The sequence below is a fragment of the Drosophila miranda genome, assembly GCF_003369915.1.
Source record: "Drosophila miranda strain MSH22 chromosome Y unlocalized genomic scaffold, D.miranda_PacBio2.1 Contig_Y1_pilon, whole genome shotgun sequence".
NCBI classification, from domain to species: Eukaryota; Metazoa; Arthropoda; class Insecta; order Diptera; family Drosophilidae; genus Drosophila; species Drosophila miranda.
This window is the reverse complement of record NW_022881603.1, coordinates 19,270,249-19,412,721: the sequence shown is the minus strand read 5'-3', so window position 1 is coordinate 19,412,721 and position 142,473 is coordinate 19,270,249. Positions and strand designations below refer to the sequence as shown.

The 142,473-nt window shown below is 43.3% G+C and overlaps 1 protein-coding gene, 21 long non-coding RNA genes and 3 other non-coding genes across 48 annotated transcripts; all 25 read left to right on the top strand.

Moving 5' to 3' along the window:
• Window positions 1–3,511: 3,511 nt before the first annotated feature.
• On the top strand, window positions 3,512–3,819 carry LOC117190314. The gene is made up of 2 exons (XR_004473678.1): window positions 3,512–3,577; window positions 3,767–3,819. It is a non-coding gene; the product is annotated as an uncharacterized LOC117190314 (long non-coding RNA).
• A 4,322-nt stretch (window positions 3,820–8,141) lies between these two features.
• Window positions 8,142–8,529, top strand: LOC117190312. The gene is made up of 2 exons (XR_004473676.1): window positions 8,142–8,287; window positions 8,477–8,529. It is a non-coding gene; the product is annotated as an uncharacterized LOC117190312 (long non-coding RNA).
• A 2,633-nt stretch (window positions 8,530–11,162) lies between these two features.
• Window positions 11,163–13,821, top strand: LOC117190309. Of its 3 annotated transcripts, XR_004473671.1 has the most exons (4): window positions 11,163–11,273; window positions 11,441–11,491; window positions 12,951–12,986; window positions 13,401–13,821. It is a non-coding gene; the product is annotated as an uncharacterized LOC117190309 (long non-coding RNA). The 3 variants fall into 3 exon arrangements; XR_004473670.1 differs by lacking the exon at window positions 13,401–13,821 and having other exon boundaries at window positions 11,171–11,273; window positions 12,951–13,003; XR_004473672.1 differs by lacking the exons at window positions 11,163–11,273; window positions 11,441–11,491; window positions 13,401–13,821 and adding an exon at window positions 12,616–12,761 and having other exon boundaries at window positions 12,951–13,003.
• Window positions 13,822–15,203: 1,382 nt separating this feature from the next.
• LOC117190311 lies at window positions 15,204–16,740 on the top strand. 2 transcript variants are annotated; one of them, XR_004473675.1, is made up of 3 exons: window positions 15,204–15,349; window positions 15,539–15,574; window positions 15,991–16,740. It is a non-coding gene; the product is annotated as an uncharacterized LOC117190311 (long non-coding RNA). The 2 variants fall into 2 exon arrangements; XR_004473674.1 differs by lacking the exon at window positions 15,991–16,740 and having other exon boundaries at window positions 15,539–15,591.
• A 17,391-nt stretch (window positions 16,741–34,131) lies between these two features.
• On the top strand, window positions 34,132–34,519 carry LOC117192083. The gene is made up of 2 exons (XR_004474194.1): window positions 34,132–34,277; window positions 34,467–34,519. It is a non-coding gene; the product is annotated as an uncharacterized LOC117192083 (long non-coding RNA).
• A 5,975-nt stretch (window positions 34,520–40,494) lies between these two features.
• Window positions 40,495–40,882, top strand: LOC117189770. Its single transcript, XR_004473555.1, has 2 exons — window positions 40,495–40,640; window positions 40,830–40,882. It is a non-coding gene; the product is annotated as an uncharacterized LOC117189770 (long non-coding RNA).
• Window positions 40,883–46,249: 5,367 nt separating this feature from the next.
• On the top strand, window positions 46,250–46,634 carry LOC117189774. The gene is made up of 2 exons (XR_004473559.1): window positions 46,250–46,392; window positions 46,582–46,634. It is a non-coding gene; the product is annotated as an uncharacterized LOC117189774 (long non-coding RNA).
• A 4,318-nt stretch (window positions 46,635–50,952) lies between these two features.
• LOC117189769 lies at window positions 50,953–51,340 on the top strand. The gene is made up of 2 exons (XR_004473554.1): window positions 50,953–51,098; window positions 51,288–51,340. It is a non-coding gene; the product is annotated as an uncharacterized LOC117189769 (long non-coding RNA).
• Window positions 51,341–53,951: 2,611 nt separating this feature from the next.
• Window positions 53,952–59,223, top strand: LOC117189762. Its single transcript, XR_004473544.1, has 4 exons — window positions 53,952–54,037; window positions 58,517–58,575; window positions 58,765–58,801; window positions 58,969–59,223. It is a non-coding gene; the product is annotated as an uncharacterized LOC117189762 (long non-coding RNA).
• LOC117189773 lies at window positions 55,607–55,994 on the top strand. Its single transcript, XR_004473558.1, has 2 exons — window positions 55,607–55,752; window positions 55,942–55,994. It is a non-coding gene; the product is annotated as an uncharacterized LOC117189773 (long non-coding RNA).
• A 1,061-nt stretch (window positions 59,224–60,284) lies between the features above and the next one.
• On the top strand, window positions 60,285–61,109 carry LOC117189768. Of its 2 annotated transcripts, XR_004473553.1 has the most exons (3): window positions 60,285–60,430; window positions 60,620–60,655; window positions 61,058–61,109. It is a non-coding gene; the product is annotated as an uncharacterized LOC117189768 (long non-coding RNA). The 2 variants fall into 2 exon arrangements; XR_004473552.1 differs by lacking the exon at window positions 61,058–61,109 and having other exon boundaries at window positions 60,620–60,672.
• Window positions 61,110–63,240: 2,131 nt separating this feature from the next.
• LOC117189764 lies at window positions 63,241–63,980 on the top strand. Its single transcript, XR_004473546.1, has 3 exons — window positions 63,241–63,335; window positions 63,525–63,561; window positions 63,729–63,980. It is a non-coding gene; the product is annotated as an uncharacterized LOC117189764 (long non-coding RNA).
• A 1,064-nt stretch (window positions 63,981–65,044) lies between these two features.
• On the top strand, window positions 65,045–65,948 carry LOC117189767. Of its 2 annotated transcripts, XR_004473551.1 has the most exons (3): window positions 65,045–65,190; window positions 65,380–65,415; window positions 65,818–65,948. It is a non-coding gene; the product is annotated as an uncharacterized LOC117189767 (long non-coding RNA). The 2 variants fall into 2 exon arrangements; XR_004473550.1 differs by lacking the exon at window positions 65,818–65,948 and having other exon boundaries at window positions 65,380–65,432.
• Window positions 65,949–67,945: 1,997 nt separating this feature from the next.
• LOC117189763 lies at window positions 67,946–68,685 on the top strand. The gene is made up of 3 exons (XR_004473545.1): window positions 67,946–68,040; window positions 68,230–68,266; window positions 68,434–68,685. It is a non-coding gene; the product is annotated as an uncharacterized LOC117189763 (long non-coding RNA).
• A 1,064-nt stretch (window positions 68,686–69,749) lies between these two features.
• Window positions 69,750–70,653, top strand: LOC117189766. 2 transcript variants are annotated; one of them, XR_004473549.1, is made up of 3 exons: window positions 69,750–69,895; window positions 70,085–70,120; window positions 70,523–70,653. It is a non-coding gene; the product is annotated as an uncharacterized LOC117189766 (long non-coding RNA). The 2 variants fall into 2 exon arrangements; XR_004473548.1 differs by lacking the exon at window positions 70,523–70,653 and having other exon boundaries at window positions 70,085–70,137.
• A 2,055-nt stretch (window positions 70,654–72,708) lies between these two features.
• Window positions 72,709–73,380, top strand: LOC117189765. The gene is made up of 3 exons (XR_004473547.1): window positions 72,709–72,743; window positions 72,933–72,969; window positions 73,137–73,380. It is a non-coding gene; the product is annotated as an uncharacterized LOC117189765 (long non-coding RNA).
• Window positions 73,381–74,312: 932 nt separating this feature from the next.
• Window positions 74,313–74,700, top strand: LOC117189772. Its single transcript, XR_004473557.1, has 2 exons — window positions 74,313–74,458; window positions 74,648–74,700. It is a non-coding gene; the product is annotated as an uncharacterized LOC117189772 (long non-coding RNA).
• Window positions 74,701–77,167: 2,467 nt separating this feature from the next.
• Window positions 77,168–79,221, top strand: LOC117189761. Of its 2 annotated transcripts, XR_004473542.1 has the most exons (4): window positions 77,168–77,264; window positions 77,454–77,490; window positions 77,658–77,708; window positions 79,169–79,221. It is a non-coding gene; the product is annotated as an uncharacterized LOC117189761 (long non-coding RNA). The 2 variants fall into 2 exon arrangements; XR_004473543.1 differs by lacking the exons at window positions 77,168–77,264; window positions 77,454–77,490; window positions 77,658–77,708 and adding an exon at window positions 78,834–78,979.
• Window positions 79,222–87,261: 8,040 nt separating this feature from the next.
• LOC117189760 lies at window positions 87,262–118,002 on the top strand. Of its 17 annotated transcripts, none has more exons than XR_004473528.1 (21): window positions 87,262–87,442; window positions 87,643–87,705; window positions 87,890–87,936; window positions 88,123–88,182; window positions 89,754–89,812; window positions 90,004–90,082; window positions 90,284–90,339; window positions 90,507–90,557; window positions 91,556–91,617; window positions 97,576–97,634; window positions 97,824–97,860; window positions 98,028–98,078; window positions 98,974–99,035; window positions 100,587–100,645; window positions 100,837–100,915; window positions 101,117–101,172; window positions 112,253–112,311; window positions 112,501–112,559; window positions 112,751–112,829; window positions 113,031–113,086; window positions 113,253–113,488. It is a non-coding gene; the product is annotated as an uncharacterized LOC117189760 (long non-coding RNA). The 17 variants fall into 17 exon arrangements; XR_004473534.1 differs by lacking the exons at window positions 87,262–87,442; window positions 87,643–87,705; window positions 113,253–113,488 and adding exons at window positions 115,378–115,436; window positions 115,626–115,662; window positions 117,207–117,259 and having other exon boundaries at window positions 87,766–87,936; XR_004473529.1 differs by lacking the exons at window positions 87,262–87,442; window positions 87,643–87,705; window positions 113,253–113,488 and adding exons at window positions 115,378–115,436; window positions 115,626–115,662; window positions 115,830–115,984 and having other exon boundaries at window positions 87,768–87,936.
• On the top strand, window positions 87,743–87,823 carry LOC117192118. Its single transcript, XR_004474214.1, has one exon. It is a non-coding gene; the product is annotated as a small nucleolar RNA Me28S-Cm3227 (small nucleolar RNA).
• Window positions 87,973–88,053, top strand: LOC117192121. Its single transcript, XR_004474217.1, has one exon. It is a non-coding gene; the product is annotated as a small nucleolar RNA Me28S-Cm3227 (small nucleolar RNA).
• LOC117192123 lies at window positions 88,211–88,291 on the top strand. Its single transcript, XR_004474219.1, has one exon. It is a non-coding gene; the product is annotated as a small nucleolar RNA Me28S-Cm3227 (small nucleolar RNA).
• Window positions 94,612–95,961, top strand: LOC117189771. Its single transcript, XR_004473556.1, has 3 exons — window positions 94,612–94,750; window positions 94,940–94,975; window positions 95,390–95,961. It is a non-coding gene; the product is annotated as an uncharacterized LOC117189771 (long non-coding RNA).
• An 8,515-nt stretch (window positions 118,003–126,517) lies between the features above and the next one.
• On the top strand, window positions 126,518–127,789 carry LOC117190758. Its single transcript, XR_004473811.1, has 5 exons — window positions 126,518–126,619; window positions 126,809–126,867; window positions 127,059–127,137; window positions 127,339–127,394; window positions 127,562–127,789. It is a non-coding gene; the product is annotated as an uncharacterized LOC117190758 (long non-coding RNA).
• A 4,577-nt stretch (window positions 127,790–132,366) lies between these two features.
• LOC117190757 (lambda-crystallin homolog) lies at window positions 132,367–133,470 on the top strand. The gene is made up of 2 exons (XM_033395820.1): window positions 132,367–132,824; window positions 132,881–133,470. Exons 1-2 carry the CDS (start codon window positions 132,471–132,473, stop codon window positions 133,415–133,417), a joined length of 891 nt encoding a protein of 296 aa, XP_033251711.1. The 5' UTR covers window positions 132,367–132,470; the 3' UTR covers window positions 133,418–133,470.
• The last annotated feature ends 9,003 nt before the right edge of the window (window positions 133,471–142,473 follow it).

The window sequence follows — 142,473 nt, the reverse complement described above, 5'->3', positions numbered from 1 at the left end:
CGAGAATATTTACAACCATAGAGGCATTTATGCGCTTTTATGAGATTTTATGGGACATTTAAAAAAGACAGTTGGTTATTTTTTTACTAAGTTGATAATTATCTTGTGGGTGGATGTGCACGTGTGTGTGTGCAATCAAAACGCAATGAATTCAATTGAAAATTTTCCATTTCTTCTTCAATCTGAAGTTATTTACAGCTTGACTCCAGTCCTTCAGTCCAGGACGGGGAGGGGGAGGGGAGCGAGCAATGGAAAAGTGCATCAATTGGGCAGTCGTCTAACTTTTTGCACTCGATATGTGACGACAAGGACATCGCTGTGCTTTTCACTCGCCTCCCCGAAACTGATAAAGATAAGGCCAAGGAGTCTGTCGCCGTCTCGAGCTTCTGGTTCTGTTTCTGTTTCGAGTGTGTCCTGGAGGAAACTTTGTCGTCATGCCTGCCCGGCCCGTATGGCCCGGCGGTTTTTGCGGCGAACAGAACAAGAACGAGAGGAGTTGACTAGTATTTTTGTGACAATTTATTTTCTGTGCTCTGGCTGGCATTTGCTTTTCAACAAATCGACAAACTATTAAATTGGGCTGAAAGCCAGAAACTAAACGCAAAAGAAGATAAAGTGAGAGAAAAAAACGTAGCAAATATAAAAGAAATAATGAAAACGAGGGGAAACGTTGTGAGTTGCTGCGGACACCGCAACTCTACAGTTATACCCGATACTAAGTCAGTATGGCTCTCCTCCGGCAGACGCCGCTAATATTAAACGACACGACAAAGAGTGCGTGCGAGAGAGACAGAAAATCAGTCTGAGCGTGTCGTCGGATGCTGCGTAGCCACTGCAAATTGATTTCTTGCTTTTGGCTACAAAAATGATCCGATCTGATCCAGATTCAGCAATCTGATAGATATAGTCATTATCTATGATTCTGCGTTTTTAGTTTTCTCGAATGTGCAATATTGTGGATGCAACAGATTTTCGTTCTTTGTGGGGGCGGAAGGGGGTGTGGCAAAATTTTGAGATATACGTTTTATAGTGAGATTTAACAGAAGTGTGGATACCAAATTTGGTTACTCTAGCCTTAATAGTCTCTGAGATTTGTGGATGCCCCAGATTTTCGTCCTTTGCGGGGGCGGAAGGGGGTGTGGCGAAATTTGGACACGAAACGGTCAAGGTCCGATATCACAGGAGTGTGGATACCAAATTTGGTTGCTCTGGCTCTAATAGGTTCTGAGATCCTTGAACTCATATTTTGCAATTGGCAAAACCGACCATGAAACCTGTGTGTTAGAGAGAGACAGAGCGAGAAAGAATGAAATTGTTTTCTTGATTCTGGCTATAATAATTATACGATCTGGTTGAGATTTTACACTCTAGAACATATAGTCAAACTGTACGACTCTGCGTTTTTGGTTTTATCGTATCTTTAAAAATGTGGATGCCACAGATTTTCGTCTTTTGTGGGGGCGGAAGTGGGCGGGGCGAAGTTTTGAAATATTTTTGTAGCAGTGACATATCACAGAAGTCTGGTTCCAAAACATCGTTGCTCTAGCTCTTATAGTCTTTGAGCACTAGGCGCTGAAGGGGACGGGCAGACGGACAGACAGACAGGGCTCAATCGACTCGGCTATTGATGCTGATCAAGAATATATATACTTTATGGGATCGGAAACGATTCCTTCTGGACGTTACACACATCCACTTTTACCACAAATCTAATATACCCCAATACTCATTTTGAGTATCGGGTATAAAAATAAACCTTTTTCTGATTTAATACAAAACCGGATTATTTGTTTATTTTTTTTAGGTGCATTTCTTGATCAGCCGCACTTCAATCGTATTCTATCTGTCAGATGTGCGTTTTGGGTAAGTTTAAAAAGCGTTGAACAAAACATACATACAACTTTTATGTGATGATAGTAATTACCGTATGATTTTATTGATTTAAATCTCCATGGCTGCAATTATTGCAACTGATTATCTTTCAAATCAACGTAAACTATGTATATATTCTAGTGATATTTTATTAAATTGAGTATTCATTTGTACTTTTAGTACCTGAAGACTTCAAAGTATTGCATTGCTTGTGCTGGTAGGTTTTCTACTCATTTGTTTTACCTTAAACTCTTTAAATGATGTTACTTCAGTATAGTTCATTAGAATCCCACATGTTACAACGTTTTCGAGATGATATTGTCGTCAAATCAGCTTCTGACGTTCCGCTATAGCAAATCATATTAATTGATAAATAATTGCAGCTCCGATGATTTGCACTCCCCCAGTTGATCAGATTCAGCAGAATATATAAGGTCAAGTTTTGGAAACTTAATTTAGATGGTTTTTTGCGAAGCGTTTTATTTTGATGAATATCCTAACTCAGGATTCCCTCTTCTGAGTAGAACCCTAAACAACCATGCTGTTCACTTTTCCCTGTCTGAACATAAAACGCTTAACAATTACAATTATTTGCATGTTACCAAAGACTATACAATACCAAGATGTCGCATGAGCGACCAAAAAGCTGTTCTATGGCGGGTCCTAGCATTAGGACCCAAAAGGCGCGCGGGGTTTCAATTCCCTTTTCGCCTGTACTTCGTCTCTACCGCGACCCCGCTGCCCATCGGTTTCGTCTGTTCGGCAACAGCACCGTCGAAGCGGTGGTCGCGGATCGCCGATGTCTTTGGAGCGGCACAGTGGGACCTTTGGCCGTCTCAGCTTGCTAAATTAGTTAGTTAGTCAATAAATATTTGCACACTGAAAAAATGTTAAACTTTGAGTGCTTATATCTCCTAAACTAAAACTATCTTGAAAATTCGATTGGAAAATTCTCTATTAGATGCGTACATTAAATTTATCTAAAGCACTCATACAATTTTTTGACTATTTCGGCTGAGTCCCCACTGTGCCGCGCCAAAGACATCAGCGACCACGCTGCCCTACGGTTTCGGCACGTAGGCACTGACATGCTTTCAATGCGCTTGTGTGTGAAGCTAAAAGCCGTATATGCTGCGGGCGACACCGGTTTATGGCCGTGCCGACGTAGGACATACACACATATACACAACTACAAGCATATTTCTGGGTTGGCTCGAGCTCGTGCTGACCGAGGCATTGACGAAGCCGAGTAGCACTTCGGAGGCGAAGGTAGCGTAAAAGAGAATTGAAATACTAGCCCCGCGCGCCCGTACCATGAAGCGTCAAACGAAAATTGAAAAAGCATTTGTTCCTCATGCGTCCCACTGTGCCGCTCCAAAGACATCGGCGATCCGCGACCACCGCTTCGACGGTGCTGAGGCTCGAATTAGAGTCCAGAATTATTTCGTTGCTGGTGAAGGCATTGCCGAACAGACGAAACCGATGGGCAGCGGGGTCGCGGTAGAGACGAAGTACAGGCGAAAAGGGAATTGAAACCCCGCGCGCTCCCTCGTGCCTTTTGGGTCCTAATGTTAGGACCCGCCATAGAACAGCTTTTTGGTCGCTCATGCAACATCTTGGTATTGTATAGTCTTTGTTGGTACGTTTGTGGGCGTAGCCACCAGCCAACAGGAAAATACCTTTTCCGATCATTATAACAACAGAGGTATATTGTGCTTAAAGTATTCATGTTGCTCTTTTGAAATGATGAAGAAGCCCTTAGTGGTTTTTTCTTCTTAGAATCTCAAACATCATGCTGATTTTGTCTTCTTTCCCCAACTGATTATTCATTTCCATTAAGAACTTGAATTAGTTTCCAAATCAATGTGTTAATTATGTTATCTCTCTCTTCCAGGTTGTTTTGTTCGAGAATAAAATGCATAAAATAAAAGTAAATTGAAAATCAAATATAATAATCTGCTATATATTGAAGGAATTGAGATTTGGCCTATTGTGGGGGAAAGATTTTTTTCTGCTAAGATTTTATAACTCTGCCGTTGGCACTGTTTTTTTTTTGGGACGCTGGTTGCATCGGTCTTTTTATTATATTAATAAATTTTAAATGGTTACGCGAAATCTAAATCTGAACCTGAACCTGGCGGCACCTAATGTTTGAATCATCGGCGTCATTTCATAGCCAGTTGGTGTATTTATATATGACATGTAGAGTACAATGTGTATCCTTTTCTTCAATGTCTGGCAACGCTCATGCGAGAATAAAAGCTGGTCACGTTTGTGGGTTCCATTCGGTGCAGAGGACTTGGAAGCTAAAAGGTTACTCCGAACACTCAACCCCTTCGCACGCACGCACTCACTTTCCTCTGGGTAGTCGGCCTTCTTTGCATTTTTAAAGCACCGCGCTGGCAGCCATCAATTTATCATGCTGTTGTGTTGGCCATATAAGCGGAAGTTGTACAACCCAGCAACCTACATGCCCTGCCAGCCGTATGAGCAGCAACAATACCATCAGGAGCAGGCAGCCGCAGCGGCAGGCACGAGATGGAGAAGGAAGTCGAAGACACAACCCCACTTTCGGGGGCGGGGGATGAGTGTCACATCTATTTTCAACATTGTGCACACATTTCATTCATTGAGTGCATGTCGGGCCCGAGACCAGAACGAGCATATTTACAACCATGGAGGCATTTATGCGCTTTTATGAGATTTTATGGGACATTTAAAAAAGACAGTTGGTTATTTTTTTACTAAGTTGATAATTATCGTGTGGGTGGATGTGCACGTGTGTGTGTGCAATCAAAACACAATGAATTCAATTGAAAATTTTCCATTTCTTCTTCAATCTGAAGTTATTTACAGCTTGACTCCAGTCCTTCAGTCCAGGACGGGGAGGGGGAGGGGAGCGAGCAATGGAAAAGTGCAGCAATTGGGCAGTCGTCGAACTTTTTGCACTCGATATGTGACGACAAGGACATCGCTGTGCTTTTCACTCGCCTCCCCGAAACTGATAAAGATAAGGCCAAGGAGTCTGTCGCCGTCTCGAGCTTCTGGTTCTGTTTCTGGTTCGAGTGTGTCCTGGAGGAAACTTTGTCGTCATGCCTGCCCGGCCCGTATGGCCCGGCGGTTTTTGCGGCGAACAGAACAAGAACGAGAGGAGTTGACTAGTATTTTTGTGACAATTTATTTTCTGTGCTCTGGCTGGCATTTGCTTTTCAACAAATCGAAAAACTATTAAATTGGGCTGAAAGCCAGAAACTAAACGCAAAAGAAGATAAAGTGAGAGAAAAAAACGTAGCAAATATAAAAGAAATAATGAAAACGAGGGGGAACGTTGTGAGTTGCTGCGGACACCGCAACTCTACAGTTATACCCGATACTAAGTCAGTATGGCTCTCCTCCGGCAGACGCCGCTAATATTAAACGACACGACAAAGAATGCGTGCGAGAGAGACAGAAAATCAGTCTGAGCGTGTCGTCGGATGCTGCGTAGCCACTGCAAATTGATTTCTTGCTTTTGGCTACAAAAATGATCCGATCTGATCCAGATTCAGCAATCTGATAGATATAGTCATTATCTATGATTCTGCGTTTTTAGTTTTCTTGAGTGTGCAATATTGTGGATGCAACAGATTTTCGTCCTTTGTGGGGGCGGAAGGGGGTGTGGCAAAATTTTGAGATATACGTTTTATAGTGAGATCTAACAGAAGTGTGGATACCAAATTTGGTTACTCTAGCCTTAATAGTCTCTGAGATTTGTGGATGCCCCAGATTTTCGTCCTTTGCGGGGGCGGAAGGGGGTGTGGCGAAATTTGGACACGAAACGGTCAAGGTCCGATATGACAGGAGTGTGGATACCAAATTTGGTTGCTCTGGCTCTAATAGGTTCTGAGATCCTTGAACTCATATTTTGCAATTGGCAAAACCGACCATGAAACCTGTGTGTTAGAGAGAGAGAGCGAGAAAGAATAAAATTGTTTTCTTGATTCTGGCTATAATAATTATACGATCTGGTTGAGATTTTACACTCTAGAACATATAGTCATCCTCTACGTTCATTCTGCGTTTTTGGTTTTATCGTATCTTTAAAAATGTAAATGCCACAGATTTTCGTCCTTTGTGGGGTCGGAAGTGGGCGGGGCGAAGTTTTGAAATATTTTTGTAGCAGTGACATATCACAGAAGTCTGGATCCAAAACATCGTTGCTCTAGATCTTATAGTCTTTGAGCACTAGGCGCTGAAGGGGACGGACAGACGGACAGACGGACGGACAGACGGACAGACAGACAGGGCTCAATCGACTCGGCTATTGATGCTGATCAAGAATATATATACTTTATGGGATCGGAAACGATTCCTTCTGGACGTTACACACATCCACTTTTACCACAAATCTAATATACCCCAATACTCATTTTGAGTATCGGGTATAAAAATAAACCTTTTTCTGATTTAATACAAAACCGAAAATGGAAAATAACCTGGATTATTTGTTTATTTTTTTTAGGTGCATTTCTTGATCAGCCGCACTTCAATCGTATTCTATCTGTCAGATGTGCGTTTTGGGTAAGTTTAAAAAGCGTTGAACAAAATATACATACAACTTTTATGTGATGATAGTAATTACCGTATGATTTTATTGATTTAAATCTCCATGGCTGCAATTATTGCAGCTGATTATCTTTCAAATCAACATAATCTATGTATATATTCTAGTGATATTTTATTAAATTGAGTATTCGATTGTACTTTCAGTACCTGAAGACTTCAAAGTATTGCATTGCTTGTGCTGGTAGGTTTTCTACTCATTTGTTTTACCTTAAACTCTTTAAATGATGTTACTTCAGTATAGTTCATTAGAATCCCACATGTTACAACGTTTTCGAAGCTGATATTGTCGTCAAATCAGCTTCTGACGTTCCGCTATAGCAAATCATATTAATTGATAAATAATTGCAGCTCCGATGATTTGCTCTACACCAGTTGATCAGATTCAGCTGAATATATAAGGTCAAGTTTTGGAAACTTAATTTCGATGGTTTTTTGCGAAGCGTTTTATTTTGATGAATATCCTAACTCAGGATTCCCTCTTCTGAGTAGAACCCTAAACAACCATGCTGTTCACTTTTCCCTGTCTGAACATAAAACGCTTAACAATTACAATTATTTGCATGTTACCAAAGACTATACAATACCAAGATGTCGCATGAGCGACCAAAAAGCTGTTCTATGGCGGGTCCTAGCATTAGGACCCAAAAGGCGCGCGGGGTTTCAATTCCCTTTTCGCCTGTACTTCGTCTCTACCGCGACCCCGCTGCCTATCGGTTTCGTCTGTTCGGCAACAGCACCGTCGAAGCGGTGGTCGCGGATCGCCGATGTCTTTGGAGCGGCACAGTGGGACCTTTGGCCGTCTCAGCTTGCTAAATTAGTTAGTTAGTCAATAAATATTTGCACACTGAAAAAATGTTAAACTTTGAGTGCTTATATCTCCTAAACTAAAACTATCTTGAAAATTCGATTGGAAAATTCTCTATTAGATGCGTACATTAAATTTATTTATTTTATTTGGAGATATGTTCCCTTTCGATCAGGGATCGGCACATATTCACATTTTGTTAGTACCAAAGACTATACAATACCAAGATGTTGCATGAAGAACAAATGCTTTTTCTATTTTCGTTTGACGCTTCACGGTACGGGCGCGCGGGGCTAGTACTTCAATTCTCTTTTACGCTACCTTCGCCTCCTAAATGCTACTCGGCTTCGTCAATGCCTCGGTCAGCGTCGAGTCGGTGTGAAAGCATGTCAGTGGCTGCGTGCCGAAACCGTAGGGCAGCGTGGTCGCTGATGTCTTTGGCGCGGCACAGTGGGGACTCAGCCGAAATAGTCAAACAATTGTATGAGTGCTTTAGATAAATTTAATGTACGCATCTAATAGAGAATTTTCCAATCGAATTTTCAAGATAGTTTTAGTTTAGGAGATATAAGCACTCAAAGTTTAACATTTTTTCAGTGTGCAAATATTTATTGAACTCATATTCACTAACTAATTTAGCAAGCTGAGACGGCCAAAGGTCCCACTGTGCCGCTCCAAAGACATCGGCGATCCGCGAACACCGCTTCGACGGTGCTGAGGCTCGAATTAGAGTCCAGAATTATTTCGTTGCTGGTGAAGGCATTGCCGAACAGACGAAACCGATGGGCAGCGGGGTCGCGGTAGAGACGAAGTACAGGCGAAAAGGGAATTGAAACCCCGCGCGCTCCCTCGTGCCTTTTGGGTCCTAATGTTAGGACCCGCCATAGAACAGCTTTTTGGTCGCTCATGCAACATCTTGGTATTGTATAGTCTTTGTTAGTACGTTTGTGGGCGTAGCCACCAGCCAACAGGAAAATACCTTTTCCGATCATTATAACAACAGAGGTATATTGTGCTTAAAGTATTCATGTTGCTCTTTTGAAATGATGAAGAAGCCCTTAGTGGTTTTTTCTTCTTAGAATCTCAAACATCATGCTGATTTTGTCTTCTTTCCCCAACTGATTATTCATTTCCATTAAGAACTTGAATTAGTTTCCAAATCAATGTGTTAATTATGTTATCTCTCTCTTCCAGGTTGTTTTGTTCGAGAATAAAATGCATAAAATAAAAGTAAATTGAAAATCAAATATAATAATCTGCTATATATTGAAGGAATTGAGATTTGGCCTATTGTGGGGGAAAGATTTTTTTCTGCTAAGATTTTATAACTCTGCCGTTGGCACTGTTTTTTTTTGGGACGCTGGTTGCATCGGTCTTTTTATTATATTAATACATTTTAAATGGTTACGCGAAATCTAAATCTGAACCTGAACCTGGCGGCACCTAATGTTTGAATCATCGGCGTCATTTCATAGCCAGTTGGTGTATTTATATATGACATGTAGAGTACAATGTGTATCCTTTTCTTCAATGTCTGGCAACGCTCATGCGAGAATAAAAGCTGGTCACGTTTGTGGGTTCCATTCGGTGCAGAGGACTTGGAAGCTAAAAGGTTACTCCGAACACTCAACCCCTTCGCACGCACGCACTCACTTTCCTCTGGGTAGTCGGCCTTCTTTGCATTTTTAAAGCACCGCGCTGGCAGCCATCAATTTATCATGCTGTTGTGTTGGCCATATAAGCGGAAGTTGTACAACCCAGCACTACATGCCCTGCCAGCCGTATGAGCAGCAACAATACCATCAGGAGCAGGCAGCCGCAGCGGCAGGCACGAGATGGAGAAGGAAATCGAAGACACAACCCCACTTTCGGGGGGCGGGGGATGAGTGTCACATCTATTTTCAACATTGTGCACACATTTCATTCATTGAGTGCATGTCGGGCCCGAGACCAGAACGAGCATATTTACAACCATAGAGGCATTTATGCGCTTTTATGAGATTTTATGGGACATTTAAAAAAGACAGTTGGTTATTTTTTTACTAAGTTGATCCATTTCTTCTTCAATCTGAAGTTATTTACAGCTTGACTCCAGTCCTTCAGTCCAGGACGGGGAGGGGGAGGGGAGCGAGCAATGGAAAAGTGCAGCAATTGGGCAGTCGTCGAACTTTTTGCACTCGATATGTGACGACAAGGACATCGCTGTGCTTTTCACTCGCCTCCCCGAAACTGATAAAGATAAGGCCAAGGAGTCTGTCGCCGTCTCGAGCTTCTGGTTCTGTTTCTGGTTCGAGTGTGTCCTGGAGGAAACTTTGTCGTCATGCCTGCCCGGCCCGTATGGCCCGGCGGTTTTTGCGGCGAACAGAACAAGAACGAGAGGAGTTGACTAGTATTTTTGTGACAATTTATTTTCTGTGCTCTGGCTGGCATTTGCTTTTCAACAAATCGAAAAACTATTAAATTGGGCTGAAAGCCAGAAACTAAACGCAAAAGAAGATAAAGTGAGAGAAAAAAACGTAGCAAATATAAAAGAAATAATGAAAACGAGGGGAACGTTGTGAGTTGCTGCGGACACCGCAACTCTACAGTTATACCCGATACTAAGTCAGTATGACTCTCCTCCGGCAGACGCCGCTAATATTAAACGACACGACAAAGAGTGCGTGCGAGAGAGACAGAAAATCAGTCTGAGCGTGTCGTCGGATGCTGCGTAGACACTGCAAATTGATTTCTTGCTTTTGGCTACAAAAATGATCTTATCTGATCCAGATTCAGCAATCTGATAGATATGGTCATTATCTATGATTCTGCGTTTTTAGTTTTCTCGAATGTGCAATATTGTGGATGCAACAGATTTTCGTCCTTTGTGGGGGGCGGAAGGGGGTGTGGCAAAATTTTGAGATATACGTTTTATAGTGAGATCTAACAGAAGTGTGGATACCAAATTTGGTTACTCTAGCCTTAATAGTCTCTGAGATTTGTGGATGCCCCAGATTTTCGTCCTTTGCGGGGGCGGAAGGGGGTGTGGCGAAATTTGGACACGAAACGGTCAAGGTCCGATATCACAGGAGTGTGGATACCAAATTCGGTTGCTCTGGCTCTAATAGGTTCTGAGATCCTTGAACTCATTTTGCAATTGGCAAAACCGACCATGAAACCTGTGTGTTAGAGAGAGACAGAGCGAGAAAGAATGAAATTGTTTTCTTGATTCTGGCTATAATAATTACACGATCTGGTTGAGATTTTACACTCTAGAACATATAGTCAAACTCTACGACTCTGCGTTTTTGGTTTTATCGTATCTTTAAAAATGTGGATGCCACAGATTTTCGTCCTTTGTGGGGGCGGAAGTGGGCGGGGCGAAGTTTTGAAATATTTTTGTAGCAGTGACATATCACAGAAGTCTGGATCCAAAACATCGTTGCTCTAGCTCTTATAGTCTTTGAGCACTAGGCGCTGAAGGGGACGGACAGACGGACAGACAGACAGGGCTCAATCGACTCGGCTATTGATGCTGATCAAGAATATATATACTTTATGGGATCGGAAACGATTCCTTCTGGACGTTACACACATCCACTTTTACCACAAATCTAATATACCCCAATACTCATTTTGAGTATCGGGTATAAAAATAAACCTTTTTCTGATTTAATACAAAACCGAAAATGGAAAATAACCTGGATTATTTGTTTATTTTTTTTAGGTGCATTTCTTGATCAGCCGCACTTCAATCGTATTCTATCTGTCATATGTGCGTTTTGGGTAAGTTTAAAAAGCGTTGAACAAAATATACATACAACTTTTATGTGATGATAGTAATTACCGTATGATTTTATTGATTTAAATCTCCATGGCTGTAATTTTTGCAACTGATTATCTTTCAAATCAACGTAAACTATGTATATATTCTAGTGATATTTTATTAAATTGAGTATTCATTTGTACTTTTAGTACCTGAAGACTTCAAAGTATTGCATTGCTTGTGCTGGTAGGTTTTCTACTCATTTGTTTTACCTTAAACTCTTTAAATGATGTTACTTCAGTATAGTTCATTAGAATCCCACATGTTACAACCTTTTCGAAGCTGATATTGTCGTCAAATCAGCTTCTGACTTTCCGCTATAGGTAATCATATTAATTGATAAATAATTGAAGCTCCGATGATTTGCTCTACACCAGTTGATCAGATTCAGCAGAATATATAAGGTCAAGTTTTGGAAACTTAATTTAGATGGTTTTCTGCGAAGCGTTTTATTTTGATGAATATCCTAACTCAGGATTCCCTCTTCTGAGTAGAAACCTAAACAACCATGCTGTTCACTTTTCCGTGTCTGAACATAAAACGCTCAACAATTACAATTATTTGCATGTTACCAAAGACTATACAATACCAAGATGTCGCATGAGCGACCAAAAAGCTGTTCTATGGCGGGTCCTAACATTAGGACCCAAAAGGCGCGCGGGGTTTCAATTCCCTTTTCGCCTGTACTTCGTCTCTACCGCGACCCCGCTGCCTATCGGTTTCGTCTGTTCGGCAACAGCACCGTCGAAGCGGTGGTCGCGGATCGCCGATGTCTTTGGAGCGGCACAGTGGGACCTTTGGCCGTCTCAGCTTGCTAAATTAGTTAGTTAGTCAATAAATATTTGCACACTGAAAAAATGTTAAACTTTGAGTGCTTATATCTCCTAAACTAAAACTATCTTGAAAATTCGATTGGAAAATTCTCTATTAGATGCGTACATTAAATTTATCTAAAGCACTCATACAATTGTTTGACTATTTCGGCTTAGTCCCCACTGTGCCGCGCCAAAGACATCAGCGACCACGCTGCCCTACGGTTTCGGCACGCAGGCACTGACATGCTTTCAATGCGCTTGTGTGTGAAGCTAAAAGCCGTATATGCTGCGGGCGAAACCGGTTTATGGCCGTGCCGACGTAGGACATACACACATATACACAACTACAAGCATATTTCTGGGTTGGCTCGAGCTCGTGCTGACCGAGGCATTGACGAAGCCGAGTAGCACTTCGGAGGCGAAGGTAGCGTAAAAGAGAATTGAAATACTAGCCCCGCGCTTCCGTACCATGAAGCGTCAAACGAAAATTGAAAAGCATTTGTTCCTCATGCGTCCCACTGTGCCGCTCCAAAGACATCGGCGATCCGCGATCACCGCTTCGACGGTGCTGAGGCTCGAATTAGAGTCCAGAATTATTTCGTTGCTGGTGAAGGCATTGCCGAACAGACGAAACCGATGGGCAGCGGGGTCGCGGTAGAGACGAAGTACAGGCGAAAAGGGAATTGAAACCCCGCGCGCTCCCTCGTGCCTTTTGGGTCCTAATGTTAGGACCCGCCATAGAACAGCTTTTTGGTCGCTCATGCAACATCTTGGTATTGTATAGTCTTTGTTAGTACGTTTGTGGGCGTAGCCACCAGCCAACAGGAAAATACCTTTTCCGATCATTATAACAACAGAGGTATATTGTGCTTAAAGTATTCATGTTGCTCTTTTGAAATGATGAAGAAGCCCTTAGTGGTTTTTTCTTCTTAGAATCTCAAACATCATGCTGATTTTGTCTTCTTTCCCCAACTGATTATTCATTTCCATTAAGAACTTGAATTAGTTTCCAAATCAATGTGTTAATTATGTTATCTCTCTCTTCCAGGTTGTTTTGTTCGAGAATAAAATGCATAAAATAAAAGTAAATTGAAAATCAAATATAATAATCTGCTATATATTGAAGGAATTGAGATTTGGCCTATTGTGGGGGAAAGATTTTTTTCTGCTAAGATTTTATAACTCTGCCGTTGGCACTGTTTTTTTTTGGGACGCTGGTTGCATCGGTCTTTTTATTATATTAATACATTTTAAATGGTTACGCGAAATCTAAATCTGAACCTGAACCTGGCGGCACCTAATGTTTGAATCATCGGCGTCATTTCATAGCCAGTTGGTGTATTTATATATGACATGTAGAGTACAATGTGTATCCTTTTCTTCAATGTCTGGCAACGCTCATGCGAGAATAAAAGCTGGTTGCTATGAGATTCGGCCGGTGATTAGCTTAAATTTTTGATTACATTTTAATGGAATTACGTTTTAATGCAATTTTCAGATTATAGGTCACGTTTGTGGGTTCCATTCGGTGCAGAGGACTTGGAAGCTAAAAGGTTACTCCGAACACTCAACCCCTTCGCACGCACGCACTCACTTTCCTCTGGGTAGTCGGCCTTCTTTGCATTTTTAAAGCACCGCGCTGGCAGCCATCAATTTATCATGCTGTTGTGTTGGCCATATAAGCGGAAGTTGTACAACCCAGCACTACATGCCCTGCCAGCCGTATGAGCAGCAACAATACCATCAGGAGCAGGCAGCCGCAGCGGCAGGCACGAGATGGAGAAGGAAGTCGAAGACACAACCCCACTTTCGGGGGGCGGGGGATGAGTGTCACATCTATTTTCAACATTGTGCACACATTTCATTCATTGAGTGCATGTCGGGCCCGAGACCAGAACGAGAATATTTACAACCATAGAGGCATTTATGCGCTTTTATGAGATTTGATGGGACATTTAAAAAAGACAGTTGGTTATTTTTTTACTAAGTTGATAATTATCTTGTGGGTGGATGTGCACGTGTGTGTGTGCAATCAAAACGCAATGAATTCAATTGAAAATTTTCCATTTCTTCTTCAATCTGAAGTTATTTACAGCTTGACTCCAGTCCTTCAGTCCAGGACGGGGAGGGGAGGGGAGCGAGCAATGGAAAAGTGCAGCAATTGGGCAGTCGTCGAACTTTTTGCACTCGATATGTGACGACAAGGACATCGCTGTGCTTTTCACTCGCCTCCCCGAAACTGATAAAGATAAGACCAAGGAGTTTGTCGCCGTCTCGAGCTTCTGGTTCGAGTGTGTCCTGGAGGAAACTTTGTCGTCATGCCTGCCCGGCCCGTATGGCCCGGCGGTTTTTGCGGCGAACAGAACAAGAACGAGAGGAGTTGACTAGTATTTTTGTGACAATTTATTTTCTGTGCTCTGGCTGGCATTTGCTTTTCAACAAATCGAAAAACTATTAAATTGGGCTGAAAGCCAGGAACTAAACGCAAAAGAAGATAAAGTGAGAGAAAAAAACGTAGCAAATATAAAATAAATAATGAAAACGTGGGGGAACGTTGTGAGTTGCTGCGGACACCGCAAATCTACGGTTATACCCGATACTAAGTCAGTATGGCTCTCCTCCGGCAGACGCCGCTAATATTAAACGACACGACAAAGAGTGCGTGCGAGAGAGACAGAAAATCAGTCTGAGCGTGTCGTCGGATGCTGCGTAGCCACTGCAAATTGATTTCTTGCTTTTGGCTACAAAAATGATCTTATCTGATCCAGATTCAGCAATCTGATAGATATGGTCATTATCTATGATTCTGCGTTTTTAGTTTTCTCGAATGTGCAATATTGTGGATGCAACAGATTTTCGTCCTTTGTGGGGGCGAAAGGGGGTGTGGCAAAATTTTGAGATATACGTTTTATAGTGAGATCTAACAGAAGTGTGGATACCAAATTTGGTTACTCTAGCCTTAATAGTCTCTGAGATTTGTGGATGCCCCAGATTTTCGTCCTTTGCGGGGGCGGAAGGGGGTGTGGCGAAATTTTTCAGTGTGCAAATATTTATTGAACTCATATTCACTAACTAATTTAGCAAGCTGAGACGGCCAAAGGTCCCACTGTGCCGCTCCAAAGACATCGGCGATCCGCGACCACCGCTTCGACGGGGCTGAGGCTCGAATTAGAGTCCAGAATTATTTCGTTGCTGGTGAAGGCATTGCCGAACAGACGAAACCGATGGGCAGCGGGGTCGCGGTAGAGACGAAGTACAGGCGAAAAGGGAATTTAAACCCCGCGCGCTCCCTCGTGCCTTTTGGGTCCTAATGTTAGGACCCGCCATAGAACAGCTTTTTGGTCGCTCATGCAACATCTTGGTATTGTATAGTCTTTGTTAGTACGTTTGTGGGCGTAGCCACCAGCCAACAGGAAAATACCTTTTCCGATCATTATAACAACAGAGGTATATTGTGCTTAAAGTATTCATGTTGCTCTTTTGAAATGATGATGAAGCCCTTAGTGGTTTTTTCTTCTTAGAATCTCAAACATCATGCTGATTTTGTCTTCTTTCCCCAACTGATTATTCATTTCCATTAAGAACTTGAATTAGTTTCCAAATCAATGTGTTAATTATGTTATCTCTCTCTTCCAGGTTGTTTTGTTCGAGAATAAAATGCATAAAATAAAAGTAAATTGAAAATCAAATATAATAATCTGCTATATATTGAAGGAATTCAGATTTGGCCTATTGTGGGGGAAAGATTTTTTTCTGCTAAGATTTTATAACTCTGCCGTTGGCACTGTTTTTTTTTTTGGGACGCTGGTTGCATCGGTCTTTTTATTATATTAATACATTTTAATTGGTTACGCGAAATCTAAATCTGAACCTGAACCTGGCGGCACCTAATGTTTGAATCATCGGCGTCATTTCATAGCCAGTTGGTGTATTTATATATGACATGTAGAGTACAATGTGTATCCTTTTCTTCAATGTCTGGCAACGCTCATGCGAGAATAAAAGCTGGTTGCTATGAGATTTGGCCGGTGATTAACTTAAATTTTTGATTACATTTTAATGGAATTACGTTTTAATGCAATTTTCAGATTATAGGTCACGTTTGTGGGTTCCATTCGGTGCAGAGGACTTGGAAGCTAAAAGGTTACTCCGAACACTCAACCCCTTCGCACGCACGCACTCACTTTCCTCTGGGTAGTCGGCCTTCCTTGCATTTTTAAAGCACCGCGCTGGCAGCCATCAATTTATCATGCTGTTGTGTTGGCCATATAAGCGGAAGTTGTACAACCCAGCACTACATGCCCTGCCAGCCGTATGAGCAGCAACAATACCATCAGGAGCAGGCAGCCGCAGCGGCAGGCACGAGATGGAGAAGGAAGTCGAAGACACAACCCCACTTTCGGGGGGCGGGGGATGAGTGTCACATCTATTTTCAACATTGTGCACACATTTCATTCATTGAGTGCATGTCGGGCCCGAGACCAGAACGAGAATATTTACAACCATAGAGGCATTTATGCGCTTTTATGAGATTTTATGGGACATTTAAAAAAGACAGTTGGTTATTTTTTTACTAAGTTGATAATTATCTTGTGGGTGGATGTGCACGTGTGTGTGTGCAATCAAAACGCAATGAATTCAATTGAAAATTTTCCATTTCTTCTTCAATCTGAAGTTATTTACAGCTTGACTCCAGTCCTTCAGTCCAGGACGGGGAGGGGGAGGGGAGCGAGCAATGGAAAAGTGCAGCAATTGGGCAGTCGTCGAACTTTTTGCACTCGATATGTGACGACAAGGACATCGCTGTGCTTTTCACTCGCCTCCCCGAAACTGATAAAGATAAGACCAAGGAGTTTGTCGCCGTCTCGAGCTTCTGGTTCGAGTGTGTCCTGGAGGAAACTTTGTCGTCATGCCTGCCCGGCCCGTATGGCCCGGCGGTTTTTGCGGCGAACAGAACAAGAACGAGAGGAGTTGACTAGTATTTTTGTGACAATTTATTTTCTGTGCTCTGGCTGGCATTTGCTTTTCAACAAATCGAAAAACTATTAAATTGGGCTGAAAGCCAGGAACTAAACGCAAAAGAAGATAAAGTGAGAGAAAAAAACGTAGCAAATATAAAATAAATAATGAAAACGAGGGGGAACGTTGTGAGTTGCTGCGGACACCGCAACTCTACAGTTATACCCGATACTAAGTCAGTATGACTCTCCTCCGGCAGACGCCGCTAATATTAAACGACACGACAAAGAGTGCGTGCGAGAGAGACAGAAAATCAGTCTGAGCGTGTCGTCGGATGCTGCGTAGCCACTGCAAATTGATTTCTTGCTTTTGGCTACAAAAATGATCTTATCTGATCCAGATTCAGCAATCTGATAGATATGGTCATTATCTATGATTCTGCGTTTTTAGTTTTCTCGAATGTGCAATATTGTGGATGCAACAGATTTTCGTCCTTTGTGGGGGCGGAAGGGGGTGTGGCAAAATTTTGAGATATACGTTTTATAGTGAGATCTAACAGAAGTGTGGATACCAAATTTGGTTACTCTAGCCTTAATAGTCTCTGAGATTTGTGGATGCCCCAGATTTTCGTCCTTTGCGGGGGCGGAAGGGGTGTGGCGAAATTTGGACACGAAACGGTCAAGGTCCGATATCACAGGAGTGTGGATACCAAATTTGGTTGCTCTGGCTCTAATAGGTTCTGAGATCCTTGAACTCATTTTGCAATTGGCAAAACCGACCATGAAACCTGTGTGTTAGAGAGAGACAGAGCGAGAAAGAATGAAATTGTTTTCTTGATTCTGGCTATAATAATTACACGATCTGGTTGAGATTTTACACTCTAGAACATATAGTCAAACTCTACGACTCTGCGTTTTTGGTTTTATCGTATCTTTAAAAATGTGGATGCCACAGATTTTCGTCCTTTGTGGGGGCGGAAGTGGGCGGGGCGAAGGTTTGAAATATTTTTGTAGCAGTGACATATCACAGAAGTCTGGATCCAAAACATCGTTGCTCTAGCTCTTATAGTCTTTGAGCACTAGGCGCTGAAGGGGACGGACAGACGGACGGACAGACGGACAGACAGACAGGGCTCAATCGACTCGGCTATTGATGCTGATCAAGAATATATATACTTTATGGGATCGGAAACGATTCCTTCTGGACGTTACACACATCCACTTTTACCACAAATCTAATATACCCCAATACTCATTTTGAGTGTCGGGTATAAAAATAAACCTTTTTCTGATTTAATACAAAACCGGATTATTTGTTTATTTTTTTTAGGTGCATTTCTTGATCAGCCGCACTTCAATCGTATTCTATCTGTCAGATGTGCGTTTTGTGTAAGTTTAAAAAGCGTTGAACAAAATATACATACAACTTTTATGTGATGATAGTAATTACCGTATGATTTTATTGATTTAAATCTCCATGGCTGCAATTATTGCAACTGATTATCTGATTATGAACCGTCGCGGCAGTGTTTAGTGGGTTTTGAAGTCCTCGAGGATCGAGGTATTTTTCGCATAGGCCAGTAGTTGCTGTGGCGTCCTCTTGGAGGCATCTTCCAGTGATGCCAGCACTGGGGCGCCCAGGTATCTCCTCCTTGCCCTTAAGAGAGCAGGACAGTTGCAGATGAGATGTTCTAGGGTTTCGGTTGCCCCAGGTTCGTCACATTTCCTACAACTGTCTCTGTTTGTGACAGGCAGTGTCCCGTTAATATTCCCACTAATAATCTGCAGTCCTTCCGTGGTAGGTGCAGCAGGTAGTGGCTGAGTTTGTCATTGCGTTCCTTGCACATGGCGGTCAGGCCTAAAACGCTAGGGGGTGGTCCCCCCGAAAAATATTAACCAGTATGGACCCTCGGGCCAAATATGGAGGCGAAGAAGGATAAAGCACGGGTTGGGATGTCAACCCAAACGTCGGTGGGAAGCGTGACTGCTACCACCGGCGGGCACGGGGAGGAGCAATCCTCTCTGCGTGTCGCCAGCGGTCACACCTCAGACTTGGCGGGAGCAGGCCAAGTCAGTTGTAAAGCTACTGCCACAACAACAACAACAAAAACAACTCACTCCGCAGCCTGCAAGTTGAGCCGCACAGATGCCGTAGTCGACACAGACACGGATCTGGAGAGCGTGCTCTCTATGAGCAGGACGGAGGAAGAGAGCCTTCTCCGCTCACCGGAACCAGGCACCAGCTCCCTGCGTAGGGAAGGGCCGAAGCGTTCCAAGGAGGGGATGAAGGCCAAAGCACAATACAAAGCGGCCCTCAATATCAAAAAGCCGGCTGCAAGGTAAAGTAGACATCTCCCAGGATGAGAAGGACAAGCTAGCCTGGGCCGAGCAGCGAGTAGAGGAGGGCCGACTACATTACGCCCAGATGCCACAGATGAGGGCGTCGAATGGCGAATATGCCAATAAGGTGGAGAAGATGATGGCCACCAAGAGGCAACGCTCGACTGAGAGTGCCATTAAAGACACTCCGGCGAGCAAGCGGCAACGCGGGCCCAAGAGTGCAGCCCCTCCACCGAAAGTGGCCAAGAAGCCATCGAAATCGAACGCGAATTTCAGCGATGTGACCAAACGACATTTGATCGTGGCACTCATCGACCGGAGCGAGGAAAACGGCAAGATGTCAGCGGCACAGTGGAAGCTTGTGCACGCGCGTCTCGTCGACGCACTGTTTGCACACATGGAAGAAGACCCCGCGGCCCCTATGCCCACGTTCGATGGTGCTGGGTGGCTAAATGGGGTTAAGATCCTAAAGTGCAACGACGATCCAACCCTAAGGTGGCTGACGCGTACGGTCTGCCAACTGGAGGCGATGTGGGAGGGGGCCAAGCTGCAGGTTGTGGACCGGGAGCTTATCCCGTCCAAGCCTAAGGCGAAGGTACTCTTCCCCATCACAATCCAGGGAGACCGAGCGCTGAAGCTCCTTCAGCGGCAAAACGCGGACGTGCCAACGACCGATTGGAGGATCCTACACATTGGTAGCCCACTACCCAACGAGGGGGGCCAATGTGTGATCCTCCAAATAAACAAGGAGGCAGAGGATCTGCTGTATCCCAAGTTCGGGAAGATGGCGTGGGGCATGGGTAGCGTCTACCTGCGCCTCAAAAAGCGCCACCCTGAGGACAAGGACGCGCATACCCTGCAGGTAGGCGAGGTGGAAAAGGACTTAGGTCTCGAGTCCATCGTGGAGGCCGCCCAGGGTCTTGCGCTTGAGGACGAAGACGAGGAAGACGGTGACCTGACGTTAGTAGTCAACCCGTCGGATGCAAGTGAGCCAGCCACCCATGCTGAGTGTGCTGCAGCTAAACTTGCATAAAAGCAAGGTAGCGTCGGCGGAGCTCCTCATCGCCATGGAGCAAGGGCTCGCCGACATAGCTCTAGTCCAGGAGCCCTGGATTGCGACAGGCAATTCAGTGGCCGGACTAAAGTCCTCAAATCACAACCTGTTCTACGCAACATCGGTAAGCAGGAACAGAACCGTCGTACTCGTACGAAAGGGAATCCATGCTTACCTTATGTCTCATTACAGCACGGATGACCTGACGGTTGTGATGCTGGAAAGCGAGGAAAAGCGCCTTCTGGTGGCTTCCTGCTACATGGCTCACGACAGACCCGCACCACCCGACGAACTCAGGAGCCTGGTGACAGAAGCCGGCCCCAAAAACTATCAACTCGTCATCGGGACGGATGCCAATGCCCACCACAATGTGTGGGGAAGCACCGACATCAATGATAGAGGTGAGTCACTCTTAGACTTTATACTTTATACTAATCTATATATAGCAAACGTCGGGGAGGAGCACACCTTCGTGGGTCTGACTTCATCCAACGTGCTAGACCTAACACTAGCAACGGGAAACAGTACTACGGTATCTAGCTGGAGGGTCCTTGAAAGACCTTCCTTCTCAGATCACAAGTACATTCAGTTTAAGTGCGACTTCAAACATTCTTCGAAGGTAATAGTCTATAGAAACCCCCGGAATACAAACTGGGAAAAGTTTAAAAAGACAGTTACTTCGAAGCTCGCGAGTCCGGGCACAGTGAAATCCGCGGAGGACATAGAGAAGTCTCTAGAGACCCTATCCAACGCGTTGCTGGACGCCTACCACACATCGTGCAAACCCTCGAGGACGAAGAAGAGGTCCAAGCCACTCTGGTGGAGCCGGGATCTCTCTCTTCAAAGGGACAACCTCAAGGAATTCTTTAAGATCGCCAAACAAGCGAACGAAGGGATCGTCTATGAGGAATACAGACTCCTACTCAGGAGCTACAAGAAGGAAATACGTAAAGCACAACGGAACTCGTGGAGGACCTTCTGCTCCAACATCGAGAAAGTACCAGAAACCGCAAGGCTACGGAAGCTGCTCTCTAAGCAGCCTACCATACAAAGCCAATTAAAGCTAGATGACGGACAGTGGACAGAGGGCAGTGACGAAGCCCTAACAGCACTAATGGAGGAACATTTCCCTGGTTGCACCGAGGTCGCTGATGCCAAAGAGCACCAGGACCTAGCAACCGAGGAACAACACCCCCCAACAGATTTGTTAACCACCAAGCGAATCCACTGGGCAATAGACTCCTTTGCGGGCACAAAAGCACCAGGACTTGACGGGATATTCCCAGCCATGATGCAGGTGACCAAAGAGGCGATTACCCCATGGCTCTCCGCAATATTCACAGCTTGTATAAGTACTCGCTATATCCCTATCCAATGGAGAACCTCGAGAGTTGTCTTCCTCCCAAAGGCAGGAAAGTGCAGCCATGCAAGTCCCAAGGACTATAGACCTATAAGCCTTACCTCCTTTATATTAAAAACGCTAGAAAAGCTGCTGGACTTACACATCAGGAATGAGGTAGGGGGACTGTTGTCAACCAACCAGCATGCCTATACTAAAGGGAAATCGGTAGAGACCGCACTACATTCGGTAGTAGCTTCGGTAGCCCTTCACAATAAAAAGTATGCACTGGGAGTATTCGTGGACATCTCCGGAGCATTCAACAACGTGGCTACGGAAGCAATAACAAATTGCCTGGTAGCAACTAATACACACCCAGCAATCAACCTGTGGATAAGGAACCTCCTAGGTTGCAGACGGGTGCAATCAGAGTGGGGCACCGCTTCCATGGTGAAAGAGGCACACAGAGGCACACCCCAGGGTGGAGTCCTGTCGCCCCTCCTGTGGAATCTGGTGGTCGACGACCTCATCAAGAGATACGAAAGGAAGGCCCCAATAATAACAGCTTATGCGGACGACATAAGCATACTTATTACGGGTGTTTGCCCATCGAATACCTGGGCACAGTACTGGATAGTAAACTGGCATGGAAACCCAATGTATTGGAAAGGGTGAAGAAGGCCACCATTGCGCTTTATGCATCCAAGAAGATGCTCAGGAGCACATGGGGCCTATCTCCGGCTCTGATGCATTGGATTTACATCTCGGTGGTGCGACCAACTCTGCTGTATGGAGTCTTAGTGTGGTGGCAAGCTACTGGAAAGAAAACGTATCATAAGCTTATGGAAAGGACTCAGCGACAGGCTTTGCCCTGTATTACAGGGGCGCTGAGGTCAACCCCAACAAAAGCACTCGAAACCCTACTTGGAATCGAACCCCTAGACATCCACGCCCGTCTGACTGCAGGAAAGGCAGCACAACGCCTCATCGCTTCAGGAAATATGTCGCCACAAGAATACGGGCATAGTTCAATTGGAAGGGAAATGAACAGATGAACTGATTACATGACCCCCCAAACATGCCTCGACGTAAAAACAACTGCATCCTTGGGACCTGAAGAGTGGAAAATCGGAAGAGACCAAACGGAGCACCTCAATATATATACGGACGGCTCCAAGATGGACGGAGGAGTAGGAGCGGGCCTATACTGTACAGACCCTGAGATAAGGCTGTCATATAAGCTACCGGACCATTGTAGCATATTCCAGGCAGAGGTTTTTGCCATCAGGAAAGCAGCAGAAGTCGCTCTTCTCACTGAAAGAGCACACGATGCGGTCAACCTATTCGTCGACAGCCAAGCGGCGATAAGATCCATGCAGTCGTCCGCAGTCAGTTCCAGAAATGTCTTGGCGAGCAGGGAGGCACTAGATACCCTAAGCACGACAAAGTCAGTGCGGATCTACTGGATTCCCAGCCACCAGGGCATCGAAGGGAACGAGACGGCGGACGTACTAGCTAAGGAAGGCGTCGGGCTGGCGAATACGAGAACCGAGAACGTGCCTGTCTCCCTCAGAACGCTGCAAAGCGATCTAGAAAAGCAGGCCGGATCACAAACCGAATGTAGGTGGAGGAGTACCACCGCCTGCAGAACCTCGAAATATTGCAACTGATTGTATTTGAAATTCATGCTATTACTACCATGCTAGTGATATTGTATTGTAAAGGATTCTTAATTACCTTAAGATTACCTGGCGAAAATCCTCTAGCTGAACCCTCCACGAGGGTGCCGGCTGGGCAATGGACACTGCATTACCCCGGATAAGGGTAATGCACTGTCGCTTGCTCTGTCCGGGGTAATGCAGTGTCTAGCTAAGGCTATGGTCCGGCGTCTTCCCGATTCAAAGTCGGGGGAACCGAACCAGGGCCATGGCTAGAGGTGCCTGGCGGTCAGGCCTAAAACGCTAGGGGGTGGTCCCCCCGAAAAATATTAACCAGTGTGGACCCTCGGGCCAAATATGGAGGCGAAGAAGGATAAAGCACGGGTTGGGATGTCAACCCAAACGTCGGTGGGAAGCGTGACTGCTACCACCGGCGGGCACGGGGAGGAGCAATCCTCTCTGCGTGTCGCCAGCGGTCACACCTCAGACTTGGCGGGAGCAGGCCAAGTCAGTTGTAAAGCTACTGCCACAACAACAACAACAAAAACAACTCACTCCGCAGCCTGCAAGTTGAGCCGCACAGATGCCGTAGTCGACACAGACACGGATCTGGAGAGCGTGCTCTCTATGAGCAGGACGGAGGAAGAGAGCCTTCTCCGCTCACCGGAACCAAGCACCAGCTCCCTGCGTAGGGAAGGGCCGAAGCGTTCCAAGGAGGGGATGAAGGCCAAAGCACAATACAAAGCGGCCCTCAATATCAAAAGCCGGCTGCAAGGTAAAGTAGACATCTCCCAGGAGGAGAAGGTCAAGCTAGCCTGGGCCGAGCAGCGAGTAGAGGAGGGCCGACTACATTACGCCCAGATGCCACAGATGAGGGCGTCGAATGGCGAATATGCCAATAAGGTGGAGGAGATGATGGCCACCAAGAGGCAACGCTCGACTGAGAGTGCCATTAAAGACACTCCGGCGAGCAAGCGGCAACGCGGGCCCAAGAGTGCAGCCCCTCCACCGAAAGTTGCCAAGAAGCCATCGAAATCGAACGCGAAGGTCAGCGATGTGACCAAACGACATTTGATCGTGGCACTCATCGACCGGAGCGAGCGGCACAGTGGAAGCTTGTGCACTGTTTGCACACATGGAAGAAGACCCCGCGGCCCCTATGCCCACGTTCGATGGTGCTGGGTGGCTAAATGGGGTTAAGATCCTAAAGTGCAACGACGATCCAACCCTAAGGTGGCTGACGCGTACGGTCTGCCAACTGGAGGCGATGTGGGTGGGGGCCAAGCTGGAGGTTGTGGACCGGGAGCTTATCCCGTCCAAGCCTAAGGCGAAGGTACTCTTCCCAATCACAATCCAGGGAGACCGAGCGCTGAAGCTCCTTCAGCGGCAAAACGCGGACGTGCCAACGACCGATTGGAGGATCCTACACATTGGTAGCCCACTACCCAACGAGGGGGGCCAATGTGTGATCCTCCAAATAAACAAGGAGGCAGAGGATCTGCTGTATCCCAAGTTCGGGAAGATGGCGTGGGGCATGGGTAGCGTCTACCTGCGCCTCAAAAAGCGCCACCCTGAGGACAAGGACGCGCATACCCTGCAGGTAGGCGAGGTGGAAAAGGACTTAGGTCTCGAGTCCATCGTGGAGGCCGCCCAGGGTCTTGCGCTTGAGGACGAAGACGAGGAAGACGGTGACCTGACGTTAGTAGTCAACCCGTCGGATGCAAGTGAGCCAGCCACCCATGCTGAGTGTGCTGCAGCTAAACTTGCATAAAAGCAAGGTAGCGTCGGCGGAGCTCCTCATCGCCATGGAGCAAGGGCTCGCCGACATAGCTCTAGTCCAGGAGCCCTGGATTGCGACAGGCAATTCAGTGGCCGGACTAAAGTCCTCAAATCACAACCTGTTCTACGCAACATCGGTAAGCAGGAACAGAACCGTCGTACTCGTACGAAAGGGAATCCATGCTTACCTTATGTCTCATTACAGCACGGATGACCTGACGGTTGTGATGCTGGAAAGCGAGGAAAAGCGCCTTCTGGTGGCTTCCTGCTACATGGCTCACGACAGACCCGCACCACCCGACGAACTCATGAGCCTGGTGACAGAAGCCGGCCCCAAAAACTATCAACTCGTCATCGGGACGGATGCCAATGCCCACCACAATGTGTGATGAAGCACCGACATCAATGATAGTGGTGAGTCACTCTTAGACTTTATACTTTATACTAATCTATATATAGCAAACGTCGGGGAGGAGCACACCTTCGTGGGTCCGACTTCATCCAACGTGCTAGACCTAACACTAGCAACGGGAAACAGTACTACGGTATCTAGCTGGAGGGTCCTTGAAAGACCCTCCTTCTCAGATCACAAGTACATTCAGTTTAAGTGCGACTTCAAACATTCTTCGAAGGTAATAGTCTATAGAAACCCCCGGAATACAAACTGGGAAAAGTTTAAAAAGACAGTTACTTCGAAGCTCGCGAGTCCGGGCACAGTGAAATCCGCGGAGGACATAGAGAAGTCTCTAGAGACCCTATCCAACGCGTTGCTGGACGCCTACCACACATCGTGCAAACCCTCGAGGACGAAGAAGAGGTCCAAGCCACTCTGGTGGAGCCGGGATCTCTCTCTTCAAAGGGACAACCTCAAGGAATTCTTTAAGATCGCCAAACAAGCGAACGAAGGGATCGTCTATGAGGAATACATACTCCTACTCAGGAGCTACAAGAAGGAAATACGTAAAGCACAACGGAACTCGTGGAGGACCTTCTGCTCCAACATCGAGAAAGTACCAGAAACCGCACGGCTACGGAAGCTGCTCTCTAAGCAGCCTACCATACAAAGCCAATTAAAGCTAGATGACGGACAGTGGACAGAGGGCAGTGACGAAGCCCTAACAGCACTAATGGAGGAACATTTCCCTGGTTGCACCGAGGTCGCTGATGCCAAAGAGCACCAGGACCTAGCAACCGAGGAACAACACCCCCCAACAGATTTGTTAACCACCAAGCGAATCCACTGGGCAATAGACTCCTTTGCGGGCACAAAAGCACCAGGACTTGACAAAATATTCCCAGCCATGATGCAGGTGACCAAAGAGGCGATTACCCCATGGCTCTCCGCACCCCTAGACATCCACGCCCGTCTGACTGCAGGAAAGGCAGCACAACGCCTCATCGCTTCAGGAAATATGTCGCCACAAGAATACGGGCATAGTTCAATTGGAAGGGAAATGAACAGATCAACTGATTACATGACCCCCCAAACATGCCTCGACGTAAAAACAACTGCATCCTTGGGACCTGAAGAGTGGAAAATCGGAAAAGACCAAACGGAGCACCTCAATATATAAACGGACGGCTCCAAGATGGACGGAGGAGTAGGAGCGGGCCTATACTGTACAGAACCTGAGATAAGGCTGTCATATAAGCTACCGGACCATTGTAGCATATTCCAGGCAGAGGTTTTTGCCATCAGGAAAGCAGCAGAAGTCGCTCTTCTCACTGAAAGAGCACACGATGCGGTCAACCTATTCGTCGACAGCCAAGCGGCGATAAGATCCATGCAGTCGTCCGCTGTCAGTTCCAGAAATGTCTTGGCGAGCAGGGAGGCACTAGATACCCTAAGCACGACAAAGTCAGTGCGGATCTACTGGATTCCCAGCCACCAGGGCATCGAAGGGAACGAGACGGCGGACGTACTAGCTAAGGAAGGCGTCGGGCTCACTCAGAACGCTGCAAAGCGATCTAGAAAAGCAGGCCGGATCACAAACCGAATGTAGGTGGAGGAGTACCACCGCCTGCAGAACCTCGAATTATTGCAACTGATTGTATTTGAAATTCATGCCATTACTACCATGCTAGTGATATTGTATTGTAAAGGATTCTTAATTACCTTAAGATTACCTGGCGAAAATCCTCTAGCTGAACCCTCCACGAGGGTGCCGGCTGGGCAATGGACACTGCATTACCCCGGATAAGGGTAATGCACTGTCGCTTGCTCTGTCCGGGGTAATGCAGTGTCTAGCTAAGGCTATGGTCCGGCGTCTTCCCGATTCAAAGTCGGGGGAACCGAACCAGGGCCATGGCTAGAGGTGCCTGGCGGTCAGGCCTAAAACGCTAGGGGGTGGTCCCCCCGAAAAATATTAACCAGTGTGGACCCTCGGGCCAAATATGGAGGCGAAGAAGGATAAAGCACGGGTTGGGATGTCAACCCAAACGTCGGTGGGAAGCGTGACTGCTACCACCGGCGGGCACGGGGAGGAGCAATCCTCTCTGCGTGTCGCCAGCGGTCACACCTCAGACTTGGCGGGAGCAGGCCAAGTCAGTTGTAAAGCTACTGCCACAACAACAACAACAAAAACAACTCACTCCGCAGCCTGCAAGTTGAGCCGCACAGATGCCGTAGTCGACACAGACACGGATCTGGAGAGCGTGCTCTCTATGAGCAGGACGGAGGAAGAGAGCCTTCTCCGCTCACCGGAACCAAGCACCAGCCCCCTGCGTAGGGAAGGGCCGAAGCGTTCCAAGGAGGGGATGAAGGCCAAAGCACAATACAAAGCGGCCCTCAATATCAAAAGCCGGCTGCAAGGTAAAGTAGACATCTCCCAGGAGGAGAAGGTCAAGCTAGCCTGGGCCGAGCAGCGAGTAGAGGAGGGCCGACTACATTACGCCCAGATGCCACAGATGAGGGCGTCGAATGGCGAATATGCCAATAAGGTGGAGGAGATGATGGCCACCAAGAGGCAACGCTCGACTGAGAGTGCCATTAAAGACACTCCGGCGAGCAAGCGGCAACGCGGGCCCAAGAGTGCAGCCCCTCCACCGAAAGTTGCCAAGAAGCCATCGAAATCGAACGCGAAGGTCAGCGATGTGACCAAACGACATTTGATCGTGGCACTCATCGACCGGAGCGAGCGGCACAGTGGAAGCTTGTGCACTGTTTGCACACATGGAAGAAGACCCCGCGGCCGCTATGCCCACGTTCGATGGTGCTGGGTGGCTAAATGGGGCTAAGATCCTAAAGTGCAACGACGATCCAACCCTAAGGTGGCTGACGCGTACGGTCTGCCAACTGGAGGCGATGTGGGAGGGGGCCAAGCTGGAGGTTGTGGACCGGGAGCTTATCCCGTCCAAGCCTAAGGCGAAGGTACTCTTCCCCATCACAATCCAGGGAGACCGAGCGCTGAAGCTCCTTCAGCGGCAAAACGCGGACGTGCCAACGACCGATTGGAGGATCCTACACATTGGTAGCCCACTACCCAACGAGGGGGGGCCAATGTGTGATCCTCCAAATAAACAAGGAGGCAGAGGATCTGCTGTATCCCAAGTTCGGGAAGATGGCGTGGGGCATGGGTAGCGTCTACCTGCGCCTCAAAAAGCGCCACCCTGAGGACAAGGACGCGCATACCCTGCAGGTAGGCGAGGTGGAAAAGGACTTAGGTCTCGAGTCCATCGTGGAGGCCGCCCAGGGTCTTGCGCTTGAGGACGAAGACGAGGAAGACGGTGACCTGACGTTAGTAGTCAACCCGTCGGATGCAAGTGAGCCAGCCACCCATGCTGAGTGTGCTGCAGCTAAACTTGCATAAAAGCAAGGTAGCGTCGGCGGAGCTCCTCATCGCCATGGAGCAAGGGCTCGCCGACATAGCTCTAGTCCAGGAGCCCTGGATTGCGACAGGCAATTCAGTGGCCGGACTAAAGTCCTCAAATCACAACCTGTTCTACGCAACATCGGTAAGCAGGAACAGAACCGTCGTACTCGTACGAAAGGGAATCCATGCTTACCTTATGTCTTATTACAGCACGGATGACCTGACGGTTGTGATGCTGGAAAGCGAGGAAAAGAGCCTTCTGGTGGCTTCCTGCTACATGGATCACGACAAACCCGCACCACCCGACGAACTCAGGAGCCTGGTGACAGAAGCCGGCACCAAAAACTATCAACTCGTCATCGGGACGGATGCCAATGCCCACCACAATGTGTGGGGAAGCACCGACATCAATGATAGAGGTGAGTCACTCTTAGACTTTATACTTTATACTAATCTATATATAGCAAACGTCGGGGAGGAGCACACCTTCGTGGGTCCGACTTCATCCAACGTGCTAGACCTAACACTAGCAACGGGAAACAGTACTACGGTATCTAGCTGGAGGGTCCTTGAAAGACCCTCCTTCTCAGATCACAAGTACATTCAGTTTAAGTGCGACTTCAAACATTCTTCGAAGGTAATAGTCTATAGAAACCCCCGGAATACAAACTGGGAAAAGTTTAAAAAGACAGTTACTTCGAAGCTCGCGAGTCCGGGCACAGTGAAATCCGCGGAGGACATAGAGAAGTCTCTAGAGACCCTATCCAACGCGTTGCTGGACGCCTACCACACATCGTGCAAACCCTCGAGGACGAAGAAGAGGTCCAAGCCACTCTGGTGGAGCCGGGATCTCTCTCTTCAAAGGGACAACCTCAAGGAATTCTTTAAGATCGCCAAACAAGCGAACGAAGGGATCGTCTATGAGGAATACAGACTCCTACTCAGGAGCTACAAGAAGGAAATACGTAAAGCACAACGGAACTCGTGGAGGACCTTCTGCTCCAACATCGAGAAAGTACCAGAAACCGCACGGCTACGGAAGCTGCTCTCTAAGCAGCCTACCATACAAAGCCAATTAAAGCTAGGTGACGGACAGTGGACAGAGGGCAGTGACGAAGCCCTAACAGCACTAATGGAGGAACATTTCCCTGGTTGCACCGAGGTCGCTGATGCCAAAGAGCACCAGGACCTAGCAACCGAGGAACAACACCCCCCAACAGATTTTTTAACCACCAAGCGAATCCACTGGGCAATAGACTCCTTTGCGGGCACAAAAGCACCAGGACTGGACGGGATATTCCCAGCCATGATGCAGGTGACCAAAGAGGCGATTACCCCATGGCTCTCCGCAATATTCACAGCTTGTATAAGTACTGGCTATATCCCTATCCAATGGAGAACCTCGAGAGTTGTCTTCCTCCCAAAGGCAGGAAAGTGCAGCCATGCGAGTCCCAAGGACTATAGACCGATAAGCCTTACCTCATTTATATTAAAAACGCTAGAAAAGCTGCTGGACTTACACATCAGGAATGAGGTAGGGGGACTGATGTCAACCAACCAGCATGCCTATACTAAAGGGAAATCGGTGGAGACCGCACTACATTCGGTAGTAGCTACCATTGAGAAAGCCCTTCACAATAAAAAGTATGCACTGGGAGTATTCGTGGACATCTCCGGAGCATTCAACAACGTGGCTACGGAAGCAATAACAAATTGGCTGGTAGCAACTAATACACACCCAGCAATCAACCTGTGGATAAGGAACCTCCTAGGTTGCAGACGGGTGCAATCAGAGTGGGGCACCGCTTCCATGGTGAAAGAGGCACACAGAGGCACACCCCAGGGTGGAGTCCTGTCGCCCCTCCTGTGGAATCTGGTGGTCGACGACCTCATCAAGAGATACGAAAGGAAGGCCCCAATAATAACAGCTTATGCGGACGACATAAGCATACTTATTACGGGTGTTTGCCCATCGACCCTCAGCTCACTAATGCAACGAACACTCAGGGAGATACGCGAGTGGGCGGAAGAAGTAGGACTCAGTATCAACGCGGACAAGACGGACCTCATCCTCTTTACCAAGAGGTACAAGGTACCGATATGGACCCCCCCCCCCCCGAAGATCAATCAAACTAGGCTAACCCCAAAAACACAAGTCAAATACCTGGGCACAGTACTGGATAGTAAACTGGCATGGAAACCCAATGTATTGGAAAGGGTGAAGAAGGCCACCATTGCGCTTTATGCATCCAAGAAGATGCTCAGCAGCACATGGGGCTTATCTCCGGCTCTGATGCATTGGATTTACATCTCGGTGGTGCGACCAACTCTGCTGTATGGAGTCTTAGTGTGGTGGCAAGCTACTGGAAAGAAAACGTATCATGAGCTTATGGAAAGGACTCAGCGACAGGCTTTGCTCTGTATTACAGGGGCGCTGAGGTCAACCCCAACAAAAGCACTCGAAACCCTACTTGGAATCGAACCCCTAGACATCCACGCCCGTCTGACTGCAGGAAAGGCAGCACAACGCCTCATCGCTTCAGGAAATATGTCGCCACAAGAATACGGGCATAGTTCAATTGGAAGGGAAATGAACAGATGAACTGATTACATGACCCCCCAAACATGCCTCGACGTAAAAACAACTGCATCCTTGGGACCTGAAGAGTGGAAAATCGGAAGAGACCAAACGGAGCACCTCAATATATATACGGACGGCTCCAAGATGGACGGAGGAGTAGGAGCGGGCCTATACTGTACAGACCCTGAGATAAGGCTGTCATATAAGCTACCGGACCATTGTAGCATATTCCAGGCAGAGGTTTTTGCCATCAGGAAAGCAGCAGAGGTCGCTCTTCTCACTGAAAGAGCACACGATGCGGTCAACCTATTCGTCGACAGCCAAGCGGCGATAAGATCCATGCAGTCGTCCGCAGTCAGTTCCAGAAATGTCTTGGCGAGCAGGGAGGCACTAGATACCCTAAGCACGACAAAGTCAGTGCTGATCTACTGGATTCCCAGCCACCAGGGCATCGAAGGGAACGAGACGGCGGACGTACTAGCTAAGGAAGGCGTCGGGCTGGCGAATACGAGAACCGAGAACGTGCCTGTCTCCCTCAGAACGCTGCAAAGCGATCTAGATATTCAGGCCGGATCACAAACCGAATGTAGGTGGAGGAGTACCACCGCCTGCAGAACCTCGAAAATCATGTGCAAGGAACGCAATGACAAACTCAGCCACTACCTGCTGCACCTACCACGGAAGGACTGCAGATTATTAGTGGGAATATTAACGGGACACTGCCTGGCTGCGGCGCATGCGACAAAGCTAGGAATCACAAACAGAGACAGTTGTAGGAAATGTGACGAACCTGGGGCAACCGAAACCCTAGAACATCTCATCTGCAACTGTCCTGCTCTCTTAAGGGCAAGGAGGAGATACCTGGGCGCCCCAGTGCTGGCATCACTGGAAGATGCCTCCAATAGGACGCCACATCAACTACTGGCCTATGCGAAAAATACCTCGATCCTCGAGGACTTCAAAACCCACTAAACACTGCCGCGACGGTTCATACCCCCCGTATACGTATACGTCAGTCTGTAAAGCTTGGTTTAAATATTTACATGATGAATACCTTTTATCTATTAACTTGCGTTCTACTGAGTAGAAAATGCGGAGAAATTTACCTGAATCAACTAGACCATCATCATATTGGTGGGAAGACCGAGTTTATATGTGATGTTTATAGCAAATTTTATGTCTTCTTTACATTGTTGCCTTTATCCGAAGTACCCTGAAGACTTCAAAGTATTGCATTGCTTGAGCTGGTAGGTTTTCTACTCATTTGTTTTACCTTAAACTCTTTAAATGATGTTACTTCAGTATAGTTCATTAGAATCCCACATGTTACACGTCAAATCAGCTTCTGACGTTCCGCTATAGCAAATCATATTAATTGATAAATAATTGCAGCTCCGATGATTTGCTCTACACCAGTTGATCAGATTCAGCAGAATATATAAGGTCAAGTTTTGGAAACTTAATTTAGATGGTTTTTTGCGAAGCGTTTTATTTTGATGAATATCCTAACTCAGGATTCCCTCTTCTGAGTAGAACCCTAAACAACCATGCTGTTCACTTTTCCCTGTCTGAACATAAAACGCTTAACAATTACAATTATTTGCATGTTACCAAAGACTATACAATACCAAGATGTCGCATGAGCGACCAAAAAGCTGTTCTATGGCGGGTCCTAGCATTAGGACCCAAAAGGCGCGCGGGGTTTCAATTCCCTTTTCGCCTGTACTTCGTCTCTACCGCGACCCCGCTGCCTATCGGTTTCGTCTGTTCGGCAACAGCACCGTCGAAGCGGTGGTCGCGGATCGCCGATGTCTTTGGAGCGGCACAGTGGGACCTTTGGCCGTCTCAGCTTGCTAAATTAGTTAGTTAGTCAATAAATATTTGCACACTGAAAAAATGTTAAACTTTGAGTGCTTATATCTACTAAACTAAAACTATCTTGAAAATTCGATTGGAAAATTCTCTATTAGATGCGTACATTAAATTTATTTATTTTATTTGCAGATATGTTACCTTTCGATCAGGGATCGGCACATATTCACATTTTGTTAGTACCAAAGACTATACAATACCAAGATGTTGCATGAAGAACAAATGCTTTTTCTATTTTCGTTTGACGCTTCACGGTACGGGCGCGCGGGGCTAGTACTTCAATTCTCTTTTACGCTACCTTCGCCTCCTAAATGCTACTCGGCTTCGTCAATGCCTCGGTCAGCGTCGAGTCGGTGTGAAAGCATGTCAGTGGCTGCGTGCCGAAACCGTAGGGCAGCGTGGTCGCTGATGTCTTTGGCGCGGCACAGTGGGGACTCAGCCGAAATAGTCAAACAATTGTATGAGTGCTTTAGATAAATTTAATGTACGCATCTAATAGAGAATTTTCCAATCGAATTTTCAAGATAGTTTTAGTTTAGGAGATATAAGCACTCAAAGTTTAACATTTTTTCAGTGTGCAAATATTTATTGAACTCATATTCACTAACTAATTTAGCAAGCTGAGACGGCCAAAGGTCCCACTGTGCCGCTCCAAAGACATCGGCGATCCGCGACCACCGCTTCGACGGTGCTGAGGCTCGAATTAGAGTCCAGAATTATTTCGTTGCTGGTGAAGGCATTGCCGAACAGACGAAACCGATGGGCAGCGGGGTCGCGGTAGAGACGAAGTACAGGCGAAAAGGGAATTGAAACCCCGCGCGCTCCCTCGTGCCTTTTGGGTCCTAATGTTAGGACCCGCCATAGAACAGCTTTTTGGTCGCTCATGCAACATCTTGGTATTGTATAGTCTTTGTTAGTACGTTTGTGGGCGTAGCCACCAGCCAACAGGAAAATACCTTTTCCGATCATTATAACAACAGAGGTATATTGTGCTTAAAGTATTCATGTTGCTCTTTTGAAATGATGAAGAAGCCCTTAGTGGTTTTTTCTTCTTAGAATCTCAAACATCATGCTGATTTTGTCTTCTTTCCCCAACTGATTATTCATTTCCATTAAGAACTTGAATTAGTTTCCAAATCAATGTGTTAATTATGTTATCTCTCTCTTCCAGGTTGTTTTGTTCGAGAATAAAATGCATAAAATAAAAGTAAATTGAAAATCAAATATAATAATCTGCTATATATTGAAGGAATTGAGATTTGGCCTATTGTGGGGGAAAGATTTTTTTCTGCTAAGTGCCGTTGGCACTGTTTTTTTTTGGGACGCTGGTTGCATCGGTCTTTTTATTATATTAATACATTTTAAATGGTTACGCGAAATCTAAATCTGAACCTGAACCTGGCGGCACCTAATGTTTGATTCATCGGCGTCATTTCATAGCCAGTTGGTGTATTTATATATGACATGTAGAGTACAATGTGTATCCTTTTCTTCAATGTCTGGCAACGCTCATGCGAGAATAAAAGCTGGTCACATTTGAGGGTTCCATTCGGTGCAGAGGACTTGGAAGCTAAAGGGTTACTCCGAACACTCAACCCCTTCGCACGCACGCACTCACTTTCCTCTGGGTAGTCGGCATTTCTTTGCATTTTTAAAGCACCGCGCTGGCAGCCATCAATTTATCATGCTGTTGTGTTGGCCATATAAGCGGAAGTTGTACAACCCAGCACTCCATGCCCTGCCAGCCGTATGAGCAGCAACAATACCATCAGGAGCAGGCAGCCGCAGCGGCAAGCACGAGATGGAGAAGGAAGTCGAAGACACAACCCCACTTTCGGGGGGCGGGGGATGAGTATCACATCTATTTTCAACATTGTGCACACATTTCATTCATTGAGTGCATGTCGGGCCCGAGACCAGAACGAGCATATTTACAACCATAGAGGCATTTATGCGCTTTTATGAGATTTTATGGGACATTTAAAAAAGACAGTTGGTTATTTTTTTACTAAGTTGATAATTATCTTGTGGGTGGATGTGCACGTGTGTGTGTGCAATCAAAACGCAATGAATTCAATTGAAAATTTTCCATTTCTTCTTCAATCTGAAGTTATTTACAGCTTGACTCCAGTCCTTCAGTCCAGGACGGGGAGGGGGAGGGGAGCGAGCAATGGAAAAGTGCAGCAATTGGGCAGTCGTCGAACTTTTTGCACTCGATATGTGACGACAAGGACATCGCTGTGCTTTTCACTCGCCTCCCCGAAACTGATAAAGATAAGGCCAAGGAGACTGTCGCCGTCTCGAGCTTCTGGTTCTGTTTCTGGTTCGAGTGTGTCCTGGAGGAAACTTTGTCGTCATGCCTGCCCGGCCCGTATTGCCCGGCGGTTTTTGCGGCGAACAGAACAAGAACGAGAGGAGTTGACTAGTATTTTTGTGACAATTTATTTTCTGTGCTCTGGCTGGCATTTGCTTTTCAACAAATCGAAAAACTATTAAATTGGGCTGAAAGCCAGGAACTAAACGCAAAAGAAGATAAAGTGAGAGAAAAAAACGTAGCAAATATAAAAGAAACGAGGGGGAACGTTGTGAGTTGCTGCGGAGACCGCAACTCTACAGTTATACCCGATACTAAGTCAGTATGGCTCTTCTCCGGCAGACACCGCTAATATTAAACGACACGACAAGGAGTACGTGCGAGAGAGACAGAAAATCAGTCTGAGCGTGACGTCGGGGGCTGCGTACCCAGTGCAAATTGATTTGTTCCTTTTGGCTATAAAAATTATCTGATCTGATCCAGATTCAGCAATCTGATAGATATGGTCATTATCTATGATTCTACGTTTTTAGTTTTCTCAAATGTGCAATATTGTGGATGCAACAGATTTTCGTCTTTTGTGGGGGCGGAAAAGGGTGGGGCGAAATTCTGAGATATACGTTTTATAGTGAGATCTAACAGAAGTGCGGATACCAAATTTGGTTACTCTAGCCTTAATAGTCTCTGAGATTTGTGGATGCCCCAGATTTTCGTCCTTTGCGGGGGCGGAAGGGGGTGTGGCGAAATTTGGACACGAAACGGTCAAGGTCCGATATCACAGGAGTGTGGATACCAAATTTGGTTGCTCTGGCTCTTATAGGTTCTGAGATCCTTGAACTCATATTTTGCAATTGCCAAAACCGACCATAAAACCTGTGTGTTAGAGAGAGACAGAGCGAGAAAGAATGAAATTGTTTTCTTGATTCTGCCTATAATCATTATTCGATCTGGTTCAGATTTTGCACTGTAGAAGATATGGTCATCCTCACCGATTCTGCGTTTTTGGTTTTATCGTATCTTTAAATATGTGGATGCCACAGATTTTCGTCCTTTGTGGGGGCGGAAGTGGGCGGGGCAAAGTTTTGAAATATTTTTGTAGCAGTGACATATCACAGAAGTCTGGATCCAAAACATCGTTGCTCTAGCTCTTATAGTCTTTGAGCACTAGGCGCTGAAGGGGACGGACGGACGGACGGACGGACGGACGGACGGACGGACGGACAGACGGACAGACAGACAGGGCTCAATCGACTCGGCTATTGATGCTGATCAAGAATATATATACTTTATGGGGTCGGAAACGATTCCTTCTGGACGTTACACACATCCACTTTTACCACAAATCTAATATACCCCAATACTCATTTTGAGTATCGGGTATAATAATGAAAACGAGGGGGAACGTTGTGAGTTGCTGCGGACACCGCAACTCTACAGTTATACCCGATACTAAGTCAGTATGGCTCTCCTCCGGCAGACGCCGCTAATATTAAACGACACGACAAAGAGTGCGTGCGAGAGAGACAGAAAATTAGTCTGAGCGTGTCGTCGGATGCTGCGTAGCCACTGCAAATTGATTTCTTGCTTTTGGCTACAAAAATGATCCGATCTGATCCAGATTCAGCAATCTGATAGATATGGTCATTATCTATGATTCTGCGTTTTTAGTTTTCTCGAATGTGCAATATTGTGGATGCAACAGATTTTCGTTCTTTGTGGGGGCGGAAGGGGGTGTGGAAAAATTTTGAGATATACGTTTTATAGTGAGATCTAACAGAAGTGTGGATACCAAATTTGGTTACTCTAGCCTTAATAGTCTCTGAGATTTGTGGATGCCCCAGATTTTCGTCCTTTGCGGGGGCGGAAGGGGGTGTGGCGAAATTTAGACACGAAACGGTCAAGGTCCGATATCACAGGAGTGTGGATACCAAATTTGGTTGCTCTGGCTCTAATAGGTTCTGAGATCCTTAAACTCATATTTTGCAATTGGCAAAACCGACCATGAAACCTGTGTGTTAGAGAGAGACAGAGCGAGAAAGAATGAAATTGTTTTCTTGATTCTGGCTATAATTATTATACGATCTGGTTGAGATTTTACACTCTAGAACATATAGTCATCCTCTACGACTCTGCGTTTTTCGTTTTATCGTATCTTTAAAAATGTAAATGCCACAGATTTTCGTCCTTTGTGGGGGCGGAAGTGGGCGGGGCGAAGTTTTGAAATATTTTTGTAGCAGTGACATATCACAGAAGTCTGGATCCAAAACATCGTTGCTCTAGCTCTTATAGTCTTTGAGCACTAGGCGCTGAAGGGGACGGACAGACGGACGGACAGACGGACAGACAGACAGGGCTCAATCGACTCGGCTATTGATGCTGATCAAGAATATATATACTTTATGGGATCGGAAACGATTCCTTCTGGACGTTACACACATCCACTTTTACCACAAATCTAATATACCCCAATACTCATTTTGAGTATCGGGTATAAAAATAAACCTTTTTCTGATTTAATACAAAACCGAAAATGGAAAATAACCTGGATTATTTGTTTATTTTTTTTAGGTGCATTTCTTGATCAGCCGCACTTCAATCGTATTCTATCTGTCAGATGTGCGTTTTGGGTAAGTTTAAAAAGCGTTGAACAAAATATACATACAACTTTTATGTGATGATAGTAATTACCGTATGATTTTATTGATTTAAATCTCCATGGCTGTAATTATTGCAACTGATTATCTTTCAAATCAACGTAAACTATGTATATATTCTAGTGATATTTTATTAAATTGAGTATTCATTTGTACTTTTAGTGACGATCCTCCGTAATTTGGATCAACGGAGGAACCCCAATTCATACCATAAATAGAAGGTAAACAGCATAAGTACATACAAATATTTGATGAATTTTGAATACTATGATGAAAGTAATTACCGTATGATGTTTTTGATTAAATCTCCATGGCTGCAATTATTGCAACTGATTGTATTTGAAATTCATGCTATTACTACCATGCTAGTGATATTGTATTCTAAAGGAGTCTTAATTACCTTAATTTGCAGTGTATACCCCCGTTGAAAGACGTCTGAACTACGAACTGGTCTATCGAAAAGATAGAACAAATAAGGATCATGAAGCTAGGTAAGATATACATACGTATACGTCAGTCTGTAAAGCTTGGTTTAAATATTTACATGATGAATACCTTTTATCTATTAACTTGCGTTCTACTGAGTAGAAAATGCGGAGAAATTTACCTGAATCAACTAGACCATCATATTATTGGTGGGAAGACCGAGTTTATATGTGATGTTTATAGCAATTTTTATGTCTTCTTTACAGTGTTGCCTTTATCCGAAGTACCCTGAAGACTTCAAAGTATTGCATTGCTTGTGCTGGTAGGTTTTCTACTCATTTGTTTTACCTTAAACTCTTTAAATGATGTTACTTCAGTATAGTTCATTAGAATCCCACATGTTACAACCTTTTCGAAGCTGATATTGTCGTCAAATCAGCTTCTGACGTTCCGCTATAGCAAATCATATTAATTGATAAATAATTGCAGCTCCGATGATTTGCTCTACACCAGTTGATCAGATGCAGCAGAATATATAAGGTCAAGTTTTGGAAACTTAATTTAGATGGTTTTTTGCGAAGCGTTTTATTTTGATGAATATCCTAACTCAGGGTTCCCTCTTCTGAGTAGAACCCTAAACAACCATGCTGTTCACTTTTCCCTGTCTGAACATAAAACGCTTAACAATTACAATTATTTGCATGTTACCAAAGACTATACAATACCAAGATGTCGCATGAGCGACCAAAAAGCTGTTCTATGGCGGGTCCTAACATTAGGACCCAAAAGGCGCGCGGGGTTTCAATTTCCTTTTCGCCTGTACTTCGTCTCTACCGCGACCCCGCTGCCCATCGGTTTCGTCTGTTTGGCAACAGCACCGTCGAAGCGGTGGTCGCGGATCGCCGATGTCTTTGGAGCGGCACAGTGGGACCTTTGGCCGTCTCAGCTTGCTAAATTAGTTAGTTAGTCAATAAATATTTGCACACTGAAAAAATGTTAAACTTTGAGTGCTTATATCTCCTAAACTAAAACTATCTTGAAAATTCGATTGGAAAATTCTCTATTAGATGCGTACATTAAATTTATTTATTTTATTTGGAGATATGTTACCTTTCGATCAGGGATCGGCACATATTCACATTTTGTTAGTACCAAAGACTATACAATACCAAGATGTTGCATGAAGAACAAATGCTTTTTCTATTTTCGTTTGACGCTTCACGGTACGGGCGCGCGGGGCTAGTACTTCAATTCTCTTTTACGCTACCTTCGCCTCCTAAATGCTACTCGGCTTCGTCAATGCCTCGGTCAGCGTCGAGTCGGTGTGAAAGCATGTCAGTGGCTCCGTGCCGAAACCGTAGGGCAGCGTGGTCGCTGATGTCTTTGGCGCGGCACAGTGGGGACTCAGCCGAAATAGTCAAACAATTGTATGAGTGCTTTAGATAAATTTAATGTACGCATCTAATAGAGAATTTTCCAATCGAATTTTCAAGATAGTTTTAGTTTAGGAGATATAAGCACTCAAAGTTTAACATTTTTTCAGTGTGCAAATATTTATTGAACTCATATTCACTAACTAATTTAGCAAGCTGAGACGGCCAAAGGTCCCACTGTGCCGCTCCAAAGACATCGGCGATCCGCGACCACCGCTTCGACGGTGCTGAGGATCGAATTAGAGTCCAGAATTATTTCGTTGCTGGTGAAGGCATTGCCGAACAGACGAAACCGATGGGCAGCGGGGTCGCGGTAGAGACGAAGTACAGGCGAAAAGGGAATTGAAACCCCGCGCGCTCCCTCGTGCCTTTTGGGTCCTAATGTTAGGACCCGCCATAGAACAGCTTTTTGGTCGCTCATGCAACATCTTGGTATTGTATAGTCTTTGTTAGTACGTTTGTGGGCGTAGCCACCAGCCAACAGGAAAATACCTTTTCCGATCATTATAACAACAGAGGTATATTGTGCTTAAAGTATTCATGTTGCTCTTTTGAAATGATGAAGAAGCCCTTAGTGGTTTTTTCTTCTTAGAATCTCAAACATCATGCTGATTTTGTCTTCTTTCCCCAACTGATTATTCATTTCCATTAAGAACTTGAATTAGTTTCCAAATCAATGTGTTAATTATGTTATCTCTCTCTTTCAGGTTGTTTTGTTCGAGAATAAAATGCATAAAATAAAAGTAAATTGAAAATCAAATATAATAATCTGCTATATATTGAAGGAATTGAGATTTGGCCTATTGTGGGGGAAAGATTTTTTTCTGCTAAGTGCCGTTGGCACTGTTTTTATTTGGGACGCTGGTTGCATCGGTCTTTTTATTATATTAATACATTTTAAATGGTTACGCGAAATCTAAATCTGAACCTGAACCTGGCGGCACCTAATGTTTGATTCATCGGCGTCATTTCATAGCCAGTTGGTGTATTTATATATGACATGTAGAGTACAATGTGTATCCTTTTCTTCAATGTCTGGCAGCGCTCATGCGAGAATAAAAGCTGGTTGCTATGAGATTCGGCCGGTGATTAACTTAAATTTTTGATTACATTTTAATGGAATTACGTTTTAATGCAATTTTCAGATTATAGGTCACGTTTGTGGGTTCCATTCGGTGCAGAGGACTTGGAAGCTAAAAGGTTACTCCGAACACTCAACCCCTTTGCACGCACGCACTCACTTTCCTCTGGGTAGTCGGCATTTCTTTGCATTTTTAAAGCACCGCGCTGGCAGCCATCAATTTATCATGCTGTTGTGTTGGCCATATAAGCGGAAGTTGTACAACCCAGCACTACATGCCCTGCCAGCCGTATGAGCAGCAACAATACCATCAGGAGCAGGCAGCCGCAGCGGCAAGCACGAGATGGAGAAGGAAGTCGAAGACACAACCCCACTTTCGGGGGCGGGGGATGAGTGTCACATCTATTTTCAACATTGTGCACACATTTCATTCATTGAGTGCATGTCGGGCCCGAGACCAGAACGAGCATATTTACAACCATAGAGGCATTTATGCGCTTTTATGAGATTTTATGGGACATTTAAAAAAGACAGTTGGTTATTTTTTTACTAAGTTGATAATTATCTTGTCGGTGGATGTGCACGTGTGTGTGTGCAATCAAAACGCAATGAATTCAATTGAAAATTTTCCATTTCTTCTTCAATCTGAAGTTATTTACAGCTTGACTCCAGTCCTTCAGTCCAGGACGGGGAGGGGGAGGGGAGCGAGCAATGGAAAAGTGCAGCAATTGGGCAGTCGTCGAACTTTTTGCACTCGATATGTGACGACAAGGACATCGCTGTGCTTTTCACTTGCCTCCCCGAAACTGATAAAGATAAGGCCAAGGAGTCTGTCGCCGTCTCGAGCTTCTGGTTCTGTTTCTGGTTCGAGTGTGTCCTGGAGGAAACTTTGTCGTCATGCCTGCCCGGCCCGTATGGCCCGGCGGTTTTTGCGGCGAACAGAACAAGAACGAGAGGAGTTGACTAGTATTTTTGTGACAATTTATTTTCTGTGCTCTGGCTGGCATTTGCTTTTCAACAAATCGAAAAACTATTAAATTGGGCTGAAAGCCAGAAACTAAACGCAAAAGAAGATAAAGTGAGAGAAAAAAACGTAGCAAATATAAAAGAAATAATGAAAACGAGGGGGAACGTTGTGAGTTGCTGCGGACACCGCAAATCTACAGTTATACCCGATACTAAGTCAGTATGGCTCTCCTCCGGCAGACGCCGCTAATATTAAACGACACGACAAAGAGTGCGTGCGAGAGAGACAGAAAATCAGTCTGAGCGTGACGTCGGGGGCTGCGTACCCAGTGCAAATTGATTTGTTCCTTTTGGCTATAAAAATGATCTGATCTGATCCAGATTCAGCAATCTGATAGATATGGTCATTATCTATGATTCTGCGTTTTTAGTTTTCTCGAATGTGCAATATTGTGGATGCAACAGATTTTCGTCCTTTGTGGGGGCGGAAAAGGGTGGGGCGAAATTCTGAGATATACGTTTTATAGTGAGATCTAACAGAAGTGCGGATACCAAATTTGGTTACTATAGCCTTAATAGTCTTTGAGATTTGTGGATGCCCCAGATTTTCGTCCTTTGCGGGGGCGGAAGGGGGTGTGGCGAAATTTGGACACAAAACGGTCAAGGTCCGATATCACAGGAGTGTGGATACCAAATTTGGTTGCTCTGGCTCTTATAGGTTCTGAGATCCTTGAACTCATATTTTGCAATTGACAAAACCGACCATGAAACCTGTGTGTTAGAGAGAGACAGAGCGAGAAAGAATGAAATTGTTTTCTTGATTCTGGCTATAATCATTATTCGATCTGGTTCAGATTTTGCACTGTAGAAGATATGGTCATCCTCACCGATTCTGCGTTTTTGGTTTTATCGTATCTTTAAAAATGTGGATGCCACAGATTTTCGTCCTTTGTGGGGGCGGAAGTGGGCGGGGCGAAGTTTTGAAATATTTTTGTAGCAGTGACATATCACAGAAGTCTGGATCCAAAACATCGTTGCTCTAGCTCTTATAGTCTTTGAGCACTAGGCGCTGAAGCGGACGGACGGACGGACGGACAGACGGACAGACAGACAGGGCTCAATCGACTCGGCTATTGATGCTGATCAAGAATAAATATACTTTATGGGGTCGGAAACGATTCGTTCTGGACGTTACACACATCCACTTTTACCACAAATCTAATATACCCCAATACTCATTTTGAGTATCGGGTATAATAATGAAAACGAGGGGGAACGTTGTGAGTTGCTGCGGACACCGCAACTCTACAGTTATACCCGATACTAAGTCAGTATGGCTCTCCTCCGGCAGACGCCGCTAATATTAAACGACACGACAAAGAGTGCGTGCGAGAGAGACAGAAAATCAGTCTGAGCGTGTCGTCGGATGCTGCGTAGCCACTGCAAATTGATTTCTTGCTTTTGGCTACAAAAATGATCCGATCTGATCCAGATTCAGCAATCTGATAGATATGGTCATTATCTATGATTCTGCGTTTTTAGTTTTCTCGAATGTGCAATATTGTGGATGCAACAGATTTTCGTCCTTTGTGGGGGCGGAAGGGGGTGTGGCAAAATTTTGAGATATACGTTTTGTAGTGAGATCTAACAGAAGTGTGGATACCAAATTTGGTTACTCTAGCCTTAATAGTCTCTGAGATTTGTGGATGCCCCAGATTTTCGTCCTTTGCGGGGGCGGAAGGGGGTGTGGCGAAATTTGGCCACGAAACGGTCAAGGTCCGATATCACAGGAGTGTGGATACCAAATTTGGTTGCTCTGGCTCTAATAGGTTCTGAGATCCTTGAACTCATATTTTGCAATTGGCAAAACCGACCATGAAACCTGTGTGTTAGAGAGAGACAGAGCGAGAAAGAATGAAATTGTTTTCTTGATTCTGGCTATAATTATTATACGATCTGGTTGAGATTTTACACTCTAGAACATATAGTCATCCTCTACGATTCTGCGTTTTTGGTTTTATCGTATCTTTAAAAATGTAAATGCCACAGATTTTCGTCCTTTGTGGGGGCGGAAGTGGGCGAGGCGAAGTTTTGAAATATTTTTGTAGCAGTGACATATCACAGAAGTCTGGATCCAAAACATCGTTGCTCTAGCTCTTATAGTCTTTGAGCACTAGGCGCTGAAGGGGACGGACAGACGGACAGACGGACGGACAGACGGACAGACAGACAGGGCTCAATCGACTCGGCTATTGATGCTGATCAAGAATATATCTACTTTATGGGATCGGAAACGATTCCTTCTGGACGTTACACACATCCACTTTTACCACAAATCTAATATACCCCAATACTCATTTTGAGTATCGGGTATAAAAATAAACCTTTTTCTGATTTAATACAAAACCGAAAATGGAAAATAACCTGGATTATTTGTTTATTTTTTTTAGGTGCATTTCTTGATCAGCCGCACTTCAATCGTATTCTATCTGTCAGATGTGCGTTTTGGGTAAGTTTAAAAAGCGTTGAACAAAATATACATACAACTTTTATGTGATGATAGTAATTACCGTATGATTTTATTGATTTAAATCTCCATGGCTGCAATTATTGCAACTGATTATCTTTCAAATCAACGTAAACTATGTATATATTCTAGTGATATTTTATTAAATTGAGTATTCATTTGTACTTTTAGTACCTGAAGACTTCAAAGTATTGCATTGCTTGTGCTGGTAGGTTTTCTACTCATTTGTTTTACCTTAAACTCTTTAAATGATGTTACTTCAGTATAGTTCATTAGAATCCCACATGTTACAACGTTTTCGAAGCTGATATTGTCGTCAAATCAGCTTCTGACGTTCCGCTATAGCAAATCATATTAATTGATAAATAATTGCAGCTCCGATGATTTGCTCTAGACCAGTTGATCAGATTCAGCAGAATATATAAGGTCAAGTTTTGGAAACTTAATTTAGATGGTTTTTTGCGAAGCGTTTTATTTTGATGAATATCCTAACTCAGGATTCCCTCTTCTGAGTAGAACCCTAAACAACCATGCTGTTCACTTTTCCCTGTCTGAACATAAAACGCTTAACAATTACAATTATTTGCATGTTACCAAAGACTATACAATACCAAGATGTCGCATGAGCGACCAAAAAGCTGTTCTATGGCGGGTCCTAACATTAGGACCCAAAAGGCGCGCGGGGTTTTAATTCCCTTTTCGCCTGTACTTCGTCTCTACCGCGACCCCGCTGCCTATCGGTTTCGTCTGTTCGGCAACAGCACCGTCGAAGCGGTGGTCGCGGATCGCCGATGTCTTTGGAGCGGCACAGTGGGACCTTTGGCCGTCTCAGCTTGCTAAATTAGTTAGTTAGTCAATAAATATTTGCACACTGAAAAAATGTTAAACTTTGAGTGCTTATATCTCCTAAACTAAAACTATCTTGAAAATTCGGTTGGAAAATTCTCTATTAGATGCGTACATTAAATTTATCTAAAGCACTCATACAATTTTTTGACTATTTCGGCTGAGTCCCCACTGTGCCGCGCCAAAGACATCAGCGACCACGCTGCCCTACGGTTTCGGCACGCAGCCACTGACATGCTTTCAGTGCGCTTGTGTGTGAAGCTAAAAGCCGTATATGCTGCGGGCGAAACCGGTTTATGGCCGTGCCGACGTAGGACATACACACATATACACAACTACAAGCATATTTCTGGGTTGGCTCGAGCTCGTGCTGACCGAGGCATTGACGAAGCCGAGTAGCACTTCGGAGGCGAAGGTAGCGTAAAAGAGAATTGAAGTACTAGCCCGCGCGTCCGTACCATGAAGCGTCAAACGAAAATTGAAAAAGCATTTGTTCCTCATGCGTCCCACTGTGCCGCTCCAAAGACATCGGCGATCCGCGATCACCGCTTCGACGGTGCTGAGGCTCGAATTAGAGTCCAGAATTATTTCGTTGCTGGTGAAGGCATTGCCGAACAGACGAAACCGATGGGCAGCGGGGTCGCGGTAGAGACGAAGTACAGGCGAAAAGGGAATTGAAACCCCGCGCGCTCCCTCGTCTTTTTTGGGTCCTAATGTTAGGACCCGCCATAGAACAGCTTTTTGGTCGCTCATGCAACATCTTGGTATTGTATAGTCTTTGTTAGTACGTTTGTGGGCGTAGCCACCAGCCAACAGGAAAATACCTTTTCCGATCATTATAACAACAGAGGTATATTGTGCTTAAAGTATTCATGTTGCTCTTTTGAAATGATGAAGAAGCCCTTAGTGGTTTTTTCTTCTTAGAATCTCAAACATCATGCTGATTTTGTCTTCTTTCCCCAACTGATTATTTATTTCCATTAAGAACTTGAATTAGTTTCCAAATCAATGTGTTAATTATGTTATCTCTCTCTTCCAGGTTGTTTTGTTCGAGAATAAAATGCATAAAATAAAAGTAAATTGAAAATCAAATATAATAATCTGCTATATATTGAAGGAATTGAGATTTGGCCTATTGTGGGGGAAAGATTTTTTTCTGCTAAGATTTTATAACTCTGCCGTTGGCACTGTTTTTTTTTGGGACGCTGGTTGCATCGGTCTTTTTATTATATTAATACATTTTAAATGGTTACGCGAAATCTAAATCTGAACCTGAACCTGGCGGCACCTAATGTTTGAATCATCGGCGTCATTTCATAGCCAGTTGGTGTATTTATATATGACATGTAGAGTACAATGTGTATCCTTTTCTTCAATGTCTGGCAACGCTCATGCGAGAATAAAAGCTGGTCACGTTTGAGGGTTCCATTCGGTGCAGAGGACTTGGAAGCTAAAAGGTTACTCCGAACACTCAACCCCTTCGCACGCACGCACTCACTTTCCTCTGGGTAGTCGGCCTTCTTTGCATTTTTAAAGCACCGCGCTGGCAGCCATCAATTTATCATGCTGTTGTGTTGGCCATATAAGCGGAAGTTGTACAACCCAGCACTACATGCCCTGCCAGCCGTATGAGCAGCAACAATACCATCAGGAGCAGGCAGCCGCAGCGGCAGGCACGAGATGGAGAAGGAAGTCGAAGACACAACCCCACTTTCGGGGGGCGGGGGATGAGTGTCACATCTATTTTCAACATTGTGCACACATTTCATTCATTGAGTGCATGTCGGGCCCGAGACCAGAACGAGCATATTTACAACCATAGAGGCATTTATGCGCTTTTATGAGATTTTATGGGACATTTAAAAAAGACAGTTGGTTATTTTTTTACTAAGTTGATAATTATCTTGTGGGTGGATGTGCACGTGTGTGTGTGCAATCAAAACGCAATGAATTCAATTGAAAATTTTCCATTTCTTCTTCAATCTGAAGTTATTTACAGCTTGACTCCAGTCCTTCAGTCCAGGACGGGGAGGGGGAGGGGAGCGAGCAATGGAAAAGTGCAGCAATTGGGCAGTCGTCGAACTTTTTGCACTCGATATGTGACGACAAGGACATCGCTGTGCTTTTCACTTGCCTCCCCGAAACTGATAAAGATAAGGCCAAGGAGTCTGTCGCCGTCTCGAGCTTCTGGTTCTGTTTCTGGTTCGAGTGTGTCCTGGAGGAAACTTTGTCGTCATGCCTGCCCGGCCCGTATGGCCCGGCGGTTTTTGCGGCGAACAGAACAAGAACGAGAGGAGTTGACTAGTATTTTTGTGACAATTTATTTTCTGTGCTCTGGCTGGCATTTGCTTTTCAACAAATCGAAAAACTATTAAATTGGGCTGAAAGCCAGAAACTAAACGCAAAAGAAGATAAAGTGAGAGAAAAAAACGTAGCAAATATAAAAGAAATAATGAAAACGAGGGGGAACGTTGTGAGTTGCTGCGGACACCGCAACTCTACAGTTATACCCGATACTAAGTCAGTATGGCTCTCCTCCGGCAGACGCCGCTAATATTAAACGACACGACAAAGAATGCGTGCGAGAGAGACAGAAAATCAGTCTGAGCGTGTCGTCGGATGCTGCGTAGCCACTGCAAATTGATTTCTTGCTTTTGGCTACAAAAATGATCCGATCTGATCCAGATTCAGCAATCTGATAGATATAGTCATTATCTATGATTCTGCGTTTTTAGTTTTCTCGAATGTGCAATATTGTGGATGCAACAGATTTTCGTCCTTTGTGGGGGCGGAAGGGGGTGTGGCAAAATTTTGAGATATACGTTTTATAGTGAGATCTAACAGAAGTGTGGATACCAAATTTGGTTACTCTAGCCTAGTCTCTGAGATTTGTGGATGCCCCAGATTTTCGTCCTTTGCGGGGGCGGAAGGGGGTGTGGCGAAATTTGGACACGAAACGGTCAAGGTCCGATATCACAGGAGTGTGGATACCAAATTTGGTTGCTCTGGCTCTAATAGGTTCTGAGATCCTTGAACTCATATTTTGCAATTGGCAAAACCGACCATGAAACCTGTGTGTTAGAGAGAGACAGAGCGAGAAAGAATGAAATTGTTTTCTTGATTCTGGCTATAATAATTATACGATCTGGTTGAGATGTTACACTCTAGAACATATAGTCATCCTCTACGTTCATTCTGCGTTTTTGGTTTTATCGTATCTTTAAAAATGTAAATGCCACAGATTTTCGTCCTTTGTGGGGGCGGAAGTGGGCGGGGCGAAGTTTTGAAATATTTTTGTAGCAGTGACATATCACAGAAGTCTGGATCCAAAACATCGTTGCTCTAGATCTTATAGTCTTTGAGCACTAGGCGCTGAAGGGGACGGACAGCCGGGCAGACGGACGGACAGACGGAAAGACAGACAGGGCTCAATCGACTCGGCTATTGATGCTGATCAAGAATATATATACTTTATGGGATCGGAAACGATTCCTTCTGGACGTTACACACATCCACTTTTACCACAAATCTAATATACCCCAATACTCATTTTGAGTATCGGGTATAAAAATAAACCTTTTTCTGATTTAATACAAAACCGAAAATGGAAAATAACCTGGATTATTTGTTTATTTTTTTTAGGTGCATTTCTTGATCAGCCGCACTTCAATCGTATTCTATCTGTCAGATGTGCGTTTTGGGTAAGTTTAAAAAGCGTTGAACAAAATATACATACAACTTTTATGTGATGATAGTAATTACCGTATGATTTTATTGATTTAAATCTCCATGGCTGCAATTATTGCAGCTGATTATCTTTCAAATCAACATAAACTATGTATATATTCTAGTGATATTTTATTAAATTGAGTATTCGATTGTACTTTTAGTACCTGAAGACTTCAAAGTATTGCATTGCTTGTGCTGGTAGGTTTTCTACTCATTTGTTTTACCTTAAACTCTTCAAATGATGTTACTTCAGTATAGTTCATTAGAATCCCACATATTACAACGTTTTCGAAGCTGATATTGTCGTCAAATCAGCTTCTGACGTTCCGCTATAGCAAATCATATTAATTGATAAATAATTGCAGCTCCGATGATTTGCTCTACACCAGTTGATCAGATTCAGCAGAATATATAAGGTCAAGTTTTGGAAACTTAATTTAGATGGTTTTTTGCGAAGCGTTTTATTTTGATGAATATCCTAACTCAGGATTCCCTCTTCTGAGTAGAACCCTAAACAACCATGCTGTTCACTTTTCCCTGTCTGAACATAAAACGCTTAACAATTACAATTATTTGCATGTTACCAAAGACTATACAATACCAAGATGTCGCATGAGCGACCAAAAAGCTGTTCTATGGCGGGTCCTAGCATTAGGACCCAAAAGGCGCGCGGGGTTTCAATTCCCTTTTCGCCTGTACTTCGTCTCTACCGCGACCCCGCTGCCTATCGGTTTCGTCTGTTCGGCAACAGCACCGTCGAAGCGGTGGTCGCGGATCGCCGATGTCTTTGGAGCGGCACAGTGGGACCTTTGGCCGTCTCAGCTTGCTAAATTAGTTAGTTAGTCAATAAATATTTTCACACTGAAAAAATGTTAAACTTTGAGTGCTTATATCTACTAAACTAAAACTATCTTGAAAATTCGATTGGAAAATTCTCTATTAGATGCGTACATTAAATTTATTTATTTTATTTGCAGATATGTTACCTTTCGATCAGGGATCGGCACATATTCACATTTTGTTAGTACCAAAGACTATACAATACCAAGATGTTGAATGAAGAACAAATGCTTTTTCTATTTTCGTTTGACGCTTTATGGTACGGGCGCGCGGGGCTAGTACTTCAATTCTCTTTTACGCTACCATCGCCTCCTAAATGCTACTCGGCTTCGTCAATGCCTCGGTCAGCGTCGAGTCGGTGTGAAAGCATGTCAGTGGCTGCGTGCCGAAACCGTAGGGCAGCGTGGTCGCTGATGTCTTTGGCGCGGCACAGTGGGGACTCAGCCGAAATAGTCAAACAATTGTATGAGTGCTTTAGATAAATTTAATGTACGCATCTAATAGAGAATTTTCCAATCGAATTTTCAAGATAGTTTTAGTTTAGGAGATATACGCACTCAAAGTTTAAGATTTTTTCAGTGTGCAAATATTTATTGAACTCATATTCACTAACTAATTTAGCAAGCTGAGACGGCCAAAGGTCCCACTGTGCCGCTCCAAAGACATCGGCGATCCGCGACCACCGCTTCGACGGTGCTGAGGATCGAATTAGAGTCCAGAATTATTTCGTTGCTGGTGAAGGCATTGCCGAACAGACGAAACCGATGGGCAGCGGGGTCGCGGTAGAGACGAAGTACAGGCGAAAAGGGAATTGAAACCCCGCGCGCTCCCTCGTGCCTTTTGGGTCCTAATGTTAGGACCCGCCATAGAACAGCTTTTTGGTCGCTCATGCAACATCTTGGTATTGTATAGTCTTTGTTAGTACGTTTGTGGGCGTAGCCACCAGCCAACAGGAAAATACCTTTTCCGATCATTATAACAACAGAGGTATATTGTGCTTAAAGTATTCATGTTGCTCTTTTGAAATGATGAAGAAGCCCTTAGTGCTTTTTTCTTCTTAGAATCTCAAAAATCATGCTGATTTTGTCTTCTTTCCCCAACTGATTATTCATTTCCATTAAGAACTTGAATTAGTTTCCAAATCAATGTGTTAATTAGGTTATCTCTCTCTTCCAGGTTGTTTTGTTCGAGAATAAAATGCATAAAATAAAAGTAAATTGAAAATCAAATATAATAATCTGCTATATATTGAAGGAATTGAGATTTGGCCTATTGTGGGGGAAAGATTTTTTTCTGCTAAGATTTTATAACTCTGCCGTTGGCACTGTTTTTTTTTGGGACGCTGGTTGCATCGGTCTTTTTATTATATTAATACATTTTAAATGGTTACGCGAAATCTAAATCTGAACCTGAACCTGGCGGCACCTAATGTTTGATTCATCGGCGTCATTTCATAGCCAGTTGGTGTATTTATATATGACATGTAGAGTACAATGTGTATCCTTTTCTTCAATGTCTGGCAACGCTCATGCGAGAATAAAAGCTGGTTGCTATGAGATTCGGCCGGTGATTAACTTACATTTTTGATTACATTTTAATGGAATTACGTTTTAATGCAATTTTCAGATTATAGGTCACGTTTGTGGGTTCCATTCGGTGCAGAGGACTTGGAAGCTAAAAGGTTACTCCGAACACTCAACCCCTTCGCACGCACGCACTCACTTTCCTCTGGGTAGTCGGCATTTCTTTGCATTTTTAAAGCACCGCGCTGGCAGCCATCAATTTATCATGCTGTTGTGTTGGCCATATAAGCGGAAGTTGTACAACCCAGCACTACATGCCCTGCCAGCCGTATGAGCAGCAACAATACCATCAGGAGCAGGCAGCCGCAGCGGCAGGCACGAGATGGAGAAGGAAGTCGAAGACACAACCCCACTTTCGGGGGGCGGGGGATGAGTGTCACATCTATTTTCAACATTGTGCACACATTTCATTCATTGAGTGCATGTCGGGCCCGAGACCAGAACGAGCATATTTACAACCATAGAGGCATTTATGCGCTTTTATGAGATTTTATGGGACATTTAAAAAAGACAGTTGGTTATTTTTTTACTAAGTTGATAATTATCTTGTGGGTGGATGTGCACGTGTGTGTGTGCAATCAAAACGCAATGAATTCAATTGAAAATTTTCCATTTCTTCTTCAATCTGAAGTTATTTACAGCTTGACTCCAGTCCTTCAGTCCAGGACGGGGAGGGGGAGGGGAGCGAGCAATGGAAAAGTGCAGCAATTGGGCAGTCGTCGAACTTTTTGCACTCGATATGTGACGACAAGGACATCGCTGTGCTTTTCACTCGCCTCCCCGAAACTGATAAAGATAAGGCCAAGGAGTCTGTCGCCGTCTCGAGCTTCTGGTTCTGTTTCTGGTTCGAGTGTGTCCTGGAGGAAACTTTGTCGTCATGCCTGCCCGGCCCGTATGGCCCGGCGGTTTTTGCGGCGAACAGAACAAGAACGAGAGGAGTTGACTAGTATTTTTGTGACAATTTATTTTCTGTGCTCTGGCTGGCATTTGCTTTTCAACAAATCGAAAAACTATTAAATTGGGCTGAAAGCCAGAAACTAAACGCAAAAGAAGATAAAGTGAGAGAAAAAAACGTAGCAAATATAAAAGAAATAATGAAAACGAGGGGGAACGTTGTGAGTTGCTGCGGACACCGCAACTCTACAGTTATACCCGATACTAAGTCAGTATGGCTCTCCTCCGGCAGATGCCGCTAATATTAAACGACACGACAAAGAGTGCGTGCGAGAGAGACAGAAAATCAGTCTGAGCGTGTCGTCGGATGCTGCGTAGCCACTGCAAATTGATTTCTTGCTTTTGGCTACAAAAATGATCCGATCTGATCCAGATTCAGCAATCTGATAGATATGGTCATTATCTATGATTCTGCGTTTTTAGTTTTCTCGAATGTGCAATATTGTGGATGCAACAGATTTTCGTTCTTTGTGGGGGCGGAAGGGGGTGTGGCAAAATTTTGAGATATACGTTTTGTAGTGAGATCTAACAGAAGTGTGGATACCAAATTTGGTTACTCTAGCCTTAATAGTCTCTGAGATTTGTGGATGCCCCAGATTTTCGTCCTTTGCGGGGGCGGAAGGGGGTGTGGCGAAATTTGGACACGAAACGGTCAAGGTCCGATATCACAGGAGTGTGGATACCAAATTTGGTTGCTCTGGCTCTAATAGGTTCTGAGATCCTTGAACTCATATTTTGCAATTGGCAAAACCGACCATGAAACCTGTGTGTTAGAGAGAGACAGAGCGAGAAAGAATGAAATTGTTTTCTTGATTCTGGCTATAATAGTTATACGATCTGGTTGAGAGTTTACACTCTAGAACATATAGTCAAACTCTACGACTCTGCGTTTTTGGTTTTATCGTATCTTTAAAAATGTGGATGCCACAGATTTTCGTCCTTTGTGGGGGCGGAAGTGAGCGGGGCGAAGTTTTGAAATATTTTTGTAGCAGTGACATATCACAGAAGTCTGGATCCAAAACATCGTTGCTCTAGCTCTTATAGTCTTTGAGCACTAGGCGCTGAAGGAGACGGACAGACGGACAGACGGACGGACAGACGGACAGACAGACAGGGCTCAATCGACTCGGCTATTGATGCTGATCAAGAATATATATACTTTATGGGATCGGAAACGATTCCTTCTGGACGTTACACACATCCACTTTTACCACAAATCTAATATACCCCAATACTCATTTTGAGTATCGGGTATAAAAATAAACCTTTTTCTGATTTAATACAAAACCGAAAATGGAAAATAACCTGGATTATTTGTTTATTTTTTTAGGTGCATTTCTTGATCAGCCGCACTTCAATCGTATTCTATCTGTCAGATGTGCGTTTTGGGTAAGTTTAAAAAGCGTTGAACAAAATATACATACAACTTTTATGTGATGATAGTAATTACCGTATGATTTTATTGATTTAAATCTCCATGGCTGCAATTTTTGCAACTGATTATCTTTCAAATCAACGTAAACTATGTATATATTCTAGTGATATTTTATTAAATTGAGTATTCATTTGTACTTTTAGTACCTGAAGACGTCAAAGTATTGCATTGCTTGTGCTGGTAGGTTTTCTACTCATTTGTTTTACCTTAAACTCTTTAAATGATGTTACTTCAGTATAGTTCATTAGAATCCCACATGTTACAACGTTTTCGAAGCTGATATTGTCGTCAAATCAGCTTCTGACGTTCCGCTATAGCAAATCATAATAATTGATAAATAATTGCAGCTCCGATGATTTGCTCTACACCAGTTGATCAGATTCAGCAGAATATATAAGGTCAAGCTTTGGAAACTTAATTTAGATGGTTTTTTGCGAAGCGTTTTATTTTGATGAATATCCTAACTCAGGATTCCCTCTTCTGAGTAGAACCCTAAACAACCATGCTGTTCACTTTTCCCTGTCTGAACATAAAACGCTTAACAATTACAATTATTTGCATGTTACCAAAGACTATACAATACCAAGATGTCGCATGAGCGACCAAAAAGCTGTTCTATGGCGGGTCCTAGCATTAGGACCCAAAAGGCGCGCGGGGTTTCAATTCCCTTTTCGCCTGTACTTCGTCTCTACCGCGACCCCGCTGCCTATCGGTTACGTCTGTTCGGCAACAGCACCGTCGAAGCGGTGGTCGCGGATCGCCGATGTCTTTGGAGCGGCACAGTGGGACCTTTGGCCGTCTCAGCTTGCTAAATTAGTTAGTTAGTCAATAAATATTTGCACACTGAAAAAATGTTAAACTTTGAGTGCTTATATCTCCTAAACTAAAACTATCTTGAAAATTCGATTGGAAAATTCTCTATTAGATGCGTACATTAAATTTATCTAAAGCACTCATACAATTTTTTGACTATTTCGGCTGAGTCCCCACTGTGCCGCGCCAAAGACATAAGCGACCACGCTGCCCTACGGTTTCGGCACGCAGACACTGACATGCTTTCAGTGCGCTTGTGTGTGAAGCTAAAAGCCGTATATGCTGCGGGCGAAACCGGCTTATGGCCGTGCCGACGTAGGACATACACACATATACACAACTACAAGCATATTTCTGGGTTGGCTCGAGCTCGTGCTGACCGAGGCATTGACGAAGCCGAGTAGCACTTCGGAGGCGAATGTAGCGTAAAAGAGAATTGAAATACTAGCCCCGCGCGCCCGTACCATGAAGCGTCAAACGAAAATTGAAAAAGCATTTGTTCCTCATGCGTCCCACTGTGCCGCTCCAAAGACATCGGCGATCCGCGACCACCGCTTCGACGGTGCTGAGGCTCGAATTAGAGTCCAGAATTATTTCGTTGCTGGTGAAGGCATTGCCGAACAGACGAAACCGATGGGCAGCGGGGTCGTGGTAGAGACGAAGTACAGGCGAAAAGGGAATGGAAACCCCGCGCGCTCCCTCGTGCCTTTTGGGTCCTAATGTTAGGACCCGCCATAGAACAGCTTTTTGGTCGCTCATGCAACATCTTGGTATTGTATAGTCTTTGTTAGTACGTTTGTGGGCGTAGCCACCAGCCAACAGGAAAATACCTTTTCCGATCATTATAACAACAGAGGTATATTGTGCTTAAAGTATTCATGTTGCTCTTTTGAAATGATGAAGAAGCCCTTAGTGGTTTTTTCTTCTTAGAATCTCAAACATCATGCTGATTTTGTCTTCTTTCCCCAACTGATTATTCATTTCCATTAAGAACTTGAATTAGTTTCCAAATCAATGTGTTAATTATGTTATCTCTCTCTTCCAGGTTGTTTTGTTCGAGAATAAAATGCATAAAATAAAAGTAAATTGAAAATCAAATATAATAATCTGCTATATATTGAAGGAATTCAGATTTGGCCTATTGTGGGGGAAATATTTTTTTCTTCTAAGATTTTATAACTCTGCCGTTGGCACTGTTTTTTTTTTTGGGACGCTAGTTGCATCGGTCTTTTTATTATATTAATACATTTTAAATGGTTACGCGAAATCTAAATCTGAACCTGAACCTGGCGGCACCTAATGTTTGAATCATCGGCGTCATTTCATAGCCAGCTGGTGTATTTATATATGACATGTAGAGTACAATGTGTATCCTTTTCTTCAATGTCTGGCAACGCTCATGCGAGAATAAAAGCTGGTCACGTTTGAGGGTTCCATTCGGTGCAGAGGACTTGGAAGCTAAAAGGTTACTCCGAACACTCAACCCCTTCGCACGCACGCACTCACTTTCCTCTGGGTAGTCGGCCTTCTTTGCATTTTTAAAGCACCGCGCTGGCAGCCATCAATTTATCATGCTGTTGTGTTGGCCATATAAGCGGAAGTTGTACAACCCAGCACTACATGCCCTGCCAGCCGTATGAGCAGCAACAATACCATCAGGAGCAGGCAGCCGCAGCGGCAGGCACGAGATGGAGAAGGAAGTCGAAGACACAACCCCACTTTCGGGGGGCGGGGGATGAGTGTCACATCTATTTTCAACATTGTGCACACATTTCATTCATTGAGTGCATGTCGGGCCCGAGACCAGAACGAGCATATTTACAACCATAGAGGCATTTATGCGCTTTTATGAGATTTTATGGGACATTTAAAAAAGACAGTTGGTTATTTTTTTACTAAGTTGATAATTATCTTGTGGGTGGATGTGCACGTGTGTGTGTGCAATCAAAACGCAATGAATTCAATTGAAAATTTTCCATTTCTTCTTCAATCTGAAGTTATTTACAGCTTGACTCCAGTCCTTCAGTCCAGGACGGGGAGGGGGAGGGGAGCGAGCAATGGAAAAGTGCAGCAATTGGGCAGTCGTCGAACTTTTTGCACTCGATATGTGACGACAAGGACATCGCTGTGCTTTTCACTTGCCTCCCCGAAACTGATAAAGATAAGGCCAAGGAGTCTGTCGCCGTCTCGAGCTTCTGGTTCTGTTTCTGGTTCGAGTGTGTCCTGGAGGAAACTTTGTCGTCATGCCTGTATGGCCCGGCGGTTTTTGCGGCGAACAGAACAAGAACGAGAGGAGTTGACTAGTATTTTTGTGACAATTTATTTTCTGTGCTCTGGCTGGCATTTGCTTTTCAACAAATCGAAAAACTATTAAATTGGGCTGAAAGCCAGAAACTAAACGCAAAAGAAGATAAAGTGAGAGAAAAAAACGTAGCAAATATAAAAGAAATAATGAAAACGAGGGGGAACGTTGTGACTTGCTGCGGACACCGCAACTCTACAGTTATACCCGATACTAAGTCAGTATGGCTCTCCTCCGGCAGACGCCGCTAATATTAAACGACACGACAAAGAATGCGTGCGAGAGAGACAGAAAATCAGTCTGAGCGTGTCGTCGGATGCTGCGTAGCCACTGCAAATTGATTTCTTGCTTTTGCAGATTCAGCAATCTGATAGATATAGTCATTATCTATGATTCTGCGTTTTTAGTTTTCTCGAATGTGCAATATTGTGGATGCAACAGATTTTCGTCCTTTGTGGGGGCGGAAGGGGGTGTGGCAAAATTTTGAGATATACGTTTTATAGTGAGATCTAACAGAAGTGTGGATACCAAATTTGGTTACTCTAGCCCTAATAGTCTCTGAGATTTGTGGATGCCCCAGATTTTCGTCCTTTGCGGGGGCGGAAGGGGGTGTGGCGAAATTTGGACACGAAACGGTCAAGGTCCGATATCACAGGAGTGTGGATACCAAATTTGGTTGCTCTGGCTCTAATAGGTTCTGAGATCCTTGAACTCATATTTTGCAATTGGCAAAACCGACCATGAAACCTGTGTGTTAGAGAGAGACAGAGCGAGAAAGAATGAAATTGTTTTCTTGATTCTGGCTATAATAATTATACGATCTGGTTGAGATGTTACACTCTAAAGCATATAGTCATCCTCTACGTTCATTCTGCGTTTTTGGTTTTATCGTATCTTTAAAAATGTAAATGCCACAGATTTTCGTCCTTTGTGGGGGCGGAAGTGGGCGGGGCGAAGTTTTGAAATATTTTTGTAGCAGTGACATATCACAGAAGTCTGGATCCAAAACATCGTTGCTCTAGATCTTATAGTCTTTGAGCACTAGGCGCTGAAGGGGACGGACAGACGGACAGACGGACGGACAGACGGACAGACAGACAGGGCTCAATCGACTCGGCTATTGATGCTGATCAAGAATATATATACTTTATGGGATCGGAAACGATTCCTTCTGGACGTTACACACATCCACTTTTACCACAAATCTAATATACCCCAATACTCATTTTGAGTATCGGGTATAAAAATAAACCTTTTTCTGATTTAATACAAAACCGAAAATGGAAAATAACCTGGATTATTTGTTTATTTTTTTTAGGTGCATTTCTTGATCAGCCGCACTTCAATCGTATTCTATCTGTCAGATGTGCGTTTTGGGTAAGTTTAAAAAGCGTTGAACAAAATATACATACAACTTTTATGTGATGATAGTAATTACCGTATGATTTTATTGATTTAAATCTCCATGGCTGCAATTATTGCAGCTGATTATCTTTCAAATCAACATAAACTATGTATATATTCTAGTGATATTTTATTAAATTGAGTATTCGATTGTACTTTTAGTACCTGAAGACTTCAAAGTATTGCATTGCTTGTGCTGGTAGGTTTTCTACTCATTTGTTTTACCTTAAACTCTTTAAATGATGTTACTTCAGTATAGTTCATTAGAATCCCACATGTTACAACGTTTTCGAAGCTGATATTGTCGTCAAATCAGCTTCTGACGTTCCGCTATAGCAAATCATATTAATTGATAAATAATTGCAGCTCCGATGATTTGCTCTACACCAGTTGATCAGATTCAGCAGAATATATAAGGTCAAGTTTTGGAAACTTAATTTAGATGGTTTTTTGCGAAGCGTTTTATTTTGATGAATATCCTAACTCAGGATTCCCTCTTCTGAGTAGAACCCTAAACAACCATGCTGTTCACTTTTCCCTGTCTGAACATAAAACGCTTAACAATTACAATTATTTGCATGTTACCAAAGACTATACAATACCAAGATGTCGCATGAGCGACCAAAAAGCTGTTCTATGGCGGGTCCTAGCATTAGGACCCAAAAGGCGCGCGGGGTTTCAATTCCCTTTTCGCCTGTACTTCGTCTCTACCGCGACCCCGCTGCCTATCGGTTTCGTCTGTTCGGCAACAGCACCGTCGAAGCGGTGGTCGCGGATCGCCGATGTCTTTGGAGCGGCACAGTGGGACCTTTGGCCGTCTCAGCTTGCTAAATTAGTTAGTTAGTCAATAAATATTTGCAAACTAAAAAAATGTTAAACTTTGAGTGCTTATATCTCCTAAACTAAAACTATCTTGAAAATTCGATTGGAAAATTCTCTATTAGATGCGTACATTAAATTTATTTATTTTATTTGGAGATATGTTACCTTTAGATCAGGGATCGGCACATATTCACATTTTGTTAGTACCAAAGACTATACAATACCAAGATGTTGCATGAAGAACAAATGCTTTTTCTATTTTCGTTTGACGCTTTATGGTACGGGCGCGCGGGGCTAGTACTTCAATTCTCTTTTACGCTACCTTCGCCTCCTAAATGCTACTCGGCTTCGTCAATGCCTCGGTCAGCGTCGAGTCGGTGTGAAAGCATGTCAGTGGCTGCGTGCCGAAACCGTAGGGCAGCGTGGTCACTGATGTCTTTGGCGCGGCACAGTGGGGACTCAGCCGAAATAGTCAAACAATTGTATGAGTGCTTTAGATAAATTTAATGTACGCATCTAATAGAGAATTTTCCAATCGAATTTTCAAGATAGTTTTAGTTTAGGAGATATAAGCACTCAAAGTTTAACATTTTTTCAGTGTGCAAATATTTATTGAACTCATATTCACTAACTAATTTAGCAAGCTGAGACGGCCAAAGGTCCCACTGTGCCGCTCCAAAGACATCGGCGATCCGCGACCACCGCTTCGACTGTGCTGAGGCTCGAATTAGAGTCCAGAATTATATCGTTGCTGGTGAAGGCATTGCCGAACAGACGAAACCGATGGGCAGCGGGGTCGCGGTACCGACCAAGTACAGGCGAAAAGGGAATTGAAACCCCGCGCGCTCCCTCGTGCCTTTTGGGTCCTAATGTTAGGACCCGCCATAGAACAGCTTTTTGGTCGCTCATGCAACATCTTGGTATTGTATAGTCTTTGTTAGTACGTTTGTGGGCGTAGCCACCAGCCAACAGGAAAATACCTTTTCCGATCATTATAACAACAGAGGTATATTGTGCTTAAAGTATTCATGTTGCTCTTTTGAAATGATGAAGAAGCCCTTAGTGGTTTTTTCTTCTTAGAATCTCAAACATCATGCTGATTTTGTCTTCTTTCCCCAACTGATTATTCATTTCCATTAAGAACTTGAATTAGTTTCCAAATCAATGTGTTAATTATGTTATCTCTCTCTTCCAGGTTGTTTTGTTCGAGAATAAAATGCATAAAATAAAAGTAAATTGAAAATCAAATATAATAATCTGCTATATATTGAAGGAATTGAGATTTGGCCTATTGTGGGGGAAAGATTTTTTTCTGCTAAGTGCCGTTGGCACTGTTTTTATTTGGGACGCTGGTTGCATCGGTCTTTTTACTATATTAATACATTTTAAATGGTTACGCGAAATCTAAATCTGAACCTGAACCTGGCGGCACCTAATGTTTGATTCATCGGCGTCATTTCATAGCCAGTTGGTGTATTTATATATGACATGTAGAGTACAATGTGTATCCTTTTCTTCAATGTCTGGCAACGCTCATGCGAGAATAAAAGCTGGTTGCTATGAGATTCGGCCGGTGATTAACTTACATTTTTGATTACATTTTAATGGAATTACGTTTTAATGCAATTTTCAGATTATAGGTCACGTTTGTGGGTTCCATTCGGTGCAGAGGACTTGGAAGCTAAAAGGTTACTCGGAACACTCAACCCCTTCGCACGCACGCACTCACTTTCCTCTGGGTAGTCGGCATTTCTTTGCATTTTTAAAGCACCGCGCTGGCAGCCATCAATTTATCATGCTGTTGTGTTGACCATATAAGCGGAAGTTGTACAACCCAGCACTACATGCCCTGCCAGCCGTATGAGCAGCAACAATACCATCAGGAGCAGGCAGCCGCAGCGGCAGGCACGAGATGGAGAAGGAAGTCGAAGACACAACCCCACTTTCGGGGGCGGGGGATGAGTGTCACATCTATTTTCAACATTGTGCACACATTTCATTCATTGAGTGCATGTCGGGCCCGAGACCAGAACGAGCATATTTACAACCATAGAGGCATTTATGCGCTTTTATGAGATTTTATGGGACATTTAAAAAAGACAGTTGGTTATTTTTTTACTAAGTTGATAATTATCTTGTGGGTGGATGTGCACGTGTGTGTGTGCAATCAAAACGCAATGAATTCAATTGAAAATTTTCCATTTCTTCTTCAATCTGAAGTTATTTACAGCTTGACTCCAGTCCTTCAGTCCAGGACGGGGAGGGGGAGGGGAGCGAGCAATGGAAAAGTGCAGCAATTGGGCAGTCGTCGAACTTTTTGCACTCGATATGTGACGACAAGGACATCGCTGTGCTTTTCACTTGCCTCCCCGAAACTGATAAAGATAAGGCCAAGGAGTCTGTCGCCGTCTCGAGCTTCTGGTTCTGTTTCTGGTTCGAGTGTGTCCTGGAGGAAACTTTGTCGTCATGCCTGTATGGCCCGGCGGTTTTTGCGGCGAACAGAACAAGAACGAGAGGAGTTGACTAGTATTTTTGTGACAATTTATTTTCTGTGCTCTGGCTGGCATTTGCTTTTCAACAAATCGAAAAACTATTAAATTGGGCTGAAAGCCAGAAACTAAACGCAAAAGAAGATAAAGTGAGAGAAAAAAACGTAGCAAATATAAAAGAAATAATGAAAACGAGGGGGAACGTTGTGAGTTGCTGCGGACACCGCAACTCTACAGTTATACCCGATACTAAGTCAGTATGGCTCTCCTCCGGCAGACGCAGACGCAAAGAATGCGTGCGAGAGAGACAGAAAATCAGTCTGAGCGTGTCGTCGGATGCTGCGTAGCCACTGCAAATTGATTTCTTGCTTTTGGCTACAAAAATGATCCGATCTGATCCAGATTCAGCAATCTGATAGATATAGTCATTATCTATGATTCTGCGTTTTTAGTTTTCTCGAATGTGCAATATTGTGGATGCAACAGATTTTCGTCCTTTGTGGGGGCGGAAGGGGGTGTGGCAAAATTTTGAGATATACGTTTTATAGTGAGATCTAACAGAAGTGTGGATACCAAATTTAGTTACTCTAGCCCTAATAGTCTCTGAGATTTGTGGATGCCCCAGATTTTCGTCCTTTGCGGGGGCGGAAGGGGGTGTGGCGAAATTTGGACACGAAACGGTCAAGGTCCGATATCACAGGAGTGTGGATACCAAATTTGGTTGCTCTGGCTCTAATAGGTTCTGAGATCCTTGAACTCATATTTTGCAATTGGCAAAACCGACCATGAAACCTGTGTGTTAGAGAGAGACAGAGCGAGAAAGAATGAAATTGTTTTCTTGATTCTGGCTATAATAATTATACGATCTGGTTGAGATGTTACACTCTAGAACATATAGTCATCCTCTACGTTCATTCTGCGTTTTTGGTTTTATCGTATCTTTAAAAATGTAAATGCCACAGATTTTCGTCCTTTGTGGGGGCGGAAGTGGGCGGGGCGAAGTTTTGAAATATTTTTGTAGCAGTGACATATCACAGAAGTCTGGATCCAAAACATCGTTGCTCTAGATCTTATAGTCTTTGAGCACTAGGCGCTGAAGGGGACGGACAGACGGACAGACGGACGGACAGACGGACAGACAGACAGGGCTCAATCGACTCGGCTATTGATGCTGATCAAGAATATATATACTTTATGGGATCGGAAACGATTCCTTCTGGACGTTACACACATCCACTTTTACCACAAATCTAATATACCCCAATACTCATTTTGAGTATCGGGTATAAAAATAAACCTTTTTCTGATTTAATACAAAACCGAAAATGGAAAATAACCTGGATTATTTGTTTATTTTTTTTAGGTGCATTTCTTGATCAGCCGCACTTCAATCGTATTCTATCTGTCAGATGTGCGTTTTGGGTAAGTTTAAAAAGCGTTGAACAAAATATACATACAACTTTTATGTGATGATAGTAATTACCGTATGATTTTATTGATTTAAATCTCCATGGCTGCAATTATTGCAGCTGATTATCTTTCAAATCAACATAAACTATGTATATATTCTAGTGATATTTTATTAAATTGAGTATTCGATTGTACTTTTAGTACCTGAAGACTTCAAAGTATTGCATTGCTTGTGCTGGTAGGTTTTCTACTCATTTGTTTTACCTTAAACTCTTTAAATGATGTTACTTCAGTATAGTTCATTAGAATCCCACATGTTACAACGTTTTCGAAGCTGATATTGTCGTCAAATCAGCTTCTGACGTTCCGCTATAGCAAATCATATTAATTGATAAATAATTGCAGCTCCGATGATTTGCTCTACACCAGTTGATCAGATTCAGCAGAATATATAAGGTCAAGTTTTGGAAACTTAATTTAGATGGTTTTTTGCGAAGCGTTTTATTTTGATGAATATCCTAACTCAGGATTCCCTCTTCTGAGTAGAACCCTAAACAACCATGCTGTTCACTTTTCCCTGTCTGAACATAAAACGCTTAACAATTACAATTATTTGCATGTTACCAAAGACTATACAATACCAAGATGTCGCATGAGCGACCAAAAAGCTGTTCTATGGCGGGTCCTAGCATTAGGACCCAAAAGGCGCGCAGGGTTTCAATTCCCTTTTCGCCTGTACTTCGTCTCTACCGCGACCCCGCTGCCTATCGGTTTCGTCTGTTCGGCAACAGCACCGTCGAAGCGGTGGTCGCGGATCGCCGATGTCTTTGGAGCGGCACAGTGGGACCTTTGGCCGTCTCAGCTTGCTAAATTAGTTAGTTAGTCAATAAATATTTGCACACTGAAAAAATGTTAAACTTTGAGTGCTTATATCTCCTAAACTAAAACTATCTTGAAAATTCGATTGGAAAATTCTCTATTAGATGCGTACATTAAATTTATTTATTTTATTTGGAGATATGTTACCTTTAGATCAGGGATCGGCACATATTCACATTTTGTTAGTACCAAAGACTATACAATACCAAGATGTTGCATGAAGAACAAATGCTTTTTCTATTTTCGTTTGACGCTTTATGGTACGGGCGCGCGGGGCTAGTACTTCAATTCTCTTTTACGCTACCTTCGCCTCCTAAATGCTACTCGGCTTCGTCAATGCCTCGGTCAGCGTCGAGTCGGTGTGAAAGCATGTCAGTGGCTGCGTGCCGAAACCGTAGGGCAGCGTGGTCACTGATGTCTTTGGCGCGGCACAGTGGGGACTCAGCCGAAATAGTCAAACAATTGTATGAGTGCTTTAGATAAATTTAATGTACGCATCTAATAGAGAATTTTCCAATCGAATTTTCAAGATAGTTTTAGTTTAGGAGATATAAGCACTCAAAGTTTAACATTTTTTCAGTGTGCAAATATTTATTGAACTCATATTCACTAACTAATTTAGCAAGCTGAGACGGCCAAAGGTCCCACTGTGCCGCTCCAAAGACATCGGCGATCCGCGACCACCGCTTCGACGGTGCTGAGGCTCGAATTAGAGTCCAGAATTATTTCGTTGCTGGTGAAGGCATTGCCGAACAGACGAAACCGATGGGCAGCGGGGTCGCGGTAGAGACGAAGTACAGGCGAAAAGGGAATTGAAACCCCGCGCGCTCCCTCGTGCCTTTTGGGTCCTAATGTTAGGACCCGCCATAGAACAGCTTTTTGGTCGCTCATGCAACATCTTGGTATTGTATAGTCTTTGTTAGTACGTTTGTGGGCGTAGCCACCAGCCAACAGGAAAATACCTTTTCCGATCATTATAACAACAGAGGTATATTGTGCTTAAAGTATTCATGTTGCTCTTTTGAAATGATGAAGAAGCCCTTAGTGGTTTTTTCTTCTTAGAATCTCAAACATCATGCTGATTTTGTCTTCTTTCCCCAACTGATTATTCATTTCCATTAAGAACTTGAATTAGTTTCCAAATCAATGTGTTAATTATGTTATCTCTCTCTTCCAGGTTGTTTTGTTCGAGAATAAAATGCATAAAATAAAAGTAAATTGAAAATCAAATATAATAATCTGCTATATATTGAAGGAATTGAGATTTGGCCTATTGTGGGGGAAAGATTTTTTTCTGCTAAGTGCCGTTGGCACTGTTTTTATTTGGGACGCTGGTTGCATCGGTCTTTTTATTATATTAATACATTTTAAATGGTTACGCGAAATCTAAATCTGAACCTGAACCTGGCGGCACCTAATGTTTGATTCATCGGCGTCATTTCATAGCCAGTTGGTGTATTTATATATGACATGTAGAGTACAATGTGTATCCTTTTCTTCAATGTCTGGCAACGCTCATGCGAGAATAAAAGCTGGTTGCTATGAGATTCGGCCGGTGATTAACTTACATTTTTGATTACATTTTAATGGAATTACGTTTTAATGCAATTTTCAGATTATAGGTCACGTTTGTGGGTTCCATTCGGTGCAGAGGACTTGGAAGCTAAAAGGTTACTCCGAACACTCAACCCCTTCGCACGCACGCACTCACTTTCCTCTGGGTAGTCGGCATTTCTTTGCATTTTTAAAGCAGCGCGCTGGCAGCCATCAATTTATCATGCTGTTGTGTTGGCCATATAAGCGGAAGTTGTACAACCCAGCACTACATGCCCTGCCAGCCGTATGAGCAGCAACAATACCATCAGGAGCAGGCAGCCGCAGCGGCAGGCACGAGATGGAGAAGGAAGTCGAAGACACAACCCCACTTTCAACATTGTGCACACATTTCATTCATTGAGTGCATGTCGGGCCCGAGACCAGAACGAGCATATTTACAACCATAGAGGCATTTATGCGCTTTTATGAGATTTTATGGGACATTTAAAAAAGACAGTTGGTTATTTTTTTACTAAGTTGATAATTATCTTGTGGGTGGATGTGCACGTGTGTGTGTGCAATCAAAACGCAATGAATTCAATTGAAAATTTTCCATTTCTTCTTCAATCTGAAGTTATTTACAGCTTGACTCCAGTCCTTCAGCCAGCAATGGAAAAGTGAAGCAATTGGGTAAACGTCGAACTTTTTGCACTCGATATGTGACGACAAGGACATCGCTGTGCTTTTCACTCGCCTCCCCGAAACTGATAAAGATAAGGCCAAGGAGTCTGTCGCCGTCTCGAGCTTCTGGTTCTGGAGGAAACTTTGTCGTCATGCCTGCCCGGCCCGTATGGCCCGGCGGTTTTTGGGGCGGACAGAACAAGAACGAGAGGAGATGACTAGTATTTTTGTGACAATTTATTTTCTGTGCTCTGGCTGGCATTTGCTTTTCAACAAATCGAAAAACTATTAAATTGGGCTGAAAGCCAGAAACTAAACGCAAAAGAAGATAAAGTGAGAGAAAAAAACGTAGCAAATATAAAAGAAATAATGAAAACGAGGGGGAACGTTGTGAGTTGCTGCGGACACCGCAACTCTACAGTTATACCCGATACTAAGTCAGTATGGCTCTCCTCCGGCAGACGCCGCTAATATTAAACGACACGACAAAGAATGCGTGCGAGAGAGACAGAAAATCAGTCTGAGCGTGTCGTCGGATGCTGCGTAGCCACTGCAAATTGATTTCTTGCTTTTGGCTACAAAAATGATCCGATCTGATCCAGATTCAGCAATCTGATAGATATAGTCATTATCTATGATTCTGCGTTTTTAGTTTTCTCTAATCTGCAATTTTGTGGATGCAACAGATTTTCGTCCTTTGTGGGGGCGGAAGGGGGTGTGGCAAAATTTTGAGATATACGTTTTATAGTGAGATCTAACAGAAGTGTGGATACCAAATTTAGTTACTCTAGCCCTAATAGTCTCTGAGATTTGTGGATGCCCCAGATTTTCGTCCTTTGCGGGGGCGGAAGGGGTGTGGCGAAATTTGGACACGAAACGGTCAAGGTCCGATATCACAGGAGTGTGGATACCAAATTTGGTTGCTCTGGCTCTAATAGGTTCTGAGATCCTTGAACTCATATTTTGCAATTGGCAAAACCGACCATGAAACCTGTGTGTTAGAGAGAGACAGAGCGAGAAAGAATGAAATTGTTTTCTTGATTCTGGCTATAATAATTATACGATCTGGTTGAGATGTTACACTCTAGAACATATAGTCATCCTCTACGTTCATTCTGCGTTTTTGGTTTTATCGTATCTTTAAAAATGTAAATGCCACAGATTTTCGTCCTTTGTGGGGGCGGAAGTGGGCGGGGCGAAGTTTTGAAATATTTTTGTAGCAGTGACATATCACAGAAGTCTGGATCCAAAACATCGTTGCTCTAGATCTTATAGTCTTTGAGCACTAGGCGCTGAAGGGGACGGACAGACGGACAGACGGACGGACAGACGGACAGACAGACAGGGCTCAATCGACTCGGCTATTGATGCTGATCAAGAATATATATACTTTATGGGATCGGAAACGATTCCTTCTGGACGTTACACACATCCACTTTTACCACAAATCTAATATACCCCAATACTCATTTTGAGTATCGGGTATAAAAATAAACCTTTTTCTGATTTAATACAAAACCGAAAATGGAAAATAACCTGGATTATTTGTTTATTTTTTTTAGGTGCATTTCTTGATCAGCCGCACTTCAATCGTATTCTATCTGTCAGATGTGCGTTTTGGGTAAGTTTAAAAAGCGTTGAACAAAATATACATACAACTTTTATGTGATGATAGTAATTACCGTATGATTTTATTGATTTAAATCTCCATGGCTGCAATTATTGCAGCTGATTATCTTTCAAATCAACATAAACTATGTATATATTCTAGTGATATTTTATTAAATTGAGTATTCGATTGTACTTTTAGTACCTGAAGACTTCAAAGTATTGCATTGCTTGTGCTGGTAGGTTTTCTACTCATTTGTTTTACCTTAAACTCTTTAAATGATGTTACTTCAGTATAGTTCATTAGAATCCCACATGTTACAACGTTTTCGAAGCTGATATTGTCGTCAAATCAGCTTCTGACGTTCCGCTATAGCAAATCATATTAATTGATAAATAATTGCAGCTCCGATGATTTGCTCTACACCAGTTGATCAGATTCAGCAGAATATATAAGGTCAAGTTTTGGAAACTTAATTTAGATGGTTTTTTGCGAAGCGTTTTATTTTGATGAATATCCTAACTCAGGATTCCCTCTTCTGAGTAGAACCCTAAACAACCATGCTGTTCACTTTTCCCTGTCTGAACATAAAACGCTTAACAATTACAATTATTTGCATGTTACCAAAGACTATACAATACCAAGATGTCGCATGAGCGACCAAAAAGCTGTTCTATGGCGGGTCCTAGCATTAGGACCCAAAAGGCGCGCGGGGTTTCAATTCCCTTTTCGCCTGTACTTCGTCTCTACCGCGACCCCGCTGCCTATCGGTTTCGTCTGTTCGGCAACAGCACCGTCGAAGCGGTGGTCGCGGATCGCCGATGTCTTTGGAGCGGCACAGTGGGACCTTTGGCCGTCTCAGCTTGCTAAATTAGTTAGTTAGTCAATAAATATTTGCACACTGAAAAAATGTTAAACTTTGAGTGCTTATATCTCCTAAACTAAAACTATCTTGAAAATTCGATTGGAAAATTCTCTATTAGATGCGTACATTAAATTTATTTATTTTATTTGGAGATATGTTACCTTTAGATCAGGGATCGGCACATATTCACATTTTGTTAGTACCAAAGACTATACAATACCAAGATGTTGCATGAAGAACAAATGCTTTTTCTATTTTCGTTTGACGCTTTATGGTACGGGCGCGCGGGGCTAGTACTTCAATTCTCTTTTACGCTACCTTCGCCTCCTAAATGCTACTTGGCTTCGTCAATGCCTCGGTCAGCGTCGAGTCGGTGTGAAAGCATGTCAGTGGCTGCGTGCCGAAACCGTAGGGCAGCGTGGTCACTGATGTCTTTGGCGCGGCACAGTGGGGACTCAGCCGAAATAGTCAAACAATTGTATGAGTGCTTTAGATAAATTTAATGTACGCATCTAATAGAGAATTTTCCAATCGAATTTTCAAGATAGTTTTAGTTTAGGAGATATAAGCACTCAAAGTTTAACATTTTTTCAGTGTGCAAATATTTATTGAACTCATATTCACTAACTAATTTAGCAAGCTGAGACGGCCAAAGGTCCCACTGTGCCGCTCCAAAGACATCGGCGATCCGCGACCACCGCTTCGACGGTGCTGAGGCTCGAATTAGAGTCCAGAATTATTTCGTTGCTGGTGAAGGCATTGCCGAACAGACGAAACCGATGGGCAGCGGGGTCGCGGTAGAGACGAAGTACAGGCGAAAAGGGAATTGAAACCCCGCGCGCTCCCTCGTGCCTTTTGGGTCCTAATGTTAGGACCCGCCATAGAACAGCTTTTTGGTCGCTCATGCAACATCTTGGTATTGTATAGTCTTTGTTAGTACGTTTGTGGGCGTAGCCACCAGCCAACAGGAAAATACCTTTTCCGATCATTATAACAACAGAGGTATATTGTGCTTAAAGTATTCATGTTGCTCTTTTGAAATGATGAAGAAGCCCTTAGTGGTTTTTTCTTCTTAGAATCTCAAACATCATGCTGATTTTGTCTTCTTTCCCCAACTGATTATTCATTTCCATTAAGAACTTGAATTAGTTTCCAAATCAATGTGTTAATTATGTTATCTCTCTCTTCCAGGTTGTTTTGTTCGAGAATAAAATGCATAAAATAAAAGTAAATTGAAAATCAAATATAATAATCTGCTATATATTGAAGGAATTGAGATTTGGCCTATTGTGGGGGAAAGATTTTTTTCTGCTAAGTGCCGTTGGCACTGTTTTTATTTGGGACGCTGGTTGCATCGGTCTTTTTATTATATTAATACATTTTAAATGGTTACGCGAAATCTAAATCTGAACCTGAACCTGGCGGCACCTAATGTTTGATTCATCGGCGTCATTTCATAGCCAGTTGGTGTATTTATATATGACATGTAGAGTACAATGTGTATCCTTTTCTTCAATGTCTGGCAACGCTCATGCGAGAATAAAAGCTGGTTGCTATGAGATTCGGCCGGTGATTAACTTACATTTTTGATTACATTTTAATGGAATTACGTTTTAATGCAATTTTCAGATTATAGGTCACGTTTGTGGGTTCCATTCGGTGCAGAGGACTTGGAAGCTAAAAGGTTACTCCGAACACTCAACCCCTTCGCACGCACGCACTCACTTTCCTCTGGGTAGTCGGCATTTCTTTGCATTTTTAAAGCAGCGCGCTGGCAGCCATCAATTTATCATGCTGTTGTGTTGGCCATATAAGCGGAAGTTGTACAACCCAGCACTACATGCCCTGCCAGCCGTATGAGCAGCAACAATACCATCAGGAGCAGGCAGCCGCAGCGGCAGGCACGAGATGGAGAAGGAAGTCGAAGACACAACCCCACTTTCAACATTGTGCACACATTTCATTCATTGAGTGCATGTCGGGCCCGAGACCAGAACGAGCATATTTACAACCATAGAGGCATTTATGCGCTTTTATGAGATTTTATGGGACATTTAAAAAAGACAGTTGGTTATTTTTTTACTAAGTTGATAATTATCTTGTGGGTGGATGTGCACGTGTGTGTGTGCAATCAAAACGCAATGAATTCAATTGAAAATTTTCCATTTCTTCTTCAATCTGAAGTTATTTACAGCTTGACTCCAGTCCTTCAGTCAGCAATGGAAAAGTGCAGCAATTGGGCAGTCGTCGAACTTTTTGCACTCGATATGTGACGACAAGGACATCGCTGTGCTTTTCACTCGCCTCCCCGAAACTGATAAAGATAAGGCCAAGGAGTCTGTCGCCGTCTCGAGCTTCTGGTTCTGGAGGAAACTTTGTCGTCATGCCTGCCCGGCCCGTATGGCCCGGCGGTTTTTGCGGCGAACAGAACAAGAACGAGAGGAGTTGACTAGTATTTTTGTGACAATTTATTTTCTGTGCTCTGGCTGGCATTTGCTTTTCAACAAATCGAAAAACTATTAAATTGGGCTGAAAGCCAGAAACTAAACGCAAAAGAAGATAAAGTGAGAGAAAAAAACGTAGCAAATATAAAAGAAATAATGAAAACGAGGGGGAACGTTGTGAGTTGCTGCGGACACCGCAACTCTACAGTTATACCCGATACTAAGTCAGTATGGCTCTCCTCCGGCAGACGCCGCTAATATTAAATGACACGACAAAGAGTGCGTGCGAGAGAGACAGAAAATCAGTCTGAGCGTGTCGTCGGATGCTGCGTAGCCACTGCAAATTGATTTCTTGCTTTTGGCTACAAAAATGATCCGATCTGATCCAGATTCAGCAATCTGATAGATACGGTCATTATCTATGATTCTGCGTTTTTAGTTTTCTCGAATGTGCAATATTGTAGATGCAACAGATTTTCGTCCTTTGTGGGGGCGGAAGGGGGTGTGGCAAAATTTTGAGATACACGTTTTGTAGTGAGATCTAACAGAAGTGTGGATACCAAATTTGGTTACTCTAGCCTTAATAGTCTCTGAGATTTGTGGATGCCCCAGATTTTCGTCCTTTGCGGGGACTGAAGGGGGTGTGGCGAAATTTAGACACGAAACGGTCAAGGTCCGATATCACAGGAGTGTGGATACCAAATTTGGTTGCTCTGGCTCTAATAGGTTCTGAGATCCTTGAACTCATATTTTGCAATTGGCAAAACCGACCATGAAACCTGTGTGTTAGAGAGAGACAGAGCGAGAAAGAATGAAATTGTTTTCTTGATTCTGGCTATAATAATTATACGATCTGGTTGAGATTTTACACTCTAGAACATATAGTCAAACTCTACGACTCTGCGTTTTTGGTTTTATCGTATCTTTAAAAATGTGGATGCCACAGATTTTCGTCCTTTGTGGGGGCGGAAGTGAGCGGGGCGAAGTTTTGAAATATTTTTGTAGCAGTGACATATCACAGAAGTCTGGATCCAAAACATCGTTGCTCTAGATCTTATAGTCTTTGAGCACTAGGCGCTGAAGGGGACGGACAGACGGACAGACGGACGGACAGACGGACTGACAGACAGGGCTCAATCGACTCGGCTATTGATGCTGCTCAAGAATATATATACTTTATGGGATCGGAAACGATTCCTTCTGGACGTTACACACATCCACTTTTACCACAAATCTAATATACCCCAATACTCATTTTGAGTATCGGGTATAAAAATAAACCTTTTTCTGATTTAATACAAAACCGAAAATGGAAAATAGCCTGGATTATTTGTTTATTTTTTTTAGGTGCATTTCTTGATCAGCCGCACTTCAATCGTATTCTATCTGTCAGATGTGCGTTTTGGGTAAGTTTAAAAAGCGTTGAACAAAATATACATACAACTTTTATGTGATGATAGTAATTACCGTATGATTTAATTGATTTAAATCTCCATGGCTGCAATTTTTGCAACTGATTATCTTTCAAATCAACGTAAACTATGTATATATTCTAGTGATATTTTATTAAATTGAGTATTCATTTGTACTTTTAGTACCTGAAGACTTCAAAGTATTGCATTGCTTGTGCTGGTAGGTTTTCTACTCATTTGTTTTACCTTAAACTCTTTAAATGATGTTACTTCAGTATAGTTCATTAGAATCCCACATGTTACAACGTTTTCGAAGCTGATATTGTCGTCAAATCAGCTTCTGACGTTCCGCTATAGCAAATCATATTAATTGATAAATAATTGCAGCTCCGATGATTTGCTCTACACCAGTTGATCAGATTCAGCAGAATATATAAGGTCAAGTTTTGGAAACTTAATTTAGATGGTTTTTTGCGAAGCGTTTTATTTTGATGAATATCCTAACTCAGGATTCCCTCTTCTGAGTAGAACCCTAAACAACCATGCTGTTCACTTTTCCCTGTCTGAACATAAAACGCTTAACAATTACAATTATTTGCATGTTACCAAAGACTATACAATACCAAGATGTCGCATGAGCGACCAAAAAGATGTTCTATGGCGGGTCCTAGCATTAGGACCCAAAAGGCGCGCGGGGTTTCAATTCCCTTTTCGCCTGTACTTCGTCTCTACCGCGACCCCGCTGCCTATCGGTTTCGTCTGTTCGGCAACAGCACCGTCGAAGCGGTGGTCGCGGATCGCCGATGTCTTTGGAGCGGCACAGTGGGACCTTTGGCCGTCTCAGCTTGCTAAATTAGTTAGTTAGTCAATAAATATTTGCACACTGAAAAAATGTTAAACTTTGAGTGCTTATATCTCCTAAACTAAAACTATCTTGAAAATTCGATTGGAAAATTCTCTATTAGATGCGTACATTAAATTTATCTAAAGCACTCATACAATTTTTTGACTATTTCGGCTGAGTCCCCACTGTGCCGCGCCAAAGACATAAGCGACCACGCTGCCCTACGGTTTCGGCACGCAGACACTGACATGCTTTCAGTGCGCTTGTGTGTGAAGCTAAAAGCCGTATATGCTGCGGGCGAAACCGGCTTATGGCCGTGCCGACGTAGGACATGCACACATATACACAACTACAAGCATATTTCTGGGTTGGCTCGAGCTCGTGCTGACCGAGGCATTGACGAAGCCGAGTAGCACTTCGGAGGCGAAGGTAGCGTAAAAGAGAATTGAAATACTAGCCCCGCGCGCCCGTACCATGAAGCGTCAAACGAAAATTGAAAAAGCATTTGTTCCTCATGCGTCCCACTGTGCCGCTCCAAAGACATCGGCGATCCGCGACCACCGCTTCGACGGTGCTGAGGCTCGAATTAGAGTCCAGAATTATTTCGTTGCTGGTGAAGGCATTGCCGAACAGACGAAACCGATGGGCAGCGGGGTCGCGGTAGAGACGAAGTACAGGCGAAAAGGGAATGGAAACCCCGCGCGCTCCCTCGTGCCTTTTGGGTCCTAATGTTAGGACCCGCCATAGAACAGCTTTTTGGTCGCTCATGCAACATCTTGGTATTGTATAGTCTTTGTTAGTACGTTTGTGGGCGTAGCCACCAGCCAACAGGAAAATACCTTTTCCGATCATTATAACAACAGAGGTATATTGTGCTTAAAGTATTCATGTTGCTCTTTTGAAATGATGAAGAAGCCCTTAGTGGTTTTTTCTTCTTAGAATCTCAAACATCATGCTGATTTTGTCTTCTTTCCCCAACTGATTATTCATTTCCATTAAGAACTTGAATTAGTTTCCAAATCAATGTGTTAATTATGTTATCTCTCTCTTCCAGGTTGTTTTGTTCGAGAATAAAATGCATAAAATAAAAGTAAATTGAAAATCAAATATAATAATCTGCTATATATTGAAGGAATTCAGATTTGGCCTATTGTGGGGGAAAGATTTTTTTCTGCTAAGATTTTATAACTCTGCCGTTGGCACTGTTTTTTTTTTTGGGACGCTGGTTGCATCGGTCTTTTTATTATATTAATACATTTTAAATGGTTACGCGAAATCTAAATCTGAACCTGAACCTGGCGGCACCTAATGTTTGAATCATCGGCGTCATTTCATAGCCAGTTGGTGTATTTATATATGACATGTAGAGTACAATGTGTATCCTTTTCTTCAATGTCTGGCAACGCTCATGCGAGAATAAAAGCTGGTCACGTTTAAGGGTTCCATTCGGTGCAGAGGACTTGGAAGCTAAAAGGTTACTCCGAACACTCAACCCCTTCGCACGCACGCACTCACTTTCCTCTGGGTAGTCGGCCTTCTTTGCATTTTTAAAGCACCGCGCTGGCAGCCATCAATTTATCATGCTGTTGTGTTGGCCATATAAGCGGAAGTTGTACAACCCAGCACTACATGCCCTGCCAGCCGTATGAGCAGCAACAATACCATCAGGAGCAGGCAGCCGCAGCGGCAGGCACGAGATGGAGAAGGAAGTCGAAGACACAACCCCACTTTCGGGGGCGGGGGATGAGTGTCACATCTATTTTCAACATTGTGCACACATTTCATTCATTGAGTGCATGTCGGGCCCGAGACCAGAACGAGCATATTTACAACCATAGAGGCATTTATGCGCTTTTATGAGATTTTATGGGACATTTAAAAAAGACAGTTGGTTATTTTTTTACTAAGTTGATAATTATCTTGTGGGTGGATGTGCACGTGTGTGTGTGCAATCAAAACGCAATGAATTCAATTGAAAATTTTCCATTTCTTCTTCAATCTGAAGTTATTTACAGCTTGACTCCAGTCCTTCAGTCAGCAATGGAAAAGTGCAGCAATTGGGCAGTCGTCGAACTTTTTGCACTCGATATGTGACGACAAGGACATCGCTGTGCTTTTCACTCGCCTCCCCGAAACTGATAAAGATAAGGCCAAGGAGTCTGTCGCCGTCTCGAGCTTCTGGTTCTGTTTCTGGTTCGAGTGTGTCCTGGAGGAAACTTTGTCGTCATGCCTGCCCGGCCCGTATGGCCCGGCGGTTTTTGCGGCGAACAGAACAAGAACGAGAGGAGTTGACTAGTATTTTTGTGACAATTTATTTTCTGTGCTCTGGCTGGCATTTGCTTTTCAACAATTCGAAAAACTATTAAATTGGGCTGAAAGCCAGAAACTAAACGCAAAAGAAGATAAAGTGAGAGAAAAAAACGTAGCAAATATAAAAGAAATAATGAAAACGAGGGGGAACTTTGTGAGTTGCTGCGGACACCGCAACTCTACAGTTATACCCGATACTATGTCAGTATGACTCTCCTCCGGCAGACGCCGCTAATATTAAACGACACGACAAAGAGTGCGTGCGAGAGAGACAGAAAATCAGTCTGAGCGTGTCGTCGGATGCTGCGTAGCCACTGCAAATTGATTTCTTGCTTTTGGCTACAAAAATGATCTTATCTGATTCAGATTCAGCAATCTGATAGATATGGTCATTATCTATGATTCTGCGTTTTTAGTTTTCTCGAATGTGCAATATTGTGGATGCAACAGATTTTCGTCCTTTGTGGGGGCGGAAGTGGGTGTGGCAAAATTTTGAGATATACGTTTTATAGTGAGATCTAACAGAAGTGTGGATACCAAATTTGGTTACTCTAGCCTTAATAGTCTTTGAGATTTTTGGATGCCCCAGATTTTCGTCCTTTGCGGGGGCGGAAGGGGGTGTGGCGAAATTTGGACACGAAACGGTCAAGGTCCGATATCACAGGAGTGTGGATACCAAATTTGGTTGCTATGGCTCTAATAGGTTCTGAGATCCTTGAACTCATTTTGCAATTGGCAAAACCGACCATGAAACCTGTGTGTTAAAGAGAGACAGAGCGAGAAAGAATGAAATTGTTTTCTTGATTCTGGCTATAATAATTACACGATCTGGTTGAGATTTTACACTCTAGAACATATAGTCAAACTCTACGACTCTGCGTTTTTGGTTTTATCGTATCTTTAAAAATGTGGATGCCACAGATTTTCGTCCTTTGTGGGGGCGGAAGTGGGCGGGGCGAAGTTTTGAAATATTTTTGTAGCAGTGACATATCACAGAAGTCTGGATCCAAAACATCGTTGCTCTAGCTATTATAGTCTTTGAGCACTAGGCGCTGAAGGGGACGGACAGACGGACAGACAGACAGGGCTCAATCGACTCGGCTATTGATGCTGATCAAGAATATATATACTTTATGGGATCGGAAACGATTCCTTCTGGACGTTACACACATCCACTTTTACCACAAATCTAATATACCCCAATACTCATTTTGAGTATCGGGTATAAAAATAAACCTTTTTCTGATTTAATACAAAACCGAAAATGGAAAATAACCTGGATTATTTGTTTATTTTTTTTAGGTGCATTTCTTGATCAGCCGCACTTCAATCGTATTCTATCTGTCAGATGTGCGTTTTGGGTAAATTTAAAAAGCGTTGAACAAAATATACATACAACTTTTATGTGATGATAGTAATTACCGTATGATTTTAATGATTTAAATCTCCATGGCTGCAATTTTTGCAACTGATTATCTTTCAAATCAACGTAAACTATGTATATATTCTAGTGATATTTTATTAAAATGAGTATTCATTTGTACTTTTAGTACCTGAAGACTTCAAAGTATTGCATTGCTTGTGCTGGTAGGTTTGCTACTCATTTGTTTTACCTTAAAATCTTTAAATGATGTTACTTCAGTATAGTTCATTAGAATCCCACATGTTACAACCTTTTCGAAGCTGATATTGTCGTCAAATCAGCTTCTGACTTTCCGCTATAGCAAATCATATTAATTGATAAATAATTGAAGCTCCGATGATTTGCTCTACACCAGTTGATCAGATTCAGCAGAATATATAAGGTCAAGTTTTGGAAACTTACTTTAGATGGTTTTTTGCGAAGCGTTTTATTTTGATGAATATCCTAACTCAGGATTCCCTCTTCTGAGTAGAAACCTAAACAACCATGCTGTTCACTTTTCCGTGTCTGAACATAAAACGCTCAACAATTACAATTATTTGCATGTTACCAAAGACTATACAATACCAAGATGTCGCATGAGCGACCAAAAAGCTGTTCTATGGCGTGTCCTAACATTAGGACCCAAAAGGCGCGCGGGTTTTCAATTCCCTTTTCGCCTGTACTTCGTCTCTACCGCGACCCCGCTGCCTATCGGTTTCGTCTGTTCGGCAACAGCACCGTCGAAGCGGTGGTCGCGGATCGCCGATGTCTTTGGAGCGGCACAGTGGGACCTTTGGCCGTCTCAGCTTGCTAAATTAGTTAGTTAGTCAATAAATATTTGCACACTGAAAAAATGTTAAACTTTGAGTGCTTATATCTCCTAAACTAAAACTATCTTGAAAATTCGATTGGAAAATTCTCTATTAGATGCGTACATTAAATTTATCTAAAGCACTCATACAATTGTTTGACTATTTCGGCTGAGTCCCCACTGTGCCGCGCCAAAGACATCAGCGACCACGCTGCCCTACGGTTTCGGCACGCAGGCACTGACATGCTTTCAATGCGCTTGTGTGTGAAGCTAAAAGCCGTATATGCTGCGGGCGAAACCGGTTTATGGCCGTGCCGACGTAGGACATACACACATATACACAACTACAAGCATATTTCTGGGTTGGCTCGAGCTCGTGCTGACCGAGGCATTGACGAAGCCGAGTAGCACTTCGGAGGCGAAGGTAGCGTAAAAGAGAATTGAAGTACTAGCCCCGCGCGTCCGTACCATGAAGCGTCAAACGAAAATTGAAAAAGCATTTGTTCCTCATGCGTCCCACTGTGCCGCTCCAAAGACATCGGCGATCCGCGACCACCGCTTCGACGGTGCTGAGGCTCGAATTAGAGTCCAGAATTATTTCGTTGCTGGTGAAGGCATTGCCGAACAGACGAAACCGATGGGCAGCGGGGTCGCGGTAGAGACGAAGTACAGGCGAAAAGGGAATTGAAACCCCGCGCGCTCCCTCGTGCCTTTTGGGTCCTAATGTTAGGACCCGCCATAGAACAGCTTTTTGGTCGCTCATGCAACATCTTGGTATTGTATAGTCTTTGTTAGTACGTTTGTGGGCGTAGCCACCAGCCAACAGGAAAATACCTTTTCCGATCATTATAACAACAGAGGTATATTGTGCTTAAAGTATTCATGTTGCTCTTTTGAAATGATGAAGAAGCCCTTAGTGGTTTTTTCTTCTTAGAATCTCAAACATCATGCTGATTTTGTCTTCTTTCCCCAACTGATTATTCATTTCCATTAAGAACTTGAATTAGTTTCCAAATCAATGTGATAATTATGTTATCTCTCTCTTCCAGGTTGTTTTGTTCGAGAATAAAATGCATAAAATAAAAGTAAATTGAAAATCAAATATAATAATCTGCTATATATTGAAGGAATTGAGATTTGGCCTATTGTGGGGGAAAGATTTTTTTCTGCTAAGATTTTATAACTCTGCCGTTGGCACTGTTTTTTTTTTGGGACGCTGGTTGCATCGGTCTTTTTATTATATTAATACATTTTAAATGGTTACGCGAAATCTAAATCTGAACCTGAACCTGGCGGCACCTAATGTTTGAATCATCGGCGTCATTTCATAGCCAGTTGGTGTATTTATATATGACATGTAGAGTACAATGTGTATCCTTTTCTTCAATGTCTGGCAACGCTCATGCGAGAATAAAAGCTGGTTGCTATGAGATTCGGCCGGTGATTAACTTAAATTTTTGATTACATTTTAATGGAATTACGTTTTAATGCAATTTTCAGATTATAGGTCACGTTTGTGGGTTCCATTCGGTGCAGAGGACTTGGAAGCTAAAAGGTTACTCCGAACACTCAACCCCTTCGCACGCACGCACTCACTTTCCTCTGGGTAGTCGGCCTTCTTTGCATTTTTAAAGCACCGCGCTGGCAGCCATCAATTTATCATGCTGTTGTGTTGGCCATATAAGCGGAAGTTGTACAACCCAGCACTACATGCCCTGCCAGCCGTATGAGCAGCAACAATACCATCAGGAGCAGGCAGCCGCAGCGGCAGGCACGAGATGGAGAGGGAAGACACAACCCCACTTTCGGGGGGCGGGGGATGAGTGTCACATCTATTTTCAACATTGTGCACACATTTCATTCATTGAGTGCATGTCGGGCCCGGTCATAGAGGCATTTATGCGCTTTTATGAGATTTTATGGGACATTTAAAAAAGACAGTTGGTTATTTTTTTACTAAGTTGATAATTATCTTGTGGGTGGATGTGCACGTGTGTGGGTGCAATCAAAACGCAATGAATTCAATTGAAAATTTTCCATTTCTTCTTCAATCTGAAGTTATTTACAGCTTGACTCCAGTCCTTCAGTCCAGGACGGGGAGGGGGAGGGGAGCGAGCAATGGAAAAGTGCAGCAATTGGGCAGTCGTCGAACTTTTTGCACTCGATATGTGACGACAAGGACATCGCTGTGCTTTTCACTCGCCTCCCCGAAACTGATAAAGATAAGGCCAAGGAGTCTGTCGCCGTCTCGAGCTTCTGGTTCTGTTTCTGGTTCGAGTGTGTCCTGGAGGAAACTTTGTCGTAATGCCTGCCCGGCCCGTATTGCCCGGCGGTTTTTGCGGCGAACAGAACAAGAACGAGAGGAGTTGACTAGTATTTTTGTGACAATTTATTTTCTGTGCTCTGGCTGGCATTTGCTTTTCAACAAATCGAAAAACTATTAAATTGGGCTGAAAGCCAGAAACTAAACGCAAAAGAAGATAAAGTGAGAGAAAAAAACGTAGCAAATATAAAAGAAATAATGAAAACGAGGGGGAACGTTGTGAGTTGCTGCGGACACCGCAACTCTACAGTTATACCCGATACTAAGTCAGTATGGCTCTCCTCCGGCAGACGCCGCTAATATTAAACGACACGACAAAGAGTGCGTGCGAGAGAGACAGAAAATCAGTCTGAGAGTGTCGTCGGATGCTGCGTAGCCACTGCAAATTGATTTCTTGCTTTTGGCTACAAAAATGATCCGATCTGATCCGGATTCAGGAATCTAATAGGTATGGTCATTATCTATGATTCTGCGTTTTTAGTTTTCTCGAATCTGCAATATTGTGGATGCAACAGATTTTCGTCCATTGTGGGGGCGGAAGGGGGTGTGGCGAAATTTGGACACGAAACGGTCAAGGTCCGATATCACAGGAGTGTGGATACCAAATTTGGTTGCTCTGGCCCTTATAGGTTCTGAGATCCTTGAACTCATATTTTGCAATTGGCAAAACCGACAATGAAACCTGTGTGTTAGAGACAGAGCGAGAAAGAATGAAATTGTTTTCTTGATTCTGGCTATAATAATTATACGATCTGGTTGAGATTTTACCCTCTAGAACATATAGTCATCCTCTACGATTCTGCGTTTTTGGTTTTATCGTATCTTTAAAAATGTAAATGCCACAGATTTTCGTCCTTTGTGGGGGCGGAAGTGGGCGGGACGAAGTTTTGAAATATTTTTGAGCAGTGACATATCACAGAAGTCTGGATACAAAACATCGTTGCTCTAGCTCTTATAGTCTTTGAGCACTAGGCGCTGGAGGGGACGGACAGACGGACGGACGGACAGACGGACAGACGGACAGACAGACAGACAGACATGGCTCAATCGACTCGGCTATTGATGCTGATCAAGAATATATATACTTTATGGGGTCGGAAACGATTCCTTCTGGACGTTACACACATCCACTTTTACCACAAATCTAATATACCCCAATACTCATTTTGAGTATCGGGTATAAAAACGGTCTAGCACGGATAAAAGTCAGGTGTTACTTTTGACCAAGGTATTTCTTTAAATGGGGCAGGCCGGATCGGGCCCCACGTTGGGCGCCAAAATAAGATAAATGTAGCATATCACATACAACGATTGTTGTGTGTGGCGGTGCCACTCGAGCTGGTCGGGGGTGTATCGGGCAGGACTGGTGCACGCGCTGGCTCCGGCTGTATGGTCGGTAGTATGGGGGGGTTCCTATACTGGTCTTTCCTTTACGTGCTCGCGTCGATGCCTTATCTTATTATTTTTGTTCGCGTGCATTACCCTGCGTATGACCGTATGACTAGTGTCAGGGGGTTGGGGAAGGAGGATGAGGAGGCTGGGGGAATTAGAAGGGACAAAGGAATTAAGGGGAAAGGGAAGTTGGCTTCCGCCATGCATATCCGAACGGACGGGTAGCTGTGCTGGTGTTGGATGCAACAGCCATGGCCCTCGCAATTTAGATCATCCTAATTCCGGAGAAAATATGGCTTATGGATGATCCCTTTACTCGCCTGGGGTCATACTCCACTCTCCCTCATCGATCCCTGCATGGCTCCTAAACAAAAATCTTCTAACAAATCATTTCCAAATCATTAACAATATTTATTTTTAACGATAGGGCCTAAAGCTAAATACATGGGTAGAAAGAAAATTATATATATTTAAGGGTCGAGTATAAGCTAGGGCAATAAGATAATTAAAACGAGGGGGAACGTTGTGAGTTGCTGCGGACACCGCAACTCTACAGTTATACCCGATACTAAGTCAGTATGGCTCCCCTCCGGCAGACGCCACTAATATTAAACGACACGACAAAGAGTGCGTGCGAGAGAGACAGAAAATCAGTCTGAGCTTGACGTCACGCGCTGCGTAGCCACTGCAAATTGATTTGTTTCCTTTGGCTATAAAAATGATCTTATCTGATCCAGATTCAGCAATCAGATAGATATGGTCGTTATCTATGATTCTGCGTTTTTAGTTTTCTCGAATCTGCAATATTGTGCATGCAACAGATTTTCGTCCTTTGTGTAGGCGGAAGGGGGTGGGGCGAAATTTTGAGATATACGTTTTATAGTGAGATCTAACAGGAGTGCGGATACTAAATTTGGTTACTCTAGCGTTAATAGTCTTTGAGATTTGTGAATATCCCCAGATCTTCGTCCTTTGCCGCGGCGGAAGGGGGTGTGGCGAAATTTTGAAACAATCTCGTCTCGGTACGATATATTAGGAGTCTGGATACCAAATTTGGTTGCTCTAGCTTTTATAGTCTCTGAGATTTAGGCGCTAATGTTTTACTCTAAGCAAAGCCGCCTATGCTACGTGTGTGTTAGAGAGAGACAGGGCGAGAAAAAATGAAATTGTTTTCTTGATGCTGGCTATAATAATAATATCCTATTCAGATTCTGCAGTCTAAAAGATATGGTCATTCTCTACGATTCTGCGTTTTTGGGTTTATCGTACCTTTAAAAATGTGGATGCCACAGATTTTCGTCCTTTGTGGGGGCGGAAGTGGGCGGGGCGAAGTTTTGAAATAGTTTTGTAGCAGTGACATATCACAGAAGCCTGGATCCAAAACATCGTTGCTCTAGCTCTTATAGTCTTTGAGCATTTGGCGATGAAGGGGACGGACAGACGGACGGACGGACGGACGGACAGACAGACATGGCTCAATCGACTCGGCTATTGATTATGATCAAGAATACATATACTTTATGGGGTCGGAAACGATTCCTTCTGGACGTTACACACATCCATTTTCACCACAAATCTAATATACCCCAATACTCATTTTGAGTAACGGGTATAAAAATGCGGAGCGCAAAACAAAAACACGTCTGATCACTACGATAGATAATCGGAAAAATACCAGCAACTATGCGACTGTTTTTTTGTTGAACTATTTTGTTTAAGCCTTGTTTTAGCCAAAATACAATAAAAGCAAGGAATAAAAACTAGTCAATCATGAGGAAAATGTATTCATTAACAACCTTAAGTTATGTGGGCAGAACTAAGGATTTTAGTTAGCCAGAATTATTCAAGGGAATAAAGAAATTGAGCAATTGGAACGACTATCCCCTTTCGATTTTTTGTGTGACCAATTTCGCTATAACCTTTTTTTACGCAAAATGCAATAAAAGCCAGTATTTAGAATAAGCCAGTTAAGTAGAAAATTGATTCATTAATCGGATAAAATTATGTGGGCAGAACTAAAGATTTTAGTTAGGCAGCATTATTCAACGGAAGATGAAAAACGAGGAATATGTAAAATAGAACTTGAATTCGTCAGTATATTTACGGTATATTTTTGAAATGAGACGGTATGTTTTGATAGATTTCTGACGGATCGATAAGTCCGCGGTCACACTGCTAGCTACCGTGTTCTATTATATTATTTTTTCTTTCAAAATTTTTATTGAACCGGGCTGGTTGTTTTGCAGAGAATAGGTTACTAAAAGAGAAGTTAGTTTTTTGGAAAGGTGGAAGCAAGACGGGAAGTTGAGGTTGAGGTTGAGGGTGGCACACTGGAAAGGTTTGGAAGGGATATGGGGGGCCTATTCTTCTTCTTAGCCTTAAACTCCTTCACCACCAAATGCTCCGGCCAAAATTTGGCGGAGCAAATGGTGTCAAATTGAGTTGGGGAGATGCTTATCTTAAACGAGGCTATCTCCCTGGCATAAGAGAAGTTAAATTTCTCCACCTTTAAACCCACGGCTTTTATTTTGCTTTGAATAAAAGCAATTACATCATTAGATGTGAGGTCAGGGGCCAGCCGTGAAACAAAAACTTGTCGTTTTGGTGGGACTCCCACCAGTGGTTTAGTCACCACAGGCCTAGTACCTGTGGTGGCAATATCCGGAGGTCCGGAACGTCTATTTACTGGTGGGATCGGGATAGACGGGACAACTAGCGAACTTGCGGACACCACGGACACGGACGCTGCAGACGTACTTGGCTGCACATTATCCGAGGCGATGAATTCGGCTACCGAATCTGCGTCGCCAGCAGCTGTCGTTGCCCTTGAAGTGGCAAACGAGATCAACTGCTGCACACTTGGAGTGGTCGGAGTCAGTTTTTCGGCGGCGCACGGCTGAGTGACGGTTGGCAATTGCAGATCCCGCGGAGTGACCTTTTTCCGCCTCGGAGACTCATTCAGCAGTTTTAAACCGCTAAACTGAGCCTCCATGGCTAGGAGCCGATCGTATTGGTTTTTAAAACCAACGGTCAGCTCCTTAAAGCCACTCCGCGTCTGCCTCATGAAAGCCACCATGTCTTTCTCCACCGCACGGCATGCCTCGCAACTGTAATGCAAGCCATTACGTTTGGCTATAGCATCACTCACGAGGCCAGAAAATCCAGCGCATTTTGCGTGCACTACGCTGTCGCAGAGCCAGCAGGGGACATTCGGCTGATCGTGGGTGATCTGCTTCTTACAGCTTTTTTTGGCACAGACCACAGCGTATTCCATTTTATTATTTATTTATTTACTATTATTTGCAAAACAAATTGGTATCAGACCAATGTGCCAGACAACGCTCAAAGCGGAATTGGTAAAAAAAGAGAGCAGAGTGGAGAGCGGTTATAGCGAGAGCTACTAAGCAGGGAGCGCTATTGCTCAGAAAGTTTAAAGAGCGAGAGAGAAAGAACAGTTATTAAAGTTGAGGTTATAGCGAGAGAGTGATAAAACAACAAAAGGTACCATACGAGAGCGGACTGCAATGCAATGTAATGCGTACTCACTCACTGCAACAACACAAACACAAGCACAAGCACAAGCCGACGCCGAAAAATAAAAAATTAAATAATGTTTTAACACAAATCAAAAGGCATGCACTCGCGTAAATGAATAGGTTTCCAGATTGTTGTTTGGTTAGAAAGTATAATTAGAATTTAGTTAGGAAAACAACGGCTGTTTATTCAAAACAAAAGGAAACGAGGGGGAACGTTGTGAGTTGCTGCGGACACCGCAACTCTACAGTTATACCCGATACTAAGTCAGTATGGCTCCCCTCCGGCAGACGCCACTAATATTAAACGACACGACAAAGAGTGCGTGCGAGAGAGACAGAAAATCAGTCTGAGCGTGACGTCACGCGCTGCGTAGCCACTGCAAATTGATTTGTTTCCTTTGGCTATAAAAATGATCTGATCTGATCCAGATTCAGCAATCAGATAGATATGGTCGTTATCTATGATTCTGCGTTTTTAGTTTTCTCGAATCTGCAATATTGTGCATGCAACAGATTTTCGTCTTTTGTGTAGGCGGAAGGGGGTGGGGCGAAATTTTGAAATATACGTTTTATAGTGAGATCTAACAGGAGTGCGGATACTAAATTTGGTTACTCTAGCGTTAATAGTCTTTGAGATTTGTGAATATCCCCAGATCTTCAACCTTTGCCGCGGCGGAAGGGGGTGTGGCGAAATTCTGAAACAAACTCGTCTCGGTACGATATATTAGGAGTCTGGATACCAAATTTGGTTGCTCTAGCTTTTATAGTCTCTGAGATCTAGGCGCTAATGTTTTACTCTAAGCAAAGCCGCCTATGCTACGCGTGTGTTAGAGAGAGACAGGGCGAGAAAAAATGAAATTGTTTTCTTGATGCTGGCTATAATAATAATAATATCCAATTCAGATTCTACAGTCTAAAAGATATAGTCATTCTCTACGATTCTGCGTTTTTGGGTTTATCGTACCTTTAAAAATGTGGATGCCACAGATTTTCGTCCTTTGTGGGGGCGGAAGTGGGCGGGGCGAAGTTTTGAAATAGTTTTGTAGCAGTGACATATCACAGAAGTCTGGATCCAAAACATCGTTGCTCTAGCTCTTATAGTCTTTGAGCACTAGGCGATGAAGGGGACGGACAGACGGACAGACGGACAGACGGACGGACGGACGAACGGACAGACAGACATGGCTCAATCGACTCGGCTATTGATTATGATCAAGAATATATATACTTTATGGGGTCGGAAACGATTCCTTCTGGACGTTACACACATCCACTTTTACCACAAATCTAATATACCCCAATACTCATTTTGAGTAACGGGTATAAAAATGAGGAGCGCAAAACAAAAACACGTCTGATCACTACGATAGATAATCGGAAAAATACCAGCAACTATGCGACTGTTTTTTTGTTGAACTATTTTGTTTAAGCCTTGTTTTAGCCAAAATACAATAAAAGCAAGGAATAAAAACTAGTCAATCTTGAGGAAAATGTATTCATCAACAACCTTAAGTTATGTGGGCAGAACTAAGGATTTTAGTTAGCCAGAATTATTCAAGGGAATAAAGAAATTGAGCAATTGGAACGACTATCCCCTTTCGATTTTTTGTGTGACCAATTTCGCTATAACCTTTTTTTACGCAAAATTCAATAAAAGCCAGTATTTAGAATAAACCAGTTAAGTAGAAAATTGATTCATTAATCGGATAAAATTATGTGGGCAGAACTGAAGATTTTAGTTAGGCAGCATTATTCAACGGAAGATGAAAAACGAGGAATATGTAAAATAGAACTTGAATTCGTCAGTATATTTACGGTATATTTTTTAAATGAGACGGTATGTTTTGGTATATTTCTGACGGATCGATAAGTCCGCGGTCACACTGCTAGCTACCGTGTTCTATTATATTATTTTTTCTTTCAAAATTTTTATTGAACCGGGCTGGTTGTTTTGCAGAGAAAGAACAGAAAATGATAGCGTCAAAGCATGGTAGTGAAAACGCTTTGTTGTATGAGATAAAAAATGTTAAAAGAGCAAAAGGATTGCAGCAGTATTCATGGATTGAAAATGGGTATGTAGAAAAATCCGTGTTTCGTCTTTGCACGAATTTTTTGATGAATGTTCTATTTTCCGAAGAGTCGAGTGCCAGGTCTTCGGGCCTGGCATTCTTTTCCTGTAGAAAGAATAAGAACGGCCAACTGATAAATCATTTCACCTAAATAAATGCGTTAAACATCCGAATGGCAATTAAACAAATTTACATTTTCTTAGGTTTCTAGATATGAGGCCGCCTCAACACGTGGTCCGGTACCCCCGGCACAGCTAATGTGAAAGGTAGATACCCCTTGCTGTGTATAATGATTTAGAATTTTGTATCTGATGATAAGTTCAATCTGAACAAAGTGCTGTTGATTTTTAACTTAAAACTAAACCAAAAGGATTCTGAAAAACAATTTTATAAAGCAAAAACCATAAATTTAACCAGATGAACTTTAACCTAAATTATTCTTCATTTTAGGTCAATGCTTCAACATGGCCAGAGATCTGGAAATATATAATGCAGGGGTAAGTTTTTGCTCGTCTTTTTTTTTGTTTTGGTCGAGAATGTGATGATAAGTTCAATCTGAACAAAGTGCTGTTGATCCACAACTTACAATTAAACCAAAAGGATTCTGAAAATCGATTCATTTCAGAAATGTTGTGGAAACCCAGCCGGAATGAGAAATTAATGCATTTTGTCTTTCGTTTCAGCCGCACATTTCAGCAAGCCGACATTTTCGTTGGTCATTCGATCCGGAAAACGTGACTAAGGTATGTTCTTTTATTTATTGTCAATATTCATTGCATGATGATAAGTTCAATCTGTACAAAGTGCTGTTGATTCACAACTTCAAATTAAACCAAAAGGGTTCTGATAATTAACGAGGGGGAACGTTGTGAGTTGCTGCGGACACCGCAACTCTACAGTTATACCCGATACTTAGTCAGTATGGCTCTCCTCCGGCAGCCGCCGCTAATATTGAACGACACGACAAAGAATGCGTGCGAGAGAGACAGAAAATCAGTCTGAGCGTGTCGTCGGATGCTGCGTAGCCACTGCAAATTGATTTCTTGCTTTTGGCTACAAAAATGATCCGATCTGATCCAGATTCAGCAATCTGATAGATATGGTCATTATCTATGATTCTGTCCGTCCGTCTGTCCGTCCCCTTCAGCGCCTAGTGATCAAAGACTATAAGAGCTAGAGCAACGATGTTTTGGATCCAGACTTCTGTGATATGTCACTGCTACAAAAATATTTCAAACCTTCGCCCCGCCCACTTCCGCCCCCACAAAGGACGAAAATCTGTGGCATCTACATTTTTAAAGATACGATAAAACCAAAAACGCGGAATCGTAGAGGATGACTATATGTTCTAGAGTGTAAAATCTCAACCAGATCGTATAATTATTATAGCCAGAATCAAGAAAAAAATTTCATTCTTTCTCGCTCTGTCTCTCTCTAACACACAGGTTTCATGGTCTGTTTTGCCAATTGCAAAATATGAGTTCAAGGATCTCAGAACCTATAAGAGCCATAGCAACCAAATTTGGTATCCACACTCCTGTGATATCGGACCTTGACCGTTTCGTGTCCAAATTTCGCCACACCCCCTTCCGCCCCCGCAAAGGACGAAAATCTGGGGCATCCAAAAATCTCAAAGACTATTAAGGCTAGAGTAACCAAATTTGGTATCCGCACTTCTGTTAGACCTCACTATAAAACGTATATCTCAGAATTTCGCCCCACCCCCTTCCGCCCCCACAAAGAACGAAAATCTGTTGCATCCACAATATTGCACATTCGAGAAAACTAAAAACGCAAAATTATAGATAATGACCATATCTATCAGATTGCTGAATCTGGATCAGATCGGATCATTTTTGTAGCCAAAAGCAAGAAATCAATTTGCAGTGGCTACGCAGCGCCCGACGTCACGCTCAGACTGATTTCTGTCTCTCTCGCACGCACTCTTTGTCGTGTCGTTTAATATTAGCGGCGTCTGCCGGAGGAGAGCCATACTGACTAAGTATCGGGTATAAATGTAGAGTTGCGGTCTCCGCAGCAACTCACAACGTTCCCCTCGTTTTTAGGTGCATTTCTTGATCAGCCGCACTTCAATCGTATTCTATCTGTCAGATGTGCGTTTTGGGTAAGTTTAAAAAGCGTTGAACAAAATATACATACAACTTTTATGTGATGATAGTAATTACCGTATGATTTTATTGATTTAAATCTCCATGGCTGCAATTATTGCAGCTGATTATCTTTCAAATCAACGTAAACTATGTATATATTCTAGTGATATTTTATTAAATTGAGTATTCATTTGTACTTTTAGTGACGATCCTCCGTAATTTGGATCAACGGAGGAACCCCAATTCATACCATAAATAGAAGGTAAACAGCATAAGTACATACAAATATTTGATGAATTTTGAATACTATGATGAAAGTAATTACCGTATGATGTTTTTGATTAAATCTCCATGTCTGCAATTATTGCAACTGATTGTATTTGAAATTCATGCTATTACTACCATGCTAGTGATATTGTATTCTAAAGGATTCTTAATTACCTTAATTTGCAGTGTATACCCCCGTTGAAAGACGTCTGAACTACGAACTGGTCTATCGAAAAGATAGAACAAATAAGGATCATGAAGCTAGGTAAGATATACATACGTATACGTTAGTCTGTAAAGCTTGGTTTAAATATTTACATGATGAATACCTTTTATCTATTAACTTGCGTTCTACTGAGTAGAAAACGCGGAGAAATTTACCTGAATCAACTAGACCATCATCATATTGGTGGGAAGACCGAGTTTATATGTGATGTTGATAGCAATTTATATGTCTTCTTTACAGTGTTGCCTTTATCCGAAGTACCCTGAAGACTTCAAAGTATTGCATTGCTTGTGCTGGTAGGTTTTCTACTCATTTGTTTTACCTTAAACTCTTTAAATGATGTTACTTCAGTATAGTTCATTAGAATCCCACATGTTACAACGTTTTCGAAGCTGATATTGTCGTCAAATCAGCTTCTGACGTTCCGCTATAGCAAATCATATTAATTGATAAATAATTGCAGCTCCGATGATTTGCTCTACACCAGTTGATCAGATTCAGCAGAATATATAAGGTCAAGTTTTGGAAACTTAATTTAGATGGTTTTTTGCGAAGCGTTTTATTTTGATGAATATCCTAACTCAGGATTCCCTCTTCTGAGTAGAACCCTAAACAACCATGCTGTTCACTTTTCCCTGTCTGAACATAAAACGATTAACAATTACAATTATTTGCATGTTACCAAAGACTATACAATACCAAGATGTCGCATGAGCGACCAAAAAGCTGTTCCATGGCGGGTCCTAACATTAGGACCCAAAAGGCGCGCGGGGTTTCAATTCCCTTTTCGCCTGTACTTCGTCTCTACCGCGACCCCGCTGCCCATCGGTTTCGTCTGTTCGGCAACAGCACCGTCGAAGCGGTGGTCGCGGATCGCCGATGTCTTTGGAGCGGCACAGTGGGACCTTTGGCCGTCTCAGCTTGCTAAATTAGTTAGTTAGTAAATAAATATTTGCACACTGAAAAAATGTTAAACTTTGAGTGCTTATATCTCCTAAACTAAAACTATCTTGAAAATTCGATTGGAAAATTCTCTATTAGATGCGTACATTAAATTTATCTAAAGCACTCATACAATTGTTTGACTATTTCGGCTGAGTCCCCACTGTGCCGCGCCAAAGACATCAGCGACCACGCTGCCCTACGGTTTCGGCACGTAGGCACTGACATGCTTTCAATGCGCTTGTGTGTGAAGCTAAAAGCCGTATATGCTGCGGGCGAAACCGGTTTATGGCCGTGCCGACGTAGGACATACACACATATACACAACTACAAGCATATTTCTGGGTTGGCTCGAGCTCGTGCTGACCGAGGCATTGACGAAGCCGAGTAGCACTTCGGAGGCGAAGGTAGCGTAAAAGAGAATTGAAGTACTAGCCCCGCGCGGCCGTACCATGAAGCGTCAAACGAAAATTGAAAAAGCATTTGTTCCTCATGCGACATCTTGGTATTGTATAGTCTTTGATGTTACACTTATATGATATTGTTTAATCAATCATTTTACATTTACAGATTGATTTATCACCACTCTTCTAAGGATACGACATTTCCTTGAGTTCCACATATATTTCAAGGTAAATAAATCCTTGAAGTTTTTGTTTAATAACTATGATTTTTTGATGAATATCCTAACTCAGGATTCCCTCTTCTGAGTAGAACCCTAAACAACCGTGCTGTTAACTTTTCCCTGTCTGAACATAACTACGAATATATATGTCGTTTCTTTGATACTGGTATTAAACTCGAACTATTTATTATACCCGATACTCAAAATGAGTATTGGGGTATATTAGATTTGTGGTAAAAGTGGATGTGTGTAACGTCCAGAAGGAATCGTTTCCGACCCCAATAGTATATATATTCTTGATCAGCATCAATAGCCGAGTCGATTGAGCCCTGTCTGTCTGTCTGTCTGTCCGTCTGTCCGTCTGTCCGTCCGTCCGTCCGTCCGTCTGTCCGTCCCCTTCAGCGCCTAGTGCTCAAAGACTATAAGAGCTAGAGCAACGATGTTTTAGATCCAGACTTCTGTGATATGTCACTGCTACAAAAATATTTCAAAACTTCGCCCCGCCCACTTCCGCCCCCACAAAGGACGAAAATCTGTGGCATCCACATTTTTAAAGATACGATAAAACCAAAAACGCGGAATCGTAGAGGATGACTATATGTTCTAGAGTGTAAAATCTCAACCAGATCGTATAATTATTATAGCCAGAATCAAGAAAACAATTTCATTCTTTCTCGCTCTGTCTCTCTCTAACACACAGGTTTCATGGTCGGTTTTGCCAATTGCAAAATATGAGTTCAAGGATCTCAGAACCTATAAGAGCCAGAGCAACCAAATTTGGTATCCACACTCCTGTGATATCGGACCTTGACCGTTTCGTGTCCAAATTTCGCCACACCCCCTTCCGCCCCCGCAAAGGACGAAAATCTGGGGCATCCACAAATCTCAGAGACTATTAAGGCTAGAGTAACCAAATTTGGTATCCACACTTCTGTTAGATCTCACTATAAAACGTATATCTCAGAATTTCGCCCCACCCCCTTCCGCCCCCACAAAGGACGAAAATCTGATGCATCCACAATATTGCACATTTGAGAAAACTAAAAACGCAAAATCATAGATAATGACCATATCTATTATTTATTTATTTATTATTAAATTAACAAATTATCTGTTAATAATGGTACTTCGTTACTAAAGGCGGAAAAGGATAAGTTAAAAGTTAGCTAAATTTAAATGATTATAAATATTGCATGCAATTAGTTTAAGAGACAGTTCAGGGGATAGGGTTTGACAGAGGGAGTTATAATTATGGCATAAAACCCTAAAATGTTCATGATCAGCATAATTAGACCTACATATGGGTAGACGGATAGGCCTAAAAGTACGGGTAGGTCTCGATGGAACGGCCAAGTCAATCTGACCCAAGAGAGTTTGGGAGTCAACAGTCCCAAGAAGGAGCTTGTGCACGAACATTACGCCATTGCATATTCTGCGATGGTGCAACGACGGCAGGGCAATAAGATTTAGCCTAGACCGGTAGGGGGGCAAGATTCTACCCGAGTCCCAGTTAAAGTTCCGAAGGGCAAAAATTAAAAATTGCTTTTGCACGGATTCAATAACAGCCTGCTGCTCTTTATACTGCGGGCTCCACACACAAGAACAATACTCCAATATAGGACGTACTAACGAGATGTACAGTTGTTTCGTAACGTACGGGTCTTCAAACTCCTTGGACCAACGCTTGATGAACGCTAAAACACCCTTAGCTTTATTTACAGTTGCAGCTATATGGGTGTTGAAACACATCTTATGATCAAAAAGGACTCCGAGGTCATTTGAACTCGAAATTCGCTCAAGGACATGATTTCCTAGAACATATGAGACAAAATGAGGAGCGCGACGGTAAAAGTCATAAGTTTGCATTTGGAAAGGTTCAGAAAAAGAAGATTAGTTGAACACCACAATAGTAGTTCACTTAGATCAAGTTGAAGGCGTGTGTGCAAATACCAATCAGAGTAAGAAAGACAGATTTTGACATCATCAGCATACATTAGTGTAGTAGAGTATGTTATAACTTGAGGAAGGTCGTTCACAAATAAAATAAACAGAAGATTAGATTGCTGAATCTGGATCAGATCGGATCATTTTTGTAGCCAAAAGCAAGAAATCAATTTGCAGTGGCTACGCAGCGCCCGACGTCACGCTCAGACTGATTTCTGTCTCGCACGCACTCTTTGTCGTGTCGTTTAATATTAGCGGCGTCTGCCGGAGGAGAGCCATACTGACTAAGTATCGGGTATAAATGTAGAGTTGCGGTCTCCGCAGCAACTCACAACGTTCCCCCTCGTTTTATTTGCAGATATGTTACCTTACGATCAGGGATCGGCACATATTCACATTTTGTTAGTACCAAAGACTATACAATACCAAGATGTTGCATGAGGAACAAATGCTTTTTCTATTTTCGTTTGACGCTTCATTGTACGGGCGCGCGGGGCTAGTACTTCAATTCTCTTTTACGCTACCTTCGCCTCCTAAATGCTACTCGGCTTCGTCAATGCCTCGGTCAGCGTCGAGTCGGTGTGAAAGCATGTCAGTGGCTGCGTGCCGAAACCGTAGGGCAGCGTGGTCGCTGATGTCTTTGGCGCGGCACAGTGGGGACTCAGCCGAAATAGTCAAACAATTGTATGAGTGCTTTAGATAAATTTAATTTACGCATCTAATAGAGAATTTTCCAATCGAATTTTCAAGATAGTTTTAGTTTAGGAGATATAAGCACTCAAAGTTTAACATTTTTTCAGTGTGCAAATATTTATTTGAACTCATATTCACTAACTAATTTAGCAAGCTGAGACGGCCAAAGGTCCCACTGTGCCGCTCCAAAGACATCGGCGATCCGCGACCACCGCTTCGACGGTGCTGAGGCTCGAATTAGAGTCCAGAATTATTTCGTTGCTGGTGAAGGCATTGCCGAACAGACCGCGGGGTCGCGGTAGAGACGAAGTACAGGCGAAAAGGGAATTGAAACCCCGCGCGCTCCCTCGTGCCTTTTGGGTCCTATTGTTAGGACCCGCCATAGAACAGCTTTTTGGTCGCTCATGCAACATCTTGGTATTGTATAGTCTTTGTTAGTACGTTTGTGGGCGTAGCCACCAGCCAACAGGAAAATACCTTTTCCGATCATTATAACAACAGAGGTATATTGTGCTTAAAGTATTCATGTTGCTCTTTTGAAATGATGAAGAAGCCCTTAGTGGTTTTTTCTTCTTAGAATCTCAAACATCATGCTGATTTTGTCTTCTTTCCCCAACTGATTATTCATTTCCATTAAGAACTTGAATTAGTTTCCAAATCAATGTGTTAATTATGTTATCTCTCTCTTCCAGGTTGTTTTGTTCGAGAATAAAATGCATAAAATAAAAGTAAATTGAAAATCAAATATAATAATCTTCTATATATTGAAGGAATTGAGATTTGGCCTATTGTGGGGGAAAGATTTTTTTCTGCTAAGATTTTATAACTCTGCCGTTGGCACTGTTTTTTTTTGGGACGCTGGTTGCATCGGTCTTTTTATTATATTAATACATTTTAAATGGTTACGCGAAATCTAAATCTGAACCTGAACCTGGCGGCACCTAATGTTTGATTCATCGGCGTCATTTCATAGCCAGTTGGTGTATTTATATATGACATGTAGAGTACAATGTGTATCCTTTTCTTCAATGTCTGGCAACGCTCATGCGAGAATAAAAGCTGGTTGCTATGAGATTCGGCCGGTGATTAACTTAAATTTTTGATTACATTTTAATGGAATTACGTTTTAATGCAATTTTCAGATTATAGGTCACGTTTGTGGGTTCCATTCGGTGCAGAGGACTTGGAAGCTAAAAGGTTACTCCGAACACTCAACCCCTTCGCACGCACGCACTCACTTTCCTCTGGGTAGTCGGCATTTCTTTGCATTTTTAAAGCACCGCGCTGGCAGCCATCAATTTATCATGCTGTTGTGTTGGCCATATAAGCGGAAGTTGTACAACCCAGCACTACATGCCCTGCCAGCCGTATGAGCAGCAACAATACCATCAGGAGCAGGCAGCCGCAGCGGCAGGCACGAGATGGAGAAGGAAGTCGAAGACACAACCCCACTTTCGGGGGGCGGGGGATGAGTGTCACATCTATTTTCAACATTGTGCACACATTTCATTCATTGAGTGCATGTCGGGCCCGAGACCAGAACGAGCATATTTACAACCATAGAGGCATTTATGCGCTTTTATGAGATTTTATGGGACATTTAAAAAAGACAGTTGGTTATTTTTTTACTAAGTTGATAATTATCTTGTGGGTGGATGTGCACGTGTGTGTGTGCAATCAAAACGCAATAAATTCAATTGAAAATTTTCCATTTCATCTTCAGTCTGAAGTTATTTACAGCTTGACTCCAGTCCTTTAGTCCAGGACGGGGAGGGGGAGGGGAGCGAGCAATGGAAAAGTGCAGCAATTGGGCAGTCGTCGAACTTTTTGAACTCGATATGTGACGACAAGGACATCGCTGTGCTTTTCACTCGCCTCCCCGAAACTGATAAAGATATGGCCAAGGAGTCTGTCGCCGTCTCGAGCTTCTGGTTCTGTTTCTGGTTCGAGTGTGTCCTGGAGGAAACTTTGTCGTCATGCCTGCCCGGCCCGTATGGCCCGGCGGTTTTTGCGGCGAACAGAACAAGAACGAGAGGAGTTGACTAGTATTTTTGTGACAATTTATTTTCTGTGCTCTGGCTGGCATTTGCTTTTCAACAATTCGAAAAACTATTAAATTGGGCTGAAAGCCAGAAACTAAACGCAAAAGAAGATAAAGTGAGAGAAAAAAACGTAGCAAATATAAAAGAAATAATGAAAACGAGGGGGAACGTTGCGAGTTGCTGCGGACACCGCAACTCTACAGTTATACCCGATACTAAGTCAGTATGGCTCTCCTCCGGCAGACGCCGCTAATATTAAACGACACGACAAAGAGTGCGTGCGAGAGAGACAGAAAATCGGTCTCATCGTGTCGTCGGATGCTGCGTAGCCACTGCAAATTGATTTCTTGCTTTTGGCTACAAAAATGATCCGATCTGATCCAGATTCAGCAATCTGATAGATATGGTCATTATCTATGATTCTGCGTTTTTAGTTTTCTCGAATGTGGTTGCGGAAGGGGGTGTGGCAAAATTTTGAGATATACGTTTTATAGTGAGATCTAACAGTAGTGTGGATACCAAATTTGGTTACTCTAGCCTTAATAGTCTCTGAGATTTGTGGATGCCCCAGATTTTCGTCCTTTGCGGGGGCGGAAGGGGGTGTGGCGAAATTTGGACACGAAACGGTCAAGGTCCGATATCACAGGAGTGTGGATACCAAATTTGGTTGCTCTGGCTCTAATAGGTTCTGAGATCCTTGAACTCATATTTTGCAATTGGCAAAACCGACCATGAAACCTGTGTGTTAGAGAGAGACAGAGCGAGAAAGAATGAAATTGTTTTCTTGATTCTGGCTATAATAATTATACGATCTGGTTGAGATTTTACACTCTAGAACATATAGACAAACTCTACGACTCTGCGTTTTTGGTTTTATCGTATCTTTAAAAATGTGGATGCCACAGATTTTCGTCCTTTGTGGGGGCGGAAGTGGGCGGGGCGAAGTTTTGAAATATTTTTGTAGCAGTGACATATCACAGAAGTCTGGATCCAAAACATCGTTGCTCTAGCTCTTATAGTCTTTGAGCACTAGGCGCTGAAGGGGACGGACAGACGGACAGACGGACAGGGCTCAATCGACTCAGCTATTGATGCTGATCAAGAATATATATACTTTATGGGATCGGAAACGATTCCTTCTGGACGTTACACACATCCACTTTTACCACAAATCTAATATACCCCAATACTCATTTTGAGTATCGGGTATAAAAATAAACCTTTTTCTGATTTAATACAAAACCGAAAATGGAAAATAACCTGGATTATTTGTTTATTTTTTTTAGGTGCATTTCTTGATCAGCCGCACTTCAATCGTATTCTATCTGTCAGATGTGCGTTTTGGGTAAGTTTAAAAAGCGTTGAACAAAATATACATACAACTTTTATGTGATGATAGTAATTACCGTATGATTTTATTGATTTAAATCTCCATGGCTGCAATTATTGCAACTGATTATCTTTCAAATCAACGTAAACTATGTATATATTCTAGTGATATTTTATTAAATTGAGTATTCATTTGTACTTTTAGTACCTGAAGACTTCAAAGTATTGCATTGCTTGTGCTGGTAGGTTTTCTACTCATTTGTTTTACCTTAAACTCTTTAAATGATGTTACTTCAGTATAGTTCATTAGAATCCCACATGTTACAACGTTTTCGAAGCTGATATTGTCGTCAAATCAGCTTCTGAAGTTCCACTATAGCAAATCATATTAATTGATAAATAATTGCAGCTCCGATGATTTGCTCTACACCAGTTGATCAGATTCAGCAGAATATATAAGGTCAAGTTTTGGTAACTTAATTTAGATGGTTTTTTGCGAAGCGTTTTATTTTGATGAATATCCTAACTCAGGATTCCCTCTTCTGAGTAGAACCCTAAACAACCATGCTGTTCACTTTTCCCTGTCTGAACATAAAACGCTTAACAATTACAATTATTTGCATGTTACCAAAGACTATACAATACCAAGATGTCGCATGAGCGACCAAAAAGCTGTTCTATGGCGGGTCCTAGCATTAGGACCCAAAAGGCGCGCGGGGTTTCAATTCCCTTTTCGCCTGTACTTCGTCTCTACCGCGACCCCGCTGCCCATCGGTTTCGTCTGTTCAGCAACAGCACCGTCGAAGCGGTGGTCGCGGATCGCCGATGTCTTTGGAGCGGCACAGTGGGACCTTTGGCCGTCTCAGCTTGCTAAATTAGTTAGTTAGTCAATAAATATTTGCACACTGAAAAAATGTTAAACTTTGTGCTTATATCATCTAAACTAAAACTATCTTGAAAATTCGATTGGAAAATTGGATTGGATTGGAAAAGCACTCATACAATTGTTTGACTATTTCGGCTGAGTCCCCACTGTGCCGCGCCAAAGACATCAGCGACCACGCTGCCCTACGGTTTCGGCACGTAGGCACTGACATGCTTTCAATGCGCTTGTGTGTGAAGCTAAAAGCCGTATATGCTGCGGGCGAAACCGGTTTATGGCCGTGCCGACGTAGGACATACACACATATACACAACTACAAGCATATTTCTGGGTTGGCTCGAGCTCGTGCTGACCGAGGCATTGACGAAGCCGAGTGAAAAAGCATTTGTTCCTCATGCGACATCTTGGTATTGTATAGTCTTTGATGTTACACTTATATGATATTGTTTAATCAATCATTTTACATTTACAGATTGATTTATCATCACTCTCCTAAGGATACGACATTTCCTTGAGTTCCACATATATTTCAAGGTAAATAAATCCTTGAAGTTTTTGTTTAATAACTATGATTTTTTGATGAATATCCTAACTCAGGATTCCCTCTTCTGAGTAGAACCCTAAACAACCGTGCTGTTAACTTTTCCCTGTCTGAACATAACTACGAATATATATGTCGTTTCTTTGATACTGGTATTAAACTCGAACTATTTATTATACCCGATACTCAAAATGAGTATTGGGGTATATTAGATTTGTGGTAAAAGTGGATGTGTGTAACGTCCAGAAGGAATCGTTTCCGACCCCAATAGTATATATATTGTTGATCAGCATCAATAGCCGAGTCGATTGAGCCCTGTCTGTCTGTCTGTCTGTCCGTCTGTCCGTCTGTCCGTCCGTCCGTCTGTCCGTCCCCTTCAGCGCCTAGTGCTCAAAGACTATAAGAGCTAGAGCAACGATGTTTTGGATCCAGACTTCTGTGATATGTCACTGCTACAAAAATATTTCAAAACTTCGCCCCGCCCACTTCCGCCCCCACAAAGGACGAAAATCTGTGGCATCCACATTTTTAAAGATACGATAAAACCAAAAACGCGGAATCGTAGAGGATGACTATATGTTCTAGAGTGTAAAATCTCAACCAGATCGTATAATTATTATAGCCAGAATCAAGAAAACAATTTCATTCTTTCTCGCTCTGTCTCTCTCTAACACACAGGTTTCATGGTCGGTTTTGCCAATTGCAAAATATGAGTTCAAGGATATCAGAACCTATTAGAGCCAGAGCAACCAAATTTGGTATCCACACTCCTGTGATATCGGACCTTGACCGTTTCGTGTCCAAATTTCGCCACACCCCCTTCCGCCCCCGCAAAGGACGAAAATCTGGGGCATCCACAAATCTCAGAGACTATTAAGGCTAGAGTAACCAAATTTGGTATCCGCACTTCTGTTAGATCTCACTATAAAACGTATATCTCAGAATTTCGCCCCACCCCCTTCCGCCCCCACAAAGGACGAAAATCTGTTGCATCCACAATATTGCACATTTGAGAAAACTAAAAACGCAAAATCATAGATAATGACCATATCTATTAGATTGCTGAATCTGGATCAGATCGGATCATTTTTGTAGCCAAAAGCAAGAAATCAATTTGCAGTGGCTACGCAGCGCCCGACGTCACGCTCAGACTGATTTCTGTCTCGCACGCACTCTTTGTCGTGTCGTTTAATATTAGCGGCGTCTGCCGGAGGAGAGCCATACTGACTAAGTATCGGGTATAAATGTAGAGTTGCGGTCTCCGCAGCAACTCACAACGTTCCCCCTCGTTTTTAGGTGCATTTCTTGATCAGCCGCACTTCAATCGTATTCTATCTGTCAGATGTGCGTTTTGGGTAAGTTTAAAAAGCGTTGAACAAAATATACATACAACTTTTATGTGATGATAGTAATTACCGTATGATTTTATTGATTTAAATCTCCATGGCTGCAATTATTGCAACTGATTATCTTTCAAATCAACGTAAACTATGTATATATTCTAGTGATATTTTATTAAATTGAGTATTCATTTGTACTTTTAGTGACGATCCTCCGTAATTTGGATCAACGGAGGAACCCCAATTCATACCATAAATAGAAGGTAAACAGCATAAGTACATACAAATATTTGATGAATTTTGAATACTATGATGAAAGTAATTACCGTATGATGTTTTTGATTAAATCTCCATGGCTGCAATTATTGCAACTGATTGTATTTGAAATTCATGCTATTACTACCATGCTAGTGATATTGTATTCTAAAGGATTCTTAATTACCTTAATTTGCAGTGTATACCCCCGTTGAAAGACGTCTGAACTACGAACTGGTCTATCGAAAAGATAGAACAAATAAGGATCATGAAGCTAGGTAAGATATACATACGTATACGTCAGTCTGTAAAGCTTGGTTTAAATATTTACATGATGAATACCTTTTATCTATTAACTTGCGTTCTACTGAGTAGAAAATGCGGAGAAATTTACCTGAATCAACTAGACCATCATCATATTGGTGGGAAGACCGAGTTTATATGTGATGTTTATAGCAATTTTTATGTCTTCTTTACAGTGTTGCCTTTATCCGAAGTACCCTGAAGACTTCAAAGTATTGCATTGCTTGTGCTGGTAGGTTTTCTACTCATTTGTTTTACCTTAAACTCTTTAAATGATGTTACTTCAGTATAGTTCATTAGAATCCCACATGTTACAACCTTTTCGAAGCTGATATTGTCGTCAAATCAGCTTCTGACTTTCCGCTATAGCAAATCATATTAATTGATAAATAATTGAAGCTCTGATGATTTGCTCTACACCAGTTGATCAGATTCAGCAGAATATATAAGGTCAAGTTTTGGAAACTTACTTTAGATGGTTTTTTGCGAAGCGTTTTATTTTGATGAATATCCTAACTCAGGATTCCCTCTTCTGAGTAGAAACCTAAACAACCATGCTGTTCACTTTTCCCTGTCTGAACATAAAACGCTCAACAATTACAATTATTTGCATGTTACCAAAGACTATACAATACCAAGATGTCGCATGAGCGACCAAAAAGCTGTTCTATGGCGTGTCCTAACATTAGGACCCAAAAGGCGCGCGGGGTTTCAATTCCCTTTTCGCCTGTACTTCGTCTCTACCGCGACCCCGCTGCCCATCGGTTTTGTCTGTTCGGCAACAGCACCGTCGAAGCGGAGGTCGCGGATCGCCGATGTCTTTGGAGCGGCACAGTGGGACCTTTGGCCGTCTCAGCTTGCTAAATTAGTTAGTTAGTAAATAAATATTTGCACACTGAAAAAATGTTAAACTTTGAGTGCTTATATCTCCTAAACTAAAACTATCTTGAAAATTCGATTGGAAAATTCTCTATTAGATGCGTACATTAAATTTATCTAAAGCACTCATACAATTGTTTGACTATTTCGGCTGAGTCCCCACTGTGCCGCGCCAAAGACATCAGCGACCACGCTGCCCTACGGTTTCGGCACGTAGGCACTGACATGCTTTCAATGCGCTTGTGTGTGAAGCTAAAAGCCTTATATGCTGCGGGCGAAACCGGTTTATGGCCGTGCCGACGTAGGACATACACACATATACACAACTACAAGCATATTTCTGGGTTGGCTCGAGCTCGTGCTGACCGAGGCATTGACGAAGCCGAGTAGCACTTCGGAGGCGAAGGTAGCGTAAAAGAGAATTGAAGTACTAGCCCCGCGCGTCCGTACCATGAAGCGTCAAACGAAAATTGAAAAAGCATTTGTTCCTCATGCGTCCCACTGTGCCGCTCCAAAGACATCGGCGATCCGCGATCACCGCTTCGACGGTGCTGAGGCTCGAATTAGAGTCCAGAATTATTTCGTTGCTGGTGAAGGCATTGCCGAACAGACGAAACCGATGGGCAGCGGGGTCGCGGTAGAGACGAAGTACAGGCGAAAAGGGAATTGAAACCCCGCGCGCTCCCTCGTGCCTTTTGGGTCCTAATGTTAGGACCCGCCATAGAACAGCTTTTTGGTCGCTCATGCAACATCTTGGTATTGTATAGTCTTTGTTAGTACGTTTGTGGGCGTAGCCACCAGCCAACAGGAAAATACCTTTTCCGATCATTATAACAACAGAGGTATATTGTGCTTAAAGTATTCATGTTGCTCTTTTGAAATGATGAAGAAGCCCTTAGTGGTTTTTTCTTCTTAGAATCTCAAACATCATGCTGATTTTGTCTTCTTTCCCCAACTGATTATTCATTTCCATTAAGAACTTGAATTAGTTTCCAAATCAATGTGTTAATTATGTTATCTCTCTCTTCCAGGTTGTTTTGTTCGAGAATAAAATGCATAAAATAAAAGTAAATTGAAAATCAAATATAATAATCTGCTATATATTGAAGGAATTGAGATTTGGCCTATTGTGGGGGAAAGATTTTTTTCTGCTAAGATTTTATAACTCTGCCGTTGGCACTGTTTTTTTTTGGGACGCTGGTTGCATCTGTCTTTTTATTATATTAATACATTTTAAATGGTTACGCGCAATCTAAATCTGAACCTGAACCTGGCGGCACCTAATGTTTGATTCAACGGCGTCATTTCATAGCCAGTTGGTGTATTTATATATGACATGTAGAGTACAATGTGTATCCTTTTCTTCAATGTCTGGCAACGCTCATGCGAGAATAAAAGCTGGTTGCTATGAGATTCGGCCGGTGATTAACTTAAATTTTTGATTACATTTTAATGGAATTACGTTTTAATGCAATTTTCAGATTATAGGTCACGTTTGTGGGTTCCATTCGGTGCAGAGGACTTGGAAGCTAAAAGGTTACTCCGAACACTCAACCCCTTCGCACGCACGCACTCACTTTCCTCTGGGTAGTCGGCCTTCTTTGCATTTTTAAAGCACCGCGCTGGCAGCCATCAATTTATCATGCTGTTGTGTTGGCCATATAAGCGGAAGTTGTACAACCCAGCACTACATGCCCTGCCAGCCGTATGAGCAGCAACAATACCATCAGGAGCAGGCAGCCGCAGCGGCAGGCACGAGATGGAGAAGGAAGTCGAAGACACAACCCCACTTTCGGGGGCGGGGGATGAGTGTCACATCTATTTTCAACATTGTGCACACATTTCATTCATTGAGTGCATGTCGGGCCCGAGACCAGAACGAGCATATTTACAACCATAGAGGCATTTATGCGCTTTTATGAGATTTTATGGGACATTTAAAAAAGACAGTTGGTTATTTTTTTACTAAGTTGATAATTATCTTGTGGGTGGATGTGCACGTGTGTGTGTGCAATCAAAACGCAATGAATTCAATTAAAAATTTTCCATTTCTTCTTCAATCTGAAGTTATTTACAGCTTGACTCCAGTCCTTCAGTCCAGGACGGGGAGGGGGAGGGGAGCGAGCAATGGAAAAGTGCAGCAATTGGGCAGTCGTCGAACTTTTTGCACTCGATATGTGACGACAAGGACATCGCTGTGCTTTTCACTCGCCTCCCCGAAACTGATAAAGATAAGGCCAAGGAGTCTGTCGCCGTCTCGAGCTTCTGGTTCTGTTTCTGGTTCGAGTGTGTCCTGGAGGAAACTTTGTCGTAATGCCTGCCCGGCCCGTATTGCCCGGCGGTTTTTGCGGCGAACAGAACAAGAACGAGAGGAGTTGACTAGTATTTTTGTGACAATTTATTTTCTGTGCTCTGGCTGGCATTTGCTTTTCAACAAATCGAAAAACTATTAAATTGGGCTGAAAGCCAGAAACTAAACGCAAAAGAAGATAAAGTGAGAGAAAAAAACGTAGCAAATATAAAAGAAATAATGAAAACGAGGGGGAACGTTGTGAGTTGCTGCGGACACCGCAACTCTACAGTTATACCCGATACTAAGTCAGTATGGCTCTCCTCCGGCAGACGCCGCTAATATTAAACGACACGACAAAGAGTGCGTGCGAGAGAGACAGAAAATCAGTCTGAGCGTGTCGTCGGATGCTGCGTAGCCACTGCAAATTGATTTCTTGCTTTTGGCTACAAAAATGATCCGATCTGATCCGGATTCAGGAATCTAATAGGTATGGTCATTATCTATGATTCTGCGTTTTTAGTTTTCTCGAATCTGCAATATTGTGGATGCAACAGATTTTCGTCCTTTGTGGGGGCGGAAGGGGGTGTGGCAAAATTTGGACACGAAACGGTCAAGGTCCGATATCACAGGAGTGTGGATACCAAATTTGGTTGCTCTGGCCCTTATAGGTTCTGAGATCCTTGAACTCATATTTTGCAATTGGCAAAACCGACAATGAAACCTGTGTGTTAGAGACAGAGCGAGAAAGAATGAAATTGTTTTCTTGATTCTGGCTATAATAATTATACGATCTGGTTGAGATTTTACACTCTAGAACATATAGTCATCCTCTACGATTCCGCGTTTTTGGTTTTATCGTATCTTTAAAAATGTGGATGCCACAGATTTTCGTCCTTTGTGGGGGCGGAAGTGGGCGGGGCGAAGTTTTGAAATATTTTTGTAGCAGTGACATATCACAGAAGTCTGGATACAAAACATCGTTGCTCTAGCTCTTATAGTCTTTGAGCACTAGGCGCTGAAGGGGACGGACAGACGGACGGACGGACAGACGGACAGACGGACAGACAGACAGACAGACAGACAGACATGGCTCAATCGACTCGGCTATTGATGCTGATCAAGAATATATATACTTTATGGGGTCGGAAACGATTCCTTCTGGACGTTACACACATCCACTTTTACCACAAATCTAATATACCCCAATACTCATTTTGAGTATCGGGTATAAAAACGGTCTAGCACGGATAAAAGTCAGGTGTTACTTTTGACCAAGGTATTTCTTTAAATGGGGCAGGCCGGATCGGGCCCCACGTTGGGCGCCAAAATAAGATAAATGTAGCATATCACATACAACGATTGTTGTGTGTGGCGGTGCCACTCGAGCTGGTCGGGGGTGTATCGGGCAGGACTGGTGCACGCGCTGGCTCCGGCTGTATGGTCGGTAGTATGGGGGGGTTCCTATACTGGTCTTTCCTTTACGTGCTCGCGTCGATGCCTTATCTTATTATTTTTGTTCGCGTGCATTACCCTGCGTATGACCGTATGACTAGTGTCAGGGGGTTGGGGAAGGAGGATGAGGAGGCTGGGGGAATTAGAAGGGACAAAGGAATTAAGGGGAAAGGGAAGTTGGCTTCCGCCATGCATATCCAAACGGACGGGTAGCTGTGCTGGTGTTGGATGCAACAGCCATGGCCCTCGCAATTTAGATCATCCTAATTCCGGAGAAAATATGGCTTATGGATGATCCCTTTACTCGCCTGGGGTCATACTCCACTCTCCCTCATCGATCCCTGCATGGCTCCTAAACAAAAATCTTCTAACAAATCATTTCCAAATCATTAACAATATTTATTTTTAACGATAGGGCCTAAAGCTAAATACATGGGTAGAAAGAAAATTATATATATTTAAGGGTCGAGTATAAGCTAGGGCAATAAGATAATTAAAACGAGGGGAACGTTGTGAGTTGCTGCGGACACCGCAACTCTACGGTTATACCCGATACTAAGTCAGTATGGCTCTCCTCCGGCAGACGCCGCTAATATTAAACGACATGACAAAAAGTGCGTGCGAGAGAGACAGAAAATCAGTCTGAGCGTGACGTCGGGCGCTGCGTAGCCACTGCAAATTGATTTGTTCCTATTGGCTATAAAAATGATCTGATCTGATCCAGATTCAGCAATCTGATAGATATGGTCATTATCTATGATTTTCGTCCTTTGTGTGGGCGAAAGGGGGTGGGGCGAAATTTTGAGATACACGTTTTATAGTAAGATCTAACAGGAGTGCGGATACCAAATTTGGTTACTCTAGCCTCCCCAGATTTTCGTCCTTTGCGGGGGCGGAAGGGGGTGTGGCGAAATTTTGAAACAAACTCGTCTCGGTCAGATATATTAGGAGTGTGGATACCAAATTTGGTTGCTTTAGGTTTTGTAGTCTCTGAGATCTAGGCGCTAATGTTTTACTCTAAGCAAAGCCGCCTATGCTACGTGTGTGTTAGAGAGAGACAGGGCGAGAAAAAATGAAATTGTTTTCTTGATGCTGGCTATAATAATGATACGATCCAATTCAGATTCCGCAGTCTTAAAGATATGGTCATTCTCTACAATTCTACGTTTTTGGGTTTATCGTACCTTTAAAAATGTGGATGCCACAGATTTTCGTCCTTTGTGGGGGCGGAAGTGGGCGGGGCGAAGTTTTGAAATAGTTTTGTAGCAGTGACATATCACAGAAGTCTGGATCCAAAACATCGTTGCTCTGATGTTTTGATCCAAAACCAACGCATTTTGCGTGCACTACGCTGTCGCAGAGCCAGCAGGGGACATTCGGCTGATCGTGGGTGATCTGCTTCTTACAGCTTTTTTTGGCACAGACCACAGCGTATTCCATTTTATTATTTATTTATTTACTATTATTTGCAAAACAAATTGGTATCAGACCAATGTGCCAAACAACGCTCAAAGCGGAATTGGTAAAAAAAGAGAGCAGAGTGGAGAGCGGTTATAGCGAGAGCTACTAAGCAGAGAGCGCTATTGCTCAGAAAGTTTAAAGAGCGAGAGAGAAAGAACAGTTATTAAAGTTGAGGTTATAGCGAGAGAGTGATAAAACAACAAAAGCTACCATACGAGAGCGGACTGCAATGCAATGTAATGCGTACTCACTCACTGCAACAACACAAACACAAGCACAAGCACAAGCCGACGCCGAAAAATAAAAAGTTAAATAATGTTTTAACACAAATCAAAAGGCATGCACTCGCGTAAATGAATAGGTTTCCAGATTGTTGTCTGGTTAGAAAGTATAATTAGAATTTAGTTAGGAAAACACCGGCTGTTTATTCAAAACAAAAGGAAACGAGGGGAACGTTGTGAGTTGCTGCGGACACCGCAACTCTACAGTTATACCCGATACTAAGTCAGTATGGCTCCCCTCCGGCAGACGTCACTAATATTAAACGACACGACAAAGAGTGCGTGCGAGAGAGACAGAAAATCAGTCTGAGCGTGACGTCACGCGCTGCGTAGCCACTGCAAATTGATTTGTTTCCTTTGGCTATAAAAATGATCTGATCTGATCCAGATTCAGCAATCAGATAGATATGGTCGTTATCTATGATTCTGCGTTTTTAGTTTTCTCGAATCTGCAATATTGTGCATGCAACAGATTTTCGTCCTTTGTGTAGGCGGAAGGGGGTGGGGCGAAATTTTGAGATATACGTTTTATAGTGAGATCTAACAGGAGTGCGGATACTAAATTTGGTTACTCTAGCGTTAATAGTCTTTGAGATTTGTGAATATCCCCAGTTCTTCGTCCTTTGCCGCGGCGGAAGGGGGTGTGGCGAAATTTTGAAACAATCTCGTCTCGGTACGATATATTAGGAGTCTGGATACCAAATTTGGTTGCTCTAGCTTTTATAGTCTCTGAGATTTAGGCGCTAATGTTTTACTCTAAGCAAAGCCGCCTATGCTACGTGTGTGTTAGAGAGAGACAGGGCGAGAAAAAATGAAATTGTTTTCTTGATGCTGGCTATAATAATAATATCCTATTCAGATTCTGCAGTCTAAAAGATATGGTCATTCTCTACGATTCTGGGTTTTTGGGTTTATCGTACCTTTAAAAATGTGGATGCCACAGATTTTCGTCCTTTGTGGGGCGGAAGTGGGCGGGGCGAAGTTTTGAAATAGTTTTGTAGCAGTGACATATCACAGAAGTCTGGATCCAAAACATCGTTGCTCTAGCTCTTATAGTCTTTGAGCATTTGGCGATGAAGGGGACGGACAGACGGACGGACGGACGGACGGACAGACAGACATGGCTCAATCGACTCGGCTATTGATTATGATCAAGAATATATATACTTTATGGGGTCGGAAACGATTCCTTCTGGACGTTACACACATCCATTTTCACCACAAATCTAATATACCCCAATACTCATTTTGAGTAACGGGTATAAAAATGCGGAGCGCAAAACAAAAACACGTCTGATCACTACGATAGATAATCGGAAAAATACCAGCAACTATGCGACTGTTTTTTTGTTGAACTATTTTGTTTAAGCCTTGTTTTAGCCAAAATACAATAAAAGCAAGGAATAAAAACTAGTCAATCTTGAGGAAAATGTATTCATTAACAACCTTAAGTTATGTGGGCAGAACTAAGGATTTTAGTTAGCCAGAATTATTCAAGGGAATAAAGAAATTGAGCAATTGGAACGACTATCCCCTTTCGATTTTTTGTGTGACCAATTTCGCTATAACCTTTTTTTACGCAAAATGCAATAAAAGCCAGTATTTAGAATAAGCCAGTTAAGTAGAAAATTGATTCATTAATCGGATAAAATTATGTGGGCAGAACTAAAGATTTTAGTTAGGCAGCATTATTCAACGGAAGATGAAAAACGAGGAATATGTAAAATAGAACTTGAATTCGTCAGTATATTTACGGTATATTTTTGAAATGAGACGGTATGTTTTGATAGATTTCTGACGGATCGATAAGTCCGCGGTCACACTGCTAGCTACCGTGTTCTATTATATTATTTTTTCTTTCAAAATTTTTATTGAACCGGGCTGGTTGTTTTGCAGAGAATAGGTTACTAAAAGAGAAGTTAGTTTTTTGGAAAGGTGGAAGCAAGACGGGAAGTTGAGGTTGAGGTTGAGGGTGGCACACTGGAAAGGTTTGGAAGGGATATGGGGGGCCTATTCTTCTTCTTAGCCTTAAACTCCTTCACCACCAAATGCTCCGGCCAAAATTTGGCGGAGCAAATGGTGTCAAATTGAGTTGGGGAGATGCTTATCTTAAACGAGGCTATCTCCCTGGCATAAGAGAAGTTAAATTTCTCCACCTTTAAACCCACGGCTTTTATTTTGCTTTGAATAAAAGCAATTACATCATTAGATGTGAGGTCAGGGGCCAGCCGTGAAACAAAAACTTGTCGTTTTGGTGGGACTCCCACCAGTGGTTTAGTCACCACAGGCCTAGTACCTGTGGTGGCAATATCCGGAGGTCCGGAACGTCTATTTACTGGTGGGATCGGGATAGACGGGACAACTAGCGAACTTGCGGACACCACGGACACGGACGCTGCAGACGTACTTGGCTGCACATTCTCCGAGGCGATGAATTCGGCTACCGAATCTGCGTCGCCAGCAGCTGTCGTTGCCCTTGAAGTGGCAAACGAGATCAACTGCTGCACACTTGGAGTGGTCGGAGTCAGTTTTTCGGCGGCGCACGGCTGAGTGACGGTTGGCAATTGCAGATCCCGCGGAGGGACCTTTTTCCGCCTCGGAGACTCATTCAGCAGTTTTAAACCGCTAAACTGAGCCTCCATGGCTAGGAGCCGATCGTATTGGTTTTTAAAACCAACGGTCAGCTCCTTAAAGCCACTCCGCGTCTGCCTCATGAAAGCCACCATGTCTTTCTCCACCGCACGGCATGCCTCGCAACTGTAATGCAAGCCATTACGTTTGGCTATAGCATCACTCACGAGGCCAGAAAATCCAGCGCATTTTGCGTGCACTACGCTGTCGCAGAGCCAGCAGGGGACATTCGGCTGATCGTGGGTGATCTGCTTCTTACAGCTTTTTTTGGCACAGACCACAGCGTATTCCATTTTATTTTATTATTTATTTATATATATACTATTATTTGCAAAACAAATTGGTATCAGACCAATGTGCCAGACAACGCTCGAAGCGGAATTGGTAAAAAAAGAGAGCAGAGTGGAGAGCGGTTATAGCGAAAACTACTAAGCAGAGAGCGCTATTGCTCAGAAAGTTTAAAGAGCGAGAGAGAAAGAACAGGTATTGAAGTTGAGGTGATAGCGAGAGAGTGATAAAACAACAAAAGCTACCAGACAAGAGCGGACTGCAATGCAATGTAATGCGTACTCACGCACTGCAACAGCACAAACACAAGCACAAGCACAAGCCGACGTCGAAAAATAAAAAGTTAAATAATGTTTTACCACAAATCAAAAGGCATGCACTCGCGTAATAGAATAGGTTTCCAGATTGTTGTCTGGTTAGGAAGTATAATTAGAATTTAGTTAGGAAAACACCGGCTGTTTATTCAAAACAAAAGGAAAAAATGCGGAGCGCAAAACAAAAACACGTCTGATCACTACGAAAGATACGAAAGAATTAGAGTCCAGAATTATTTCGTTGCTGGTGAAGGCATTGCCGAACAGACGAAACCGATGGGCAGCGGTGTCGCGGTAGAGACGAAGTACAGGCGAAAAGGGAATTGAAACCCCGCGCGCTCCCTCGTGCCTTTTGGGTCCTAATGTTAGGACCCGCCATAGAACAGCTTTTTGGTCGCTCATGCAACATCTTGGTATTGTATAGTCTTTGTTAGTACGTTTGTGGGCGTAGCCACCAGCCAACAGGAAAATACGTTTTCCGATCATTATAACAACAGAGGTATATTGTGCTTAAAGTATTCATGTTGCTCTTTTGAAATGATGAAGAAGCCCTTAGTGGTTTTTATACCCGATACTCAAAATGAGTATTGGGGTATATTAGATTTGTGGTAAAAGTGGATGTGTGTAACGTCCAGAAGGAATCGTTTCCGACCCCATAAAGTATATATATTCTTGATCAGCATCAATAGCCGAGTCGATTGAGCCATGTCTGTCTGTCCGTCTGTCAGTCTGTCCGTCCGTCCGTCTGTCCGTCTGTCCGTCTGTCCGTCCGTCCGTCTGTCCGTCCCTTCAGCGCCTAGTGCTCAAAGACTATAAGAGCTAGAGCAACGATGTTTTGGATCCAGACTTCTGTGATATGTCACTGCTACAAAAATATTTCAAAACTTCGCCCCGCCCACTTCCGCCCCCACAAAGGACGAAAATCTGTGGCATCCACATTTTTAAAGATACGATAAAACCAAAACCGCAGAGTCGTAGAGTTTGACTATATGTTCTAGAGTGTAAAATCTCAACCAGATCGTATAATTATTATAGCCAGAATCAAGAAAACAATTTCATTCTTTCTCGCTCTGTCTCTCTCTAACACACAGGTTTCAAGGTCGGCTTTGCCAATTGCAAAATATGAGTTCAAGGATATCAGAACCTATAAGAGCCAGAGCAACCAAATTTGGTATCCACACTCCTGTGATATCGGACCTTGACCGTTTCGTGTCCAAATTTCGCCACACCCCCTTCCGCCCCAGCAAAGGACGAAAATCTGGGGCATCCACAAATCTCAGAGACTATTAAAGCTAGAGTAACCAAATTTGGTATCCGCACTTCTGTTAGACCTCACTATAAAACGTATATCTCAGAATTTCGCCCCACCCCCTTCCGCCCCAACAAAGAACGAAAATCTGTTGCATCCACAATATTGCACATTTGAGAAAACTAAAAACGCAAAATTATAGATAATGACCATTTCTATCAGATTGCTGAATCTGGATCAGATCGGATCATTTTTGTAGCCAAAAGCAAGAAATCAATTTGCAGTGGCTACGCAGCGCCCGACGTCACGCTCAGACTGATTTCTGTCTCTCTCGCACGCACTCTTTGTCGTGTCGTTTAATATTAGCGGCGTCTGCCGGAGGAGAGCCATACTGACTAAGTATCGGGTATAAATGTAGAGTTGCGGTCTCCGCAGCAACTCACAACGTTCCCCCTCGTTTTTAGGTGCATTTCTTGATCAGCCGCACTTCAATCGTATTCTATCTGTCAGATGTGCGTTTTGGGTAAGTTTAAAAAGCGTTGAACAAAATATACATACAACTTTTATGTGATGATAGTAATTACCGTATGATTTTATTGATTTAAATCTCCATGGCTGCAATTATTGCAACTGATTATCTTTCAAATCAACGTAAACTATGTATATATTCTAGTGATGTTTTATTAAATTGAGTATTTATTTGTACTTTTAGTGACGATCCTCCGTAATTTGGATCAACGGAGGAACCCCAATTCATACCATAAATAGAAGGTAAACAGCATAAGTACATACAAATATTTGATGAATTTTGAATACTATGATGAAAGTAATTACCGTATGATGTTTTTGATTAAATCTCCATGGCTGCAATTATTGCAACTGATTGTATTTGAAATTCATGCTATTACTACCATGCTAGTGATATTGTATTCTAAAGGATTCTTAATTACCTTAATTTGCAGTGTATACCCCCGTTGAAAGACGTCTGAACTACGAACTGGTCTATCGAAAAGATAGAACAAATAAGGATCATGAAGCTAGGTAAGATATACATACGTATACGTCAGTCTGTAAAGCTTGGTTTAAATATTTACATGATGAATACCTTTTATCTATTAACTTGCGTTCTACTGATTAGAAAATGCGGAGAAATTTACCTGAATCAACTAGACCATCATCATATTGGTGGGAAGACCGAGTTTATATGTGATGTTTATAGCAATTTTTATGTCTTCTTTACAGTGTTGCCTTTATCCGAAGTACCCTGAAGACTTCAAAGTATTGCATTGCTTGTGCTGGTAGGTTTTCTACTCATTTGTTTTACCTTAAACTCTTTAAATGATGTTACTTCAGATAGTTCATTAGAATCCCACATGTTACAACGTTTTCGAAGCTGATATTGTCGTCAAATCAGCTTCTGACGTTCCGCTATAGCAAATCATATTAATTGATAAATAATTGCAGCTCCGATGATTTGCTCTACACCAGTTGATCAGATTCAGCAGAATATATAAGGTCAAGTTTTGGAAACTTAATTTAGATGGTTTTTTGCGAAGCGTTTTATTTTGATGAATATCCTAACTCAGGATTCCCTCTTCTGAGTAGAACCCTAAACAACCATGCTGTTCACTTTTCCCTGTCTGAACATAAAACGCTTAACAATTACAATTATTTGCATGTTACCAAAGACTATACAATACCAAGATGTCGCATGAGCGACCAAAAAGCTGTTCTATGGCGGGTCCTAACATTAGGACCCAAAAGGCACGAGGGAGCGCGCGGGGTTTCAATTCCCTTTTCGCCTGTACTTCGTCTCTACCGCGACCCCGCTGCCCATCGGTTTCGTCTGTTCGGCAACAGCACCGTCGAAGCGGTGGTCGCGGATCGCCGATGTCTTTGGAGCGGCACAGTGGGACCTTTGGCCGTCTCAGCTTGCTAAATTAGTTAGTGAATACGAGTTCAATAAATATTTGCACACTGAAAAAATGTTAAACTTTGAGTGCTTATATCTCCTAAACTAAAACTATCTTGAAAATTCGATTGGAAAATTCTCTATTAGATGCGTACATTAAATTTATCTAAAGCACTCATACAATTGTTTGACTATTTCGGCTGAGTCCCCACTGTGCCGCGCCAAAGACATCAGCGACCACGCTGCCCTACGGTTTCGGCACGCAGCCACTGACATGCTTTCACACCGACTCGACGCTGACCGAGGCATTGACGAAGCCGAGTAGCATTTAGGAGGCGAAGGTAGCGTAAAAGAGAATTGAAGTACTAGCCCCGCGCGCCCGTACAATGAAGCGTCAAACGAAAATAGAAAAAGCGTTTGTTCCTCATGCAACATCTTGGTATTGTATAGTCTTTGGTACTAACAAAATGTGAATATGTGCCGATCCCTGATCGTAAGGTAACATATCTGCAAATAAAACGAGGGGGAACGTTGTGAGTTGCTGCGGAGACCGCAACTCTACATTTATACCCGATACTTAGTCAGTATGGCTCTCCTCCGGCAGACGCCGCTAATATTAAACGACACGACAAAGAGTGCGTGCGAGACAGAAATCAGTCTGAGCGTGACGTCGGGCGCTGCGTAGCCACTGCAAATTGATTTCTTGCTTTTGGCTACAAAAATGATCCGATCTGATCCAGATTCAGCAATCTAATAGATATGGTCATTATCTATGATTTTGCGTTTTTAGTTTTCTCGAATGTGCAATATTGTGGATGCAACAGATTTTCGTCTTTTGTGGAGGCGGAAGGGGGTGGGGCGAAATTCTGAGATATACGTTTTATAGTGAGATCTAACAGAAGTGCGGATACCAAATTTGGTTACTCTAGCCTTAATAGTCTCTGAGATTTGTGGATGCCCCAGATTTTCGTCCTTTGCGGGGGCGGAAGGGGGTGTGGCGAAATTTGGACACGAAACGGTCAAGGTCCGATATCACAGGAGTGTGGATACCAAATTTGGTTGATCTGGCTCTTATAGGTTCTGAGATCCTTGAACTCATATTTTGCAATTGACAAAACCGACCATGAACTCTGTGTGTTAGAGAGAGACAGAGCGAGAAAGAATGAAATTGTTTTCTTGATTCTGGCTATAATCATTATACGATCTGGTTCAGATTTTGCACTGTAGAAGATATGGTCATCCTCACCGATTCTGCGTTTTTGGTTTTATCGTATCTTTAAAAATGTGGATGCCACAGATTTTCGACCTTTGTGGGGGCGGAAGTGGGCGGGGCGAAGTTTTGAAATATTTTTGTAGCAGTGACATATCACAGAAGTCTGGATCCAAAATATCGTTGCTCTAGCTCTTATAGTCTTTGAGCACTAGGCGCTGAAGGGGACGGACAGACGGACAGACAGACAGGGCTCAATCGACTCGGCTATTGATGCTGGTCAAGAATATATATACTTTATGGGATCGGAAACGATTCCTTCTGGACGTTACACACATCCACTTTTACCACAAATCTAATATACCCCAATACTCATTTTGAGTATCGGGTATACAAATAAACCTTTTCTGATTTAATACAAAACCGAAAATGGAAAATAACCTGGATTATTTGTTTATTTTTTTTAGGTGCATTTCTTGATCAGCCGCACTTCAATCGTATTCTATCTGTCAGATGTGCGTTTTGGGTAAGTTTAAAAAGCGTTGAGCAAAATATACATACAACTTTTATGTGATGATAGTAATTACCGTATGATTTTATTGATTTAAATCTCCATGGCTGCAATTATTGCAACTGATTATCTTTCAAATCAACGTAAACTATGTATATATTCTAGTGATATTTTATTAAATTGAGTATTCATTTGTACTTTTAGTACCTGAAGACTTCAAAGTATTGCATTGCTTGTGCTGGTAGGTTTTCTACTCATTTGTTTTACCTTAAACTCTTTAAATGATGTTACTTCAGTATAGTTCATTAGAATCCCACATGTTACAACCTTTTCGAAGCTGATATTGTCGTCAAATCAGCTTCTGACTTTCCGCTATAGCAAATCATATTAATTGATAAATAATTGAAGCTCCGATGATTTGCTCTACACCAGTTGATCAGATTCAGCAGAATATATAAGGTCAAGTTTTGGAAACTTAATTTAGATGGTTTTTTGCGAAGCGTTTTATTTTGATGAATATCCTAACTCAGGATTCCCTCTTCTGAGTAGAAACCTAAACAACCATGCTGTTCACTTTTCCCTGTCTGAACATAAAACGCTCAACAATTACAATTATTTGCATGTTACCAAAGACTATACAATACCAAGATGTCGCATGAGCGACCAAAAAGCTGTTCTATGGCGTGTCCTAACATTAGGACCCAAAAGGCGCGCGGGGTTTCAATTCCCTTTTCGCCTGTACTTCGTCTCTACCGCGACCCCGCTGCCCATCGGTTTTGTCTGTTCGGCAAAATGTTAACAAAAATGTTAAACTTTGAGTGCTTATATCTCCTAAACTAAAACTATCTTGAAAATTCGATTGGAAAATTCTCTATTAGATGCGTACATTAAATTTATCTAAAGCACTCATACAATTGTTTGACTATTTCGGCTGAGTCCCCACTGTGCCGCGCCAAAGACATCAGCGACCACGCTGCCCTACGGTTTCGGCACGCAGACACTGACATGCTTTCAATGCGCTTGTGTGTGAAGCTAAAAGCCGTATATGCTGCGGGCGAAACCGGTTTATGGCCGTGCCGACGTAGGACATACACACATATACACAACTACAAGCATATTTCTGGGTTGGCTCGAGCTCGTGCTGACCGAGGCAGGCGAAGGTAGCGTAAAAGAGAATTGAAGTACTAGCCCCGCGCGTCCGTACCATGAAGCGTCAAACGAAAATTGAAAAAGCATTTGTTCCTCATGCGTCCCACTGTGCCGCTCCAAAGACATCGGCGATCCGCGATCACCGCTTCGACGGTGCTGAGGCTCGAATTAGAGTCCAGAATTATTTCGTTGCTGGTGAAGGCATTGCCGAACAGACGAAACCGATGGGCAGCGGGGTCGCGGTAGAGACGAAGTACAGGCGAAAAGGGAATTGAAACCCCGCGCGCTCCCTCGTGCCTTTTGGGTCCTAATGTTAGGACCCGCCATAGAACAGCTTTTTGGTCGCTCATGCAACATCTTGGTATTGTATAGTCTTTGTTAGTACGTTTGTGGGCGTAGCCACCAGCCAACAGGAAAATACCTTTTCCGATCATTATAACAACAGAGGTATATTGTGCTTAAAGTATTCATGTTGCTCTTTTGAAATGATGAAGAAGCCCTTAGTGGTTTTTTCTTCTTAGAATCTCAAACATCATGCTGATTTTGTCTTCTTTCCCCAACTGATTATTCATTTCCATTAAGAACTTGAATTAGTTTCCAAATCAATGTGTTAATTATGTTATCTCTCTCTTCCAGGTTGTTTTGTTCGAGAATAAAATGCATAAAATAAAAGTAAATTGAAAATCAAATATAATAATCTGCTATATATTGAAGGAATTGAGATTTGGCCTATTGTGGGGGAAAGATTTTTTTCTGCTAAGTGCCGTTGGCACTGTTTTTTTTTGGGACGCTGGTTGCATCGGTCTTTTTATTATATTAATACATTTTAAATGGTTACGCGAAATCTAAATCTGAACCTGAACCTGGCGGCACCTAATGTTTGATTCAACGGCGTCATTTCATAGCCAGTTGGTGTATTTATATATGACATGTAGAGTACAATGTGTATCCTTTTCTTCAATGTCTGGCAACGCTCATGCGAGAATAAAAGCTGGTTGCTATGAGATTCGGCCGGTGATTAACTTAAATTTTTGATTACATTTTAATGGAATTACGTTTTAATGCAATTTTCAGATTATAGGTCACGTTTGTGGGTTCCATTCGGTGCAGAGGACTTGGAAGCTAAAAGGTTACTCCGAACACTCAACCCCTTCGCACGCACGCACTCACTTTCCTCTGGGTAGTCGGCCTTCTTTGCATTTTTAAAGCACCGCGCTGGCAGCCATCAATTTATCATGCTGTTGTGTTGGCCATATAAGCGGAAGTTGTACAACCCAGCACTACATGCCCTGCCAGCCGTATGAGCAGCAACAATACCATCAGGAGCAGGCAGCCGCAGCGGCAGGCACGAGATGGAGAAGGAAGTCGAAGACACAACCCCACTTTCGGGGGGCGGGGGATGAGTGTCACATCTATTTTCAACATTGTGCACACATTTCACTCATTGAGTGCATGTCGGGCCCGAGACCAGAACGAGCATATTTACAACCATAGAGGCATTTATGCGCTTTTATGAGATTTTATGGGACATTTAAAAAAGACAGTTGGTTATTTTTTTACTAAGTTGATAATTATCTTGTGGGTGGATGTGCACGTGTGTGTGTGCAATCAAAACGCAATGAATTCAATTGAAAATTTTCCATTTCTTCTTCAATCTGAAGTTATTTACAGCTTGACTCCAGTCCTTCAGTCCAGGACGGGGAGGGGGAGGGGAGCGAGCAATGGAAAAGTGCAGCAATTGGGCAGTCGTCGAACTTTTTGCACTCGATATGTGACGACAAGGACATCGCTGTGCTTTTCACTCGCCTCCCCGAAACTGATAAAGATAAGGCCAAGGAGTCTGTCGCCGTCTCGAGCTTCTGGTTCTGTTTCTGGTTCGAGTGTGTCCTGGAGGAAACTTTGTCGTAATGCCTGCCCGGCCCGTATTGCCCGGCGGTTTTTGCGGCGAACAGAACAAGAACGAGAGGAGTTGACTAGTATTTTTGTGACAATTTATTTTCTGTGCTCTGGCTGGCATTTGCTTTTCAACAAATCGAAAAACTATTAAATTGGGCTGAAAGCCAGAAACTAAACGCAAAAGAAGATAAAGTGAGAGAAAAAAACGTAGCAAATATAAAAGAAATAATGAAAACGAGGGGGAACGTTGTGAGTTGCTGCGGACACCGCAACTCTACAGTTATACCCGATACTAAGTCAGTATGGCTCTCCTCCGGCAGACGCCGCTAATATTAAACGACACGACAAAGAGTGCGTGCGAGAGAGACAGAAAATCAGTCTGAGCGTGTCGTCGGATGCTGCGTAGCCCCTGCAAATTGATTTCTTGCTTTTGGCTACAAAAATGATCCGATCTGATCCGGATTCAGGAATCTAATAGGTATGGTCATTATCTATGATTCTGCGTTTTTAGTTTTCTCGAATCTGCAATATTGTGGATGCAACAGATTTTCGTCCTTTGTGGGGGCGGAAAGGGGTGTGGCAAAATTTGGACACGAAACGGTCAAGGTCCGATATCACAGGAGTGTGGATACCAAATTTGGTTGCTCTGGCTCTTATAGGTTCTGAGATCCTTGAACTCATATTTTGCAATTGGCAAAACCGACAATGAAACCTGTGTGTTAGAGACAGAGCGAGAAAGAATGAAATTGTTTTCTTGATTCTGGCTATAATAATTATACGATCTGGTTGAGATTTTACCCTCTAGAACATATAGTCATCCTCTACGATTCTGCGTTTTTGGTTTTATCGTATCTTTAAAAATGTAAATGCCACAGATTTTCGTCCTTTGTGGGGGCGGAAGTGGGCGGGGCGAAGTTTTGAAATATTTTTGTAGCAGTGACATATCACAGAAGTCTGGATACAAAACATCGTTGCTCTAGCTCTTATAGTCTTTGAGCACTAGGCGCTGAAGACGGACGGACGGACAGACGGACAGACGGACAGACGGACAGACAGACAGACAGACATGGCTCAATCGACTCGGCTATTGATGCTGATCAAGAATATATATACTTTATGGGGTCGGAAACGATTCCTTCTGGACGTTACACACATCCACTTTTACCACAAATCTAATATACCCCAATACTCATTTTGAGTATCGGGTATAAAAACGGTCTAGCACGGATAAAAGTCAGGTGTTACTTTTGACCAAGGTATTTCTTTAAATGGGGCAGGCCGGATCGGGCCCCACGTTGGGCGCCAAAATAAGATAAATGTAGCATATCACATACAACGATTGTTGTGTGTGGCGGTGCCACTCGAGCTGGTCGGGGGCGTATCGGGCAGGACTGGTGCACGCGCTGGCTCCGGCTGTATGGTCGGTAGTATGGGGGGGTTCCTATACTGGTCTTTCCTTTACGTGCTCGCGTCGATGCCTTATCTTATTATTTTTGTTCGCGTGCATTACCCTGCGTATGACCGTATGACTAGTGTCAGGGGGTTGGGGAAGGAGGCTGAGGAGGCTGGGGGAATTAGAAGGGACAAAGGAATTAAGGGCAAAGGGAAGTTGGCTTGCGCCATGCATATCCGAACGGACCGGTAGCTGTGCTGGTGTTGGATGCAACAGCCATGGCCCTCGCAATTTAGATCATCCTAATTCCGGAGAAAATATGGCTTATGGATGATCCCTTTACTCGCCTGGGGTCATACTCCACTCTCCCTCATCGATCCCTGCATGGCTCCTAAACAAAAATCTTCTAACAAATCATTTCCAAATCATTAACAATATTTATTTTTAACGATAGGGCCTAAAGCTAAATACATGGGTAGAAAGAAAATTATATATATTTAAGGGTCGAGTATAAGCTAGGGCAATAAGATAATTAAAACGAGGGGGAACGTTGTGAGTTGCTGCGGACACCGCAACTCTACGGTTATACCCGATACTAAGTCAGTATGGGTCTCCTCCGGCAGACGCCGCTAATATTAAACGACATGACAAAAAGTGCGTGCGAGAGAGACAGAAAATCAGTCTGAGCGTGACGTCGGGCGCTGCGTAGCCACTGCAAATTGATTTTTTCCTATTGGCTATAAAAATGATCTGATCTGATCCAGATTCAGCAATCTGATAGATATGGTCATTATCTATGATTTTCGTCCTTTGTGTGGGCGGAAGGGGGTGGGGCGAAATTTTGAGATACACGTTTTATAGTAAGATCTAACAGGAGTGAGGATACCAAATTTGGTTACTCTAGCCTCCCCAGATTTTCGTCCTTTGCGGGGGCGGAAGGGGGTGTGGCGAAATTTTGAAACAAACTCGTCTCGGTCCGATATATTAGGAGTGTGGATACCAAATTTGGTTGCTCTAGCTTTTGTAGTCTCTGAGATCTAGGCGCTAATGTTTTACTCTAAGCAAAGCCGCCTATGCTACGTGTGTGTTAGAGAGAGACAGGGCGAGAAAAAATGAAATTGTTTTCTTGATGCTGGCTATAATAATGATACGATACAATTCAGATTCCGCAGTCTTAAAGATATGGTCATTCTCTACAATTCTACGTTTTTGGGTTTATCGTACCTTTAAAAATGTGGATGCCACAGATTTTCGTCCTTTGTGGGGGCGGAAGTGGGCGGGGCGAAGTTTTGAAATAGTTTTGTAGCAGTGACATATCACAGAAGTCTGGATCCAAAACATCGTTGCTCTGATGTTTTGATCCAAAACCAACGCATTTTGCGTGCACTACGCTGTCGCAGAGCCAGCAGGGGACATTCGGCTGATCGTGGGTGATCTGCTTCTTACAGCTTTTTTTGGCACAGACCACAGCGTATTCCATTTTATTATTTATTTATTTACTATTATTTGCAAAACAAATTGGTATCAGACCAATGTGCCAGACAACGCTCAAAGCGGAATTGGTAAAAAAAGAGAGCAGAGTGGAGAGCGGTTATAGCGAGAGCTACTAAGCAGAGAGCGCTATTGCTCAGAAAGTTTAAAGAGCGAGAGAGAAAGAACAGTTATTAAAGTTGAGGTTATAGCGAGAGAGTGATAAAACAACAAAAGCTACCATACGAGAGCGGACTGCAATGCAATGTTATGCGTACTCACTCACTGCAACAACACAAACACAAGCACAAGCACAAGCCGACGCCGAAAAATAAAAAGTTAAATAATGTTTTAACACAAATCAAAAGGCATGCACTCGCGTAAATGAATAGGTTTCCAGATTGTTGTCTGGTTAGAAAGTATAATTAGAATTTAGTTAGGAAAACACCGGCTGTTTATTCAAAACAAAAGGAAACGAGGGGGAACGTTGTGAGTTGCTGCGGACACCGCAACTCTACAGTTATACCCGATACTAAGTCAGTATGGCTCCCCTCCGGCAGACGTCACTAATATTAAACGACACGACAAAGAGTGCGTGCGAGAGAGACAGAAAATCAGTCTGAGCGTGACGTCACGCGCTGCGTAGCCACTGCAAATTGATTTGTTTCCTTTGGCTATAAAAATGATCTGATCTGATCCAGATTCAGCAATCAGATAGATATGGTCGTTATCTATGATTCTGCGTTTTTAGTTTTCTCGAATCTGCAATATTGTGCATGCAACAGATTTTCGTCCTTTGTGTAGGCGGAAGGGGGTGGGGCGAAATTTTGAGATATACGTTTTATAGTGAGATCTAACAGGAGTGCGGATACTAAATTTGGTTACTCTAGCGTTAATAGTCTTTGAGATTTGTGAATATCCCCAGATCTTCGTCCTTTGCCGCGGCGGAAGGGGGTGTGGCGAAATTTTGAAACAAACTCGTCTCGGTACGATATATTAGGAGTCTGGATACCAAATTTGGTTGCCCTAGCTTTTTTAGTCTCTGAGATTTAGGCGCTAATGTTTTACTCTAAGCAAAGCCGCCTATGCTACGTGTGTGTTAGAGAGAGACAGGGCGAGAAAAAATGAAATTGTTTTCTTGATGCTGGCTATAATAATAATATCCAATTCAGATTCTGCAGTCTAAAAGATATGGTCATTCTCTACGATTCTGCGTTTTTGGGTTTATCGTACCTTTAAAAATGTGGATGCCACAGATTTTCGTCCTTTGTGGGGGTGGAAGTGGGCGGGGCGAAGTTTTGAAATAGTTTTGTAGCAGTGACATATCACAGAAGTCTGGATCCAAAACATCGTTGCTCTAGCTCTTATAGTCTTTGAGCATTTGGGGATGAAGGGGACGGACAGACGGACAGACGGACGGACGGACGGACGGACAGACAGACATGGCTCAATCGACTCGGCTATTGATTATGATCAAGAATATATATACTTTATGGGGTCGGAAACGATTCCTTCTGGACGTTACACACATCCATTTTCACCACAAATCTAATATACCCCAATACTCATTTTGAGTAACGGGTATAAAAATGCGGAGCGCAAAACAAAAACACGTCTGATCACTACGATAGATAATCGGAAAAATACCAGCAACTATGCGACTGTTTTTTTGTTGAACTATTTTGTTTAAGCCTTGTTTTAGCCAAAATACAATAAAAGCAAGGAATAAAAACTAGTCAATCTTGAGGAAAATGTATTCATTAACAACCTTAAGTTATGTGGGCAGAACTAAGGATTTTAGTTAGCCAGAATTATTCAAGGGAATAAAGAAATTGAGCAATTGGAACGACTATCCCCTTTCGATTTTTTGTGTGACCAATTTCGCTATAACCTTTTTTTACGCAAAATTCAATAAAAGCCAGTATTTAGAATAAACCAGTTAAGTAGAAAATTGATTCATTAATCGGATAAAATTATGTGGGCAGAACTAAAGATTTTAGTTAGGCAGCATTATTCAACGGAAGATGAAAAACGAGGAATATGTAAAATAGAACTTGAATTCGTCAGTATATTTACGGTATATTTTTGAAATGAGACGGTATGTTTTGATAGATTTCTGACGGATCGATAAGTCCGCGGTCACACTGCTAGCTACCGTGTTCTATTATATTATTTTTTCTTTCAAAATTTTTATTGAACCGGGCTGGTTGTTTTGCAGAGAATAGGTTACTGAAAGCGAAGTTAGTTTTTTGGAAAGGTGGAAGCAAGACGGGAAGTTGAGGTTGAGGGTGGCACACTGGAAAGGTTTGGAAGGGATATGGGGGGCCTATTCTTCTTCTTAGCCTTAAACTCCTTCACCACCAAATGCTCCGGCCAAAATTTGGCGGAGCAAATGGTGTCAAATTGAGTTGGGGAGATGCTTATCTTAAACGAGGCTATCTCCCTGGCATAAGAGAAGTTAAATTTCTCCACCTTTAAACCCACGGCTTTTATTTTGCTTTGAATAAAAGCAATTACATCATTAGATGTGAGGTCAGGGGCCAGCCGTGAAACAAAAACTTGTCGTTTTGGTGGGACTCCCACCAGTGGTTTAGTCACCACAGGCCTAGTACCTGTGGTGGCAATATCCGGAGGTCCGGAACGTCTATTTACTGGTGGGATCGGGATAGACGGGACAACTAGCGAACTTGCGGACACCACGGACACGGACGCTGCAGACGTACTTGGCTGCACATTCTCCGAGGCGATGAATTCGGCTACCGAATCTGCGTCGCCAGCAGCTGTCGTTGCCCTTGAAGTGGCAAACGAGATCAACTGCTGCACACTTGGAGTGGTCGGAGTCAGTTTTTCGGCGGCGCACGGCTGAGTGACGGTTGGCAATTGCAGATCCCGCGGAGTGACCTTTTTCCGCCTCGGAGACTCATTCAGCAGTTTTAAACCGCTAAACTGAGCCTCCATGGCTAGGAGCCGATCGTATTGGTTTTTAAAACCAACGGTCAGCTCCTTAAAGCCACTCCGCGTCTGCCTCATGAAAGCCACCATGTCTTTCTCCACCGCACGGCATGCCTCGCAACTGTAATGCAAGCCATTACGTTTGGCTATAGCATCACTCACGAGGCCAGAAAATCCAGCGCATTTTGCGTGCACTACGCAGTCGCAGAGCCAGCAGGGGACATTCGGCTGATCGTGGGTGATCTGCTTCTTACAGCTTTTTTTGGCACAGACCACAGCGTATTCCATTTTATTTTATTATTTATTTATATATATACTATTATTTGCAAAACAAATTGGTATCAGACCAATGTGCCAGACAACGCTCGAAGCGGAATTGGTAAAAAAAGAGAGCAGAGTGGAGAGCGGTTATAGCGAGAGCTACTAAGCAGAGAGCGCTATTGCTCAGAAAGTTTAAGGAGCGAGAGAGAAAGAACAGTTATTGAAGTTGAGGTGATAGCGAGAGAGTGATAAAACAACAAAAGCTACCATACGAGAGCGGACTGCAATGCAATGTAATGCGTACTCACTCACTGCAACAACACAAACACAAGCACAAGCACAAGCCGACGCCGAAAAATAAAAAGTTAAATAATGTTTTAACACAAATCAAAAGGCATGCACTCGCGTAATAGAATAGGTTTCCAGATTGTTGTCTGGTTAGGAAGTATAATTAGAATTTAGTTAGGAAAACACCGGCTGTTTATTCAAAACAAAAGGAAAAAATGCGGAGCGCAAAACAAAAACACGTCTGATCACTACGAAAGATACGAAAGAATTAGAGTCCAGAATTATTTCGTTGCTGGTGAAGGCATTGCCGAACAGACGAAACCGATGGGCAGCGGTGTCGCGGTAGAGACGAAGTACAGGCGAAAAGGGAATTGAAACCCCGCGCGCTCCCTCGTGCCTTTTGGGTCCTAATGTTAGGACCCGCCATAGAACAGCTTTTTGGTCGCTCATGCAACATCTTGGTATTGTATAGTCTTTGTTAGTACGTTTGTGGGCGTAGCCACCAGCCAACAGGAAAATACATTTTCCGATCATTATAACAACAGAGGTATATTGTGCTTAAAGTATTCATGTTGCTCTTTTGAAATGATGAAGAAGCCCTTAGTGGTTTTTATACCCGATACTCAAAATGAGTATTGGGGTATATTAGATTTGTGGTAAAAGTGGATGTGTGTAACGTCCAGAAGGAATCGTTTCCGACCCCATAAAGTATATATATTCTTGATCAGCATCAATAGCCGAGTCGATTGAGCCATGTCTGTCTGTCCGTCTGTCAGTCTGTCCGTCCGTCCGTCTGTCCGTCCCCTTCAGCGCCTAGTGCTCAAAGACTATAAGAGCTAGAGCAACGATGTTTTGGATCCAGACTTCTGTGATATGTCACTGCTACAAAAATATTTCAAAACTTCGCCCCGCCCACTTCCGCCCCCACAAAGGACGAAAATCTGTGGCATCCACATTTTTAAAGATACGATAAAACCAAAACCGCAGAGTCGTAGAGTTTGACTATATGTTCTAGAGTGTAAAATCTCAACCAGATCGTATAATTATTATAGCCAGAATCAAGAAAACAATTTCATTCTTTCTCGCTCTGTCTCTCTCTAACACACAGGTTTCAAGGTCGGCTTTGCCAATTGCAAAATATGAGTTCAAGGATATCAGAACCTATAAGAGCCAGAGCAACCAAATTTGGTATCCACACTCCTGTGATATCGGACCTTGACCGTTTCGTGTCCAAATTTCGCCACACCCCCTTCCGCCCCCGCAAAGGACGAAAATCTGGGGCATCCACAAATCTCAGAGACTATTAAAGCTAGAGTAACCAAATTTGGTATCCGCACTTCTGTTAGACCTCACTATAAAACGTATATCTCAGAATTTCGCCCCACCCCCTTCCGCCCCAACAAAGAACGAAAATCTGTTGCATCCACAATATTGCACATTTGAGAAAACTAAAAACGCAAAATTATAGATAATGACCATATCTATCAGATTGCTGAATCTGGATCAGATCGGATCATTTTTGTAGCCAAAAGCAAGAAATCAATTTGCAGTGGCTACGCAGCGCCCGACGTCACGCTCAGACTGATTTCTGTCTCTCTCGCACGCACTCTTTGTCGTGTCGTTTAATATTAGCGGCGTCTGCCGGAGGAGAGCCATACTGACTAAGTATCGGGTATAAATGTAGAGTTGCGGTCTCCGCAGCAACTCACAACGTTCCCCCTCGTTTTTAGGTGCATTTCTTGATCAGCCGCACTTCAATCGTATTCTATCTGTCAGATGTGCGTTTTGGGTAAGTTTAAAAAGCGTTGAACAAAATATACATACAACTTTTATGTGATGATAGTAATTACCGTATGATTTTATTGATTTAAATCTCCATGGCTGCAATTATTGCAACTGATTATCTTTCAAATCAACGTAAACTATGTATATATTCTAGTGATATTTTATTAAATTGAGTATTCATTTGTACTTTTAGTGACGATCCTCCGTAATTTGGATCAACGGAGGAACCCCAATTCATACCATAAATAGAAGGTAAACAGCATAAGTACATACAAATATTTGATGAATTTTGAATACTATGATGAAAGTAATTACCGTATGATGTTTTTGATTAAATCTCCATGGCTGCAATTATTGCAACTGATTGTATTTGAAATTCATGCTATTACTACCATGCTAGTGATATTGTATTCTAAAGGATTCTTAATTACCTTAATTTGCAGTGTATACCCCCGTTGAAAGACGTCTGAACTACGAACTGGTCTATCGAAAAGATAGAACAAATAAGGATCATGAAGCTAGGTAAGATATACATACGTATACGTCAGTCTGTAAAGCTTGGTTTAAATATTTACATGATGAATACCTTTTATCTATTAACTTGCGTTCTACTGAGTAGAAAATGCGGAGAAATTTACCTGAATCAACTAGACCATCATCATATTGGTGGGAAGACCGAGTTTATATGTGATGTTTATAGCAATTTTTATGTCTTCTTTACAGTGTTGCCTTTATCCGAAGTACCCTGAAGACTTCAAAGTATTGCATTGCTTGTGCTGGTAGGTTTTCTACTCATTTGTTTTACCTTAAACTCTTTAAATGATGTTACTTCAGTATAGTTCATTAGAATCCCACATGTTACAACGTTTTCGAAGCTGATATTGTCGTCAAATCAGATTCTGACGTTCCGCTATAGCAAATCATATTAATTGATAAATAATTGCAGCTCCGATGATTTGCTCTACACCAGTTGATCAGATTCAGCAGAATATATAAGGTCAAGTTTTGGAAACTTAATTTAGATGGTTTTTTGCGAAGCGTTTTATTTTGATGAATATCCTAACTCAGGATTCCCTCTTCTGAGTAGAACCCTAAACAACCATGCTGTTCACTTTTCCCTGTCTGAACATAAAACGCTTAACAATTACAATTATTTGCATGTTACCAAAGACTATACAATACCAAGATGTCGCATGAGCGACCAAAAAGCTGTTCTATGGCGGGGCCTAAAATTAGGGCCCCAAAGGCGCGCGGGGTTTCAATTCCCTTTTCGCCTGTACTTCGTCTCTACCGCGAGCCCGCTGCCCATCGGTTTCGTCTGTTCGGCAACAGCACCGTCGAAGCGGTGGTCGCGGATCGCCGATGTCTTTGGAGCGGCACAGTGGGACCTTTGGCCGTCTCAGCTTGCTAAATTAGTTAGTGAATACGAGTTCAATAAATATTTGCACACTGAAAAAATGTTAAACTTTGAGTGCTTATATCTCCTAAACTAAAACTATCTTGAAAATTCGATTGGAAAATTCTCTATTAGATGCGTACATTAAATTTATCTAAAGCACTCATACAATTGTTTGACTATTTCGGCTGAGTCCCCACTGTGCCGCGCCAAAGACATCAGCGACCACGCTGCCCTACGGTTTCGGCACGCAGACACTGACATGCTTTCACACCGACTCGACGCTGACCGAGGCATTGACGAAGCCGAGTAGCATTTAGGAGGCGAAGGTAGCGTAAAAGAGAATTGAAGTACTAGCCCCGCGCGCCCGTACAATGAAGCGTCAAACGAAAATAGAAAAAGCGTTTGTTCCTCATGCAACATCTTGGTATTGTATAGTCTTTGGTACTAACAAAATGTGAATATGTGCCGATCCCTGATCGTAAGGTAACATATCTGCAAATAAAACGAGGGGGAACGTTGTGAGTTGCTGCGGAGACCGCAACTCTACATTTATACCCGATACTTAGTCAGTATGGCTCTCATCCGGCAGACGCCGCTAATATTAAACGACACGACAAAGAGTGCGTGCGAGACAGAAATCAGTCTGAGCGTGACGTCGGGCGCTGCGTAGCCACTGCAAATTGATTTCTTGCTTTTGGCTACAAAAATGATCCGATCTGATCCAGATTCAGCAATCTAATAGATATGGTCATTATCTATGATTTTGCGTTTTTAGTTTTCTCGAATGTGCAATATTGTGGATGCAACAGATTTTCGTCTTTTGTGGAGGCGGAAGGGGGTGGGGCGAAATTCTGAGATATACGTTTTATAGTGAGATCTAACAGAAGTGCGGATACCAAATTTGGTTACTCTAGCCTTAATAGTCTCTGAGATTTGTGGATGCCCCAGATTTTCGTCCTTTGCGGGGGCGGAAGGGGGTGTGGCGAAATTTGGACACGAAACGGTCAAGGTCCGATATCACAGGAGTGTGGATACCAAATTTGGTTGATCTGGCTCTTATAGGTTCTGAGATCCTTGAACTCATATTTTGCAATTGACAAAACCGACCATGAAACCTGTGTGTTAGAGAGAGACAGAGCGAGAAAGAATGAAATTGTTTTCTTGATTCTGGCTATAATCATTATACGATCTGGTTCAGATTTTGCACTGTAGAAGATATGGTCATCCTCACCGATTCTGCGTTTTTGGTTTTATCGTATCTTTAAAAATGTGGATGCCACAGATTTTCGTCCTTTGTGGGGGCGGAAGTGGGCGGGGCGAAAGTTTTGAAATATTTTTGTAGCAGTGACATATCACAGAAGTCTGGATCCAAAACATCGTTGCTCTAGCTCTTATAGTCTTTGAGCACTAGGCGCTGAAGGGGACGGACGGACGGACGGACGGACAGACAGACAGGGCTCAATCGACTCGGCTATTGATGCTGATCCACTTTTACCACAAATCTAATATACCCCAATACTCATTTTGAGTATCGGGTATAAAAAGGGCCCCAGCACCAGCACCAGCACCAAGGCCAGCAGCAGACCCGGACTCGGACCCGGACAAACGTCCGACCACCACCCACAAAACAACCCGTTGTCAACGGCACACCGCGCCCAGAAACGAACAAAAAATTTGCACGCAAACTACGTGACTTCAATGCCTCAGTGCGGCTGAAAAAAAGAAAGGTGTACGGCTGTGTCTGTCCGTGTATCCATGTATCCATGTGGTTAGCCACCAATGGCTTTTTTTCGGGTCCCGTGCACAACTTTTAATCCCTTGCACTTTTGTCAATGTCGGGATGCCGAGATAGAGTCCGATTTAGATTCTGTGCAATGACAAACAATACAAAAAGAGAATGAATCGGGCACAGGCACCGAATAAGAAACACCCTTGATCTCTTCTCAAACCCTCGTCCTTGTGGCGTGTGGTCCGGTCCATTCGAGGAAATCCATCCATCAATCGCGCAAAGTGGCCGATTTTAATGCTCCCCACTGGCCAGATCCGATTGTCTTTGAGTGCCCCGTAAGCACATCAGAGGACAGCAATTGTTTTTTTTCCATCGTTCTTCTTTCGGATATAATCGGAATTAACTTTCTGTTTTCTTTGCTGGGATACGGCAACCGTATGCTGCATCGATTAATTATGAGTGTAAGGAATATATGATGGTTGGGGCGGCATGCGACGATTACACATTTTCAGTACCAACCCTTATCTTAATATCTGTATCTGTATCTGTATCTTTGTACAAACAAAGGCGAATGGCACTCTGTTTGGGAAATAGTTTTCCACTCAATGACATTTCTGTTTTCCCCTGTGCGGTTAGTGGCTGGGGAACGAAACGGCACTGCACGGGAAGATGGGCAATACAATTAATTGATTTTGGGGTTTCTTTTTTACTGCTGCTTGTTCCGCTGCTGCTGCAGAGTCTGATTTCTGCTTCTGTGACAGTTTGACCGCATTTGATTGACACTCTAGGATCTGTTATCGGGTAACCCTTCAGAACTTAATTAGATTAGCAGTTGTACACAATGATTTGGATGGTAGCTGATTTGGTTGAGAAGCTATCAAATGGGTGGAATATACTCGATCCTAAGCAGTGGGATTTTTAGTTTGATCTCAGATCTGTTCTCAAACTCTCAATAAATATTTCTGCTAAATAAATACAAAATAAATTAATTGGATATACAACACAGAATAAATTTCATAATTGTTCATGTATTGCCTATCCTTCGAATGCAATGATTGGGGAATGTCGTTGGGGAAAACGAACAATTGTAAATTGTAAATTGTAAACGTAATTTTAATGCATCTGGCATTGATTTCCATTTTCCATTTTTATTAACAACCATTTAAGTGCAATGAAGTGAAATGCGAGAATACTCCGAGTATATGTACATAAATATACATATATATATATATATATTTATATTCCTCTAGTGTATTTTTGTTCGTCCCGGATTTCGTTTTTATGGCGGGGCACAGTGTAGATGGCATTTCATGGCTGATTTAACCCGGCACCCTAACAGTGACTGCTGCTCGGCTGTTCTGCGGTTCTGTTCAGGCTGTGACTGTGGCTGTGCCTGTGAATGCGCCTGTGCCTGTGGCTGTGCCTGTGGCTGTGCCTGTGACTGTGCCTGTGACTGCTCCTGCTCTTGCCACGGTTATTGCTTTTGTTATTCATTCATTTTTTGATTCATTCGTTCCCTTGTTCTCTTTCTGCTTAAGCGAGGTATTTGCGGACGGCCAAGGGTATACTGTATCACTAACCATACAGTATGGTATGGTTAGTATACTGTATGGTTAGTGACTGTATTCAATCATGAGTGGGGGCTATCGGAGACATAAGTTGTTACAGCCTCTGCTGTACTGTCATTTCCTTTGGGATGATTTTAAAAGATTTTTTTTCGGTACTGTTAGCGGGTATCAGACAGTCCGAATATCGACTATACTTAATTTTTGATTAATAATGATTAATGATTAATGTAGTTTACATATGAAAGCGACTCTGTCCTCTGCCCTCCAGCCGGCACTCTGTCTTTGTCTGGTGTTGGTTCTGTTTCTGTTGCTGTCTCCTTTCTGCTCCTTCTGGGGGCGACTGTTGTTGCTGCTGGCAGTGCTCATTCAATAATTTATTGCTGGCATCCTCAGCCACTTACATTGTCAGAAAAATATGCACGAAATATGCATAAAAGTATTACATGCAGGCGTTTGTCAGCTCCAGCAGACCCCTCCCGCCCCACACTCCTCCCACAAGTCGAATGTGAAAGCTTACTCCTTAATAAATCACGCAACGTAAGATTATCAATTAATTGGCTTCTAACAATTTTACAATCCAATCAGAGCTGATAAGAGATACAAAATGAAATTACGAATGGCAGAGGGGGGAAGTTAGTTCTGTGGTGAGTTTTATTCTGATTTTAATTGGTACTCAAGACAGGGAAACCACATGACGAGTCTTGGCAACGGAGTATGCAAATTTCAGGGACAGTTTCAGCAAACTCTATAGGATTTATGTACATACATATGTACGAGTATACATTCCGATGTAGCTTCGACTTATTCAATGCTGAATGTACGAATGATCAATGTGCACTCTTATCATTTAAGCAAACCAGACAGGAAGCTGGTTATTGGATTATATGCATTTTTATAGGAATACTTATATACAGTGGAGCACCCCTTTCTCACAGTGTACTTCCATAAATATACTCGTACAATTCACTATCAATTGAATGCCATATGAGCGATGTGACTGCTGCTCGAACTCGAACCGAAGGGCGATAAATCTTCAGTCTCCCGAGTCGAGACATCAGTCGGACTTCAGTCGAGACTTCAGCGACAATTCAGAATAAGCAGTTCGAGCGGCCAGAAGATTGGGATCGTGGGCAGCGGCCTCATCGGCAGAGCCTGGGCCATGCTCTACGCTTCGGCGGACTACCGCGTACAGATGTACGACATTCTGGACAGCCAGCTGGCCACGGCCCAGCAGGAGCTGCAGAAGGAGCTGCACAGTCTGGAGGAGAGGGGTGCGCTGCGTGGCCAATTGAAGGCGGCGGAGCAAATGGCGCTGATCGGGTTCACCCAGCGCCTGGAGGAGCTTGTCGTGAATGCTGTGCATATTCAGGAGTGCGTTCCCGAGCAGCTGGAGCTGAAGAAGTCTCTGTATTCGCAGCTGGATGGCCTTCTGGGAGACGACACTGTGGTCGCCAGTTCAACGAGCACCTTCATGCCTTCGCTGTACAGCGAGGGACTCAGAAGGCGACAGCAGGTGGGATGCTTTGATGCCATTTTCTAACACTCACTTATAACCTTTTGACCCACCAGATGCTGGTAGCCCACCCCCTGAGTCCGCCCTACTTCATACCCCTGGTGGAGATTGTGCCCGCTCCCTGGACCACCGCCGAGGCTGTGGAGCGCACCCGCCTGCTGATGCTGAGCCTGGGCCAGCGGCCGGTGATGCTCAAGCTCGAGATCGAGGGCTTCGCCACCAATCGCATCCAATATGCGATCCTCAACGAGGTCTGGCGCCTGGTTGGCTCGGGGATACTCAGCGTCGCGGATGTGGACCGGGTGCTGAGTCAAGGACTCGGATTGCGCTACGCGCTGCTCGGCTCCCTCGAGACGGCCCACCTGAACGCCCCCGGCGGGGTGGCCGATTACTTCCAGCGCTTCGGTAGCGAGATCTCCGCCGTGAGTGCCACCTATGGGCCAACGCCGAACACCCAAGCGGAGGCAGGGACGCTGGAGGAGATTGCCAGGCAGTGCGAGGCGCTGGTGCCGCTGGAGACGCTCGGCCAGAGGCGGGCCACGCGGGACGCCTTCCTCACCCAGTTGGCCAAGCTGAAGAAGCAATTCGAATAGGAAACTAATTGCTACGCTTTTTTCGTTGATTAAAATATTCCGTAACAAATCGAGGGAAAAGGCTTTTCTCACTGTCCGTTTCCTGCCCCTCCTCCATGGCCCACACTCTTGATACTCCTCCGTTTTCTCCGTTTTAACCGTGAAATTAATTTTTGCGGCAACCGGAAACGCTTTTCCAGGCGAACCATTCAAGTACAACGTGTCACATTTCCGCTCTGGCATTAAGTTCGGGTTTCCCCGTCTGATTCCGACTGTTCCGCCCCACTTCTTCGCTTTTCCACTTTGCCATTACATTTTCCCTTCACTCGGCACTTGGGCCTGATGAATACTGACGGCTTTAACTCATTTTTCATTTCGGGGCAGTCTCCATTGCAAATTTCCATCATCCCTTCCTTGAGTGCGGAAACTCAATCTGAGAGCGGCATTTGTTTTCGAGCATAATGGCTCCTTCTACATCTACAATTTGATGGGATTACTGGCTATGGTAACCGACTTTAATGCCTTAAAAGAATATTCCTTGGAAAATTTGCAAATCACATTTCACTCGATTGTTATTCGAAAGCGAAAGAGCTGCTCTTCCCTTTTAATAATTTAAAAATTCCTCACCAGGGCCATATAACAATTAAAGCCGCAACATTTTTGCCAGTGGGTGGGTGGGGAGTGCGAGTGGTGTGGCCCCCGGGGCGTCTCGTCTGCGGCCCTGAAATCGTGATGGCTTCGGCGGTTGGCTTAAAACTGCAATGCCATTGTTACGGGACAGCGGGGGAGCAACAAAAAGCATGTGGCTAGTAATTCATTACCCAGACCACGACCAGGACCAGGACCAGGATCAGCACTCATCGGACTGCCAAAGGGAATTCGTAGGGGGAGACCAGCAGCAGTCAGGACTATTGCACATGGCGCTGTCGGCCAACGCCATTTAATGGTCAAACAAAAGGCGTTGACAAAAAAATATCAGAGAGAACAAGTAAGAACGATATTAATGGACAACTTCCAACTAAAAGATACCCGTTGATAGGGGAACTACTATATGTGCTACGATACTGCCTACAATACTGCTGCGATACGGCTACGATACTGCTACTATACTGCTATATATAGGTACTACTATATGTTGGATACATATGTATATCTGAAGAATGTGTGCTAATTTGGTTGCGGGATATGATGGTTTTTCTCTGAATCTGGCTCTTATAAATATCCCTCTATGTTATCTGTCGATAATCTCTCTATTACGAATATATGCCAGCCAAGCGAGTGAGCAAGGGGTTGACGCACGAGTGAAGCAAGCGTGCAGGGTGGTGTATATAGTATAAAGCCGAAGATGATTTCCACATCCTTAAAATTGTAAATATTTATTTAGTGTCTGAAGCTTTTTCGGCAGGGGTATTTTTCAAAATAAATGTACTTTATGGGTTCGGACATTCACCTACAAAAACAGAGTATGGTGCCATCCCCAGAGCTAGATTCAAATTGATTAACTGTACGAATGAATCACAATAAGAGCCACTAATTGAACAAAAGCAAACCGAAGGAAAATCAATTCCTCCGTCGTTATTCATTAATTATCCCCACCACAGTCCCACCTTGCGGCCCCCCACAAAACACCTCAATGCGAAAAAGATCCAGCAAACAAGGAGATAACAAATACAAAAATAACAATTTTTCATCGGGTCTGTCATCTGTTCATGTTCTGTGAGTTGTTAACAATCGATATGATGTGTTTTCCAGACCCATCGGGGCGTAGGGCGTCCTGGAACACAACAAATGAGGACAGTGTTTTATGGCCAAAGGGGGATGGTAGGGGCACCCATCCCGCTGACAGATAGTCTAGCACAATAAATCATTACATAAAGCATTTACGCCTCGCAGGGTACAAAAGTCGATTCGAACCGACGGACCCGGTCCGCTTCGCTCCGATCCAAACCGACCCGATTCGATTCGATTTGATTCATTACATTCAAAGTATGGCTGCGGGAGAGGAAGCTGAGACGGTGATAAATAAATAAGCAGATCCTTTGAATAAAGATGTCAAAGATTGGGACTAGACCAAGGTATGTGATAGGATCCGTGACGTGACCCCCACATCATCAGTTAGCCTTAGCCGTAGCCTCTTCCATTTATCATGTGGGGGCAAGACAATCGATTGGGGTTGAGGCGATTCCCCATCCGATTCCCACTGCCATTCCGGCTCCATCTATCGCTCTCCCGCTGACATTTATCTTGATCGACCTCAGTGGCACTTTTTGCACCGCACCACACCAAATTCAATTTGCTTTATGGATGGCACACAATGGACACACAATAAATACATCAAATAAGAGCAAAACCCGTTGGATCAGAGGCAACGAAGTGGGTATACCCTAATCAGCATCTTCGTAGAGAAATGATCAATACAATCCTGACAGAGAGATGTTGGTATAGATATACATATGGGAGCCTATATAGAGAGTATCAAGAGTATGCTGGCCACTTGTGATACGATATCCTGCAGACTCTAAAGAACATCTCCTTGGGCAAACATTTTCTTTTGGGCCATTCTTTGATTGCGTTATTTGTCTGTGGCTTTGTTGTGGCCGGCCAATAAATCAATGCCTTTACGATAATTTATGTTCTCCATTGGTATTTTCATTTATCTGTCGAACATATTAAATCTGGGCTAATCGGGGGCCGAGCAGTCGGACTCCATTATGACAAATGAGACCAGGTCTGGGTTGCATTATTAAATCGCTTTAAAGGATGCTTCAATGGCTGCCACAGCCTGGGCCTGGGGATGGGGCTGGGGCTCGGGCTGGGTCCTGTGGCTGTTGCAAGTGGAAGAATGTTGCTTTTGACCCTGTCCCGACCCGGCATGTCCGGCTTCTAGCCGTAGTCCCTGGTCTCTTGTCCTTTGAGCGCTTTGAGTGCCGCTCTGCACTCAGGAATACAAGTGCTGCAATTCCGTAAATTGACAAAGAAAAATTAATTTCAAGGCATTACTCAAAGTTATACACAAGAAATAATACGATTATTTGTTCACCATTTCATTTCTGCTTTGTTGTGCTTTCTTGCCTCATGCACAACTGTACTTGTTGCCCCGCTGCCTGCGCTGGGATCCGTGCATGTGTCAGCGCACGAGAGGGCTTTATCTAATTAGTCTCTGAGTTTATTTGAGTTGATTTTCGCAATCAGATTTCGTGTTTGCTTTTCGCTTTCTGCCAACAAAGTCAAATTCGCTGGCAATTGTCATAACTCTAATGCAATTAACCCTTGCCCTCGCCCTCGCCCTCAATTTCGCCCCAGCTCTAGTCCGAGCCCCAGAGCGCAACTTGATTGGATGAAAAGGATATAAAGGATAGGAAAGAGAGCAGAGAGATGGGAAACCGAGTAAATACTGCCATGGAGTAAACCTAAATATTTAATTAGGATTATAACGAAGCGGGCTTATCGCGGCCAACGACGACGGACATCAGAAGTGACGAGGGAGGAGAAGACACCGACGAATGTCAAAGAGTGTGTGTCCTGCGGTCCGGGGGCTTCCTGCGGGAGTATGTGGAGGATGCGTGTCTGGCGTTTCACTTTTCGTTGACTTAATTTAATTAATTTCCTAGCCCGAAGGGTCCATCCTGGCTGTCTGTCTATCCGTCTCCAGCTCGCTTTTCCTTTCAGCTTTACATTTTTTTTAAAGACCCTTCACTTGTGATTGCGAATACGCCACGTTGCAGCCGAACGATATGTACATAGTGTGCCTATCGACACACGATATAAAGGATACGTCTGTGTGTGTGTGGGGCAGAAGCAGGACCAGGACGAGGACATTGCTCTGCTTGCGGGTGTGCAATATGCTGTAAATAATGAAAATCCAATTTTTGTTGCTTCTTTATACGTTTACCTCTGGAGTGAAATGAGTGCCGTGTGTGGGGGGCATAATGTGTTCATCATCATCGTGCCGGAACGATGTCTATGGTGAGGAATGAAGGGTACCAAACAGAGACACCATAACACACTCCACTATGAGAAGCTCCACCTTGAGAACCGTACGATACACTTCTGCAAAGGGTATTTCACATACTTTCCCCGAAAGAAACGCCAATTTGTTTTGCCTTCCTGATTGCATTACGCTTTCCAGTCTCGTGAGCTCTTTTTTTTGGCTGATGTACCTTTGCGATTTCATTTCGTTTGCCCTGAATCCCTGAAAGTTGAAGTAATTAAGTAATGAAACTCCGTCCAGCGAAACTGAAGCAAAGACCCTCTGAATGGGGTGGTCGGTGGGCAGCCACATGTCGATGGGTTGGTGGGACGATACAAAAAAAAATTATGCAGAACAGAACAAGTTTTCGTCCATATTAATGCCTGGGCGAAATCTGATTAAAGTCAAGAGCCATCTACGGCACCTCAAACTGTTGACTGCAGCCGGAGCGGAGCGGCAATCAAATTAAACTTGAAGTGATTTTCAATTGGAAATTCTCGAATTCAAACGATACCTTGAACAAATGTTGGCAGGTTTTGACTGAAACATAACCGATGGAGTTACCAGTCACGCTCTCATCTCTAGTCTGTCAAATGGGAACCATCTTTACTGTCTCCTTCCTGTGCTTCTGCCCCATCAAGTGGGTGGGTCGACTCTGCCTTCAGACTGTTTTACTGGACATTTTGCCTTGTAATGCGATTGTTGTTTGTTGTCATTCTTGTGACTGCTGTTGTTGTTGTTGCTCTGCTATCTGCTTGTCTATCTGCGTGTTTAGTTGTGGACCAAATGGCTAAGAGGGAGGAAGTAATGGTGCTGTCAACAAGCAGCCTCGGTGGCATCAGCAATTGCGGATCTCCAGTACACCCACAGCCCACAGCACACACACACACCCCACTCTATCTCTTCCTCTCTCCTTGTAGCACCTTTGATTCGTTTCCTGGACACGTCTCGTCTGCGGTCGTACTTTTTTTTGGCAACATTTAGCGCGTGTGCGGGACGGCACGGGACGTACGCGGTTTTTGAGCTGCCGCCTGTCGTTGATTAGATTGTCTGATGCTTTAATAGGATTGTAAAAGCTTGAACGAAGCTACAGAGTGTTTCATTTATATATTCTGTGGCGGTGGGTGCGCACTTTGGGCATTTTAGTCCCCCGCGAAAACATCATAGACCAACCAAAGGATGAAGGGCTTGGTACCTTGATACACCGCCACGGTTTCTATGGCATTTATATGATATACTAATCCGACTTAGAATCTTCTTGGCTTTAGCTTATAAGCCATATATTCCAAAACTCTAAAGAACTACCATTACTTTCTTCATTGAAAACTTAATTATGTATTTGGCCTATATTTCCCAAATATCTCTCCATCTATTACCGAATCTAATTATTCAATTGCACAAGAGTCAAACGAGTGCCATTTCCCAGTAAAATGATCAAAAACAGTTAAGCAGCTTAAGTGCTGCTGATTGGACGACTGAAGTGGGGAACGTTGATAAGGCAGCAGGCAGATGGCCGGCATATGAACAGTTAAAGGCTTAAAAATTACATCCATATACTCCGTCCTGCAACATGGCAGACTTCAGTCCCTGTGGCCGATGCAGAGTCGAGAAAATCTGTATTAAAATCGAATTATATCCGCCTCACTTGACAGCGAATTGGGCGGGGTGGGGCGAGGGGCGAGGCGGGTGAAAAATGCAGCTGCATGAAGGTTGAGCCACTGGAAAGAAAGGAAATTCTGCAGCCAAACGTACTCGTTTTGTCAGGACCGAAATGTTCGTGGCATGTTTAGAAACCAAACTCCGGAGTCGGGGACGAGGATGGAGTTGGGTGGCAGAGGCAGTGGCAGTGGCTGCGAGCAATAACCTCAGAATGCATTTACAGCTGCTGTGCTGTGGACAGGAGGACAGGAGGAGGATGCGGTTGACTGGTGGGGCCGGAGAACAAGGATGAGGACAGAACTGGGGGCCAGGACCTAGGCTGTAAGTGCCAGTAAAAATGAAAACTTCCTCGGTCCTCGGTCCTCGCCAGAACAGCAATTGTGGTTTCTAATTGTTTTGGGTATTTTCGCTAGTACTTGCATTTGCAATTATTGTGTGTAATTCGGAACTAAGTGTTCTCTTTTTAATACGTTTTGTCCTTTATTCGAACTGACATCTATAAAAATTCTTGATTTTGTTTTGATCGAATAGCCAGTACATAACGGAGCAAGCAAATTACGTGAGTAGATTCATAGATGGAGTCGAATCTTCGGAAAAACAAGCCCTTGAGCAGCAGGGATCTATGGTGGTATCCAAAACATTCATTTACCATTAGAGCAGAGATAGAGAGGTGTTCTGGAGCTGCTGTCTCTATCCAGATTCTTAAAAGTCATGTCTCACAGATCTAAGGGGTTCGTTTTGCTGGTTTGCTACCTAAAACCGTACGTAATCATTGGCGGATATTGGAAATCTCCTTAAATCACCTTTAGTATCTCTACCCCAATTGAGTCTATGAAAGTGATCGCCACTTGGCGGACTACTGCCGGCAGTTCGTTAGATTTCAGGCCTTCGTTACTTAATCCTGATCCCGTCAATATATTACTGATTAGAGTCCTACTGCTTTTTAGTCTGCTTTTCGTTGGTTTTTTTTGAATGTTTTCTAAAATGAGTTGTTGGGGCTCTTCATGTGTCTCTGTCTCTGTCTGGGTCTTTTAGACGGCACTAACCCGTTATCCTGGAGCACTCTGTTCAACCGCAGGCTAAAGCTTCGCCTGTCACTCAACGGGGGCTTTCGTGGCGCCACCCGCTTGCCACAGACCAGTCCTCCCGGCAATAGTCCTCTTCCTGGAGTGGCAGGCAAATGTAACAAAGAAGATATATTAAAGTGGTTTTTAATCATTCCGCACTTTTTCCAGCCACACTTTACTTTTTTCAAATGTATGTGTGTGTGTGTGTGTGTGTGTGTGTGGCATGGGAAATAAATTAAAGGAAGCCTTTCAGGCCATAAGCCCTGCCCGGATCAAGCTTAGTGGAGAGCCAGGGCCGGGAGTGGAGGGGTGGCTAGAGAGAGTTTACTAAAAAAGAGACGAACGAGCCCCCAAACAATAAATTTATGTACGGCTGAAAAGTATGAAAAATGCGTATGAAAGTATGAAGTATGCGCAGATGAAAGAGGAGCACACACACAGATGCACACACACAAGAAGGCAAGAAGGCAGCAGGCAGCGATATGGAGCTGTGCGAGTCCCACACAGCAACTACTGCAAACATACGTCGGAGACGGATTCGCCAGAGCCCGGATAAATGGAGTGCACATATATAGCTGCTACCTGCCCCCGAGCCTCAGCCTACAGCAGGCGACGCAGGCACTGGAAAGAATTGCTGAAGATGCGCGGGAGAAACACCCTACGCTCATAGCCGGCGATTTCAACGCTTGGGCGACGGAGTGGGGATGCCCGAGAACGAACCCAAGGGGACAGGCGCTCTTAGAATGCTTTGCGACGTTGGATGGGGTCTATAATAGACCTTACGTTCGTGAGCAGCAGCCTCAGCCGCAGGACAACGTGGGAAGTTAGTGGCTTATACACCGGGAGTGACCACCAAGCCCTCATATGTGAAATCCAGGAAGCGGGCGCACCTAACCCGTTCATTGGCAAGCAGATCGGTTATAAGACCGAAACGCTAGAGCCGGATATGGTCCGGGCCATGTTTGAGGACTACGAGACCAACGGTACGGCTGAAGAGAGAGCAAGCCAACTGGCTATACATACGCTGGAAGAATGTGATGCCTCCATGCTAAGGAAAAGAAGAGGCCTGAACAACCGCAGGCCAACGTATTGGTGGAACGCTGCAATAGGTAGCGCCAGGCAGGAGTGCCAGCGGAAAAGACGACTATACCAGCGTTCGAGAGGTTCCTCGGAATTCGAGAGGCTCCAAGGAGAATATAAGGAAAGCAGACGCTGCTTGAAGAGGCAGATCAAGGATGCCAAGCGCAAATGCTTCGAAAAGCTCTGCGATGACGCAGATGCGAACCCTTGGGGCTACGCATACAGGCTGGTAATGAAGAGACTGCGAGTGTTCAGTCCCCCGCCGCCAATGTGTGCAGATCTGCTGGTTAACATAGTAGAAACCCTATTTCCAGAGAAAGTGGCAGCCCAGAGGGTGATGGATAGAATACCGCCCCCTGAAATAGAAGCCACCACGGGAGCAGAAGTCCTCGAAGCTCTACAACGGATCAAGAACGGCAAAGCACCAGGACCTGATGGGGTCCCAAATGCCGTTCTCCGCACGTCTGTTCAGGCCAATCCACAAATGTACGTGGATTTATTCAATGCGTGCATGTCCGAAGGGACCTTCCCCAGACCATGGAAGCGACAGCGGCTAGTCCTCTTACCCAAGGGGAACAAGCCGACCGAGGAGCCATCATCCTATAGACCACTCTGCATGCTCGACACAGTGTGTAAGATCCTCGAGCGCATAATCCACACCAGGCTGGAGAAGGCAGTAACGCGTCAGCTCTCACCGAGACAGCACGGGTTTCGCAAAGGCAGGTCCACGGTGGACGCAATCGGCGAGGTATGTGAGATAGCAAAGCGAGCTATCGATGGCACCCGATGGATGTACGGGACCAAAGAGTATTGCATAGTGGCAACACTCGATGTCCAAAATGCATTCAACTCTGCCAATTGGGATCACATACTAGAAGAATTGAGAAACTTTCAAGTACCGCCGTATCTGCAGAATATCATCGCGGACTACCTAAGAGACCGAGTGCTCATATATGAGACGGATAAGGGGACACGTGAGCACCAAATCACTGGAGGAGTTCCCCAAGGATCGGTGCTCGGCCCGCTGCTGTGGAACATCATGTATGATGGAATCCTCAAGATGGATATGCCAATGGGCGCCACGGTGATAGTACTTGCCGACGACATAGCAATAGTCGTAGTGGCAAAACAGAAAGAAACGGCGGAAGAAATCTGCAACGACGCGGTAGAGAGAGCGAGAACATGGCTATCAGGGAGGGATCTCTCATTAGCCACCCACAAAACGGAGGCGGTGCTCATAAGCAGCAAGAAAGTAGTGGAGACGGCCACGATCCGAGTATGAGACTGCACTATTAGCTCCA

Excerpts from the sequence above, each read along its gene's own strand:
- LOC117190757 (XM_033395820.1), top strand. The coding sequence starts at position 132,471 with ATGCTCTACGCTTCGGCGGACTACCGCGTACAGATGTACGACATTCTG. Across the intron at positions 132,825-132,880 it reads GACTCAGAAGGCGACAGCAG|ATGCTGGTAGCCCACCCCCT; the intron begins GTGGGATGCTTT and ends TTGACCCACCAG.